Consider the following 144,179-nt stretch of genomic DNA (forward strand, 5'->3'; position numbering starts at 1 on the left):
TTTCTGTTCATTTTGAGCTGAAATAACTAATGTTGGCCGATACCGATCTGTGAATCGGAGATCGGTGCCGATATGGACTGCATCGGCCTTGAATCTGAATCGGCAGATGAGCTATCAGCTGCCGATCTAGCTTACCGATCTCTGAACTTGACAGTAATAAAAGTACACAACAATTCTTTAAGCTTACCGTTACTTTCTTATGTAACATTACTACTATTTAATGCCAATATGTTTCCAAAAAACGTTGTTACCACCGCAAGAATCATGTCGTTTCATACTGTATTTTATGTATGTATCCACCCTTTGATAGACCGAATTAAAAACCACAAAATATTATCCACTCAGTGACAACACTCCCGACTGTACAGTGCGTCCCTGGGAAAAATTTGTAAATACATGAAGTCCCTGCGCCCTTCAATGTCGGGTTTCCCAAGGTGAATTTGAGGGCATGTTATTTTTAGAATTGCGCACATGACATAACTGAGCATGCGCGATCATTTATTTATAGACGGTCGCCACATTGTCAATATTAAAACTAGTGGCATAGAACTACGAAACCGTACGATGGTACATCATTTAATGGATTAATGATTAAACTTCCTGACAATCGGAGGCACTGAGTGAGTAACGCTGGGACTTGGGGTGTAAAATGGTATTTTATTTGGGTTGATATTGACATGAAAAAAGTCTGAAAACGGTAATCATATTACATAGTTACAGGTTTGGGGAATTAAGCTTTGACCGTTAACATTACTGGGGCCCGACTTGAATGAACTTGTACTGGTTGTAAAATAACATTTAAGGAATCTGAATCGGGATCGGATCGGCCCGATCTGCTAATTTTCAGATCGGAGATCGGCAGATCCGATCTTGGGTTGGATCGGCCAACACTAGAAATAACAAGGTAAAGTGAAAGAAACCCCACTGGTTATTTTGGACATTTAACATGCAGTTCTATGGGAGGACATAATATCATAATTTTTAAATTATGATAATATGTCGAACTTTGCTCTGTTGACCTACAAAGACAACAAATTTGGCCGATTCCATTTAAGTACAAGTTGGGACATGTGTAAACATTACAAATATGCAAAAAAAATCAGGTTTGAAAAAAAACAACCCAATTTCATACTAGGCCTAGATCGTACATTATGGCTTTAATATCGTCGGTCAGACTATTATAGGTCTGTCACACTACGACGGACTGGATTAACGTACATCACCGAATACAAAAATATTTTATTCGGTGGAAAAATCACCAGTCCGGCAGAAGATTCGGTGGGATTTTGGGTCCGATTCCCGTTCGTCTCTCTATGCGTTGTGGCCGCTAATAACCCTGCAGGCGTCTTATATCCGATCGTTCAACGTCCGACAAATGACCGGCTTTGGGGGTCCGATTCCCGTTCGTTTCGCTATGCGTTGTGGCCGCTAATAATCCTGCAGGCGTCTTATATTCGATCGTTCAACGTCCGACAAATGACCGGATTTGGGGGGTCAACGTCCGACAAATGTACGGATTTTGGGATCCGATTCCCGTTCGTCTCTCTATGCGTTGTGGCCGCTAATAATCCTGCAGGCGTTTTATATTCAATCGTTCAACGTCCGACAAATAACCGGCGAATCCGTGGCATGTGGCACCAACAGGGACGTCCACACTATCAGAAAAGTGGGGAGGAGAGGGTGTTTGAGAGGGTTTTGACCCCTTAGAGGCAGTGACGTAGCAAGCACTTTTTCAGAGGGTGAACAAAGTGGGGAAAGACAACTTTTAAGGGGAAAACTTTGACGAAAATGGTCAAATATTGGCTAATAAGTACAAAAGGGCTACAAATCTGATATATCAGGGCAACCAGAGTCCGGGGGCAATAGAGGTGAGAAACCTTTGGACAATGAAGGCCCAATTGAAGCCATTTGTCATTTTTAGATCAATTTTAGCACTATTATTGGGTACTATTTTAGTTTGAAACAGCCGCAAATTGGTGAAACGAAAGCCTAATTAAAGCCATTGAAAAGTTTTCACAATCATTGTATAATATAAACAATTGTTTTAAAAATAACACGTGGATGTCCATAGCAGAAGCAAAAAGGAAGACTTGTCCATTTTTGAAAATGAAGGTCCAATTGAAGCCATTTGCATGGGGACTGTAGGGCCTATTAGAGCTTATTAGGCCTGGGCATATTGTGTAAAAATTTAGTTTTAAAAATGGAAAATTTGGACACTTGTTTTTGGTGCATCATTTTTAACATGATTCTTTTTCAAAGTGGACCAGGAAAAAGTTCATTTTTTAAGTTAAAAGTTAAAAAAAAAAAAAAAAAAAAATAGGAATTGCACATGCAATATATTTTGATGATTTTTAAAAATATTTTTGTATTTTGTGTTGGGGTTCGGACATAGAGTTCAAGTTTATCGACGACGACGACGTCGTCGTCTATCGACGCGCGCACGGCGCCGCGGAAGCGGAACGATGGGAGTTATACGTGTTTCGTGATTTTTGCTGGACGCGTCTCGCTTTCGACGCTATTCTAGACGTACGCGGTTGTCATTTCGCGACGTCGGGCGTCGACTTCAAAATTAGGTTAGGGTTTAGAATTAGGGACGGCTATACGGTAGAGGTACATATAGGATTTAAAGGGTTATTGCGATGGTTAGATTAGGGGTATGATTGTGGGTGTAATTTTAGGGCCCCCCCCCCCCCCCCATTTATAAAACATTCTTCCATTTAGACAACATGGGATATTTTTAGCATGCAATAACAAGATCCATTGTGCAAAATCACAGGTCCATTGCAATGCAAACAGACAATGTAAACAGCTAGCCCTCATTTCATATTCATAACCTTGGATTAAGGGTGTAAATTACAAAAGGTGTTACATAACAAGCATCTATGCCCATGCAGAATCATAGGTTATGTGTGTACTGTAGTACATTGTAGTATTGGGAAATTTGCCTACTGAATAGAATGCTAATGCACAAAAATTAAATGAACATCTGGGAAAAATTAAATTATATTTTGTTTGAATTAAATGCAGGCTTTTTGCTAATCAATGGTTCGTTGGATGTGTTTTTTTTGGTGGTTTGCTTTTCATTGCAAATTGCAGTCATTTTAAATTATCGCAGTTTTTTAATTGCAACGTCCACGCACAAAATGGCGTTTAATTTACTTTCGCAACATTACGCGTCTGGTATCGCCGTGAAATTGTGCCTATTTTTAGGATATCTCATCATTTGTATAATGTACATCATCACTATACTTGTCCATGTTATCAAAGATATGGCTATATGCAGCTGTGAATTTCCAGCCCCCCCCCCCCCTTATGGCCAGGGTACCCAGGGGGGGGGGGTGGCTGGGACTTCTACCAGGGCTAAATTTCAAAAATGTTAAAACTCCCGGCCAAGTCCCGGACAGACGGGAAACAACACATGGCCGGCCCTACAGGGACAAATTTTGTGTCAATGCCTGTCTGTTATAAACTGCCCGGCTATTTTTTTCGGGTACTCTGCACTGCAGGCAGGGGTTGGAATGTGTCAGGGACTCAGGGTTTCAATTGACAAGTGCATTATCAACAGTCTTCATTTTCACGTGCATGAAATCTATAAGCTTAACTACTGAACATACGGGCCTATGCACCCCCCTACAATCATAATTACTCACATCACTAGTATCACAGGGTCAGGGTTTCAATTGACAAGTGCATTATCAACAGTCTTCATTTTCACGTGCATGAAATCTATAAGCTTAACTACTGAACATACGGGCCTATGCACCCCCCCCCCTACAATCATAATTACTCACGTCACTAGTATCACAGGGTCAGGGTTTCAATTGACAAGTGCATTATCAACAGTCTTCATTTTCACGTGCATGAAATCTATAAGCTTAACTACTGAACATACGGGCCTATGCACCCCCCCTACAATCATAATTACTCACGTCACTAGTATCACAGGGTCAGGGTTTCAATCGACAAGTGCATTATCAACAGCCTTGCATTTTCACGTGCATGAAATCTATAAGCTTAAATACTGAACATACAGGTGTATGTATCCCCCCCATACACACAATCATAATTACTCACATCACTAGTATCACAGGGTCAGGGTTTCTATTGACAAGTGCATTAACAACAGCATTGCATTTTCACGTGCATGAAATCTATAAGCTTACTGAACATACAGGTGGGACAGGTCTATGTACCCCCCCAATACACACAATCATAATTACTCACATCACTAGTATCACAGACATTCAAATTCCATAATGAAATCTATTCGGCTTTCATAGTACACTGATTTTCAAGTTCAAACGCTAGTTCTTCAAAGGTGCTGAATTCCACCATCGTCCATATCGCATGAGCGAGTTAACATAAGGGCGCACATCACTGAAAGTGATGCCAGTTTTTCACTATAAAAATGCTGTTTAAAATCATTTAAACAATTTTTGATATCTGCCATCTGTGATACACTTGTAGGATTTAATATTACTAATCATTACCAATCCAAATTTATGCAAATTTCTGCTCATTTTATTGCTTACTTCTTAGAATAAAAATTAATTAAGATTTGTTCCAAGTCTACCATGTTACAATACTGATAATTCAATAAAAAAACTTTTTAGACTGCAACAAGTCTGTCCTTTTAAACAACAATTTCTCATTCAATTAAAGCATCAAAATAAATTGCAAATTTCTAGATTTTTTTTTTTTTTGATTTTCTATGAAACAATATGGACTTTTCATGGTCCATTTCGAAAAAAAATCCTCTTTTTTACACTATTATTGCCTTAAACAAAAAACAAAGAAGGCCCGAACTGAATTTGCAAAATTTAAAATGTTACACTGATCCACTGACACTTTAAGATATGAGACTTCAGACTCGTAATTTCAGGTAAAGCATGCATGGATTGATATGTTAAAGTCAGTAATAGACCTAAGTCCGTCTTAAATACTGATTTTGGTGACAAAATGGGAGTACAAAATGTCACGGGCCCTACATATCGACGGGCCGGCAGTAATTTTCACAGGCTTTTGGGCCAAGGAACGACATTTAAAGCACTGCCTATAATAATCACAGGCCTATACTTAGGCTTACTATATACTATCCTGGGCCTACTCAGTAACATACAATTTAACCTTTTCCATGTTTTCTCTTCTTTTTCTTTCTTGTCAATCACTAAAACTGGTAGGAATTTGATATTGCGTCCTCTACCCTTCAGAAAGTGCCCCTCCTCAACATGCTCAATACTACTTACATGCATAGGCCTACTAAATTACGTGCAATTTAACTTTTTCTCTTCTCTTCTCTCTTCAATTTTTCTCACTTTCTTTTCTTTTTTCTCTCCTTTCCCCCTTTTTCTACTTGTCAGTCACTAAAGTACTGGGGAAATATGATATTGCGTCACACACCCTTCAGACCCCCCCCATGATTGATGCACATGTTCGCCATAGGCCTACATCCGGCACAAGCGCCTGCGAAACCTTGCAAACACCTGCGGTATATAAACGAAAGAATAACGAACAAACCCAGGGTATATATACAGAACTGTACGAACACACATCGGACAACTTCCGAACATGTGTATTCAGCACACTCCGTTTCAAGTTTTGTGCATGCACAAAACTTGAAACGTATTAATCGACGGACTAAACAATCATCACCTAACACGAAACGCATTTGGCGGATAATAGCAGGACATATGAAGAACATAAAACGAACATTGACGAACACTAACGGATTTGCTAAAATACCATCCGTTTCTTATACGGAAGACCGATCCGGTGTAGTGTGACACTAACACGGTCTGGGTCAACGTACATCACCGAATGCATAAATATGCTATCCGGTGGTGAAGGCCTCACAGGAACGTATTTGCAACGAACACGGGCCGAGTGCAACGAACAAAGAACGAACATGAACGAAAGGAGAGCGAACAAACTCCGGCAATATTCAGCACCATACGAACACACATCGGATAAATACCGAACATGTGTATTCGGTACACTCCGTTTCAAGTTTTGTGCATGCCGATGGACTTAACGAACATCACCTAACACGAAACGCATTTGGCGGATGATAGCAGGACATAAAAAGAACATAAAACGATCATTGACGAACAACAACGGATTTACTAAAATACCATCCGTTTCTTGTACGGAAGACCTATTCGGTGTAGTGTGACAGAAGCATTAATATTTTTAACATGCAGTGTTTTTCATAGCTGTAGGACAAAAATAACTTAAATAAGCATCTGACTGCATGCGAGTATTTGGGGGGGGGGGGCTTTGGGTGCGCGAGCCCCTCGGGGTCAAAGTAGGGGGCGGCCAAAAAGAAGAAGGGGCCGGCGGCAAAAAGAATTAGTACAGAAAAAGGGCGGACAAATTTGAAAAAGTATAAAAACTGTGAAAAAACGGTACTATACATTGCTTTTAGGGCGCTAGCGCCTAAAATTCTTTTTTTTTTGCTCTTCACTTTTTCAAACCACCGAAAAAAATGGGTCAACCTTTTCGGGCTGTTGAGGAAGGGGCGCCAAAATTTATTTTTCTTCAGCCCGGGGGGCCCTGCCTTCCGGGGTAGGAGCGGCCACGGTACGCCACCAGAGTACGCCACTGGACTGATGTGACGATTTTCTTTGCAATGAATGTAGGTATAATCGCTTAAAGTTATAATCATAATGCGTTAAATGCGTATTTTCTTTACCCTTTACTTGCCTGTTGCACATGAGCCACTTTTATGTCCGTGCTTTTATGTTACGCGCATAGGTATAGTAAGAAAGGGGGTGGGCAAAAAAGTTGCAAAAGCACGGCAAGTGAGACTTAACGTATATATCAGAAGTGCACATTTTGCCCAGGAAGACATGGGGAGGGGCTCTGTTGAAAAGGATAGTAGGTCTTGCCGCTGTAAGCAGATATTTTGAATAAACCGTCTTAATAAGACGGTTTATTATTACGATGGAAACATTAGTCGAACAGATAGGCCTATGTCATGTGATGCTCGTTGACGCTGGGCCAAACTGTGAAATAAAGCCATTACATTTCCCAATCTGTGTTATTTGATTTGGTGTGATGTTGAACTCTTGTGTTTTTTGCTATGAACTGCAGTTATATCTCAAATTTAGCTTTTATATGCGTGTTGGTTGTCGTTTTTGTCTGCTAAATGAGAAAAATCGGCATTTTATATGATTGTGTTGCCTAACTGCTTGAATATTTTTAAACTTGATATTCAGTAGAAAGCACTACTGGAGACCAAAATTACACCATCAATTATAAGCTATCTTCAATAAGCTTCAATAGATAAAAAACAAATTTAAATGTTGGAAGATTTACATGGTGAATTTTAAAATTGAAATATCTCAAGAACGGAATACCGTATGACGCTGGACCAAACTATGAAATAAAGCCATTACATTTCTCCATATGTTTTATTTGATTTGGTGTAGGCCTATGGTGAACTCGTGTGTTTTTTTGCTATCAACTGCAGATTGCTCAAATTAAAGTGCGTGTTGATTGTCGTTTTTGTCTGCGGAACGAGAAAAATCAGTATTTTATAGAATCGTGTTGCCTAAATACTTGAATATTTTTTTAACTTGGATCTTCAGTAGATAGCACTACTGGAGACCAAAATTATATCATCAATTTAATATAAGCTATCTTCAGTAGATAGCAAAAACACGACTTTAAATATTGGAAGACTTGCCGTAATTTGCTCGATTTTGGTACCCGATGTCTACAAAGCTCCTGCATTGATTTACATGGTGAATGTTAAAATTTAAATATCTCAAGAACGGAAAACTGTATGAGGCTGGGACAAACTGTGAAATAAAGCCATTACATTTCTCTATCTGTTTTATTTTATTTGGTGTATGTTGAACTAGTGTGTTTCTTGCTATCAACTGCAGATAGCTCAACTTTTGGTTGTCGTTTTTGTCTGCTGAATGAGAAAAATCGGTATTTTATAGAATCGTGTTACCTAACTGCTTGAATATTTTGTTTATTTATTTATTTTATTTATTTATTTATTTTATTTACAATGTATTTATTTATCTTGATTTAACTTGATATTCAGTATAGAAAGCACTACTGCAGACCACAATTACACCATTGATTTAGTATAGGCCTAAGCTATCTTCAGTAGATAGTAAAACACGAATTTAAATATTGAAGACATGCCGTAATTTGCTCGATTTTGGCACCCGATGTACGTCTACAAAGCTCCTACATTGATTTACATGGTGAATGTTAAAATTTAAATATCTCAAAAACGGAATACTAGACCATGGGACAAGGCTTGCTAAGTGCTTCAGAAAGTAGTTTTCGTTCTCCCTTTCTGGGTAGAGGATGGTTTATACATGAAAATATAGCTATTATATCACTGATCAATAATATAACATTTCCCACTTTCAAAAGTTGCACGTTACTGTGTAATTTAGGAGTTATTTGGGGTTAAAAATGTGTTTTTTCGTGATTTTTTTCCATTTTGCCCAAAAATGTCAAATATTTAAATAGCTGTAACTTTCAAAATAAATTGAGTAGAAATTTCATTTCTATTGTAGATGTTACATATTACATGGATGTCTAACACTGGTGAATAAAAATGTCACAGCACAACTCTAAAATATAAAAAATGGCAAAAACCATATTTTTGTGCTATTTCGGCCATTTTTGAGCTAAAATGTAATTTTGCATGGGGAAAAAAATAAATATAAATTTTATTGATTTAAAAATATGTCATTATGTCAACCTAGTTATTCTGAACAAAAAAGTTAATGATGGTGAATGTCTGTGACCTATAGTTTTTTGATCTATGGCCCTTTCAAATTCATATATGGACTAAAATAGCATGTTTTTGTTCAATATTTCCAATATTACGCCAAAAATGGTCCTTTATGGCCATTTTAACCAACTTGTTAGTTTTTGGAAAGTGGGAACTTCACTTAATAATATGAACATGTAATTGTACTTTAATGTTAAGCTATTTCAAGATCCACTAGTATGCCCACTACCGTGGTAGCAGCATTTTATCTACTTTCAATGCAGTAAAATGATGACTAAAATGATTTTGCTGCATTGAAAGTAGTAAAATTGACGATATAATTGCTTCTGCCATGGAAACCGAGCTACCAGTGGATCTACAACTGGCTTAAAATGAAAGTACTATAATATATCCATAATATATGTGAAGTTCCCACTTTCCAAACACTGAAAATTTTGTTAAAATTACAAAAAAATACCATTTTCAGCCTAATATTGGAAAAATTGACAAAAACATGCTATTTTAGTCCATATGTGAATTTGAAAGGGCCATAGATCAAAAAACTATAGGTCACAGACATTCACCATCATTAACTTTTTTGTTCAGAATAACTAGGTTGATATAATGACATATTTTTAAATCAAGAAAATATATATTTATTTTTTTTCCCATGCAAAAATTACATTTTAGGTCAAAATGGCCAAAATAGCACAAAAATATGGTTTTTGCCATTTTTTTATATTTTAGAGTTGTGCTATGACATTTTTATTCACCAGTGTTGGAAATCCATATGACATGTAACATCTACAATAGAAATGAAATTTCTACTCAATTTATTATTAAAGTTACAGCTATTTTAATATTTGACATTTTTGGGCAAAATGGAAAAAATCACGAAAAACACATTTTAACCCCAAATAACTCCTAAATGAGTAAAGTAAAACGTGGGAACTTTTTGGATATTAATTCAGACATATATTTACTCTTGATTTGTTATGCTTCTGTCACACTACACCGAATAGGTCTTCCGTACAAGAAACGGGTGGTATTTTAGTAAATCCGTTGTTGTTCGTCAATGATCGTTTTATGTTCTTTTTATGTCCTGCTATCATCCGCCAAATGCGTTTCGTGTTAGGTGATGTTCGTTAAGTCCGTCGGCAAGTTTTGTGCATGCACAAAACTTGAACGGAGTGTACCGAATACACACGTCCGCTATTTATCCGCTGCGTGTTCGTATGGTGCTGCATATTGCCGGAGTTTGTTCGTTCTCCTTTCGTTCATGTCTGTTCTTTGTTCGTTGCACTCGGCCCGTGTTCGTTGCAAATACGTTCCTGTGAGGCCTTCACCACCGGATAGCATATTTTTGCATTCGGTGATGTACGTTGACCCAGACCGTGTTAGTGTCACACTACACCGGATCGGTCTTCCGTATAAAAACGGATGGTATTTTAGCAAATCCGTTAGTGTTCGTCAATGTTCGTTTTATGTTCTTCATATGTCCTGCTATTATCCGCCAAATGCGTTTCGTGTTAGGTGATGTTTGTTTAGTCCGTCGACAATACGTTTCAAGTTTTGTGCATGCACAAAACTTGAAACGTAGTGTGCCGCATACACATCGTCGGATGTTGTCCGATGTGTGTTCGTACTGTTCTGTATAATACCCTGGGTTTGTTCGTTATTCTTTCGTTTATATACCGCATGTGTTTGCAAGGTTTCGCAGGCGCTTGTGCCGGATGTAGGCCTATGGCGAACATGTGCATCGATCATGGGGGGGGGGACTTTCTGAAGGGTGTGTGACGCAGTATCATATTGCCCCAGTACTTTAGTGACTGACAAGAAGAAAAAGGGGAAAGGAGAGAAAAAGAAAAGAAAGTGAGAAAAATTGAAGAGAGAAGAGAAGAGAAAAAGTTAAATAATTGCACGTAAATTAGTAGGACCATGCATGTAAGTAGGCCTAGTATTGAGGGAGGGGCACTTTCTGAAGGGTAGAGGACGCAATATCAAATTCCTACCAGTTTTAGTGATTGACAAGAAAGAAAAAAGAGGAGAAAACATGGAAAAGGTTCAATTGTACGTTATTGAGTAGGCCCAGGATAGTATATAGTAAGCCTAAGTATAGGCCTGTGATTATTATAGGCAGTGCTTAAATGTGGTTCCTTGGTCCAAAAGCCTGTGAAAAATACTGCCGGCCCGTCGATATGTAGGGCCCGTGACATTTTGTCACAAAAATCAGTATTAAGACGGACTTAGGTCTATAACTGACTTTAACATATCAATCCATGCATGTATTACCTGAAATTACGAGTCTGAAGTCTTATCTAAGTGATGTCAGTGGATCAGTGTAACATTTTAAATTTTGCAAATTCAGTTCGGGCCTTCTTTGTTTTTTGTTTAAGGCAATAATAGTGTACAAATGATGCACCAAAACAATTTTCCAAATTTTCCATTTTAAAACTAAATTTCTACACAATAGGCCTAGGCCTAATAATGTAAATAGGCCCTACAGTGCCCATGCAAATGGTTTCAATTGCACCTTCATTTTGAAAAATGGACAAGTCTTCCTTTTTGCTTCTGCTATGGACATCCACGTGTTATTTTTAAAATAATTGTTTATATTATACAATAATCATAATGGTGAAAACTTTTCAATGGCTTCAATTAGGCTTTCGTTTCACCAATTTGCGGCTGTTTCAAACTAAAATAGTACCCAATAATAGTGCTAAAATTGATCCAAAAATGACAAATGGCTTCAATTGGGCCTTCATTGTCCAAAGGTTTCTCACATCTATTGCCCCCGGACGCTGGTTGCCCTGATATATCAGATTTGTAGCCCTTTTGTACTTATTAGCCAATATTTGACCATTTTCGTCAAAGTTTTCCCCCTTAAAAGTTGTCTTTCCCCACTTTGTTCACCCTCTGAAAAAGTGCTTGCTACGTCACTGCCTCTAAGGGGTCAAAACCCTCTCAAACACCCTCTCCTCCCCACTTTTCTGATAGGGTGGACGTCCCTGTTGGTGCCACATGCCACGGATTCGCCGGTCATTTGTCGGACGTTGAACGATTGAATATAAAACGCCTGCAGGATTATTAGCGGCCACAACGCATAGAGAGACGAACGGGAATCGGACCCCCAAATCCGGACATTTGTAGGACGTTGACCCCCAAATCCGGTCATTTGTCGGACGTTGAACGATCGAATATAAGACGCCTGCAGGATTATTAGCGGCCACAACGCATAGAGAAACGAACGGGAATCGGACCCCAAATCCGGTCATTTGTCGGACGTTGAACGATCGGATATAAGACGCCTGCAGGATTATTAGCGGCCACAACGCATAGAGAGACGAACGGGAATAGGACCCAAAATCCAACCGAATCTTCTGCCGGACTGGTGATTTTTCCACCGAATAAAATATTTTTGTATTCGGTGATGTACGTTGATCCAGTCCGTCGTAGTGTGACAGACCTATTATGTTTTTATGTTCTGCCCAAGAGTGGACTACGGAAGTGAAAGATAAATGCCCATGTCCCATAGTCTATACCGTATGACGCTGGGACAAACTTTGAAATAAAGCCACTACATTTCTCTGTTTTATTTTGTCTTGGTGTGTGTTGAACTCGTATGTTTTTTGTTTAAATTACTCATTTACATGCTGAATATTAGAATTTGAATATCTAAAGAATAGAATACCGTATGACTCTGGGACAAACTGTGAAATAAAGCCATTCCATTTCTCTATCTGTTTTATTTGATTGGGTGTATGTTAAAATCGTGTGTTTTTTGCTATCAACTGCAGATAGGTCAAATTTAAGTGTGTGTTTGTTGTCGTTTTTGCCTGCTGAATGAGAAAAATCTTATAGAATCGTGTTGCTAACTGCTTGAATATTATTTTAACTTGATCTTTTGTAGATAGCATTACTGGAGACCAAATTACACCATCAATTTAAAGGAGTATTTCGTGATCCCAGCATCCTCTTTTTATTACAATTCTCTTTACCGAATAGGGTGCAACTTGCTAGACTTAAGCCCAGTCCTCGTTTACGGAGTTTAGGGTTAGAGTTTAGGGCTAGGGTAGGGCAGTCTTGTAATAAGACTAGTCGAGTTGCACCCTATTCGGCAATCGCTCCCAATTTTCAGTAGATATCTTTGAAAAAAGCTTATTCCCAAAATTTCAGTTGATTCTGATTTTGTGTTTGCGAGTTATGCATGATCATGTGTATTCGTGCTCCATAGACATTGTGTTATTATTTCGTTCTGGTGTACCAGAACGTAATTCAAATTTCATGACATGCAGGAAATGGTATTTTACAACATTTCTTTTATATCTTCAGTTTTTAGACGAAAAGTTCATGACTTTTGGGGGAAATTGTAAAAAAAAAACCAAAAGTTTTACAATCAGGACTGTCGAGATGGTTGGTTGGACGAGTACATGCAAACAACTTTTTTTTGGCCTTGTGGGAACCCTGACATCTATACACTTACACACAAATAATTCCCAACACACATAAAGTTGTGTAAAGTTATATCTTTATTGATGAAAATAAATACACAGGCACAGAGATATTTGGATTCTATTTTGTACCCATTCACCCCATTGACAAGTTGGTCAGATTCTATGGCCAGCCCCTAGTGTAAATTGATATAATAATGACATATGTCCCCAACATTAATTAACCTTTTAAAATAAATGTTAAAACACTCAATGGGTGTGTATGGCAATCATGATCCAATGAAACACGTCTGCCATGCTTTTTGATGACTGCCTTAAAGGTGGGTGACCCAATTGACAGTCTCATCCGTCCACTTAAAACTTGAAATTTGATATCAGAAGAAAGCTCATTATTTTTCTCATTATCCCAGTTAAATTTAACAAACAAGTGGTAAACAGCTGTGAGCCACAACCTGCAAGAGCAATGTAACTCAAAATTTTGAAACATATTTTTGAAATGATAGTCTTCACACGCGTCTTCAATGTAAGATAGAAAATACAATGTAAGAAATTTGGACTGCCCACCTTTAAGAACAGTTGGCACCTGTGCTGTGTATCTGGAACTCAAAATACACAACATTTGATTATTTGTTCAAAATTGACCCATTAACTGCACTGAAGAGACTGCACATATTTAAATCCCTTATCCTTTAAGTGCTTCTGAATATTTAATCACAAGTGGTGCATACACTAAATGTAACAATTACATCTCATTTTAAAAAGCATTTCCTTTTCTTTTCTTCATTTTTCAATATATTGGCCCTACCTTAATTCTGTCATTAAAACTAAAATGATCATGCATACTGATAAACATGTCCCAATGTCTCATTAACGGCTGTAAATGGTAAATAAACATTAAATTTTTATGGTGTGAATATAGCCTGTCCTTGATACAAGAATAATTTGCAAGGTTTTGAATAACTTGCATAGAATATAATTGTCCATGAATACCATGGTGCCTATCAGGCATGAGAATAAACCTTCACAATGAATTATTCCATTTGAAATCCATACACCCCCATGGAAAACATTCATTACCTTAATCTTTCATGGGGTTACCTGTATGGGTGACTCAAATTTGAAATCTACACCCCCTGTGTGGGAGATTATGTCATGTCTTCCACAGTGGGTGTATGGGTTTCAACTGGAATAGCCCAGTGGTGGTTAAATACAAAAAAAGAATTAGTTTTGGTTTAAAATAAATTAAAGGCCTATTCAGTGATTTGCTCATTCAGAAAATTGTAAAATTCATCAAAAATCTTTGACGTATCTTTGTTAGAAGCATAGATGTGCTAACTTACCCTGCTAGTGGCTAAGCCAAAAGCTGTGTATTAAAGACAAAATAGGACATTTTACATGAATCTGTAATTTCTCTACTTAAAAGTATTGGAATTAGCTGTACAAAAAAATATCCAATGACAATTGTAATGACTTATCCTTCACTTTTAATCAATTTAACACAAGTTTATTTTTTTACACTTTCACTGATATCACTGAATGGGCCTTTATGAGTACCCATTACTTGACCTTCAACCTTACACTGTTACCTCAAAAAATACTACCGTACCTTTTACACTGACAAATGAATATACAAATATATACATACAGCATTCTAACTTGAAGGACTATATAATAATAATAATTATTATAAAGTGACTAATCTATGAATATTGCAACTAGGCACCTTTGGTGTGAGAGAAGCAAAGACCAACGTAAAGCAGAAAGAATACGGTATAATAATTATGCACTTCTACCAGTATCACTCCTACTCTTTTATCACACACTAACAAATCTTGCTTTTATACTTCATTAATATATTCTTGTTCATTAATTGGTTAAAAGTATATCACAGGACCATTATAGTTCTACCATCAGTACTCTCGGCTTCTGTCCATAAATAGTACCTCTAAGCCATATATAGTCTTCTCAGTGTCCTGGATAAGCCGTAAATAGGCACTCCAAGCCGTAGATAAAGTTAAATTTTTTAAAACTTCCGTGGTCCGAGCTGTGCATCTAGCGTAGACGAGCGTGCACACAGAAGAAATAAACAATCACGCTGATTGGCTGATCAACGCACTTGACAACAAGCCGTTTGACCCATTGGTCTTCGGCGCGGCGCAGGTAGGCAACCTTTGTCACTTCTACGCGATCGCAATTCACCAGCGCGTACCCGGACCACGGAAGTAATAAAAAATTAACTTTAGTACTTTAGACAATGACTTCTGCGTACATGTACATGCTTTCTATGAAATGAAACAAGTCACATGAAGCAACTACCGTATTTGCACATAGCCTGATTTCATCTTTCTGTAATTGATTAGTCCAATTAAGCCTGCTTGATTTTTTGAAGGGCAAAATAGTTTGCGGCGGGTAAAAACTGGCGAGTACAAAATTTGAATAATTTTCTCTTTTAACAAATCAATGAACAAAGAATACATTAAACTATAAAACAAATATATACTGCCTTTATTCAAAGTTCTGGTTAAAACTATGGGCCCGAGGTGAGATCAATTAAATACTATTTTCCTTCTGGGCTGTGGTACTATTGATCTCACCTCAGACTCGTAGTTTTAACCAGAACCTCTCACAGCAGTTGCCATTCTTTATACAACACAACCAAGTAGCAGTATGTTTCAATAGTACATAATACGCCATAACTAAATACACCATATTTGCTTTTAACTAGGATTAAATGAAAACCTCAAGTACAAATAAGTTTACTGTTAATACGTTTGCATGGTAGATACATTAGTATGGTTAGGTGCTGCCATCAACTGCTCACAGGCTGGTATATAACAAATGATTTTTTTTTTCCCAATAGATAATACACATAGTTATGTTAATTATAGATACAAATTATACAACATGAAACTTAAGTGAACAATGTTCCAATTGGTAGCCCCATTTTCATATAATCCACATTTTTCCTGTAAAAAATGAGACTGGTATTGTGAATGTGAAATATTTTATTTGGGTATCATGCAGAAGCAAAAATGTTGACTTGGGCATGGCTTAATATGTAAAGTAATGTTTATAAACTACTGACAGTCATGTAGTGATCCCTATAGGGCTCCTATATGGCATAGAGGTAATATATTGAAATATACCTTTTTATCTACACATGCTTATAGGTAAATTTGTTTTTATAAATATATGTCGAGTAAATAGTTAATATGAAACTTAACAGCAACAACAAACAGGTGCTGTTAAAGAGATTTTTTTCTTCAAAATTGTGGTACAAAACTGCAGAAATAGATTGTTTCATTGTGACCACTAAGAAAAATTGTTTTTTCGTTTTAACAATTCAGAGGAACCAAATACAAAATATTTACTAGGAAAATATCTGGAAATACTTGAATACTGACATTAAACTGAGTATGAACAACTAATTAACAGTGATAAAAAATTCATAAACATACTTTACTTAGCAAAAAATATAAACATATAAACAGGATACAAATACCAATAAATCTATGTGACATTCAAACATGTCAAGTTTTATCTTGAAGATCTGGGGCTTTTCACCATCATTTACGACATCTTTTAAGTTTAGAAATAAAATATTCTTTGATTTATCCTACATTTTGTAGTATACCATAAGTTTTGAAATTTGGTCCATATGAACATGCGCATGTATTTACACATACATGCAACCTAACATTATATACAGTGTTCGAAATAAGCACTTATCCTCTTGTCCAAAAATCACTGGGGACAACCAAATTGAGCTATGTACCTATCCCCTGGACAACCAATATATTTTGCCTCCAAAAATATGACACATTTTTGGGACAACCAAAATGTTTTGAGGACAAGCAGAATTTATGCTTTAGTTGTCCTCGGGACAACCTCCATATTTGCCTTATTTCGGACACTGATTATATACACATGTGTACATGCACCCACACCTTCAAGATTCAGCCTGTTTAATTTCTGTGCCTCATCAATATAATAATAATGATAGTAAACATTTACAAGCATAATAACAACAGCCATTATGCACCAACAAGTGTACGTACATAGACAACCCTGGCTATAGTTTTTAATTATCATATCTTTGTGAAGACACATTGTACTGTCATAATAGATCAGTTTGAAAGACACTACTTATGTAGGGACATTAAACATCACCCTTCTATGAAACACTTGTTATATGAAGTGTATCATCATGGAATCATTTAACAGATATTTCTCCAATATATACAGGTTAAATTTAACATATGAAACATTAAAAAGTGTACTATAATATGATCAGAATAGCATGTACAAAATGTGTTACAAATTTGTTCAGAGTTTGAATAGAGAGCATCCCAGTTTTATATATAAAACTGCAAGCTACTGATTAAGTTTTATTTGGTCCCTTTTAAAATAATTTACCATACTCTTTGTCAATGGGCTATTCCAGTTGAAATCCACACACCCCCTATGGAAGATGTGTACTTAAACTTCCACACAGGGAGTGTGAATTTCAAATAGGGTTACTTGAACGGGTGACTCCATTTGAAATATACACTCCCTGTGTGGGAGATTAAGGTCATATCTTCCGTAGGGGTTGTATGTGTTTCAACTGGAATAGCCTTATGAGGCAGATATCTTGATATGTGCCTCTTCTTTAAGAACATCCAAGTAGAACTCCTTATGCCCTTATCATTTAAAGCAATCACAAGGACCTTATTTTTTGTGATGTTACTTCCGCTGGTTATTGGAAAAGTGATTGCCGATAAATCGATCAGAGGTCACTAGCATCGTAACCAGCTGACTTCAAGGCAACTTTGACATTACGTCGCTAGCCAATTTTACAAGTGCTAATTGCTACAAGTGTTTAATCACTAGCAATTGCACACTGCATGATATGGGCATTAGTTGTATGTGAAAGTCCTAATTTCCACTAGGTATAAATAGTTTACACATATCCTTCATTTGTTTGTACTTTTCTTGACTCTATAATTGGCCAATGTTTTTGAATCAGTACATTGACATACAAAAATCAGTACTTTGTTTTTAATACTTTGGTTAATTTGCCTGAATACGATATAATCTTACCATGAAAAAATATGCTTAACTGAATTGTTACTGCATGAGATATTATGGTGTTACCATTTACAAATATTACTGACAACAGGTGTATATTTATACGACTTAATGAATACAACAACGTTGCAGTGTCAGAATGGATCTTGCTTTACAATTATGCAAGACTCACTTATAGGATAAAATGCATATTACTAAATACCAAACTAAATCAACAACATCTTACCTACTACATAACATAAACTCAGGTTGTTTTGTCATCTTAACTTATATCTTCTGTAGAACTTTCTTATGATGAAAAGTGTGAGTTACTTATCAACAAACGCTCTATTTTGTTATGTTGCACTATTTTTGATCTCTATTGCATAACAAAGTACAGCCTTCTACCAAATTGATACAAATATATGTCAATTTGAGGTCGGCTTATACAATCTTTGATGAGAGGGAGTGATACAAGGGAATCTTAAATTGAAGCTATAGAATCACTTCAGAATCAAAGACAAATCTCATTATACAAGTACCGGTATGTCATAAGTAGTGACTAAATTGCAGATTAATATCTGCTCCAAAAACATTGTTGATTAATTCATAGATGATATTAATATTCAAGAGGCAGCTGCCCTTTGATAAATGCGTTTCATGCAATGATTTTTGTCACTCATATTAACATACTACTGCGTGACGCTTGCTTGGTTAATTTATCATGGATCTTCATATTGCGTTTGTTTTGGGTCATTTATTAATACCTTCATAATAAAGTACTAATATAACAACGATGGTATTATGATGTTCATGAATGAGTTAAATGACTGATATAATTTTGTTGATGTGTAAATGACAAAAATCACTGCTCTTGCCCTTTAATTTTTTCCATCACAATGCATTTACCTTTTGGAGTCGTGCATTGTTCTGGTGACAAAATTAAAGGGCGCCCTAAATTGATTTTTGTCATGTGCACTACAACAAAGTCATATTCAGTCATTAACCTCTCAATCAATCAATCAATCAATCAATCAATCAATCAATCAAATCAATCAAGATTTGTCTTCAATTCCTTGACATGATTAATATGAAGCTTCTTGTTAATTTTGCAGGTAGAGTCTACCATATGTCATAAAATCCCTAAAATTGATACCTCAAAGCTGTGATATTTGCCTCTGCTACACAACACCCTATGATCTATGTAATAAGATACATATGGCCAATTCCACTGTTACGGACGTTACAGATACATGCAACTTGCAACTTTTAAGTGAATAGCACACATGTTTGCTGTTAGGATAACACTTTATTTCTTAGTATGCTACTGGTACACACTCTAATGTTCAATATAATGAAGCAATTTTGTTTTGGCTTTCTTAGTTAATTAGCTACAGAAATTAGAAAGCAGCGTTACGGACGTTACATAAAAAGTGCCTGCCTTTTGACAGATGGTACATATCCTTAAATCTCCACTCGGTTCTGTGTTTTATTTTTTTCTGTTAACTATATTGAGCAAGCCCTGACTCCATTCTATGTAAACATGAAAAGTAAGTTTGAAATTAATACTCCTGTATCGTCCTACACTGTTGATTTAGTGTTACGGACGTTACAATTTATGTCAAATGTAACGTCCGTAACGTTTTTCATAATGAAAAAAACTGTCAAGGTGCTTCCTTAGAATTTTTTCTTTATTATCTTGAAGTAGGTCCGACATCAATCTATGGAGGCATGATTAGCAAATTTGAAATAAATGATCCTGTTTTGAGCAATAATGTTCCAAAATTTTGTTTAAAATTTCCAAAAGGCACTCTTGGCATGGAATTGGCCATATCTAGTATGGATGGATGGGGGAAATTGAAAGAAAAATATATCAAATATTTGGGCAAATGATAGAAACAATGTTGCCAACAACTTTATCAAACTCATCCTGAATTCATGAGTTAAACATTCTAGAAAGTATGGAAAAATATACATGTCAGACTACGATTATTTTACACTGCAAACTCTTTACAAGTCTGAAGTTTACATACCTTTAAAACCATTGCACCTGCTAATTTGATAAACTTGTTACTTCCCTATTTACATTTAATTGTTTTAAATTGACTTGCATAAACAAAACACCTGTCATATGGAGGGGTCATATAGATAAATTATACACAACAAGGTCTCCTTACAAGGTCTCCTTACATACTTAATTTAGAGGTCTTGAATAAGTTAATCAATGAGTATTTAATTTTGTTGGCAAATAAATAAATAGATAAATATATGGGAGGGAAATCAGAAAGCTGGTGGGAATCTCCAAGAAAAATTAACAATTTATAAAACCCTGAGACACAATGTGCCATAACCTTGAAAAGGGAAAGTTACTAGGTAAAGTTAACACACACATATTATCTACAGGCCAGAAGAAAACAGTCCATAAAATAGAGAAAGCTACATGGTATACCTTGGGAAAGACATTCAACGATTCCAACTTTTGTATGGAATTGAAAATATTTTTAATTAATCCATGTGGGAAATATACTTAATTATTATTTATATCAGGTTTTTGAGCGATACAACAATATATAAATATTAGATTCCCAACGATGGAAATATTCAGCATTTTGATTTTACTTTGAAAGATCAATTCCAGTCTGCAACATCAATAATTAATAAACTCTAAAAAGGGCGAAAAAACCTGCACCCAATTTCAACTGACCTTTGTAAAAGTTACAGATATATCATAATACAATACAGGCACTTAAACATCAGGCAATACACACACTTAATCACTATACATGTTTTGAAAATAAAGAACAATTCACCTTTTTTAAACTTCCAAACATTTTAATGTAAAACTTGAAATAAAAAGTAACACCCCTACATTAACTCATAAGGTACTTTAGTTGTATATTACAACTGTACAATTCATTATGCGAGTTCCAAATTTCATATTTGCAATAGTAATCATATGTAAATAAAAAAAAGTCCTTTAAAAAGCCATAATACAACCCAGAACTCTATATGATGAGTCAATAGGTTCTTTGGATGAATCGTCAGGTACTGATCGAGTTTAGAGCTATTAACCACAGATTGAACAACTAGATGAATCATAAGATGCTTATTGCAAATACAAATTGCTTGACATAACCAATGTTACTTTTTATCTCTTAATATCACTATAACAGAAATTGGCCGATTACTACCCACAATAATCCATGAAAATGTTGGGACACTTTAAAATACATTTCATACATCCCTACTCAATGTTGAGTGCTGTATGTAGTGGCAAATTATGTTTATATCCCAACATTGATATCAAATTGGTTCGATTTAGCCCATATATTGCATTATTTTAAAACTCATAGCAAGACCAATAAATATTGGGTGTAAAGCATCAAATTTTATCATTATTATGTATTGGATGTATTATTTTCACACACTTGGATTCATCAAAACATAATAATGCATGGAGCAGGAGATAGGGTACCACAATCTTTAACTATAAAAACATAGTATTATATTCCACTTTGCACATAATTAATGTGTACTGGACATTTTAAAATGTCAAGTGTCCCAACAAATTCATACGAGATTGATTACAGATCTAACCCAAGGCACTATACTATGTTCATTGAGTTTAATTTGCTTTTGTCCACACCAGAGTTAGCTAGCTAAGACTAACTGGTAGTTCACTGGCTCAATTCTGTATATTATCAAATACAATAATGGGTCATGAAGCCTTCAAAGCTCTTAGGATATCCCATACCTGCACATTTTAATGTTGAAGTTCTTGTGCCGTATACAATCTGTAATACTGGCCTTTCAATTTCATGAGCTCATTGTGTGTTCCCAACTCTGCTACACGGCCATGACGGATGACTGCAATCTTTTCTGCATCATGAACAGTGGATAGTCTATGAGCAATGGTGATGCATGTACGGCCTTTCTTAGCTTCATCCAAGGCTTCCTGTACAACCTGTATGAAAAGAAAGCAACATGAAAATTGAGTATTTGAATGGATTCAGTGTTGGTATAACACATGCTTTCTGAATACAGAGCATGGGATCTGTATTCATGTGATGAACAACCTCTGTTTTGTAATGGATTTGAATTTGAAGTCTCAGTTCCTATTGACATTTAGACATTTGCATAACTTTTTAATCTTGTTTTTATGTCTTGGCAGCTCACATATATACATGTATGCCCAATATTAATCACTTAAAAATACACTCAACAGATGAATAGCACTTTTCTAAACAGCTTTGCAGAAATGTTCAGTTTCAAATTATTTCATCTAGCTTTTCCAAGAATAAATGATAAAAAAACATAAACTGGACAATCTAATCAAAGAGCTCACACTTTGTTCCTATAACAGCTCAACTTCTGCCCTGCAAATATTCATTAACCTATTGTCTCGAGACAGCAGGAAAGCACAACAACGCAAAGAATAGACTCCGCATTGCCCCACGATCATGAGGACCATTTAATACACATAAGCTTATTTATAATAATTTCACAATCTCATAGAAATTAAGACTATATTGAGATAATAACAGATTTCATATCAATTAAAGGTCCAGAACCCGATCGACAGCATCATCCCCGATTTTTTTCATTGTTGATGAGGTTTTGGTATCACATAATAGATACTATTTTTCTCATTACTATCCTGAAATTTGACGCCCAAGTCGATGTATTTCGGAGAAATCATGAATCACAGCGGTTTTACAGGTATACCAGTTTGTAAACAATGGTAAATACTTTGGAATTCTGGGAGGGAATTATGAACGAAATATCAGTCACCGCAAGACGGTGCGCCAGATATAGTTATGAAAACGGCAACGGTAAGCGTGGTGTGCTAAATAGCTCAATTGACTAGCGCGTTTGTTTTTTACCCGAGAGGTACCGGTTCAAAACCCGGTCTCGGAAGGGTTTTTCCTCTCCATTTTACCCAAACTTTTTTATATTCATTTGAAATGTACATATTGCAAGGGGAAATATATTTTGTTTCCTTTTTTTTTTTTTTGTTAAGAAAATAAAAACACATTTTCCGTTCAATACGGGCCGGGCATTGTACGGCATGTCAGCATTCGTCATTGCCTGCCCAGAATGCAATTCACGATACCAAGGTATTGGATTGCAAATTTGGCTATTTATTCACATTTACGCTGAAAATGCTCTCGCTTTTTTCACAAAGCAGCATAAAGGAGGCGATATTTGATATTATTATGTAATTTTAAAGACAATCCATATCCAAAACCAATAGGGTTACCCCCCTTTAAACAAATTATATACATTGAGATAATTAATTGCAGCAAGCATTTGGAATTATTGATTATCTTCATATAAATCAATAAACACACGAATTATTGGAAAAATGTGTACGAGCCAACCATACAGGCTGGACAAACAAAAGTTGACTTCTGAATCACATTTAACCAATTTCATCTTAAGCAAATCTTAAGCATATCTTAAACAGATACATCTTTGGATCAAACAGAGGATTGGATTGGAAAACAGCATTTTTAACCGCAATTAAATAATTAGAAATCTCCAAAAGAATAAACAATGCCAACACTAGCAAACGAACATTTTGTATTCAGCAAGATCTGGCATCAATGCTTAAACCATTTACTGATATATAATATATTAAATCCACCGTTATTTACAACCAAGTAAATAAAGATACTCCAAATAAGCAACAAAGCATTTATAACCCTGGTATAAAAACGCAGTAGAAAGGGAGAAAAGCATGAAGGCAACCAATAGCCCACTATAAAGCGCAGTAGAAAGTGGAGACAATCTACTGACAAGATTCTTCAGGTTTTGAAGAAACTCCACCACCCTCAATAAAAACGCAGTAGAAAGTGGAGACAATCTACTGACGAGATTCTTCAGGTTTTGAAGAAACTCCACCACCCTCTATAAAAACGCAGTAGAAAGTGGAGACAATCTACTTATGAGATTCTTCAGGTTTTGAAGAAACTCCATACAAAGCAATCAATAGCCCAATAAAACCAACAAATACCATAAAACGCAGTAGAAAGTGGAGACAATCTACTGACGAGATTCTTCAGGTTTTGAAGAAACTCCATTCAAAGCAATCAATAGCCCAATAAAACCAACCAATACCATAAAACGCAGTAGAAAGTGGAGACAATCTACTGACGAGATTCTTCAGGATTTGAAGAAACTCCATACAAAGCATTCGATAGCCCAATAAAACCAATCAATACCATAAGATTCTTCAGGTTTTGAAGAAACTCCACCACCCTCTATAAAAACGCAGTAGAAAGTGGAGACAATCTACTGACGAGATTCTTCAGGTTTTGAAGAAACTCCATACAAAGCATTCAATAGCCCAATAAAACCAATCAATACCATAAAACGCAGTAGAAAGTGGAGACAATCTACTGACGAGATTCTTCAGGTTTCAAGAAACTCCCCACGCTCTATAAAAACGCAGTAGAAAGTGGAGACAATCTACTGACGAGATTCTTCAGGTTTTGAAGAAACTCCATACAAAGCATTCATTCCCTTCTATAAAATGCAGTAGAAAGTGGAGACAATCTACTAATGATATTCTTCAAGATTTAAAGAAATTCCATACAAAGCCTCTATTTTTAAGCATAAAGCAGCATAATTGGACATACCATTTTATTGGAGTATCTTTAACCATATTTAGTTAACTGATTCACCCTCCAGCTTTTGGGAGGGTGGGTGGGATTTTTTGGTCCATCAAGATCGAAGGAACAATTGCAAGTGCATCACTAGGAGAACTATGGACATAACAAAGGAATGAAAAAATAAGACGGGAGACCTGAATGGCTGCACACCACTAAAGTGACAGCTGACTGGACAGAAAAACTGAGCTTGTTGCTATAACAACATAACAACACCCCTAAATTAAAACTGAATTGACCAGGAGACCAAAAAACTTTAAGTGTACTTGAGAATGCTCAAGTGGGAATAAGAGGATAAGCCTCTACACCTAGATGCACATGACAGCCTAATGTCCCCTGCTGCTGAGACAATCTAGTTTTTAAGGGCGAGTTTCCCGACAGGAGTCTTATTAAGCCGTAGTCTTAAGGTGGCCTTGAGGCTACTAAGCCTAGCCCGCTCTCGAAGCCCGAGTCTTAACTCTAGCCGGATTTCTTCAATGCAAATTCAACCTAGTCTTAGTGGCCTTGCAGGCTTAACGCTTGACAACCTCGTCCCTTTCAACCAGCGACTTAATTGTATAGGCTGTTAGAGGTAGATATACATAAGCTGTGGTCCTCACGGTTTACCGTACTAACAAGGTTGCCGTCTCATTATCGCAATGTTCCCGGCGCAAAGACTAGCCTGGACCCGCGGTCTTGTGCTTGGGCTTATACCGTACACAACTTGATGCAAGAATATTGTGTCTGTTTTTGTGTCTTTTATGTATTATTTTATTTCCACTTGACTTTTTATGAGTCCAACTTGTATGAACGATACATCTATGCTTTATACTCGTGATTTTTTCTTTGCATCCCAAAAAGGGTAAAACTGTAAGCCTAATGGAAAGGAATCTGTGATTCACCTAAAAAGGAAAGCAACCAACGTGCTATCTACTGCTGATATCAGTAGTCTTCTCAGATCTCACATGAAGTTATCTGTTGGTACAATATTTATAATTATTTAAGTAGAAGATATAGCAATATTATATGCATCTTATCCGGAAATTCGGTTTTAATACTGCATGCATTATTGTTTCGTGTCAAATATTTACTATATCTTTACCAATTTTGTCCTTCTTCTATTGTATTAAATTGATAACCAACCTGGTATAATATAGTTAATATAAATGGCAATTCAGATTATATGTCTTTTATTATTAATGTATTTTATGTTTGATGTATCTCCTTCGTGTGTGCTATGATAATATTTTATTATTCTTTTGCCATTTTAGTTTTTATCAATACTCATATAACAATAATTGTATATAATAATATTATTGTTGTGTTTTAAATTGTTATGTAGTTTTTATGTATTTAAATTGAGCTTTGTATAATTATAATTGTGTAATTTTAACAATCTAATTTTATATTGTGTATATGTTCTCCAGGGCCCCTATGTATATCATGTGCTATGCACTGACTGGGCTACCCTGGTAAAATATGACTTAATAAATAAATAAATAAATATAGGCACTCCAAAATAATATTGTAATAGGCCTACTTATGAAAAGTACGAGTATCAAACTATAAGGCTTGGATAGGGACAGGTGGTATCATATATAGGTCTTCATGATGATGATGATGATGATGATGATGATGATGATGATGATGATGATGATGATGATGATGATGATGATGATGATGATGATGATGATGATGATGAAAGAATTAAAAAAATTATATTCGTTGTTAAAAAAATCATTCAAAATGAGTAGGTCTTATGAGAGTAACAGCTACTTAAAAAAATTCAACTCAAATGAACACTAAAATAAAATGCTGAAATATTCAACTAAATCGAACAATTACTTACTTTGCGTTACAATTTAAATAATTTAAATAAATTGAAATAGACCAAGGCTTACGACCTAAGACCTGCTCTGAGGCAGGGCCAAGAAAAGCCGCTGTAAGCCTGGTCTAACAGGCTTGCGTAGACTACGGCTACAGAAGACTGATTTCTAGAAAAGCAAATTTTACTGAAGCCTGGGGCTAATCCTACAAACCTGGCCCACGGGCTAACGAAGCCTCGAGGCTATGGTAGCCGTGCTTCGGGAAATACGTTTTCAGTTAAGCCTGGTCTTACGACCTCTTAAGCCTTGAGGCTAGACAAGCCAATTGCTAAGCCACCCGTCGAGAAATTCGCCCTAAAAGATTTGCAACTTTTATATCGCAATCAGCTTACACTTGTAAGTGAATGATCTTGAATGACCTTGACCCCTTCCTTGGAATTTTTAAGCCTTTATTTCAATCCTTTTTTTTTTTGCATTTAAAGGCCCCGCAGAATACTGTATGAATTCAGTTAACCCACTTTAGACACATTTGGTCTCACAAAATTCCAACAGCTTTCATCCCTAATGTTTCACAGATGAGAAAAAGAAGTAAGAATGAACAACTGCTAATCAGACTATCCAGTTTTAAGCATGAGTAAGTTACTGGATTTTCATAATATCAACCTGTAGGCTAACCAAAATAAGAGGTGCTTTACATAAGATATACTGCCTTTAATAAAGCATCACAAAACAAAAGAACCAAATTCTTTGTTTTGGAGCTATCTTAAAATTGATTTTGCTTGGTATATATATATTGGGCTCATCCAGTTGAAATCCATACACCCTCTATGGAAGACATGCCTTAATCTCCCACATAGGGGGTGTAGATTTCTGATGGAGTCACTCATTCAGGTAACCCAATTTGAAATTCACACCACCTGTAGGAGATTAACATCATGTCTTCTATATGGGGTGTATGGAGTTCAACTGGAATAGCCCTGTCACAAGACTTACCTTTTCACTTTCAGAATCCAATGCAGAGGTAGCTTCATCCAACAAGAGGATTCTGGGATATGCATCAAAGCCCTAGCAATGGCTACTCTCTGCTTCTGTCCACCAGATAATTGTGTGCCTTTATCTCCTACCCTGGTCTCATATCCCTGGTAAATAAATGACATAGTATATGTGATTAGACAATATTATGGATATAAAATCAACTTAAATAATTGTTAACTTCTTGCATGGAAACTAGGGCATGCAAATCATTGCTTTTGAACATGATGTAATATATTTCCTAAATAGCGGTGATATAATTCAGAATGGTCCTGTGCTTAGAGATTTTTTGTGCAAGTTTAACATGTGTTTGTAGAAAATGAATAAATAAACATAGCAATTCAATTGTTTAACAAATGCTGTGATTTTTGATGCAAAAACTATTGTATTATATTGCTTTTCCCAAAAATTTCATCCGGTAATTATCATCAGTTGTAATCAAGGCAATTGTTCTCAGTGTAAGACATAATGCTGATAATGCTGAAATGCGTAGGGGCGAAGTATATGTGATACGATCTGGTCCATGGGGCCAAAGGAGGCATTTTTGAAAATTGAGTTACTGTAATTATTACATTATACATAAAATAGGCTATCATTTACTGAAAACACCAAAGGTCTAGCATACTTGGTCCTAAAGTTCCGAAGTTTTTTGATGTCTATTTCCTTATGTATTTGATTGTTTTTTACTCTATGTTTTTACCTTTATCTCAGTTTCAAATGTGCCGCCTTTGGCCCCCATGGACCAGATTGTGTCACATATATCATTTAATACCAGTATTGTAAGTACTGATGGCCCTGTTATATAACATGACTGATAAACAGATTGGCATACAAGCACATACTTTATTCTCTAAATCACATTATCACCATAGTAAATACATACCTTTGGTAGTTGGCTAATAAAACTATGTATATTAGCTCTCTTAGCTGCATCAATGACCTCCTCCATGCCGACTTCCCTTGTGTTATCCCCATATTTGATGTTGTCAGCGATGGTCCTATCAAACAGGACTGGTTCCTGAGATACCAGTCCAATCTGAGCTCGCAGCCATCTCAAGTTGAGCATCTTCACATCATAGGTGTCTAGCATCTAGAAAATCAAGCAAATTATAAACCCAGGAAAGTGGATCAGTACTGAAGAAGTCTTCTGATGTGATTGGACGAAATATATATTGTGAGTGAAATCAAATTCTGTTTTGCCAAGCAAACTTTACAAAATAAAACCCAGCATACATAATTGATATGAATTAATTTTAAAAGACTTGTTATTTTATTACTGCTCTAGTTTTCTTCAAGTTTTACTCTAAGAGACACAACCTCTCTGCCTCAACTTGGTTCATGCACGATTTGTTTCATTTCAATACTACCATATATCCCAAGTTATTTGCAATATAGCTGATATATGCTGATATATGCTGATATATTTGACGATGTGTTGGACTGGACTAAGTTAGAAACTTGATACCCCAAAACAGGTGCAGTGATTGATATTGCACATATCACAATGGCCCAAGACACACCATATAGATAATTTAGCAACAACCAGGGACTTGCAGTTAAGAAGAACACACTCTATATTATACATACTACAATAAACAATGGTGCTTTAAGAAACAGGTGCCAAAACTCTCAACCCATAGGAGAACAATGCCTTGGCGTCCGCTTAATAATAGAAACATTGCTTACCACTTGCCCATCCTTGGCATCATAGAATCTCTCTATTAATTGAACTGAAGTACTCTTTCCACAGCCACTACTGCCGACAAGGGCCAGGGTTTGACCAGGACTCACAGATACTGATAGACCACGAAGTACTGGGTGGTCAGGTCTGGTTGGGTAACGGAATCTCACATCCTGTAATTTAACTTCTGACTGGTAATCGGCCTGGGGATGAAAAGTAACAGTTATTGTGTAAATATTAATGTTTCTAAATCTTATGCTGGTTTGATACTGAATACCGCTTGCCGCATTATTCTGTAAGAGGAGGCGCCTGCCACTGAGTGGCAGCAGCATGATTTTGAAAGCCAATATTGCTGCTTAGCTTGCCTATGTGCTCAATGGCCAAAAATTGTTTCCTGTTCTCGGTACCGCTCTCAAGATAAACTGAAGATAACTCTAAGTAGTTTGCAGAGTCGGGCAAAGCAGTGGAGTGAACCCTAAAACCGTTAAAAAAGATCAATACAATAAACTTTTTATATGAGCAGCCACAGTGAAGATCTGTAGCTTTGCCTGCTTTGGACTAACAATATTCCGTACTTCTGAGTAATATTTTCTTGAATACACTCTTGAATGATAATGCACGATAAGAGTAATATAAGAATAACATACTGGTTTATGTCCTTCATCATTGTATACATCAATAGCAGGTACCCTATCAAACAAGTAGAGAAGATGTGCAGCTGAAGTCCTTGCTTTGGAGTAATCTGGTGCCATAGCTGCAGCGCCACCTACGGCAAAACCACCAAACACGATAGCAGAAAACACACTGAAATCAAAACACAATCAATGGCTGGTAATCAATTGATGATACAATTAGTACCTGTACTTATAGTTCTTGATTTATTTATGTATGATCATTTTAGCTGCTTTAACAATGTAAAATATTAAGTATTTTATTATTGTTTTGTTCTTTATATTTGCCTTTGTCTCAATTGCCACCATTGGCTCTATTGGATCTGATCACATCATATATATTTCCATTCAAGCACATGCTTGAATAATGCACAGATGTGAGTGGTCTCAGATCTAAAAAGCGGAAATTTACCCCTCAGTTGTGATTGCGATTTAGCTATTCCCCATTTCACTGTAGGTTTTTAACCAAAGGGTCTTTCTGATCTCCTTCGAGCGATTCTGAATCCATCTTTGTCCCCTGTTCAATAAAAGTACGGTCTCTACATGCCATATTCCATCCTTTTCCACATAAGCTATGTTCAGAAGAAACATAATTCTCCATAGATATTGGATGACTTGGATTGTAAAATGATCGCTCATGTGAACAATCTAGCAATGGCTACCATCAACATCACCCCCACGGCAACTTTTGGCGAACATAAATACATACGCACATGTAAAGATGACTGCTACCGTGAGTGGCTGTTTGTGTATCATATAGCATCATATATACACTTACAATGCTTGCAACAGCAATTTCATACATTTAAACAACAACGCAGAGGGATGTACAATGTATTAAAACTGCGGAAATCCAAGATTTTGGAAAAAATGCTGTAAAAATACATTTTCGGTAGCGCACGAAAAAAAAGCGGAAATTGAAATTAGTCAGAAAAAAAGCGGATTTTCGTTAAAAAGCGGAGATCTCACAGGCCTGATAAGGTATTGAAAAATAAAATCTGATGCGCTGACATAAATGTAACCTGATTTGAGATGGATGTCATGCATTACTTACAGGAATACATCGTCAAATTCCATCGTTCTTTGTTCTACCAGGTATCCACCCAGTCGGAAAGCGGCTGCATAAGCAAAGAACATGATACACTGTGATGCACCATACGCGATACCTGCATAATGAGCCTTCTTCTTATTACCCCTACAAAGAAAATAAAACAAAGACGAAAAATGTGGGTAGGAAATAAGCATGTAAACGTTACACGGTCATACCGTGACATGAATGTAAGGCTTGTGTAACATAAGGAAAACACAGTAGATGAAAACACAAACTGGTAAAAGAAAAAATTGGTAATTGCTCAGTAAAATTACCCAAGCTGAGACTCAGACATTTTGGCAGCCCCGATAACTATTTATTTATCTCCACTGTAGTCTACAAATATTCCAACTTTCATGCTACACAATTTTAATAAATTCTCCAATGCATCATTGCACGCTACACACGGCCGACTATCTCACTGTGGATGATGCTATCGACACTGTTTATCTCAATCTTAATGCTGTTTCCTTTTATTCAAGAAGCACCGGTCAATCAGCATGCAGTCAGAAGAGGTTGAATTCAACCCGTGTTTATGTTACACTTTGGTTTAAAACTATTTGTGTAACATAAGAGAAAGTACACAGCATAATTCATGCCTAGTAGGAAACATCATATGATTGATTTATTGAGAGAAAAAGCATTTCTTATGGTTGTGTAAGTTTTTAAGAGTCACAGCCATCAATCCAAAATCAAGACCCCCCAGTATGTGTGACAGTGAGACAAACCATGACAAAAAAATTATTTTCAACAATAATTTGAATGCAATCAAGGAATCTGCCTCTTACTGGAAGGGTGCTTCTAACGTTTCTCTGAACCTGTCGTAGAATGACCTCTCCCGAGCCAATGATGCTACAGTCCGCACATTCTCAATGGCTTCAACAGCAATCTGCAAGAGAGAAAAATTAACCAATATTAAAAATAAACTAATTATATTATACTAATTTTAAGACGAGAAACAAAAGAACGGAGATAAGATACAAAATGGGTATGCACCAAATCTCAGGACTAAGCCTGATTGGCAGACTCGTATACTGTAAACCACAACATTTTGGCAATTTGATAAATACAATCATTTTGTGACATGCAAATGTTGTGAAATTTACAGATTTTCTATAAGGCCTATAGGAAAATTTGTGTGGTCCCATGTTCATGAAATTTTCATGCACACAATAATTTCATGCTTTACAGTATGCCATGACTGATGTTTCATTGGTGCTGTTCTCACTCATATAGACAAATCCAACAAGCCAAGTGATAGGTGTTGTGACTGTCCACTTGGGTGGATAAAACCGCTTAAAAGTCGATCTTATATTGTATTGCACTGTAAACTTTCATCATTTTTTAGTCTTAACATGGATGATGGAATGCAGTTTAAAATCCCCATCAAGCCTGTATTATTTCACATTTCAGGTGGGATCACCCGCATTATTTCACATTCCAGGTGGGATGGACCCTGTCAATTTCTGCCATTGAGGTGTAGGAATGTGTGAAATTGGATTTGTCTATAGGGTGAGTCATCCTAATTGACAGGGCATCAGGCCTTATTGAACAGGCACCAAGCCCGATTGAGGGGGATACTGACCATTTCTTAAAGCAATTTTTGATGGGGGAAAAATATTTCCTTTAAACAGGAAGCTCCGATTGGCCAGTTCTCCACAGAAGAACTGACTTACACCTGTTACTTTGATAACAGACAGAACAGAATTTACATGGATACATTTTAACCTTCACTAATTCCCTAAGGAACTTAGACAAAAAGTGCGGCTTCATATTTAAGGGTAGACAAGGTACTGTTGGTCGAAGCAGCCAAAAAATATTGATTTTCATTATGTAAATCAATATATTATTGAAATATAACACTTTGATGTTTTGCAAAAGTTCATTCTACAAACCATATACTTTCAAACATTGCACAATTTATCATTGTTAATGAGTTATGTACGTTTAGTAAGCGTTGCAGGTGTTTCAGCCCTCCTACAACATAACTCAAGAACCACAGGACCTACAAAAGTATATCTGTGATATTTGAATTCTTCACTATGAAATGAACAATCAGATTTTTGCCAAAGCTGACTACCATTCGCAAGATGCTGTGAACTACCAAATCGCAACACTTTGAAATAGTGTCAAACCTAGAATGGCTTTTTTCTCTGCTTTACCTTTCCAGCTGTTTCCTTGGTTTGTTTATCTTCATCAGCACTACCTTCCATAAGCTTCCATTGTATGGCACTAGCAACCACAGTCAATGGCAGAAAAGCCAGGACTAACAAGGTAAGAGCCCAGCCATAATAGAATGAAATAATGATGCCTGTACCAAGGTTGAAGAAAGCTGATGCCATGGTGCCCAATCTTGCACCAGTAGCCTGCAATAAAACAAGTAACAGAGTATTTTCAAATTAATGCCTAGCCCTAATAAGATATTAAAAGTCCATCCAGTGATTCCTGTACAAAATAGTTTGTCTAACTTCACCATCTAATGATAAATAATTACACCTATAGGTCAATATGATCACAATATATATCTTATCCATTGCATAAAACATGTAAATAACCTGCCCTGCAAAACTAAATTAATATCTTTGGTGTCTGCTGCTAGTGCCGGACCGGCACACTTGTTGTGTGGTAAGAAAAAAAGTAACATTTGTACTTAATCATAAATTTTATAGCTTCATGTAAAATGCCTTATTTTGTCTTACAATTTTTTTGATAACCACTAGCAGGCTATGTTAGCACATCTATATCAAAGGTGCCACAAATCTGAATTTTGATGATATTTATGATCCTCCGAATGAGCATATGGACGAGTGAGACTTTAATGCCTGTATCGAGGTTTAATTAAGCTATATGTGACCGTACACCACAAATGAGCCGTAAATGTCCTAAATTTTATTCTGAGTTACAGTGTAAAATGTGCACGAAGGTCGTATTCATAGGTACCTCAAGTTAGTGCTACATGTATCTCATTTTGATAGTGCTAGTCAAACACCTTTTAAATCAATCAATAATCCTATTGTTGAGGAGAATAATAAGGTTCTACCTATGTCTATAGAATTCTTAAATATCTTCGTTTCCTTTGGCTAAATCCTGTTCAAGTGGTGGGTTACAAAGCATTGTATTTTGTCTAGGTATGTATAACCAACAATTAACAATGAGAGGACATTCTTGAACCTCATTGACTTGGGGATGATTTGAAATGACTGTTTGAAATTTTATTACCAGCAATGTGGGAAAAGAGGCACATGTAGAACCGAAAAAGGTATACCATTTTGTTGAAGGAGCAAAGTTAAACAAACCATAACCCCACTTCTGGATATCGTTTAAAGTTAAATGATATACCATTTTAAACAGGCCCATAGACAGGGGTGCGGGGGAGTCCCAACATTTAAAAAATTTGCGAGCCTAGCAAGCCAAAAAATTGGGTTTTTAAAGATTTATTGGTCAAAAAAGGTCAACATATATATTTTCTAAATACGAAATAAAACAAAATTGACCTGGGGCAGACTTTGTAGCTTATTCGTGGTAAATTTGTGGTCGTCATATATCACGGTGTTCTCAAAAGGAATGTGACAATAGTGTATCAACCTACCCCTTGTACTTGTGAAGCTTCTGTTGCCAACCTTGTTGTCAGTGCCCCTGTACTGTTTTTATGATCATCAAACCATGAGATTTCCTGTTACCAAAAACAGAAAAGAAAATCAACAAATTGCAACATCATGATAAACATTGTAAAATTGTGGTTAAGGTTGGTCTTAACCATAGAATTACAGAAACTTTTGGGCCTCATATTCTTGGTCTAAAGAATATAAAAGTATTCAAGTATTTAGAATGGCAAAAACTTGACAAACCCATCCGTGAGGTCAAATTTGAGCAAAAATGTTCAATTTTGGAGAAAACATTTTTTTTACCCACATTTTTTGTAAATGTAACAAACAAATTCTTGAATAAAATAAATAAAAAAAGGTTTTTTTTTATTAATTTTCAAAAATGAAATATAATATCTAGGGATTTTTTTTAAAAATATGATTTTCACCCAAATTTCAAAATTTCAAAAATAAATAAAAAACGGGTCCTAGATATTTATGCCACCACTGTTCAGGCTCAGGAATCTGACGCAAATCGATTCGGGCAAAGATTCTCATAAAACATCAACGTGGCAAATCCATATAGATTTACATAATGCATTGGCACTTTACAGACACACAAAAATATGTACTAATTTTGACTCCCGGTTCGACTATTTATACTTCACTTTTAAAGCAACTGAACCCCAAAATGGCAAATTATGGTATAATTTACTTAAATCATTAATAATTTGTACAATAATACTGATTTGAGAGGGCATTTTAACAGCAAAAACAGCCATCGGTTGCAAGCCGATCTTTCGTTCACCAAAGCCGCCATCTTGGATGACTAAATCAGACTGTATGAGGGCAGTATTTTTTTCAATCATTGTGCAGTGGGAGCCATGGATTTCTAGGCCTGCTGTTGATATTCTTACCTGTCTCAACATAGAACTGAAAGCCATACGACGTATTTTCAGCGTCAACTCCTCGCCAGCTTTGCCCAATCCTAGCCCTTGTAAAAGACTTGAAAGGAAAATGGCCACACCAATGGCAACAAACAGGATGGAGAATAGTTTCACTCGTTCATCAAGTTCATCTTTTGGTAGAGCATATGCCTGAGATACAAACAAGAAAATACTTGATGTTAATATTCAATTCTCCTTTTGCACATTGTTCATAATGCATCTTAACTCTCCACACGCGAGTGTCCACTGCAGACGACAAATTTTTAATTGTTTTTAATTAAGAAATGTCAGAATTGTACATTTTCATGACCATGTATGGAATCAGCATGAAAAATGCATTAAAATGAATACAAACAAGCCTAGTTTTGCTTTAGTGGTTGCTAAAATAGCTCTTCATATTTTCAAAAATATCTCAAAACTTTTTATGTTGAAGCCTATGGCTAGAATGCAGAGCATTAATATTAACTTCTAAATAAAATGCATCTTAATATTAACTTCTGCATATTTTAATTGTGTCTCACATTGTTTTACGCCCTGCCAGCATATAGGCTGCCTCCTTTCTTCATTACTTAATATGTGACACGATCTGGTCCATGGGGGCCAAAGGAGGCATTTTTGAAAATTAAATTACTATAATTATTACCTTATAAACACATTAGGTTACCATGTACAGAAAACACCAAAGGTCTAGCATACTTGGTTCTAAAGTTATGAAATTTTGTGATGTCTAATTTTTTTAATGTATTTTATTGTTTTTTTACTCCAAATTTTCGCCTTTATCTCAATTTCAAATTTGCTGCCTTTGGCCGCTATGGACCAGATCGTGTCACATATTAACTTCTAAATTTGTCACACATATGACGTCACACAGACTGGCCGGTGGCCGCTTGTGGTCTGAAATCTTTATTTTAGTGGAATTACAAAATATGATCTCAATTACTACCTTTTTCAAGTGACAAAGATGTATTATTTGCAAAGATGTATTATTTGCAACCAAGTGACAAAGATGTATTATTTGCAACCAGGGATTTTTATTGAAGCTAACATTTTATACACATGCAAGTGGTGGAAATATTCCCACTTTGCCATAAAATTTCATACTCCCTTGTTTCAGTGTTTCCCCACTCACAGAGTATTGTAAAGAACCTCATAATGTAGAAGTCTGATCCTGGATTTTACCAACTATCTAATAATGCATTTGACACCCTCTATAGAGGCAATAGATCCAGGGGGGGGGTGAGGCATGTCCCCAGTCAGAACTCTTGCCCTCCTGTTAACCCCCAGACAAAAACCCAAAATTACTTAAATATCCACTTTTACGGTAATTTTTAGCATAAAATTTGTTGATTTTACCACCTTAAATTCACTTTTTACCCTCCTAATGCCCCCAACGTAAAAAATTCCTGGCGCCGCCACTGAATAGATCCCTTCATAGTAAGAATCCCTTTCCCATGTTGCAGGTGTATCTCTAGTTATCCATTAACACGCATGTACTTACCCCTATAATTCTAGCAAAGACGATAGCAAAGCAAGGCTGCATGCCTCCGTTAATGGCTGCTCCAATAAGACCAATCAGCATCCAGAACCACTCTGCAGAATTCATTTTCATCAGACGAGTGAAGCTAAAATGGGCATCGATGTCTATATCCTCTTCCTAGAGATATCAAAAACAAGAAACATTGGTTCAATGTGTTGTCCAAGAAAAAGTACAATCAGTCTATTCTGAAGTACAAAGTACCGACGCGGACGCACACATTGTGCCGACTTTGAAGGCACGCATACCACAGCAGAGACGCAGCACCGCGCATTGTTTATGCGTTGTATACGCGCACATTGTCACTTTGTACTTCAGAGTGGACAAAATGTGTGATGTAAATGAAAAAAACTTTTATAATACATCTTGTGCTTTCTAATGACTCCTCATGATGCTGTCGAGGTGCATTTATTACATCTACAAAATAAAACAAAGTAAAAAACACCAGAGAGAACGGTATTAAGCAAAAATGTCTACTTTAGATGGTCGTTAAATAGACTGCAAGTAAGGATGATAAGATTGATGTAGCATATTTACAATACAGAGATTCCAGTCAGTGTTATCAAAAAATCCTGAAATTGCAAAAATTTTTCTTGAAAAATGTACTTTGCCTATACATTTGTACAGGATCATCCTAGTAAAATTTCCTGAAATCAGGAAATTTCCTGAAGACTGGCAACACTGACAATATTAAATGTCCTGGGGGTGTTGCATTTTCAAAAAGGGGGCATTTATTAGAAGTGAATTTTCAATTAAAAAAATTGCAAAATATGATTTCTGGAATTTGCGAAAATATGACTTCCGGTTTGACTAACATGGCGGCTCATATACAGGGACCACATACTATCAGAAAATTAAGCGCATTTTTATGCAAGAATCGGATTTATTTAATTAAATATGTGAACATTCTACTAAAATGTGGCAATGAATTGGATGGAAATGCAAGTTAGAATAGGATTTGTCCATGCAATTTCATACCAGTTTTACTTACGATGCATGAATGCTAACATGCTATGGCATGCAATTTCTGTATTTCAGTCACTTTTTCTTTGAAAATTGATGGGGGCATTTAATAGAAGGGGACAGTTTTAGAATTAAGATCTAGCTAAAAGATAATTACCAAAACACAAATCACAATCTAAATGAAGGTTTTGTCTAAGAAATAATAAAAGTTAAAATTCTAATAGAGAAATTACTGTACTTTATTGATGGCATGGAAGGACTGCGACCTTTGAAAAAAAATGGGGCGTTTAATAGAAAGGTACAGTTTTAGAATTAAGATCTAGCTAAAGATAATTACCAAAACACAAATCACAATCTAAATGAAGGTTTCATCTAAGAAATAATCAAAGTTAAAGTTCTAATAGAGAAATTACTGTACTTTATTGACGGCATGGAAGGACTGAGGCGACCTATATCATGACTAAAGAAAAAGACATATTCAAACACCAACTTGATATTCATAATGTCACTGCATTTATAGCTTTAAATCAAATTTTATGATTTTGAAAATGTCTTGTAATTGTGGACAATGAACATTAAAAGCCAAAATACGTTCTACACATTGTTAAGATTTACAAAACACAAAAATAATCAGAAAAATGAAGAGGAGAAATTAATTACATATCATGCATTAGAGAAACATCAAAGTTTCTTCAAACTCAGTCAAAACCTCTTCATTTTTTAATTAGTATTATCATTACATGGAAGATTATATCCATTTGACACTTACTTGCACTGTGCACATGGTACAATATATGTGAACTGATCAAGGGGAATGAGTCATATGTCTGCAATTTTCAATTTGAAGTTTTTTACATCATTTTCTGGCAGTTTACAAATCTCTACATTTTGATGCAAACCCCATCAAAATCAGATATTTGGTTACCAAGTTATGAGCAATTTATCAATGGCTGAAAACAACAGAAAACAAAAAGAATTTGAAAACCAATTTTGCCAATATCTCAGAAACAATATTAGCGACATCTGACTCATTCCCCTTGATCACGTCACATATATGCAAGTCAAATCATGTATCATATCCAAAACAAATCTAAATCAATATTTATTGTTAAATGATAAAATACAATCCCATCAGGATCTTTTGTCTTCCCCTTTTTCCCAAATTTATTTAATGTGTAATTCTTGTTTGACTGTGATTTTCAGAATAGAACCCCAGGCATCTACAACATATCAGTAAGTTATTTACCCAAATAATTATTTGGCTAACTCACCTTTATTTTGAGTGTTATCTGATAAATTACATATAATAGGACAAAGTCAAAATATATCAAAATGGTCACATCATTTATATCAATGGAGTCAGATTTACAAATGAAAGGGAATATACACTGTTGATCAGGGGTAATTATGTTTTTCCTCCTTGGTTGGAGTAGAAAATAACTTTAAAAAAATTATTTGAAAGCACATGAATATGGTTTATTTTTGTTGATAATTGTTAGCAGATTGTAAAGCAATCATAATGCAGGCTGCGGTCTGCTCTATTGGTGTAGGGACATCATTAGATGCAGCTTTAAAATGTGCAATGGGGGCACTTCATTTGGGTGCATGCAGCTTCAAATCTGAATGTTCACTTGTGTTCGAATTGATCATTTTGAAAAACCAATTGAAAATTGCCAAAAAACAGCAAGTGTCCCTCAGGCCCCAATTGAATGAATAACTCACACTATCGCTTCTGGTATAATCATGCACTTTGAATGCAATGTATGGCTAAATGCATGATTAACATGATTCATTGTACTGACACAAGTTTCTTGTAAAGAGTCCATGCTGTCAATGTGTTTTCAGTGATTCGGTGTGTTCATTCAATGTGTTATTAAGTATTCCATGAATTTGAAACATGCGGATTTATTATCATACCACTAAATTAATATAGGAAATATCAGAGAAAGCTATTTGCTTGACAGATTTTGCATAAGATCAATGGGTGCTTAATTACAAGTACAAAAAACCATGATAGTGATTAGTGCTGTGGTCGACATGCCTTATGTCGACATTAATGTCGACGTCGGCACGTATCCCGACATGTCGACATCAAAAAAAAATTCTAAAAAAAAAAAAGGCCCAAAATTACTTGTTATTCAAGGTTGGAAACCAGGGAAATACTGCTACTAAAAAAAATGCCAAATTTTTTTACAAAGTTGATAAATTTGTATATTTTGATTACCTTTGCTTCTATTGAACATTCAGGGGCACATTGAATTAGTATGCATTGCTAGCTGTTCAATAGAAGCAAAAGTAATTAAAATATACAACTGTATCCAACTTTGTAAAAAAAAATTGGCATTTTTTTTAAATATTTTTTATTAGCAGCATTTCTCTGGTTTCAACTTGAATAACAAGTCATTTTAGACCTATAACTTCTTTTCTGGCCAAAAATATTTTTTGAAAATTAAAAAAACAAACAAAAAAAACATTTTTTTTTTTTTAAAGATTTTTTTTTATGTCGACATAACTGTCGACGTCGGTATACGAATTATATCGACATGTCGACATTAAAAAACGGTGCCGACCACAGCACTAATAGTGATAGCATATTACATGGCTATTATGAGATATGTACAAGGCAATTACAGAAAAGCCTGCTTGAATGGCATCAGGTTCATTTTTTTCACTGTTTATATGTACGAATGCTGTTAAAGATTGTTGACATATATCTGTATTACGAAAGTAATTTTATAGTTTCTGATAGCTTCAATATTTGTGAAAGTGGTATGATAATTTTTTTATTAGGTTTAAAAGCATTAATATGGTGTGAGAAATTATTGCCGGTTCTATATATGTCGTACTTGGTCTTAGCGGCATTTGGGAATCACCTGACATAATGGCACTTAGCAATTGATTATTTCTTGTATCATACCTTTGCTTCACCCAGTAATTAATATGAATGTTAGTATATGAAAGAATGACTTGCAATAGAAATGTGTGTGGGAAAGAGTTTATTCCCATCCTAACACACACTTGAATGATTGTCACTTTGGCCAAGTGTCAAGTTTAAAACAAATGGGTAATATCGTGTCAGCATTTATCCCATAATTCCCTCTGTTATATTTAGATCGGCCCCAAAGCAGGCCTCATAACACTGTGATTGATCACTGTGATTGATATTATTATCCTTTAGGCCACAAAAAGAACACCCTGTTTTATGGGTCCGACCGACCCAGATTTTTTGTTTTGGAAGATTTTTTGGTTGATATTTTAGGTTCATTTTAGCTTCCTCCTTTTTATACTGACTGACCCTACTTCAAAAGTCTATCCGCCCATAAAACAGGGTTTTTTTTGTCACCTTAGCATAGGATTATCACACCGGTAAAATTTTTAAAAATATGATCACAGAGGCTTCCACACACTGTAGGCATCAAAGTCATCACCTATTCAAACCGTCTGGCATCAAGCTCAGGCAAGATGTCTTCGATTGGTCAATTTTAACACCCTTGTTTTTGGTATTACAACAGTGATAAATTTATTAATTTTTCTTAAAATATTTTAAGTTTTCCTTTTCACAAAGATCAAGACATTTTGTGAGCACAATTTCCATTTCAGCCACACAAAATATGATGCTGAAATTGGCCAATCAGAGACGTTGGTCTTGAGCTTTTCGCCAGATGCTTTGTTCCAAAACCAAGGAGCATAAGTTGTCTGGAACTGATACTAAACCAGAATTGGAGATTTTGCAAATAAGAAATGTGATCATAAAATTTGAGTCAAACCTACGACAGATTCTATAGTTTAAGAAATCAGTTTTAGGACACTTCACCACAAAAAAAACCAATAGTCAGTGAAATAAACATGACTATTTGTAACTACAGTTCTAGAGAAAGCTAATGTCAAACTTGAAATATACCAATACCGTCCAAAATCAATCAGTTTCTACATCAAACAGAGTATAAACCAGTTGTCTTTGTACAATTTGTGTGTAACATAAACCAAGATGTTTTGGGGGGTATGATCTGATTTGTTGTTGTTAAACTGATATTTGTATGGTTGGTGTTTTTTTCTAGGCATATCTATGGCCTTTACTTACCTTTTCTCCATCTGCTAACTGTTATCATCAAAATATAATTGATAGTATGGGATGTTCAATAATCAATAATAATATTAACTTTTTAACATGTATTCCAGCTGAATGCGGTTTGCAATCATAATTTAGTTATATTTTCATTTTGTATGATTTTAAGCATTTACATCAACATGCCTATTACAGAAATCTCATTTTTTGTATTAGGTTAGCTACAAGTTTATAAGAAATAAAAAACAATTATAAAAAGTGTCAGCTTTCAGTCCTGTTATTGTTCCAAGAATAAGAATGATGAGGATCTTGAGAACCACAAATAAACTGACTAACCTCTTGTTTCTCTGTGTCTGACATAGCTGACATGGCTCTTTCTAGTTTTCTGCCGGAGCCACGTCCTGATCCTTTGCGAGAGAGCTTCTTTTCTGGAGATTTCACCAATGGGTCTGCCTCTGTGTATCAAATAAAGTGATAACAAATTAGTCTCTGTACATATATTTTAGGGTGACTGTCTTAGCATACAAAAAACACCTTGAAATGAATATTTTTGGTCCTTTGTTTTAAATATTAATTGAATTTGGAATTTCAACTTTTATTCCAAGTTAAGCCAAGCTAAAGGATTGCAATCCAGCTGTTTTAACTGGCAAAAACAGAATAGTGTTTTCCATTAAAAAAATTACCTTTGTATTTTTCTGGATTTGGGAGTAGATATTTTTAAAGAAATAAAAGTAAAGTACAGCAAATTTCACATAAAATAACTGTCTTAAAAACAGTAAATATGTTGTGTCCCAACTTGCTGATGTAGATGAAAAATGATGATGTTATGTTACCATTATAAATCAAAATATGTTGTTCCTGTTATAAATGTAAATATGATCCATCCAATATTAAATATTGTGAAATTAACTAATTAAGGTGGTTCCTACGGCTAATCAGGCTTGCAGCAAAATAGCCACAATAGCAAATCAGAATTGTGTATCATTTTAAAACTTAGAATAAACTAAAGCCAAGTCTTCACATCATCTATTTTTAGAGTTTAATACAAATTCTAACATTTCTTATTCACTCAAAAACTAAATTTATGCAGAAGAAATCACATTTAAACAAATTATCTGTTAAGTTTCATTAATTAAGCTGATTTGATGAACTTGGCAACATGCCAAAAACACTGTTTACAGAGTCTATGGGGTTTTCCAATCACAAAAAAGTCTGAAAGTCAAAAATGTTCAAGCAAATCTGTGCATGACGCCATAGCTGTTAAGACCACCTAAGATTTTCATAATGCTTTTCTTTTCTAGATGCTGTAAATAAGGTCATGCAGGTTTAGTAGTGAAAAATTTCTTATGATTTCTACTGTATTTGCTATCTTATTTTCACTTCAATTTCACAATTTGTGATATTACTAGATGGATCAAATCCGATTAGGTCACAAGTGAATCTTCAATGCAAAGATGTCAATGAAATGACAAATGAATGTCTCCTTCCAGACCTAAATCAATTTTAACATACAAAACTAGGACCAATGGTGACGATCTTAATGCACATTTCAAATACCAGCGTTGCACTTCAACAATTATGCCACTGCCCCGAAATTGAACTTTTACAACACCAGCAGGGTAGGTTAAAATGTCGCAGCAGACATCCTCTTGGCTGTAATAATAGCCTGACATCTCATCCAATACCTTAATGCTAGTTTCATAATTTCCTCCGCTTGCCGCTGAGCAGCATAATGCTTCATTGTGCAAGTAGCAGTCACTAAGCGGTAGCGGCATGACTCTGAAAGCCAATGTTACCGCTCTGTGCTCAAATCGTATACTGCTTGTACGCCAAGAGCGGTAATACTCTCAAGTCGAAATAAGTAAACTCCATGTGATTTGCCGCTTTTGACAAAGCGGGGAGTAATTAATACATCAGCTTGCCGCGTATGAAACCAGCATAAAGTGTAATAAAGCAAAATGAGATGAAACACTGACTTTAGACATGAGGCAACAATATGCTGCAGAGGGTCAAACCCTTCAACACTACTATCTTGAGTGCTCGCTCTCTCTCTCTCTTAACTAATAAAAACAACGCAATGAAAAGATAGCATTACATGATTACAGACACCCCCCTACTTGAAAAGACTGGCAATCAAGGACCTCAAATTTTCCAACCTAGGACCTGTAACTAAGACCTAAACAATGGACCTGCTGTAAGTTTTACAATCCAACCCAGACTTGATCCTATACAGTTAACTGCATTTGTATGCTGTTTGAAATACATTAGTGGGGAAAGGAAGATGATGTGAGCAGTTGGTGTATGTCTGCATTGGAGTGTATCCAGGTGTTTGTCCTCATTTGACGGTGTGTACCAATGCATATATATATTTAATGTCTTACTTATGATGTTCACAATTCAGCTTAGCTGCAAATGTGGATTACAAATACCATGTAGTATGATGAAAAAGATGATGAAAATTATGTTAAATGTTGTTTTGTTTCGGTCTTCAATGTGGGTGGTACATGTCTGTTGGTGACTTCAGTATAGAGGATTTCATTAAGCATGGCATTTTTTGAATTCTTTCTTATTGATCGCTTATTGAAATTGTTATGATAAAAAGGAATTTCAACCAAATTCTCTTAACTCCCTTAAAAAAGGAACTGTGGCATATACAGGTAAAATGACAATTTATGCATTTGGGATTACCACATGGGAAAATTGTACATATCAATAACATGAAGCCCCTAATCATGTGTTGCTAATAGCGTATCATGTACTGCAGTGGACAAAATTTGCATCACCCTTTGTGCGAGCAACAGAATTTGGGGAAAAGACGTGATTGATGATTTATAGAGCTTTTATCCCATGAGCTATTGAGCTGTATACATCCTCACCAAGAATTAATTATTCTGTGCTTGCTTCAACAAAAGTGAGAGCAAAATTATGAAATTATGAAATGCAGGATAAGTAAGTACTTAGAAATGAATGTTTCTATAATAATTCTATAATCATGATAATTACAAAGTGGGATTTTGTAGCGTTTGAAAATACAGCTTGATGTCACATACAATGCGCTGTTCCAGTTGAAATCCATACACCCCTATGGAGGGCATATCCTGAATCTCCCACACAGGGGGTGTGAATTTCAAATGGGGTTACATGAATGGGTGACTCCATCTGAAGTCTACACTCCGTGTGCGCGATTAAGGTCATGTCTTCCAAGGGGGTGTATGGATTTCAACTGGAATAGCCCAAAATGAGAATGGCGGTGGACTGTGTTTTGTCACTTACAGAATTTACCAAGCTATACAAAGTTTTCTACAAAGAAAGGGTACATAATACAGAGTTAACTACAAAATAACTAACATGTTCATGACAGAGTCAAAAATCAAACTGTATGCATTACAAACAAGGTTAAAAAGTGTGAAAGAAATGTTAACTGTTAAACAAAGAAAGGGGATATAAACATAAGTGTTGACATAAACAGAAAAGTTACAGAAATTCTACTTAAATATTTCATTGCAAATTTGTAGCAAATTTTAAGTTGATTGCTCAAACTTCATTTCTCGCTATTTACTGATACCTATGATAGAGTGCAACCTGCATATAAAAACATTTGCCATAAGGAAAACAAGGAATTTCCTGTTGAATGCTCAAATACCATTACAAATTTGCAAATATATTCTTTTTATGAAATTTAAAAATTAAAAAGCTCAACCTGGCCAAGTGCAAAAAATTACAAATGCCAATATGCTCACATTACAATATTATCTGTGTCAACCTTGGGAAGCTCATCCAGGCTGGGATAGTCTTTAAGTATGGGTCAGTCAAAGCTTTTTGGATGATTTATCGCCTTGACACATGAACTACTGTAAGCCTTCAGTATGTTAAAGCATGGGACACAGGAATCCCACAGGAATTGCAAGTATTAAAATGTAGTGTTAGCAATAACGAAAAAGTCCATAAGAACACCCTAGATTTAAAAAAAAAAAAGGGCCTAAATGACTCTTGTAATAAATTTTGGGTTACTTCCAACACATTCGGTAACTGAACTGGTAAACATAATGTGTCAATTGCATAAAAATTGATAAGAGCTTGTAGATTTTTAGACCAAAGGATCCGAATGGCCATTGAAAATGTTGATGTGCATGTGCATTTTATACATGAATTTGTAACAAATAAGGTAGTTTCGGAATCATTACAGGGTTCACTTTATAACAAACTTATATGAATATATTAATCATCATCATAAGAATTTAAAAACAAAAACAGAACTAAAATAGCAATTAATAAACAATGATTACTGTAAACAGGGCTTATATGATTGCTGCAGTAGTCTGGAGTGACTTCTTTCTTGTAGGACAAGATGATTAATAGGTATTACCCATCCAACGAACAACCACAAATATAGCTCCCCCGTGTCTGTTTATCAATCATAAGCCCTGTTCTACAGCATGTCAAAGCACATATTTCATAGCTAGCAGTATGTATGAAATGATACAAACCAAATCCAACATGGCCACTAGATGATGCAGGTCTGCCTGGCAGACACTCACCAGATTCACCATCTACAATCTCATCAGCTAGGCATACAGGGTGGCACAACATAAGGGGGTGTAGAGGAAGAGGATAGATTGGCGGGATGACAAACAGCCAGCATTGCAATGGTTAGTAAGAATCATATTAGTAATTTATAGTAGAGTTAGTAATAATTTACAGTTTATTTACTTTAATATGGTTAGCAGGGATGATCCCCCTTCTCGCTTTGAATAGCTCCGACGAATAACATGCACAGGGTTGTGATTTTGAACATGGGACCACCAGCATTATGTGACTAAAGAGGCAATGCATGCTTTTATTGATTGGCTCCAAACAAAGGATTTGAACCGGTGCCCGCAATCACCGCAATCATGGCGCAGTGCAGTCCATTCAATCGTAGTGCATTTGTTATGTGTGAGACAAAATGTCGCGTTAGATTGCAATAATGCTTTTGTTGAATGCATTTGAGTAGTCCGTCATATTTACGGTATGATAAGTCACATGCACAACCTCTATTCTAACCACGAGAAGCTGTTCATACACTACCTATACTGCACATGCTTAGTCGTGTATAGGGGTAAGAAGGAATTCTACAATTATATTCCACACTGCTCCACAATCAGAGAAATTAACTAACCTAACAGTGACTAAACATAATAGCAAGATTCCCAACCTAATAGGGACACTTTGGGATAAGTGAATTCAAGCCCAGGGTTGACTCAAACCCACACAGATCATATTATCCTGACCGATGGTTCAGTGCATTAGATTCCTTGATATATATCCCCAACACTATGTACACCGTCCCTACATTAGTTTCAACACATTCAGTCCTGTACATTTAGCTACTATTGGATATAACACCTTCTCTATGTTATTACTGAAGATATATATTTGGTCCTTGGATGGTGGGTCCTTGGATGACATGTGTTGCCAAGCAACCCTCTTTGGAGGCAAGGTTACATAACAAGAGGTAAATTTAGTGAGTTATTTGGGGGTTTAGTACTTCATTCTTCCCTATTATAGTTCAATATAGAATGGCATATATTCCAATATTTGATTAGTAAGTGCAGCCTATACTGGGCATGATCATATTACATAGCTTCCCATGGGGGGTGATATTAATAGGATCCAACACCATGTTTATTGCAATAAACATACCTTCTTTAGACCACAATCTTCTCATCTTCATTGTGAGTTGTTTTGTTTTACTCATAGGTTCTTAGTGTTGGAAGAAATTAAAGCAAAAATACACACAGAGCCCACTCAAACTTCTTGTACTATGGTTTGGCAATAGAGCTTTGTTGCATGGGATGCAACACACACAGAACCCACTCAAACTTCTTGCACTATAGTTTGGCAATAGAGCTTTGTTACATGGGAAGCTACACAATGTAATCATGCTGTACAATTAAAAAGCATGATGAAACAAATGCAATTTGGCATTCAGTATTCTTGGTCAATCTGTCCCAGTCCTAACAATATCACTGGATAAATTGGTCTAAAATTCAAAGTATTAAAAATACTATGTGGCCACAAAAATGTTGCTCAACATGAGCACCAAGTTAGGCATTACAATGCCTTGACTTGACATGTTAGTTTTATTTATTGCTATTAAAGACAAATATAGTTGCATATTTTGACATGCATTAGCCATGCTACAACGCTTAGAGGAATATTCACAATGTTTTTGCTATAACAAGTTGCACATCAGATCAGAGTATAAACCTCAGCCAATTTCTTTCTATTGAGTATTTACACTATTCAGTATTCTTCCCTAATAAAGTTTTCTTACTTGTCTCTTCTTCATCATCACCAGACGATGATGATTCTTCTTCAACTTTCTTCTCCTTAGGTGTATCTTTACGAGATTGCGTCATGACCAGACTCTGGTAAATACCGTCTTTAATATTCATCAATTCTTCATGCGTTCCTTTCTCTACAATAACACCATCTTTAAAGGCACAAATGGCATCTGCATTCTTGATAGTTGATAACCTGTGAGCAATCACAATTGTGGTACGGCCTGATTGTACCTGCAGAAGAAAATATATAAGAGGTTTTTATAGGTACTGGGCAGGGAGGATGACCATTAATTTTTGGTGTGTGTAATTGGGCATCCTAAATTCTACATATTCAAACACAATTTTCTGGGTGTACATGTACAAGTACAATGTATATCAGCAGTCAGGTTAGTTCAATCGATAAGGTGTTCACTCCTCCTTTTTCAGCATTTTTCTAAATGATCAAGAATAGATAATGCAACTTACTTTATCTAACGCTGCCTGTACAATGCCCTCACTCTCTGTATCCAAGGCAGAGGTAGCTTCATCCAACAAGAGGATTCTGGGATTGCGTACCAATGCCCTAGCAATGGCTACTCTCTGCTTCTGTCCACCAGATAATTGTGCACCACGATCACCAACCAAAGTTTCGTATTTCTGCATTCAAAGTAGAAATGTTTCAATTAGGCCTATCTCATATGATCTGATAAATCCTCTCCGCAGAGATATTTACAACAAGGAAAACTTGGCATGCACTTAAAACATCTTATAAATCCAGTGGATCTATACTTTCTATTATTACATTCGAGGCTTTTGTCTTTGATTGAAGTATTTTCCCCAATTTTGGCTTTATATCAGATGATCATACTAACGTCTTGCACTGTCATCATAAAGCAGAGCTACAGCTTTTGATCTTAATTTTCACTGCTAATTGACATAATCTTGAAGGTCGAACAAACACTCTAAACATATATATGTACAAATGTTTACCCATAACTTACATATAAGTATTTAACCTTATGTGCTCTGCGTAGCATGTGCACACCTGACTAAATTCCAAATGCAATCAGGGCACATTATTTCAAATATAGGACATTCACATGACGCATTTGGTGAAATCACAATACACAATTTTAAATAATGGACTATAGAGGTAATATAATTACCTATAATTCTAGTGTATTGTTATCTATCCCACTTAAAAAAATGTATCATTTGTCAGTATTAAACTAGCCCTGTAATCAGATGCTTAATATCATTTAATTTCAACTCCTGTCAAAACACTCCAAATCACCATTTTTGGTGATTTACTATGATGGTTTTTTAGGCCCCGCTAGAGAATTATTCCAACCATAATCCTAATCCTAATCTCTTAACCTAATCCTAAATCCTAATCATATTTTGAATGTCTTGGTGTGGCAGAAGTTATTCTCAAGTCTTGCCAATTTCCTACAGCATAAAACATGGTGTTCTATGATGTCCGTACTTCCTTGAGGTAAAACTTACATCAGGAAGAGACGAGATAAAATCATGAGCATTTGCCTCTTTGGCAGCTGTCTCTATCTCCTCCATGGTAACATCCAGACGTCCATAGCGGATATTCTCAGCAATAGTTGTGGCAAATAGCACAGGCTCTTGACTCACTACACCAATGCGCTCTCTCAGCCAGTGCACATTCAAGTCCTTCAAGTTATTACCATCTAGTTTTACCTGTAAAATTAGTAAACAGAAACACCATCAAATTAGTGCTTAATCTGACACATATTGCATTAACAGAGTCTTAGATGAACCAGATTAGTTCTTGGAGATATTTGTTATTGTTGCTGTACACATATTAATTCAGCAGTTTTCTTGCAAAGGTAATTGGCTAAAAAATGAGAGAGATAAGTGAGTGAATTTTTGATAACACAGATAAAAAAAACCTAAAAACACATCTTACCAACCGACTCTACTTGAAAGGTCAGTGCACCCGCAGAACAGACTCCAACCTTCTAAACCACTTTTCAGCAATTTTTACGACTTAAAAACCAGTATTTTCCATAAAGTATTAGTATATTCTCACTTTCATGTACAGTATTCTTCAGCGTTTTTGGTATAACATGCTGGAAAACTAGTTGACACCTCTGCAATAACACTGCCTGTTTCATTTTCATAGCCCTATAAATGATTTTATCTTTACTTACAGAGCCTGTATCCACATCATAGAATCTCTGCACTAGGTTGGTGACAGTACTTTTACCACAGCCGCTACTACCAACCAATGCCACTGATTTGCCCACATTCACATCAAGATTAAGACCTTTCAAAACCTGTGGCAGAAAAACAACAACAATAGTTTAAATCACTTCTAGAACTACAAACATACTCGTTATCAATCACAATGAGTCTGATGGTGAGAATAATCGGTTTCGGCCAGTGACGTATAGAGGCCGTCAGCGTGACGTCATATGCCGCCATCTTGTGGGTACACGCTGTGATGGTCGTTCGATCTCCATGCGTGAACAGCAAAATCACCGCGTTAATCTTGCGCGATAACAGCTACGTGTACGCTGCGCCCTGCGCGTAGTGTCCAACACATGAACACACAGATCATTTGTACCCACAAGATGGCGAAAGGCTGACGGCCTCTATTGGGCTAAATTCATCCTCATATGCAGGTCCAATTTACAAATGCACATACACACCCCCCCTGTGTACCCCCTTCCACACACACACCCCCACCCCCACAAACACCCCCATACATATCTATTCCTACCTGAACGTCCTTTCTGGAGGGATATGAAAAATGAACATTCTCAAGTGTAATTTGGCCAATCAGCTCCTCCGGTTTAAGTCCTTCATCTGAACTGCTATCGATGGTGGGAATCTGAAAATTGATTTGAACATAAATTGAGAAATAGGCATCAGCATGTATGCATCAAATCACTTCATTCATAGCTTGAAAGAAAGATCACTCAACACAATGTGCACTAGTGTTTTTAAAACATGTCAATGGGATTTACATTTTGTTTAGTGCAATCCTATTTATTCTACTTAAACAATATGTTCCTTACAAAATATTTAATTAGGTTTTAGTTCAAACGTGAAAGCTTACATGTAAAATTATGTTCGGTACTTGTAAATATCTTTCTTTGTTTAGTAAATGTTAACATATTGCACAACATAAAGAATTTAAGCTGACTAAAAAGTCCAAATTTTCATGTGTTACAGACAGAACACCCATGTACCTTTAAATCAGTTTCTCTGAAGGTAATACTATGGCTATAAATCAAAAAAGAGTTTGCAGCCTCCTTATATTTAATATTCTCCAATTGGCGTAATTGAGTGCATTTTATGATTATATACAGCTATAAATCAAGGATTTTAAAGTCTTTTTTGTTTACTTCAATTGGCGTAAATTATACACATTTTATGATTATATTACAATGTTAAGTTTCTTGTAATACAATCACTGTGTATCAATCTGAAGGCAAATCAATAATAATAATAATGTGAATTTCTAATGCGCACATCTCCACCAAATCAATGGCGCTCAAGGTGCAATACAAAGATTAACTTAAACTACATAATAAAAATTAATTTACATTACAACTTAATCTACACATGAACAACAATCAATAGGTGAACAAAATATGGTGATGCACATCAGCAAAATGCTTCTTTCATTAAATGAGTTTTAAAGAACTTTTAAACTGTGTTAAAGATGTACTTAGTTCAAATGTTATATTCACAGTGAAAACATGACTAACAAAACACAGTCGGATTGTAAAATAGATAAGAGGACTAAATTTAATGAGATACACAAACTTTAAGTAATAAGCAAGTATGAAAAAAGGCCTGTTGGAATGAACTGCATCGACATGCGCATTATGCAATCCCTCATTTTGTTGCAACAGTCACTCAATCAAATAAAATATGGGGATATAATGTAAATTAAAATAAGCTATGCTCTGCTTTTTAATTTTTTTAAAATTCCAATGCCTATTTCTCAACTTGTGTCCATATTAATAGACCTGGGTTTTTTTCTTGGACACATTGTACATGGGGAAGGAGGGGAAAGACGGGGGGAAAGAGAGGGTGAGTTAATATTCATGAAGGTCTCTTTCATGTGAGCTTTCTTTCATCATATTTGTAAGTTGCTCATTGTTAACATTGTGTACTGTAAACGTGGACATTTTAATGGAACATTAATTTGTCTGCTTTTAACACTGTCTTTCTCTGTAATGTAGTTTAATAGTGCACAACAAGTTTCCCCAAGCATGCCACAGGATATAAAGAAGGGCAAGAAGTAGTGGGATAGTACTACACTAGGATCCACAACATGCTCATCTATCAGGGCACAGTTCTTTACCACCAATACATTTGTACATTCATTGAATGACCTTTGACAATTTGGGTACAAAATATCATACTCTGCGATTGGAGGTCAAATTTTGCACTATGAGTGTTTAATTGAGGTTATTGAACTATGCCAATGGGATGAGGTCATTGTGGTTTACAGTGTTAGTAGACTCACCTGATCAATGACATCCCAGATTGCTGCTGCTGCTCCTCGTGCAGTCATGAATGTAGCAAAGTGAGGTGCTGCATTACCAAGAGAGAAGGCACCAAACAACACACCAAAGAATACCTGACATAAAAGGAAATTATCAATGATTAAACAAGAATTGCCTGACAAAATTACTACTGTAAACTAGCAATTTAATGAAATCATTATGGAACAATAGTAACAGAACATGCAGCTTTACTTTTTACAAAATTCATAAAAATATATCAAATAGCGAAATCAGTACGGAATAATCTTATCTTGTTTTTGAAATAGAAGGAGTAGTTTACTTTTTTAAACATGAAAAAACTCTCAAAAATGTAGTAAGTAGTAAAATCATTATGGGATACTCTTAACTTTTTAAAATAGGAGTAACAATATCAGTATAAAATTTATATAAAATCTCAGAAAACTTTTAATGATAACTGAGACTTGGCCTGCAAAATGAATTCTAAAACCAAGTGTAAATATGAAAGTAAAAGGTTTGCTATAGGAAGTTGTCAGCCAGGTTCTCTGACATTAGGCTAAAGACAATGCTGCTTGTCCTCACCCCTCTCTCTCTAAGGTCACATTGCATACACGTATGCAGGTGTGGTTCGTATGAGAGTATGCCATCGAATGCAGTCAGTGGCAGCCCTGGTAGCCTCAGTGATGCTCAGGCCTGTGATAATTTTGATGTTGTCAAGCCAGCTCGCTGCAGGTCTGCCTCTCTTGCGTTTTCCCTCAACCATTTCTTGAACAATTGTTTTCTGAAGGCAGTGATGTCTGGTGATATGGCCAAAGTATGATAACTTTCTAGAAATGATATAGGCTCGCAAGGTCTTCTGAACTCCAAGCTCTTGAAGAACCCACACATTTGTTTTCCTCGCAGTCCATGGAATCCTCAGGATTTGTTGATAGCACCACAGCTCAGAAGAATCCAGTCTCTTCCTGTCAGGTAATTTCATCGTCCAGGATTCAGATCCATATGATGCCACAGCAAATGCTGTTGATTTTAGCAAATGAACCTTGAGGGATGGAGGCAGTTTACTTTTCCCCAGTTTGGTCAAGTTTGTGACTACACTTCGAGCTATTGCCAAACTTGGTTTTATCTCCTGGATGCAGTCACTTTTGGTGTTAATGATGGAGCCAAGAAATTCAAAGCTTTCCACTTCTTCAATGAGATCACCCTCTAAGGAAAAGTTTGCATCTGTATCATTTCGTCCTGCGTCTGCAATCATGATTTTCGTCTTCTTTGTGTTCAAGATCAGTCCCCTCTGTTCACTTGCCGATTTTATTGCTTTCAATAGATCCATCAATTCCTCTTTGCTACTGCAAACCAGGGTGGTGTCCTCCTCTGCTTTCTGTTCATAAACCTCAGTGCAGTATTCTGCCCATCGGGTCTTGATGTCTTTGCTCTCTGTAAGCGTGGTGCCATTTCTATCATTTATGACATCAGATCTTGCTTAAGTTTTCTGAGTCAGTTCCTTTACCAAAGCAAACACCTTCTTGGAGTCGTTTCCTGCTTTTTCCATATCCTCACATTTCCTCTCAACAAAGTCTCGTTGATCAGCTCTGACTGCTTTTGTTACTTTTCTGTGTTGTTTCCTCCATTCTGACATATCTCCTCTTTTTCTGGCTTCCTGTCTCTTATCAGTAAGCTCTATACGCTGGCGAAGTTACGTAATAATCGGATTAACTACCATAGCAATAGGTGAAAACAATTTTTGAATATACCGCGCTGCACTGATACTTTCACACGGTACCTCTGCATTGAACCATATCATGCTGATCATTTGCACCTGTAAGATTAGTATCATTGAAAAGACCAGTATTGTGTTCAATCTATAACTGCAGACATACACAGGCGATTAGTTCAACCTGCTTGTAGTGCAGCGATATGTTCAAAATTGTTTTCACCTATTGCTATGGTAGTTAATCCGATTTATTACGTAACTTCGCCAGCGTATTATCTTCTTAGATATCCAGGGCTGCTTCGTTTTCTTCTTCTTTGTGATGTTTTCCTCTGCTGCACTTATCACTGCTTCCTTCATTTCTTCCCACAATTCATTTCTTCACACAGTCAGTCCTCACCCCAACTGACCATAATCTTGGGACATTTTTACAAAACAAAAGAATACTGACCCTAATTTTGAAAAAAAAAATGTTAACAGTTTCTTCACATTTCTGTATTAAAACATGAATGAAGTGATGCAGTTAAGGAATACCATAATTCACACCTAGTTTTTTATTAAGCTAATTAGCAATGCATACAAAAAAATAGGGTAGTCAGTCAGCAATATTTAGGTTTTTACACACAATTTTAAGCTGTAAATCGCGAATGATAAAGGCTTTGGTACTTTTTTTTTTCTTTTTTTTTTTAATTTTAATTTATCTTTAATTTTGTAAAAAAATTTTGCAAAAAAATAAGAAAAAGAGTCTAGGGTTGGGCCTATTTTTAGGGTCGGTCGGGTTACGCCAATCAAACGATTTTTTAGGCCTTAGGCTATTCATATTTTGCCTATGACTTTTTAAAAAATTGTATCGAAAAAAAAAATACAATTCTGACCAACCATCCCTGTCTTCCACAGAGAGTGCAAATATGATAATTGGCCTTATTGTGTACAAATGCAATTCATTGGCATGTGACTATGATGACCATAATTAAGTGAGAAATCTAATACCAATAAACACTGACTGAATCACGGCCTCTCTCGTTCATTACGCAAACAAAATTATTTTAGCTTTAGTTTAGAGGCGTTATCTTCACTTATATCTACTCCTGGAAGGTATTGTAGTTATTTTGGGTAAATGATTTTTGGTTGAATGTAATCAATGACCTTCATGCTGCATTTTCATATTCACAGACTGTAATTACATGCTTCCTGCACTTTTTAATGTCTACTGTTAATTCATTGCTAGCATACATAATTGTAACACAAGGTGCTTGAATAACATCTTATTTTGTGAGGTACTTGTGTCACCAATCACATGATTACATACAGGCTGTATCAAAATGATTGATACCAACCAGTTTTGATGGTTATTGAAAAGCCTGCTTCTTCCAAATGCAACATAGGATCCTCTTGAAATGACCATAACTTATAATTATGTGACTGGTTGTGACATTAATTGACAAATTGTGCAGATCCTATGTTGAATTTTTATGTGGCAGTCATGTCTACAATCACTGGAAACTGATGGGTACCAATCATTTTGATACAGCCTGTACAACATGCTTGTGTCACATGTAGTAATTTCACTACATGTGTTGAACCTAAAGATTACATATTGACCCTGTACACATATAAACGTTTCCAGTTTAGTTATTAATTAGGCCTAAAAATATTGTTTGATTGGTGTAACCCAACCTACCCTAAAAGTAGGCCTGATCCTGACTTTTTTCTTCTTTAAAAAAAAAAAATTAATAAACAAAAATATATAAATTAAAAAAAAAAAAAAAAAGTTTTTTTTAAAGAAACAAACAAATCCCAACCGACCTACTCTAATTTTTTTTAATGTTACACCAATCAAACAATTTTCTTTTTTAGGCCTTATTATATCATACTCACAATAAGAATATCTCCTGGAGACAGTTCTCCTGAGTGAAAAAGTCTTGTACCATACCTGCAAGAAAGGAATGCAATAACAAATACATACATTATCTATTCACTCCACCACATCCACGCTATTTTGTACACTGTTTATGGAAACAAAACATGGCCTGCCTAAACTAAGTATGAAGGTGCTTGGTACTGTATTGTAGTTCATATCGTGTCATGGTACTGGTTTACTTGTGTTGGTGGATTTCTTTGTTCCTTTTTTTTTTATCTTTGTGTTGTTTCTAACTCATTTGCACCCATATATATATAAATAAATCCATACAGGGTTGCAATTTTTTGTTTTAACTTTGTATCTACTATGTCATTGCATGCTCATGCCCTTTTTTCTGATTTTTATTCAGATCTTTTGAAGGGCTGTGTAAAAATTATAAGTCCTGGGGAGGGTAAAATTGTGGGGACAAGAATTTTTTGGCCAGCTGAAAAGGGGGACAAGCAATTTATGGCAAGCTGAGAGAGAGGGGGAAGCAATTTTGGCACACATTTCATTGGACACCTTGTAAATAAAATGCTCTAAAAAGGCTTAGGAAACAGTATGAAAATGCTTAAATATGCAAATTATCCTCCTCACCGCACTCACAATATATATCTAGACCATTTAAGGTTTGCAAATCCCAAAAATTTGGCATGTGTAAAGGAGGGGCAAATATTTTTTTGGCAGGCTAAAAGGGGGTGAGAAGCAATTTTTGACAGGCCGAGAAGATGGGAGAGCATTTGTTGGCAAGCCGCTGGGAAATTTTACCCCTGGGAATGGGGAGCTCATAATTATTGCACAGCCCATTTTCTCCTTTACCCTCCACAACAGCACCTGAGATTCACTTATTGCAGGCCCATACATAGGGGTTTCTGGCACCCCCCCCATTTATTGTTATTCATTGGTAACTTGTGCCAGCATGTCGCGTTGCATGGTCGCATACATGCAAACTTCATTGGTCCAAGAAACTACATTATTACTGAAGTAAAATGAAAGATTCATCTATGTAAATCATCTAGACCTATTATCTGTTTTGTCATGTTTGTGTGCCATATACTTATGAAGTTGAACTATGTGCTGTTCTCCTGATGATGATGCATTTGAAGATTGTGATAAGGTTGAACCCGAGGTCTCTTTCATCTATATCTATAACATTGGTCAAAAAGTCCAAATTTTGGGAAGGTCCGCTTTTCACAAAAGTCATATTTTTATTTAAAAATTAAAACAACAACAGCATCATGTAACATGATGATTGCCACAATGCTGTCACGCTTGATAACACCCCCAAGACTAGTATTTCAGCAACACCCTATTACGTGGTTGTCAGCAAATAATGTGGTAACCTATTCCTTGACTTCATTATTCATCAAATCCAGACACTACTTCCTATTTACACAGCTATGTGATTTATTGACATATGCTATTACCATTGTACTGTACATGACAAATGCACCATTCCCATTACAAAATGCAATATATTGCTTACAGCCAGCTTCCATGCATATACCATACATTCCAATGGCACACTGTGGTGTACATGTGATTGTGAACTTAATTTTGCTGCAATTTCAAGATCATAAGTCATCAAGCGATACTGTAGTTCACAAGTTTATCAAAATTCCCTTTTTTTATGTAGATAATCACCCTTTTAAGAGCATAGAACATAATTATGCATTATGGTTCACATGATCTGCAGATATTTGGTAAACAGGATAACATTCCACCAAGTTGACAAGCATTGATAGAGTGCATGTACTTCAATGAAAAATCATTATTATCTTACCAGAATGCCAGTCCATAGCCTGCATACATAAACATGTAGATGGCTCCAAAACTTCCCATTTGTACCACATTACGTCTGATTGCTATCTTTTTAGCATCAACACAGTTTGCCGAGTACCTACAGAAAGTATTACAAATATTAAATGAATACGGCAAGAAATCAACAGGCACAAATTCATGGGTTATATATATATATATCAGGACTCCGATGGTAACAAATTGCAGTATATAGGTGGGTATAGTCTTGATTTTTTATATGGTGTTTTGTACCTTACATTGAGGCCTAACATCAAAACAATACACTTTCAAAACAAAAGTGTTTATATTGTGTGCTTATATTTTATATGATGTGTTGTAAGAGGTAACAACATTGGATTTGAATAAATCAATGGCCCATTGAAATCCATAACCCCCTATTGAAGACATGACCTAATAATCTACCACACAGGGAGTGTGAATTTCAAACGGGTTACCTGAATGAGTGATTCCATTTGAAATCTATACTCCCTGTGTGTGAGATTAAGGTCATGTCTTGCATAGGGGGTTACAGATATCAACTGGAACAGCCCAATGTACCATTGTAGTGCATAGAATCAAGAATCCCACCAGCATTTTACCCAGGACAATGAGCTATTCTATTTGAAATACACACAAAAGATATCCCTGGTATCTCATTTCCATTTGCACCATATGGTCAAACCACATGGAATGGTTTGCATTTTTTATGTTATAATGCAGCTGAAAACTGATGAAATCCCCAGTGGAGTCACTCCCTGGCAGGGGGGACGCATAGGACCATTACCACAAGTACAAATTACCCCCTTTTGCAGTCGATTTCAAGGACAAAATCATGAAATTTCCCCCCTTTTTTTACTCCAAAACAAGGACAAAATGGTACTCTGAAACACCCCTAATTTTTTAGATTCCGAGGACACATTTGCAATTTTGACCCTATTTCAACATTTCAAGGAAGGGATTTTTAGGCCTATGAATGTTTTTTTTTCCCAGTAATTAACAAGGGCATCACAGAATTCAAGTAGTACCCCTTGCATATAAATCAGAACCAAGAACAATATTGATCACGGAATGAGTACAAAGTAGGAAACCAAATTTATTCCTGTGATTTTTTTATCTGGCTACGGGATCTGGAGAAAATAATAAGAACCCCTTTTTCAATTTCGCAGACATTTGTGCAATAAAACACCCCTATTTTTCCAATTTCACAGACAATTTTGTCCATGGACATGCCCTAAAATGACCCCTTTTTCCTTGATTTTGGTAACGATCGTGCGGTCAGTATTGCAAGTTGAGTGACCCCACCGGGATGAAATCAAGGAAGATTTTATACAATTTGGGGCATATTGATGGAATTTGTTTAGAATTCTAAAATAGTTCATATAGAATAGCTAAATATGTTAAATTTGGTTTGAATTCCAATATCTTTCTCAAAAGGGATATAGTTTTCAAATGGAATATAGTTTTCAAATTGAAAATATTAGGTCTTTTATGTATCGATCATGCATTTGTTTACTTTACCTTTCACTTTCTATTTTTTCACCACCAAACGCTACCACAGTCCTGATAGCAGATAACACTTCTTCTGCAACGTTACCAGCCTTGGCATATGCATCTAGTTCCTTTTTTGTGGATGCTTGCACAAGCTATCACATAAAATATAAAAAAAGTACAGTAAATTCAAACAAGGGAAGAAAGAGGCGTATGTTATTGCATGTTCACCAAAAACTTTCATGCATGTTAATGTGTCCATAATGTCATGTTAAATTGTGCTAGTGTGCAATGCATGGTTCTTCTTTCCAATGCAGGCAGTAAGTTACTGAAAATTTTACATCTGCCAATAGAAAAGTTTCAAACTGAATTAGTCATATCTGATGTACTTGCCATTATTCACTTTTATCATACCAAGAAGGGAAATATCAAAGAACGCTGCCAACCAGATATATTTTTGTGTCTATTACCTGGGTCTATTAGCTGAAATTACAAAATTCCTTAGCGCAATTTATGGCGTAAACATGAAGTCCAGTTCTGATTGTCTAGTTGAAACATGTCATCATCACATCAACACCTCATCCGCTAATCAATCTGCATAGCATCGTCTGAGGCAGTTGTGATTTTACACCATCAGTCGGCCAGTATGATAGATCTTTGCAAAATACTGTAGTCAGTGATAGTGTGTACTTACGCTTTATATTTAGTCAATTCAGAGCTATTGTTTTATGCAAATCCGCCTATATATAAATACACATATTTTAAATTGTATTTCAAGTAATTTTCACATAATTAATACAAACGTTGTATCTGCATTCAGCACTTTTCTCCCAATGAGAACAAAAACTGCCAACATTTGTGTGGAACCTGGAAATAAACTTCTGGCATTTAATCTGCATATTTCAGTTGCCGATACACCTATCTGAACTAACATCGTTTGCTCTTACCACGGCCAGACACACAACCGGAGACTACTCCCATATGTGTGTTTGCATGATGGCGCAATCCGATCACGCAGAATACTTGCACTTGCTTTGTGAATTGAGGCTTTTTGATGTTTGGGAGGGTTAAGGTTAATAGGACAAATTGCTAAAACTGTGAGAAAGAGTATTTTTACACCTACCTTAGCCATTAATCCAGCAGAAATTGCCATCAATGGAGATGATGCTAAGATGACCAAGGTAAGCTTCCAGCTGAATATGAAGCCTAACACAAACCCACCTACTCCTGTGGTCAACCATTGTATTACCATACCAATCTTATCACCCAATCCATCTCGTATCTTGTCTATGTCCCTGCAAGGAAAAGAAGAGGACCAATTTAATTGGCATTTAGTAATTGCATTAAAGAGATAAAAGAGATGGGCAAACGTGCTCAAAAGCAATAATTAAAATCTGTTAAAAGTTATTGTTTCAGCTTCTGTTGCATTAAATCACACAAACTTAATTCCTTCAAGTGACATCCAAGATTGTATGAATCAATGTTCTGCTGTGAATAAAAATTGTGATTTCAAATTTATTTTATTCAATTCTTATTTTTCAAAATCAATTATGGAGAGAGTGTAAGAGTAACCTCAAAATTGGAAATGTGTTTACATTTTGAGTATATTTAAAATCTTGCATTTTCGATCATATTACAAATTCTCATTCTTTTGGCCCTGAAATATTCATAATACTTACTCGCTCATACGAGTATTCATCTCTCCACTCTCATGTGTATCAAACCAACCAATTTCTTGACGGAGTATTGAGTGAAAGAATCTTAATCGCAGTGCTTGAACCTGCCTGGTGGCTGACATATTCCAAAGCATAGCTTGGAAGTAGGAACATACCAACACACCTATACCAAGGTATGTGTAATTGATAGCAAAATCACGGACTTGCTGATTGATTCTGAAAAAAAAAGAGATGTTGATTAAATCCTAATGCCATTTTGTGATTGCATACTTATGATTGATACTAATTCCAGAGAGATATCTGGAAGGATTTCAAGATCAAATAGGTTCATAACCCTGGCCTGGTTCTCTCAGTAGGCATACATTAATATAACAGCTCTCCAATGAACATGGGAAAGGCGAGGCAAGTCCACATTGTTGCTCTATAATAGTTATTCAATATCTAAACTTTAGAGCTACATTATACCTTGCTGTCATAAATTCTATATTTGATACCTCTATTTATTCCATTATTCATACACTCACTGTGATTTAAAACACATCACGAGAGAGCTCTTTATTTGCAATAATGGTCACACTATTTGCATAGAAATGATGGATGCTGTAGTATGCACCAAAATAATGTGTCCTCTGTATTACCCATTATTCAAGGAATAGAAGGTAATTGCTGTGGCCTTTACACCCAAACAATGTTTTACTGCCTCTGACACATTATTTGTGTTTAAGGGTAGACGAGGTATTGTTGGTCGAAGCAACCTAAAAATCCATTTTCATTATCTAGATCAATATATTATTGAAAATTAACACCTTGATGTTTTGTAAAAGTTCATTCTACAAATCGTATACTTTGCAAACTTGCTTAATTTATTGTTGTTAACTAGTAATGTACGTTTTACAAAAGTGTTGTTGTTTCAACCCTCTTTACAACGTAACTCAAGAACCGCAGCACCTATCAAAGTATACCTGTGATATTTCAATTCTTCTATACGCTCGCTATGAATTGAGCAATGCAGTTTTTGCCAGAGCTCACTACCATTCGTAAGATGTTGTGAACTACCAAATCACAACAGTTTAAAATAATTAATAACCTTAAGGGATAAGGCAGCAAGTTCTATTTCTATTCTTTTACTGCAAAATAGATTTAAAGAGGAAATACCACTTTTGTGCCCAAATATTTCATGTTGTTTACATCAAGTTAAGCGTATACATACATGTATCTACAATGCAAATGACAATCATTGATAAATAATGATCATATTAGTACCATACTATTAATTTAATGTCATGAATGAGTTATGAAATATTTTAATTTCTTGTTGCATGTGACCAGATTCTCTCTGTCCTCACTGCTTTATACCCAAGCCATGGAGAAAACAAACAGAAATACTCAAATACAAAATAACAAACACTCAAAACAGTAAGTCCAGATGAACAGTTTGATATTTAATTTTAATTTAAACGGAAATACTGTTTGTAACACAATGTTGTGTTAAACATTTGAAGAGTTTCATCGCAAAATGCAATGAATTCCATTTCTGACATCTTTGAGTTAAGATCACCATCATACAGTACAAAATGGTACTTTTAAAATGATACCTCAATGAATGATTAAATTCCAAAGTATCATTTCTTTATATTTTAGCAGCATAATTTGCATATATCTCAAATTGGTAAAAATGGATATACCGTAAAAACTCGATAATTAGCATATGTGCGGAAAAACATGAAATTGTACCAAAGTCCGGTGCTTTACCAACTCAGCTAATGGGGTTGAGACACACATTTAAAGGTTTACTTGTTCGTATGGAACTATGTGTATCGATGATTTGCTCAAAACCCTTTACACTTTTGTGGATGGGGCTCTTCATGTTTGTATGTTTTAAAAGTGCTTGATAGTAAGCACATATGCTAACTATCAAGTTTTTACCGTATCGCATTTTGCGATGAAACTCTCGATTTGTACTTACTGTTCTATTTGTGCGACCAAAATAGGATCTGGTGTGACAGGTGGCATAGTTGCACCAGGAGCTAGCGTTGGAGGGGCAGTGACGTTTTCATTATTATAGTATACTCCATAATCAATGAACGTATCTGTGACATCACCAAAGAAGAGCAGCACCAGAGGGAATGCGACACCGTTACCGATTGCCCATACTGTACCCCAGAAGATGTAGAACCAGTCAAGACCGGTGGCAAAACGAAACTGTCAAAAGACAAAGGAGTTATGTTACTTTATGAACACCATGTTGAATGTTGTTTGTTTGAAATTGGAAGTCAAATGCAGAGACTCATTACACCACCAATTGCAAATGACATATTAAGCGCATGTAGAAACATTACTTTTTATGAGCATATAATTGTAAATATCACTCAAATTTGCACATTTTCTTTTCAAATTTGTACAGATCACACTCACAAGTTCTAGTAAAACAAGATTTTCAACATTTAAATTGCTAATATTTATCAATTTGTCACAATTTGGTGCAAAGAAGGCACTATTATAAACTTTTTATGGTAACTTTTTGAAATCTTTTAAAGGAAACTATTTTTGGACTGTTAACTACACCTAACATTGTTTTACAAACAATCTCAGGGACTTTCTAAAGGACTATCATAACTACTATTGCCAGATTGTTCAGTTATATTTTGTAATTTGGGTCCACATTTTCTGAAATTTAGGATAACATTCTTTATTTTGTCATTTGATGTAAAAATAGAATTTTGGCAGCAAAGTACAAAGACATACTTACTATTTCTATCCATCCAACATGTCTTTCGTATTCATCTTTATCTTTCTTTTTCTCCTCATCCTCCGTATCTTCTTTCACAGCGGCACCATTTGTTTTATTTCCCATATTATCCATTGGTACATCCCCATTAGCCCCTTCAGGTTTACCATTGTCCATTGTAACATCTATCACTGCTGCACCATTGGACTGTTTTCTGTCTTTATGGTTTTCTGATACAGCTTCATCATAGGTTGGTGGGTCTGGTGTCAGTTCATTTGAGTCAGCAGGTTGATTTTCTGCTGCTTTTTTGTCTGTTGGGTGATGAGAAATAAAACATTTAAGGTAAATCAAAAAGAATTAGAATAGAAATGACACAAGCTCACAGTTTTTAATATACACATAGCAGGCTCAGAGCCAGGAATTATGAGGGTGGATTTTGGATGCCACCAAATTGGGTAGATTCTGAGCTGAGACTCTCAGGTATAATAGTTTCAGATTCTGAGAGGGTTTTGTTGGATTTGGCGGATCTTGGGCCAAGTTACTGTAAAGGTTTGCCTAAAGGTGCTAAGAGCTCAATTGACATACGTGGAATTTTAGGCACAACCTAAAAGTGCCCTTCCGTGAAATTCCCAGCAGCAAATAAGGGCACAGAGGAGGGCGCTCTCTATTTGCACATGAAATTTACCCCACGACAAAAGAGCTCAAATGCACCATCAGGAGAATCTTTACGGTAGGTGATTTGAAGCCGATTTCTTTTTCAAATTCCTCAATCCGCCCAAAATTCTGAGCACATTTGAGGAATTTTATTAACCTTGGTGGTGAAGGGGGAGGTTTGCTCCATGTCCTTTCCCGGACATGTATATATCGTTTGTGATGCAATCAATTGATTCAAACATATAATAAGTGCATTTTGTGCAGAGATATTGCTAACTTTGATTTCCAGATATAGCCAACATAAGTACGGTGTTTCTAAAGTGTTCAAATAGCCCAAACCGTACCAATATCAACATTTTTGATAGAGACAAAATATTTAAGCTTGCTTCATCATGTTCATTTATATTGACTTGACTGGGGACTACAAAAAGTTAAATTTATAACATACTATATCAGCTTGACCTAACATATATGGGTCACTCTATGTACTTCACACTTACTTCATATTATGACAAGGAAAGATCTAGACATATTTATCATGTTATTAGCTTGACCTAACATATGGGGATCACTACACAACAGATATATCTTTCAAATTTGATTCTATTTCTGCAATGTAATATCTACACTAACTTCATTTGGACTTGACTACAACAAGTAGTTCAATTTATAACAGAAAAATTAAATCACCTTGGTCTAATTCTATTTCCAGTTCCCATGCCTTTAATACTGACATCTGTATTGGAACACCTTGTTTTCAGGAAAGAATATATAGCACAGGTCATCACTCCCAAAATATGTCATTATTAGACTCAGGTGATCTGACACCTTTTGTAAAATCATTCATTCAATCTTCTTATGAGGTTTGGATGTACACGCTTTATTGCAACAGTGAATTTGTACAATTTACATTTATTGTATTTTGATTTCATCAGGTTTCTGTCCCATGGCCAGTTCCATGAATTACATCACTATGTATTATTTTTGAAATTATTCACAAAACTTGCTTTTATACAAAAAAACAAAAAAAAAGTGTGCTTCTTTAAAATTTGTAAAAAGAATTCAACAGTAAAAAATGAATGTTTCACAATAAATTGCACACATGCCCAACTGGGATATTAATGGCCTTGATTGATGCTATAGTTGCTAGGCAACACGCCTCAAGATTTCCTTGCAACGATTTTGTAACAAACACAGAAAAAAAGGAAAAAGGGAAAAAAACATCACAATATTATATTCATGAACCAGATGAACAGTATTAACTTAAACTAACATTCAAACCAATTTAAATTTCCAAACTCACAAATTCTGATTGACTTTTAATCTACAATGTAAGCAAAGTATGTCTTTAATAAATATATATTGATTATTTAATTATGTCGCTACAAAACCATAACAACTCATCATACACATATTTATATTGATCAGGGAAACATGTGCAAGAGCATTGAATTCAAGAACTGTGGCCATGAGGAATTGGCATAATGTCTATTGGAGTTGATTGGTATGAATGAAGAGAGCAAACATTGGGCACCACTTGAATCTACATCTACCAATACATCCTCCATCCTCCTTGACAACCACACACGTTCTATACATGATTGAAGATGGAGAGTCTGCAAAATGTTTACATTAGAGATAAATTCTAATTAAATATCACAGGTCAAGACTTTACATGGGAATCAAAATATTTTAGCGTTTTCATATCATATGCACAACGATTGTTTTTATTTGGAAGACTTTACAATTTCCACTTTTTGGACAAAGATGTCAAGTGATAGATGCCCCCTTCCAACAAGAAAATTCTGGTGCTTCATGGAGCAAACACATTTGCAACCATGACTTTTCAGCTTCCAAGTCATATCTACATGTATTATTGTTCCCTGAACTCTACAAAAGGTCCATCCTGCAAACACAAAGCGTTTCAAAGAAAACTTTTAAAATGTCGCATAATAAATCCATAAAGGTATTATAAATGTTTGAACATTTCTGAAAAACTTGCTTGAAAACATTCTTACATAATATTATTTAAGTGTTGACAAAATATTGTTCACATGTGAGGGTTTTTTAAAAACATTTTTGAAAACTTGCTGCTAAACATTCTGACATGTTATTTTAAAAGTGTTGACAAAAAAATTTGCATTAATGTTTCCTGAGCATATATTACAAAAACATTTTGACAAATGTTGTTGTAGTGTTTTTTTGTACAAAACATTGTTTCATAACATTTATAAAACCTGACATTTAGATGTTACCGAAACCAAAACATGTTTATTGCACGTTCATAACTTTATAAAATCATTTTGCATTAAGCTGGGATCTCCATTGGAATAATCACCTGACTATATGTAGTAGTCAGCCATTTTGCACATGATTTATTGAACCCAAATAACAACAAATTCAATAGTTATTTTGACAACAGGAATTTGTGAACTGAAGTGCATTGATCTGATTTGATTCAATAGCATATATATCTATCTATACCTGTAGCACAGCCTTCGGTTATTATTATTCAGTCACCCATAAATGCTATATTACCAGATCATACAATAGAATTGGGCCTATTGAGCTGTGCTTTAATGCCAATGCTGCACGATATTTACTCCACATAAAATGTACCACACCGTAACTTGAATTTATAGTTTAAAAAAAGGTTGAATGCTCCCCTTTTGTTCTACTTTCGTTTTGAATCTCTAGGCCTAAAATAATATTTCTTACAGGGGAGGGAGAAGTTGCCCCTGCCTGTACCATTGCATCTGATTATACACTCTGAAAATAGCCAGTGGCGGAGCCAGAGGGCATGGGGGGAATCCCCCCAAGTAAAAACTCAAAATTACGAAGATTCCCACTTTTTTGCACCAATTTTGCATAAAATTGGTTGATTTTGCCCCCCCATTCAATTTGCCCTCCCCAATGCCCCCCCCAAAAAAAAAAATCCTGGTGCTTTCCACTGATAATAATTGCCTCATAAAAGCTTTGCCCTTGCTTACTGGATCCCTTTGTAGTTGCTGCAATTTTAGGCCTTGCAACAGAGGGAACTGAGTCAGTTGCTATACTAGATCCAATTAAAAAATCTTACAAGATTTCAGATTCCAACTTTACGTCTGTAGTCTTCATTGACATTAAAAAAGGGCTTCTGACCTCCTCTCTAAGATATTTACAAAATTATTTCAGATTCAAACTTCATGCCTATAGTCTTACTCATTTATATTGAAAAATAAAAGGGCTTCTGACCTCCTTTAAAAATGTGACAAGATTTCAGATTCAATTTTCAAGGTGTAGTCATCCTGAACATTGAAAATGGGCTTCCTGACCTCTTCTTATATAAACCAAAATGAAAAGGGATAGCTTTCAATTATTCAATGCACCTGTATGAAAACACCACAAAGGCTTCCATGCTGAAAAGGCAGGCTTTATTGAAATAAAATCTCACGCCATTTGTGCATATTTTTGTTGTGATTTTGAAGCAAGGAAAGCAATACTTATAAAGTCCATGGTGCATTAACTCATGAAATATGTAGATAGCAAAGGCTGTGTAATATAGACGATTCCTATAATTGGCACTTTCCTGCCATTGATGGGGTGAACATTAATGTCACACCCTTCTTGACCTCGCTTTTGTTATATCATAATCATGTGATACCCTCCTTGTCCTCGCTTTTGTTCTATGATCTCATCATAGCACTTGTCTTTCCTAACCGTACCAAACATCACAAAACCACATTTCACATTCACTAAAGCATATGCACAGGAAGGTATCCCACGTGATGCGATTGCGTCATCATGCGAACAGTCATATGGTTACAGAAAGCTTAGCCGGCAAAGCTACACATCCGATGCTGGTGTGGTCCAAAGGATGGTCATAACATTCAATTTTGATTGAAATCAAAGTATTTTATTATTAGCCTAAACCAGGGTTAAATCTTCCATGCTTTTAATGAAAATAATAATAAAACAATAATAATGGCTGTAGTTGCATTCACTTGGTTGGTGCAAGTTGATAGGAGTAATGGTATGAACAGCCAAGAGTAGTGACAGTTTGAATGGTGGTTAGCGTAAGTTCCAACAGCGGTTAATCCAACGATTTACTCCTGACTTTTGTCAGGAGTAACGAGCTAGATGTAATCTCTGCCAGGCATATTTTGCAATGCGAACATTACTATATCTGGAACCCGGTATAAGTTTGACCTTTTTTGGGTCAGAAACTAAGAAATTGTGCGCAGTTGAAAAACTGGTGAGAGGCTTGACACCAAAAAAGGGGGTTACTTGGTTAGGAAAGCTTCAAGAAGGTGGTCTTTCTGTGAGATCGGGAACAATGTTACACAAATTTGAATTTTGAATTAAAAAATTAGAAGAAAAATAATAATATTTTGTGTTAAGTCTGACCCCTGCTATCCAGGCAATTGCTGTAAATCTCAACCTTTTGCCTTGGCTGAAGTCCCCGCCCAAAGTCCTGCTCTTCGGATTTGCTTAACTCCCTGAACAAGGCCCAGCATATGCCCAGCTCTGCGGGGATAAAATTTGTGTCAACTCCCCATCCAAATGTTTTCAACTGCCTGGCCATCCCTGGTACCCAGGGTCCAGGGTTCTAACTGACAAGTGCATTAGTGTCTTATAATACATTGGGCCTAATTTGAAAGAATTTCACACCAGCCAACAGGTGTGTATCAGTGAATTTCTAACTCTCATTCCCATGATCCCAGATGCAGGTTGAAATGCCACACACAGCTATGTTTAGCTGATCAGTGATGATGTGAATGGGTAGCACAGGTACACCATACAATTGTGGAAAGATCATTTTGAACATCCATTTGTTTTCGGAGTCTTTATTCTAAACCTCTGAAAAAACAAGTACATGTAGTGCCTTGAACCACATATGTGATGTGATCAAGCAAAAAAGTCGGATATATTGATTTTGAGATAGCCATTATGTCTACCTCTGAACATAGATGATGTGCCTACACATCCCATCCTTGATGATGTGCCTGTACAAAACTCTAAATTCCAAAATGAGACACATACCGTATTGAAGTTAAATACATGTACAATAGTGTAAATAGAGACGTGTAATGGAACTTTTTTAAATTTTGCCACAATTAGGCCTAAAATAATACAAACGTGGGGTGTATCTTACGGTAAAAATCACACACAAACAATGTCTGGTCTTTGGCATTTGAAATGCTGGTTGTAAAAATAAGTCAAAATATCAAATGACTGATCCTTGGGTTTCTACATCTCACTAGATCAAAGCGCTCCTGTTAGAACGAGACATGCATTGCAAGTAGGTTATTTACACACTCAAAGACAGAAAGCTGGTTTCTTGATCCATTTACAAACTCAATTTGAAAAGCCACGTTTTCAAAAACTTGGTTTCTCAGTTAAAAGAAATCAGGTTTTTCAAAACTTGGCTTTTCAAGAAATAAAAATAAACCCCCTCCCCCCTCCCATTGCTCCCCACTCCCATTGCTGCCCCCTCCCCCAGAAATATATTCTGGTGCTGCCACTAGTCATTCATCGTCATCATGATCCTTGTGTGTGGTTGCTTTTGAATGTTCATTTCTTTCTCTATAATACATGTAAATACAAAATGTAAATAGAGGTGAAAAGACAGCGACTTTGAGCTAGCCTTGTTTGAGTTTGCCTTGTCTACAACATTGCATATATTTGCCTATGTGTTGCATAGTGATTCAAATAATAAAAGTAAATACTGACGCTTCAACAAATGATTCAAACATAGCATACCACATGTACACTACACATAAAATGTGCAATAATAATTTTAACAATTTCAATATATTTTGATCAAAAATGTATTTGGCCCATGTGAAAGTACTAGTGCTTTTTTTTCAGTTTTTTTATGGGTATGAGCCGTATGACGGTGACCCAAAGGCATGACCAGGGAAATATTATCTAATCCATCAAATTCTTCCCCAAGACACAATAAACTTATTAAAAAAGGGGTTGTCTCTGATTACCCTTAATACTCCCATTGCTGGGGTGCAAAAACTTTTTTCTCTCTCTCTCTCTTTCCTTTTCATTTTTTTAAAGAAATTATCCAGCAACATCAGCAAAAAATGCTTCATGTGAGACCAGAAACAAAACTTTTTTTACCTACTGAAAACAAACAAACAAACAAATACAACTAACAAACAAAACCTTACCATTGTTTTGGTTAGTATTTCCAATCTCCTCTACTGTCCCTGTGTCTGCCATGGTTCATGTCTAAATCTCCCAATTCCTTGTTTAAGTTGTTGCTTCTTCACTTCTATTGGTTAGAATGACCTTCCTGGAAGAACCTTCACTAAATTATATGCTCCAACAAACAACCCCTATATGGAAAGACACATGGTGGAAAAATGAGTCATTCAGTCATCAGTCGGCCAATTAGAGTAGAGAAGCTATGCTTATTGTAAGGTACTCAATATTTTGAATGTGTGTAATAGTCAGGAGAAAGTACTACCACATCGGACACAGGTATTACATCATGATTATAACTATAGGTCTACATGTACAAAAGTTGATCACTTTAATTTACTTCCTTAGTTAAAACTATTTGATAAGAATCTCACTTCCTGTCAGATTAATCATTAAAGCAATATTGTAACATTTCCATAAAAATAATTATATTTTTTGCCACAAAATATTAGTATTCACTGTCAGATATGTCCCCATTTAATTTTGAGCCGAAGAAATGATTTTGAGGTAGAAACATAGAAAATCTCTATTTACTTCCATCACTATTGATACCAATGCGTTTCACTCCATCAATCGTGACAGTCGGCTTGATGCGTTATGAATGCAATCATGACATGTCTGCATTTCCGTCACATTTTCTTCTTTGAAAAAAGATGGGAGGGGCGGAGGCTATTTAATAGAGTAAATACAGTATGTAGGTTGTATGGATGTACATGCATGATGTAAATCAAAAATCCTTTACATGTACTGGTAGTACTTTAGTCTCAAGTTATTTGAATTACATCATCCATTTTTTTCACATGCATGGTGTACTTTCAATGAAACCAATACTTACCAATATACCATTGCACAATGTTAATTTGATTTTTGCCAAAGATGAGATATGTTTGATTGCATAACTGTAACTTGGACAATGGATAGCAATAAGACTTTCATCACCCTACCCTTTCTGGATGGTATCTCGCAAAAACGTCAGCGTATATTCAGAACCTATGGGATAGCTATCAGCTTAAACCCAACAGATAGACTCTTGGCAAATTATTAACCCTTGTTTCACTGAAGGACCAAGTAAAAACTGAAAAATGCAAACCAATTTGAAACTTCAGAAAATCCAATAGGAAAATTGCTGAAAAATGGCTTGTGCTCCCCTGTCAATAATGGTCCCCCCCCAACTGCCACTGATAGTTCATCATTGAAGCCCTGAAGAGGATGTGTGTTGTTCACATCAAAATATTGAAGTAAATATCTCAATTGAAGAACAGTTTAATTCTACTTTGCTTGTAACTTGGAAACGAAACAAGTATAGTGTACTGCTGCATGATCCAACCAGCATCTTATTTTTCTGGAAAAAACTATAAAAAATTATTTTTTGAAATTAAAAAATTTCTGCATTTCTTTTTTTTTCTTCAAATTGCGCGATTTTACAAATGTGCGCGCAAGCTTTAAGATAAACCTTTTTTTTCTTTGGCCTTATAGGCAAAGAGTGTAGAGAATACAGTCAAACAGTAGAACTTTTTTTAGGCACAGCAAGGATCACGCAAGAAAGATGAAGGTTCTGCTCAAGTCCACAAAATACCCCATCCAGGTGGAGTGGCTCTGGGACTTCTTATATATCTGTGGTTTTGACCCAGGGGCGGCGTTAGAGTTGAATATTAGGGGGCATAAGCATAAACGGGGGTTTATAGGGGCTGGCCCCCTGGCGGGGGTCCCGGGGAAACTTGTTGCTTTTTAATGAAGAACAGGTATAGAAAACCCATTATAAAATCATCACAATTTTTAAATTGTGATGATTTTGAGGAGGTTAAAACCCCTGAATTTGACCATATAAATTCTGTTTCATTCCTCTTCTTTCTCTTTCTGATTTTTTTACTCTCCTTCGTTACCCCCCACCCCCGTGTTCCCCCGGCGGGTCACTCCCATTGGGGCCTGTACACCATCCACGATAATAAAAACACATAAAAGGGTAGTTTTTGTGGGTACTGGGTAGGTGTCATAAACATGAAAAATTTAAAAAAAGGGTAGCAAAATTGCAATTGCTAATACACAGAAATGAAATTTAGGGTGTGAAATTTGATGCAAGGAATAAAATCCCTGTTTAAGGGTGTGAAAACAGGCGTGTGTTACCTGAATAGGGTATCGTTTTAGCCAATGGTTAAATCCTTGTTTAGGGTGCTTTTCAAAAGTTGATTATCGCAGATGGTGTACACTGTACAGGCCACATGGGAGTGACCCCCGGGCGTGTGCCCCTCCGTCTTTCTTGCGCGATCAGAGATTGAGTATCTTTATGGTCTGTGATTTAGAAAACAGTTCCTACTGTCCAACTGACAGATACTTTATTAAAATAGTGAGTGAATACATGAAGGGGTGCCTACATTTTGTAAATTACATCATCATCATTATCCCAGATCGTCATCATATTGTGTTTGCAAAGGTAACCTGACCTTTTCCTGTGCCATTTGATTGGCTGTAACCACGTGGAAGCTTTAAACCTTGTAGCTGTGGTAGCAGTCTCTCATTCAAAGCCGCACACTTGGATAAATAAAGTGAATTGATGCATTGAGGTAGGATATTATTTATAGAGTTGACATCACTTCCTACGCAGAGTGCCCATGTGATCATAGTTCTCAGTATCACTGCTATATATGGCCATGATCAAAATGATGATGGATTAATTTATGCAAACTATCAAACTTAATGTCTGTGCATAGCACACTAGTATCAATCACTGAGATTTTTCTTTCTTTTTTCCCTTTTTTAAAGTTATTAATTAAGCCATGTATAATCTGTTTAAATGAATTTGGTTAATTTTTTTTTTCATAGCTACTTTTTGGATATATTTGTAATGTTTACACATTGGGGTCACTAATCAATGACACAGTGAACACAGACTTGCAAAAATCACCCCAAACAAGTATTGGTATAGATAAAGCGAGTATAATAATCACAATTTGCCACCCTAAACAAGTATCACATTTTTACACCCCTCCGCAATTAATCACATTTTACATGCTAAGTAAGTAATTAGACTGTTGCTTCTCTTCTTCTTTTCTTCTGAAAAAATGCAGCAGATTTTGTTCAGATTTTCAAACTTTCTGCCATTTTTCATGACCTATAAAAGCCTCTTCAAAAAAGACTGAGAATACATGAGCAGTTGGTGAATGTTTGTAGTCAAGACAAAATGGAAAACAAGTAGGTCTGTACAATGCAGCGATGTGGGTGTAGAAGAGGAAGGTGTTTGTTTGTGAAGAGGAAGGTGGTTTTGGCTCTTTAGAAGCAGAGTTTGGAGAGCACGGAGCACATTACTTTAGGTTTTATAGGTTTTTACACCCAGTCAGAACTCTTTTTCCTCAGTAAAAAAGTAAAAACCAAAAATATATTGCGTAAAATATGTAATATTCCCCTCCCCCCATGATTTTACCTCCCACACCACCCCCTCCCCACCCCATTTTTTGGTGCCACCAATGGTCACCATGGTCACAACCTGATGATACATCACAATCTCACTGATGAAAGATGGAGAGAAATCTGAAAATTCCAATGAAGGAATAAGTTTTTGAGTTTGATCAAAAGTTTTAAATGATCACGATACCAAACACAGGCGAACTTCCATGAGCATACTAGAAATTTAGCACTGAAAATTTCCCAGCATCTTAAATTACAAATCCATTTTGCACTTCACCTGAAGCATGGCACATGCATGCAAAAACCTAAATACTAAAGTACTGGTATTGCATTCAAACAATTTTGGGTTATTGGGTGCACATACATATAAATTTCGAATGCACAGATCCTGGCACAACAAAAGATATATTTGCTACCCTGAGTATCCAGACATGCAGTTGAAATGAACCATGTATGACAGTGGGAAATTTCCACATGATTTTTATTTTCATGCTTGAATTTTGGAAGTGAAAGATTTGGTTTAAATGTGGTGGGATGTGTGGGAGCCCATGTTGGGGGGGGGGGGGCACATAACTTAAATTCTGGCAATTCTGGAGTTATACTCTGATCAGCTCGTAATAGGCGGGACTCATAGTCATAACATCGTGGATTGATACAGAATGGCGTACACACAGCTAGGCGCAGCACCTACGCGAACTGTGCTTTGAGTTATGCGTGAATGGCGCGTGCTTTTGTGAATTTACGCGTGCGTAAGTTGGAACTTTATTGACTCGCGCAGTAACAAAAACCAAATAATTCCCGCCTATTCGCTATTAAGAGCTGATCATAGTATATGTTTGGATCGTATGATCATGTAAATTTAAGACATTCAAAAGTGTTTATAGAACTAATCTTGAGAAATTGCTTGTTGTGAAAATGTTGAGCCATATTATCATAGTAAATTATGCCCATGTGACTATATACGTAATGCATACAGACACATCCCGTCACATATAGACAACCACACCCTCTCCCCCACACACAGTCAACCCCTTCCTCCACCACACATACAGACAACCCCTCCACAACACATACAGATCAAGCTGATTTAAAACAGCAAATCACAGCAAAAACGTAAAAAAGTTGAATTAATAATTTAATCCAGTCATAAAATTTTACTAGCATATTTATCCATAACCACCTATGTCCCTATAAGCGCCCACCCAGCAACTTTACTACATTTTGATCTTCTATCATTTAATGTGCACTGTGTAGGATACATGCATGCAACTACTTGTGTATCAAACAGAGCCATCTACACACAAAGTCCATATTCTGGGCCATTTTTATATTAGTAGGCCTACATGTAATTATGTAAACAATATAAAAAATAAGTGCCCCCAAAATGATTTTGTTAAGCACCCTGGGCAGTTAATGTAAGGAAAGTGGTGCATTCTTTGTTAATAGACAACAATGAAAAGCTATGAATAAATTCCAGCTGCACGTAGTACAGTACATGTAAGTAATAAATATGGCAGTATGTCCTGTTTCAAAGCAAAAAAAAATCCCTCTTCTACGGGCAGACAGACCTTTCAAGTAATGTTGCTTGGTCGGTCGGTCTGTCGGTTGTTTTTTTTTGGGGGGGGGGGTTGTTAGCAAACATTGTTTTGTATGTTGTAATTTGGCCCCAAGACCACACAACTTTGTTGATTTGGGCCACTATGGTGTTCAAAAGCTTCCTATCCTATACTATACTATCCTATCATGCATGCAAAATAGAACACAATAGCAAGTCCTTCAACATATCAGCTATTTATTTCAATAGCCACTGTTGCATCAGTAAAATACGTCATGCTAGAAAACCAGTGACTTTATATAATTACCTCAACACTAAAAAGGACACTGAACTCAAGTGTGAATACCATTCAAAATAAGAATTCTTTTTATTTCATTAAAAAAATTGTGTTTGTTTGTCTAATATCATTCTGCCAAAAAGGTCAATTCATTTTTAAAGCCCCTAATTCAACTTCTGTATGAGTTATTCATGTAGGCCATATCATAAATAGAACTGAACCATGTAAATATAATGTATACAGCCTCATGTGTATCGAGGCCTGCATAGCACTTGTTAAAACGTATATCAAGCATGCACATAAAAATATATATGCTATCTACTGTAGATGAGTATAGTCTGAATTTATCAACTGAATTACTGACCAGCAGAATAACAACAATGACATGGTTCAGTATTGATCACTAACACTTATCCTCATATTAATTTTTACTGTTTGAATGAATAATTAATTGCTATTTATTTGATCTTGTTTTTTGCTTATTTTTGCTTATTTTCCCAAAAAAAGAGGCAAATTTAAATTTGTTAAAGAACCGGTAGACAAAGTATGTTCATTCTGCTAATAAATTATTTGTTCCATTTTCACAAAATGAACACATACATGCATGTATTAGTTTTCCTGTGTTCTTTGAATTTATGCAGGTTAAAACAGAAATCCCTTGCATCACGACACTAGTTAGTCAGGCCTTAAATTAAGTATGCCTGGACCAGGAGCTGAAATGAGCTTCTGGTCCCAAAGATGGCTCCTGGTCCTATAGTTTGTAGTGTAAAACATTGGATACACCAGGAGCCAAAACTTGCAACCATGGGGTAAAAAAAGTCTGGGTGTCTGCTTAAGGAGGCACACAGGATCACTAATTATCCATTATTATTCACCTCATAACTCGAAAACTATTTATGTAAAGTATATAAAAGTATACATTTTTTGAAAGGAAATGAGCTCATAAATCCATTTAAAATGTCAGTTTTGGGTCAAAAAGTACAATTTTAGAAAATGCCAAAAAACAGCTTTTTGACCAAAAATTTTGGTCCGCCATAAAAAATTATTTGAAAATCAAAATCTGTAAAACATGAATTTTATTAATTTAGACAAATAGATCTAGAAAGTGTTTTTTTATTTTTTGAAATTTTGCTTAGTTTTTTTAAAATATAGGCAAAAAATCAGTAAAAGCGATGTGACCCGTGTTCAAATGTTTGAACTCATGGGTGATAAAAAAGTTCTAGGCCCTAATTTAAAAAAATGAAAAAACACTATCTAGATTTTGGCCATATCTAAACGTTTGACTTAAAAACTTACCTCAGTGATGCTTCATTTAGACGCTATGGCGGACCAAAATGGTTAAAAGTGGTCAAAAGTGAACTTGCCGAAAATCGCGATTTAGAAAAAATACAGCGGATTTTAGGTCCATTTTGAAGATTATTCCATAAATATATAATCCGGTGACTTGTGATGTTTGGTCAAGTTAGAAAATGAGAAGGGACGTCCAACTGCAGCAGATTGGCAGTTTTTTGGTGATTTAGAAGGTAAAATTTACAATATGACAAAATTATCCGTGCACATTCGGCAGATGTTTATCCACATGGAGTCGCCATTTTATTTACTTTAGTCTTGTTTCCATGGTGCAGCAGAGCGCCCGGCAAAACCCGAGCGTCATGGGCGGCGTTTGAGGAGCGACAGGGCGCATGGATAGACAGACAGGTTACGCGTGAATAAGTTGCACAGTACATGGTCGTGTTGCCGCAAACAAAACCATAGCACAATTTTGTCCTGTTCCGTATAAAAAAGATCATGCTCTGCAGCTCTGTATTAAAATTTGCAGACATCAGAACATTAAAAGTAGCATAGAATAACTGACAAGCAATTATTTTAGCAGATAATCAGGAAGTTTTATGAAATGAAGAATAAATTGAGACATGATCATGATAATTGCGATTTCTGTTTTGTCCTAATATTCATAATTTTGCTTTAAAAATGCAATGTTTTTAATTTATCGTTTTTGGTGATTTTCTTTTTTTTTTTGCATTTTTATGTTCATTGTCCTTTTCTGAACCATAAACATGATGTTGTTACTACTCGTTGCTTTTTTTTTTTATTTTGGTGCTTGAGAGGCACCACAGCGGCCCGTCCGCGCCAAAGATAGGCATTTTATCGCCCGTTATAGACAGGCCTACACTACAGGAATCCCAAGTAAAATTTTAAAAGATTCTGATGTGTCGCATTACTCAATATTACGCTTTTGTTATTGTAATTGTTTGTTGTTATCATATTTTATTTTTACTTTTTTACTTTTTACGGAATATCAAACATAAAAGTCATAGGCTAAATAAATATAATAAATATATATTAAATATAATAGTATAGGCTAAAGCCACAATAAAGTTGGAAAATATTTTGTACCGCATAAAAAGTGAATAAAATACAAAGTGTGTCTGTTGTTGTTTTCAATCAAATAAACGTGTAAAAAGTGGGGTAAAAGTTGTAATAGGCCTATGTCTTGAATAAACTTCTTGTAAAACGGAAAAAAGTAGGCCTATATATATATGTTAAGCGGGCAAAACACGGAGAGCTCACAAGAAAACTGAAAAATACGGAAATTGACATAGCCTAACAAAACCGAATTTCAAAAGTAGAAAACGGAACACTTATGGCTTTAAATTAGATTGTGGTTTATGCAGTAGGTCTACCGTATTATATAGGCATCATGCATCTATAAAGAGCGTTTTAAAACACTGCATGAAAACATTCACGAAAAATGCTTTAAAGCAGTTTACCTTGTAAAGTATGCAGAAAACATTATAAACGTGAAAGTTGAAAGCCAGACAAACATTGCAAATAAAAAGGCATTCGGCAAAAACAAAAAAAAAAAGTGTTGTAAAACCAAAAGGTTTTATCTCAATCATGGCATATGGTAGACCTAATAGGCCTACTAATGGAAATGTAGTTAAAATGGGTTATGAAAAAAAGCACGAATTTGCGTTTTCGATTATATTTCTCGTTTGATATTATTATTTAGCATTAAAACATTCATGAAAATGCTTTCATAAACGCGTGCTCGCTATGCCGATTTCAAATATCGACATTTTTGACATAGAATGTAGGCCTATGCCTAGATCATGAGATGGTCGATATGATGTATTGAAATGTCAACGTTTTTGACATTGCGTTAATGGTCAATCAGGAGTAGAGAAGCGTGCTTAAATCCGTGTTTTAATAAACACTTTGAAACATTATTCAGGGCCTTAGGTATCTAATAATAGGCCTACCGGTAGGCAGTGGCGATACCGTGGCGGCCCAACCCGGGGCTGAAGAAGAAACAATTTTGCCGCCTTCCTTAACAGCCGAAAAGGTTGACCCAATTTTTTCACGGTCGTTTGAAAAGTGAAGAGCAAAAAAAAAAAAAAAACCTTTTTAAATTTTTTGTATGCTTTTTCAATTTTGCGCCCTTTTTCTTTGATAATTAGTTTAGCCGCCCTTCGCTTTTTGCCGCCCTGTTTTTGCCGCCTTCTTCTTCCGCCGCCCTTCGTTTTTGCCGCCCCTACTTTGACCCGGGGGCTGGCGCCTAAAGCCCCCCCAAATATGCGCATGAACTGCTTGCCTATTTTTTATGGTCTTCAAAATTAAGACGAGACTGAACGACTGCAGAGGCCCCGAACCAAGGCTGGGACTGCATAAAATATAATAGGCCTATATTCTTGTCCAACTACACCAACTTGGTAAATCAAATAATAACAATGAAATGAATGAATGAAATAAAACAAATTTTTAAACATAAAATAATAAGCCTAATCATCGAGATAAACAAAAAATCTATTTTTCATCTCGATGGCCTAATGATGTACTATACGGGCTAAGTCTAGCCTACTTGCAAAATATTTAGGGCCTACGTTTTCTATCGTAGGCCTATCTACCAGATTGCGTCATCATTACAGGGCTTCTTACGGGTAACTACTTTTTACAGATAAATTTCATCTTTTCAAGTTCAGAATGAAACTTGAAAAACAAAACAAAAACAAACAAAAAATTCACTATTATGTTCAAATAAAAAAAAGACTATAATTTATACCACTATACCAGCACTTTTTTTTGGCGAAATTTATCGAGTAGGCCTACTGATTCGACGGGGACGGTGGTGGTCTGTCAGCCCGCAGTTTCGCAATGCAACGGTGCAAGCTTTACCTACCTTGGAAGAGATCAATACGATAAAATACAGTAGTGATCGCGATTGGCGACTCCAGCGCCTCAATCAGCAATCACCTCGCCCATCCAGTTTACCATGTGTGCGTGTCTTTGCTAGCTATGCGCCGCATGATGCAGCGTTACGAGAACGCGATCTATTGCGGGAAAACAATGATTTATTTGCTTTTTGCATTTTGACGAATTTTTAATGAAAAAGGGTCTTTAAAATAGCTTTTCTTATGGTTCAAATTTTAAGATTTCTTTAAAATCTATTAATGACAAGATAAAATACGGTTTGAAGATGACATTAGTGATGAAAACTCAATTTTGGCCATGTAACGCTTCAGTGATCCTGTGTGCATCCTTAATATAAGCCTTGTAGTTAGTACTCATACATGTAGAGTTCATGATCCACAGCCTCATCTCCTCTCCAAAAATAAAATGTTGAGATTTTTATACCATCGATAACCTCTGGCTACTAACATGATGTTTATGTGCAAAAACATTCTTGCAGATTCATTCGCTTGGCAAAAATATTGTCAAATTTGTATTTATTTCCTGTTAAAGCCATATTGTAACATAAATTTGCTGAGGAGGACGCTCTCGATATTTTTTTAAATTCTGGTTTTTACACAATTGTAATGTACTTTAGTAAACTCAAATACCCTGCAAAAATCAAGACTTTAGATGCTGTAGTTTCGTCAAAATCCGAGATTTTGAGTAAACCATCTTATTAACCCCTAACACCCATAAATACCACAAAATACCATGATGAAAACCACTACGCATGCGTGAATCCCAGGGTCTGCGATGACGCAATCACCCTAAGTGTTAAATGCTTTTGGTGTTAGGGTTAGATAAGATGTATTTTTCCAGATAGAGGCCGTCAGCGTGACGTCATATGCCGCCATCTTGTGGGTACACGCTGTGATGGTCGTTCGATCTCCATGCGTGAGCAGCAAAATCACCGCGTTGAGGCGCGATAACAGCTGCGTGGCAAGCTGCGACCTGCGCGTAGTGTCCAATGCATGAACACACAGATCATTTGTACCCACAAGATGGCGAAAGGCTGACGGCCTCTATTAAAGCCTATGTTAACTCTAACACCCATAAATACCACAAAATACCACAATTTATCTTCTATCCACACAGTAAACTATTGTGTTGTTGTGGATAGTATTTCTCAATCAACTTAAGAACAAGTCCTCAAGCGTTCAAAATTTGTAGTTACTACAACTGGGGGTCAGAGGGGGGCATGTCCCATGGCTATGATTTATAACAATGTTCAACAAGTCATCTTTAAGCAAAAAGAAGCATGTCTAAAGTTTGTTCGGCTTATACAAGGTGGAAAAAATAATGAATGTGTTATATAGAATGGCATGAATGCAGAGTGGGCACAATGCTTGAAATGCTATATGCTGGTGAAGTGCAGTAGCGTGCGCAAAGGGGGGGGGGCATTGTTGGTCATTCGGGGGAAATCAGTCATTCCGCTCGTTTCACTTTACACTCCTAATCAGACTCCATTCGGGGGAACTGAACAACCTGCCCCCCACTTTCAATGTGCTGCGCACGCCACTGGTGAAGTGACGTAATAAATCAAATTAACTACCATAGTCAATAGGTGAAAACAATTTTGAATACATCGTGCTGCACTACAAGCAGGTTCCACTCATCACCTGTGTACACATGTCTGCAACCATAGTATTGAATACAAGACCAGTCTTTTCAAAGATACCAGTATAGTACTAATCTTACAAGTGCAAGTGATCAGCATGATATGGTTTAATGCAGAGGTACAGCGTGCTGTGAACGTACCAGGGCAGTGTGGTATATTAAAAAATTGCTATGGTAGTTAATCTGATTATTCATGTATTACGCAGGGTCAGAAATTCGGTGAGAATCCATTCTCGCAAAGATTCTTGTCAACAAAATTGCAAGAATCTAACTGGATTTTTGTAAATATTTCAGTTTATCATTATACTAAGTTATGCGGCAAGAATCTATGGATACTTGCAAAATTCTACTGGGAGAATCCAAAAGGATTCTTGCACTTGGTTGCGAATTTCTGTATTTACGTCACTTCGCCAGCCTATGTTCAGCAAATTACTTCAGCAGTGTCTGTCTGCTCTGTCTGATTATCGCGTAAAAAGAACTAGGTCAGAAATTGACTAGCAAATGAGGTGCCGATGTGATGATGACGTGATTCGATCAATTAGCCAATCAGAACCCCATTTCCGTATGTCATGTATGTACGCCATAAACTGAGTCTGTGCCAAATTGTACATGGATCAAATCCATGGGTTCCTACAGTCTGAGGGCCAATGACACACATTCGATGGGTGTAGCCAAATTGGCAGACCGCGAGAAGCTGCGAGACTGCATGAACTTCGTCAGTTGAAGTACTGTGCTGAAAACGTATTAACTATGCGTTGCATAATGCGTAACTGGTGCACACATGTGAATTTACCCATGAGCTGGGACTTTATTGACACACAATAAACAAAAGCTGAATTTTTCGATTTAAAACATAATATGTAATTAGTCCGAATAATCAGACCCAGAACAAAATATTAATTTCTGACATGATGTAGGTATGCCAGGTGAATTCAAATTTGCCATCAAACTGCATCATTTTATATATCAAATTAAAGCCCTTGAGTAAAGAAAGCCAAAACTGAAAACCTTTTTTCATAGCACTTTCCGTAGCAAAGTTACATCTAGTCAAAGATTGACTTTCATCAAAAAGATTCAGCTAGCAAAATTCCCCAAAAAGCATTTCGGGGGTGTTTCTAGATCTTAGTCTCATGACGATAGCAGCTTTTTTTAAGGGGGTACTACACCCCTGCCCAATTTTGTGCCTATTTTTGCATTTTTCTCAAAAATGATAGCGCATTGGTGACAAGTAAGATATGTATATTATAGGGGAAGGACTACAACTACCGCCCTGAAAATTCAGCAACTGAAGGGAAGTAGTTATTGATTTATTGATCAAATATTGGTTTTCCCTCATTTTTGACTGTAACTCCACAACTGTTGTCTGTATTGAAATAAAATTTCCAGTGCAGTAGTTGTAGTCCTTGCCCCTATAATATACATATCTTACTTGTCACCATTGCGCTATAATTTTTGAGAAAAATGCAAAAATAGACACAAATTTGGGCAGGGGTGTAGTACCCCCTTAATGGAACTGCTATCAAAATCCCTCTGATATTCCATGTGCGAGTCTCTCATCACCAAAAAAAAATCATATATTTGGGTCAAGTGAAGTATAGACAATATATTTATGTAGGTTTCCTTGAGCAAGCGGTTCTTTTAAATTTCAATGTAAATTTGTATTGCCGGTTTAGGCCATTTTGGCTGACTAGCAAATGTGTTAAAGGCCCTTTCAGTGATTTCACAACATTAAAAAAATGGAAATTTGTCAGAGTTGCTTAGAAATAAAGAATAAGTCTACAGAATTTCATTAAACCACTTTTCCCTGAATACATCGACAAATTAGTCAAAAACAGAAGTTTTAGAAAGGTTTTCTACTTCAACTCTGAGAAAATCGAGATTTTCAGTACAGTGCGCCACCAATCGACTGGAAAAACTTCCTAGTCCAGTGTTTCTAACACGGGGAAGTAGAGTCTAAATTGATTTAAAACAGACGCTTTTAAGCTACAATTTTGTAGTAGAAAACAAAATAAGCAATTAAAGGTCACCGAGGCAAACTAACGGTCAATTCAAATATGAAAAACAGTTAAAATTGTGTATTTTGTTTAAAATAGTAGCTACTGATGTAATAAGTAGTAGAAACAATACATAACGCGTGTTGGTGCGTGGAGAGTGAGCTTCTTTTCGATCTCGAGTCGGACTTTTGTACTGTCAGTATCAAAAGTCCAGAATCATGCAAATGCTTTATTTTGTCTCAAATACACGGCTTTCGACCGAACCACTAGCAGGCTATGTTAGCACATCTATGCCAATTACAAAGGTACCAAAATCTGAATTTTGATGATTTTTACGATCGTCGGATGAGCAAATCACTGAATGGGCCTTTAACTGATGTTTCCCTCTCATACCTACATGATGTAATGTAAGTAATTAAAAAGTTATAAAAAGTTACACCGATTTTTATCTGTTTTTATATAATACAGATATTTGATTTGAAGCTAGTCCTAAACCTTAAACATCATTTTCTGAGCGCGGAAGTACACCAAATTGGTGTTTAATATGACCTTTGACATTCTTTTGTGGCGAGTGACATGGTCTTTCAATTCACGCCGAGTGTCGATCCTTGACAGGCTTGACTATGCTTCAGTTTCAGTGGTCATGAAAGAATTCAAAAGATAACCTCTGCCCCAATAATCCCAAGCTAGTGTCTGAAACTGCACCTCGGAAGATGTATGGTAAGAACTCAGTCCTCAAATGATAGTCATATCCCGGGGCATTGTGGCCTGTACACCATCCGTGATAATCAACTTTTGAAAAGCACCCTAAACAAGGATTTAACCCTTGGCTAAAACAATACCCTAAACAGGGATTTTATTCCTTGCATCAAATTTCATATACACTAAATTTCATTTTCACGTTTTTGACACCCTAAACACGGTACGCAGCGTATCGTGCCTACCCTGAAAAACTACCCTTTTACGCGTTTTTCATTATCGCGGATGGTGTACAGGCCACAATGGGAGTGACCCCGAGTCATATTTACCAAAAGATAAGTGACTGACGCTGTCTGACTATAATTGATTCCGCAGTCTAATTTGAAGCTAGCCTAATATTTACATGTTTATGCATCATGTATTCTGTCGGTCCGTGTCACGTCACTTCCGGTTGATGATGTTCGAGTGAAAACAAGTCCCTGATTTGATTTTTGTTGATGATTTCTGTCATTGGTGTTATGTAAATTTCGATCGCAAATAGTCAGTGGAATCAAACAACCGTTTCTAAATCTTAAGAGTGAAAGAAACTTACTTGATTTACCGTTTATATACTGACAAACTTAAAATTAAATTCCATGGTCGAGTGTCGCTTTTTTTTCCGAAATTGAATGCCACTCCAGCAACATCGCTATGTAGCCTCCTTCACAGCCGGTTTCTGTTGTTCACAACAAACCGTGCGCCACATGCAGATTGGGCCCGAGACTAGAGATAGCCCGGATGTTCGACCGACAGAATAGCTCGAAATATTCGATCTGAAATTCCTAACTAAATTACATGATTTACAATCGGACACTTTCTTTTATGTAATTTGTACATCGCATGCTCATGAAATGCTTTATTTAGGGGCATTTAGCGGCCCCTCGGGTATAAACAACCGTTTAGTCATGAAAATATATGAATGAACCCCGTTCATACATACCAGAACATTTTGTGATTCTTATTTCATCAAAATAATAACAAAAACTTTTAAAAGTTACTAAAATGCACGATTTTCCTGCACTTTTCCTACCCAGCGATCTAACATCGGGACACCGGCATAACGCTGTTTATGCTCGGCTCTCGATTCAATCACGCGCTGTTACATGGCGTGTATGTATGAAAATGTATTCATACATACGCGCTATATAACGGCGCGCGTGATTGGTCAAGAGCCGGGCATAAACGTTGTTTATGCTTCGTGGCCCGGATGTGCGATCACGGGTAGGAAAAACGAACTAAATTCGTGGTTTTTAATGATGTTAATTGTTATTTTTGTTATTATTTTGATGAAATAAGAATCACAAAATGTTCTGGTAGGAGGAATCGGGTTCATTCATATTATTAAACGAGTTGCCTCGCCGCAAGCGCCCTCGGGCATAAACAACCGTTTAGTCATAAAAATATATGAATGAACCCCTAAATTCATACATACGCGTTATATAACAGCATATGTGATTGGTCGATAGGCGGGCATAAACAACGTTTATGCCCTGCTTTCTGGTCGTAAACAAGCCGCGTCAGAACCGATGAACGCCATGAGTAGGATATACGCGCGTATGCTCATGAGCTATTTATAAAGCGAGAATGATGTACGCGATGTTCGTGCGCGTCCAAACACGGTGTTTGTTTGTTTGTTTTTTATTAGGCAATATCATTAGAATACAAAAACAAATTAGAGACAGAAAAATCATTACAAAGTACATCAATGTGACAAATTATTTAAAGCTTAAATTAATCAGCCACAAAGCCATTTAGGAACAAGGCACACAGACAAAAAAAAAAATGACAAGCCGGGATAACCCATTAAGCCCGCAGAAAAGGCAAGCTTATTTCCGATGGGGTCCCAAGAAAAGATGAGAGAACAACTGGGAAACCAAAAAAATGCCTACACAGTGAAATCAGACATCTCTTGACTGAGAGAGTTGCTGGCTAGATGTTGTTTGACACTTTGTTTAAATGCAGACTTGGTAGGCAATCCCTTGATGTTTGATGGGAGATCATTCCAGTCCAAAATGGCTTTGTAGTAGAATGTGTTTGAGGCGATACCTTTTACCCTAGGAACAATGAAATTGGATTCACTTGATCTGGTTCCATAAGAGTGAGCACTTGATGTTCTAGTGAAATTCTGATTAAGATAAAGTGCACCTTGACAATGGTAGATGTTAAAGACATGGTTTAGCCTCAGCTGTTTAACTCTGTCACAAATTTTCAAGAGATTCACAAGGTTTAGCTCATGTTGCCCAATGTGATCTCTGGGAGAAAGTTTCAAGATGTAACGAGCAACTTTATTTTGAGTAATTTGCAGTTTATTTTTGTGGTTCTGAGTGAGGCCACTATACCAAGATGTGCAACAGTAATCCATGTGGCACTGAATCAATGCAGAACTAAGATTTTTACGCAAAGTTTGATTGAGAATGTGAGAATGCCGGTAGAGGAACTTAAGGCGACCAAGCCTTTTGATGACAGAGTTAACCATGCTTTCACCAGACAGTGTATTGTTTATTGAAACACCAAGATACTTGATACTCTCCTGAGATTTGATAACATGATCATCATAGGCAACACAGAAGTCAGGAACTTTCTTTAACTTAGCTTTGGTGCCAAAGAGTATACATTCTGTCTTGCCAACATGAAGAGACAGTTTATTATCGACTAACCACTGATTGCATGATTTAAGATCAGAGCCAAGCATATCAGCAACAGCCTTGGGGTCTTTGTCATATGCAATGATAACACTGTCGTCGGCATAAAGTAGTAACTTGTTCTGCACTGAAATCTCCATGTCGTTGCTGTATTACACAAATACAACAAGGGGCCCAGCAGGCTACCCTGAGGGACGCCACAAGTTATAGTTTGGAGAGATGATTTAATTCCATCAATGCAGACAAGTTGCTTTCTGTTATACAGATATGACTGAAACCAACCAGAGCTGATGCCCATAGCTTCAAGCTTATCAGTATATCACATAATATACTATGGTTGACACTATCAAATGCTTTCTGGACATCCAGTAACATCATTCCAACATAATTTCCTTGAGAAATTTGGTATTTGACAAAGTCGGTTAAGTATATAAGGCAAGTCTCTGTTGAAAATCCTGATCTAAAACCAGACTGATACTGATAAATAAGATCTTTATGTGTCAAATAATCCTTAACCTGTACATAAACACTCTTTTCCAAGATCTTTGAAACACAATTTAGAACACTCACTGGGCGGTAGTTACCAACATCCAGTTTACTTTTCTTTTTTTGTACAGAGGGGTGATCCTGGCAGTCTTGAAATCTTCAGGCACAGTTTCAGTATTGATAGAGAGGTTGACAATATGTGTTATCACAGGGGCAATTTGAACAGCTCCATCCCTCAAAAATCTGGGGGCTAACTCATCCAAACCCGCACCCTTCAAAACATTCAAACTCATGGAGCTCCTTGAGAATAAAATTCTCATCAATTGGTCTAAGATTGAATTCACCCTGGGAGACACCTTTATTCTGATAGAACTGAATAAAGGAGTTTGAAGCTGTGTCATATTGGTTCAAGCCAGCAGGAAGTTTAGAAACCAGGACCGAAGCAACTGAAGTGAGAAATTTGTTAATATAATCACATACAGACAAGGTATCATAACACAGTTCACCATCAATGTCCAAAACAATTTTACCCTTAGAGTTTGCTTTAGAGCTATAGCCCAAGTTTTTCAGATGAGTCCAAAGCTTTCTTTGATCTCCCATGGATTCTTCCAATTTATTCTTGAAAAACGATGCTTTGGCAGCTTTCACTTCCCTCTGGATTTGATTTCGGATGGTGGTATAGTCATGATAATCAATACCTGGGGTTTTAGTTATCAACTTTCTACTGAATGTTATCCCTTTTCTAATGCTTTCAAGAATACTTGAGTGACCCAGGGTTCGGTTCGTTGTTTTATTGAACCTTACGCTTGGGAGCAACCTGATCAAGTATATTGACAAAGATTTGTTTAAAGTTCTGGCATGCAGTATCAACATTATCACAATTCAAGATAGAAGACCAGTCACAATTTGCAAGTAGGGATTTGAAAGAGTCAATATTGTAGTTCTTAAGAGTTCTTATTTTTATAGTGTTGTGATTGTTGAATTTAAACTTTAGTTGCCTTTCTAGTGCAGTACGTCATGAAGTGGTCACTAAGACCAAGATAGATAACTCCACTTTGAGAAACCATGCTAGCATCATTAACAAGAACATGATCAATTAGGGACTCAGTGTCCTCAGTAACACGAGTAGGTTCTTTTATAAGATTTTTTAGACCAGCACTTGAAAGACAACTTTTATAGACTTTGCACAATGATTCAGAAGAATTAGGATCAAGAAGGCAGATATTGAAATCTCCAACTATATATATTTCTTGCTGAGCAAGTAAACGTTTTCTTAGTACTTAGAATTAGCAATGGAAAAACTTTTAAAAAGGGTAGGAAATTGGTAGTTTTTAGTCTAAAATGACGATATTTTTTAGTTGTGGAGGAAAATAACAGCACGCAGAATGTTACGTATGTATGAACGGGGTTCATTCATATATTTTCTAATTCACCAGCAGCAGTAGCAGTGTTCACACACTGGCACTGCATGCACATGCTGCATGCAGCGGCGTTCACTGCGTTACCGGTATTCTAAAATCTACAAAAAATTGGAAGGAATATTTATTCAAAACAATCCGTACTTACCAAAAGTGTGTGTAATTCCCATAAACCTGGATATACACGTCTCAGTATAAAATAAAAGTAAGGGAATTCAATTTCTGTTTTCCTTTGATTACATAACCACTGTCTGTCACTGCTGTCGACCGTAACCATACACATTTCTCTTGAAACCGCTGTATCATCATCTGTTGTTCCGATATTGATAAAAATTGATGCGGATAAAACGCCCAAAGATACGCCCAAAAGATTATTTGAAAGTAGTCTGAGTTTGAGCTCTTTTATTATGACGCGTTTGTTTTGCACCCATCATGTGCATTTTCTGAGGGGAGGTCCAAAATAATATTATATCAGTACATGTAGCTCCAGGCCCGTCGCCAGGATTTCGACCAAAGTAGCCAGGATTAGACCAAAAAAGCGTTAAAAATCCAATTTTTTTGGTTCGCTACGCTCGCAAATTCTTAAATTGTATACTTTTGCAACCCCCCTGGCTACAGCGCCTCTGAGTAGCTCTATGGTAATTATGTGGGGGTCATATTTATGATCATTATTTTCTTTTTAAACTGGGAATTTGAGTTGATGAATCATCAAAATATTTGAGCATATGAAACTACTGCATGTCGGACTTGGCAACCTAAATATATTTACCAAATAAGTACATGAGTTTTATTCATTCCAAATAGAGTAAAACTTTCTGATGAGGATACGATTTGTTTCACATGTACAGGAAATTTGAATAAATTTGAAAATCAGAAAACATGCTCTACCAACTTCAGGAACAGAGAATCAGAAACAAACATGTCACACTGCGGACTTGCCAATTGATATTGATTTTTATTGAAAATATTTGTGTAATTTAAGAGTAATCATTTTGAAGCAGTTATGTTCTTTCTTTAAAGTGGATGAAAGGACTGACATGACATGACACTGACCAGTTTTATTCTTCCATTTGTTAGAAAAATGTTGGGAAAAGTAGAAGCTGAAGAAAATTTTATATTTTACAAACTGATGTACTTAATACCAAAAAAGTTCGTTTTTTTTTTTCTTTAGGTTTCTGCATCTTAACCCTTTCTATAAAAATAATTTCATTCAAAAATTATTTTATATTTAAATCTAATAATAATAAATCGAATATAAAAAATAACACCATATATTTAATTTCTAACTTGAAGTGCATCTACAATTTGTGTGGCACAGAAAAAAGTACCATGAACCTTAGGCTACACATTATTTTCACGGTGGTGTGAACCAAAATGATTAATGAGCCCTAGCCTCTGTCAATGAGTTCAAAAATCTATGCATCATGCATGCAGGCATCCTTCTTTCCATATATCTTTCAGGGTTCCATGTCAAAAAGATTTCATGTCTTGGAACAGTCTATTAAAACTGGACCGAGAAAAGGACACGCGACCCAATTTTTGTCGCCCAAATATTGGGCGCATTCATAGTTAACTCATTGGCAAGACTGGAGGAGGCAGTTTAGATCATGTGAGATCACGGTTTAGATGTTTAGAGGGCGACATCTGTTAAAAATAATGAAAATAAAAGTGAAAGTTACCAAAAGTTTATGACAAATCACAGATGGGCGGTGTCGTGGGCGTTTTTAAAAACCAACCAGATAAATAAAATATCAACTTTAATGTTCAGCGTATATCCATCGATTTTTATCTCGATGGTATAACAAAGTAGATGCATATTTTCTTAACATCATCGAGAAAAATAGATATCTATATTTATCTATGATGTAAATATGATTGATTTTTTTGTCACTCAGTGAAACTTGGTGGTACATGTACATGTAAATGGTTTTATAATTTGTGTAGAATAGAAGCACTTTGGGTTGAAATAGTCTTCCCTCATAGCAAACCCATCTTATTCTTACTTAGTTACTTACTATTTAAATGCTAAAGCTGCACTCACTAAAAATGGGTGAAGGGATTGACCCTCATTCAACTCCTCACCCAATGACCCCATTTTTCTCCCTCTCACCCATGACTCCTTTTTTGTTTTCTTGTTACCAACAGACCCCCTTTTTCAAAAATTTTGGGAAAATTTCTGATAATCTCTTACTGATGAATGACCCTGTTTTTTCAGTTTTTCTCTTCAAATTTGTCAAAATTGTGCAAATTGTTCAAAATTTTATATCTACTTGTATATTTTGACTCAAAATTTTCCCCAGTCTCACTACATGACCCCTTTTTGGTGAGATTTTCCCCAGTCTCACGGGGGCCTTCTCACTGAAAGACGTCCCCCCCTTTCAGTATCTATAGGCTCTCACCGAAAACCCCCTACTTTTGAACTGCTGTCCGCACATCCCTGTCACTTCCAAAGTCAAGTGCCGCCCCTCCGGGATTCTCCGGGATGGCAACCTCACTTTTAAATGCCTGAAAGGAACTTGGCCCCTGTTACGTTACCTCTCCTCACAGCAGTCACAGTTCACTTTAATGCATGACACCAGTTCTATGAAATGTATTAAGCCTTGTACTTTTTGACATTGGCAAATATTTTAGTAAGTCACGTGTAAGTCAGTCCTCAAGTACTACATGGATGAGGCTCCAACCTCAAGTATTAAACAATTATAAATAAATGCAGATCCAGGTTGCAGTAAATGATAAACAAAAATAAATACAAATAATTGAAAAATGAATAAAATATAACACACTCTCTTAAAGATTAAATTGACTTTTTTACATTTTGGACCATTTCAATTAATGATTCCACCAATGAGGTAGAATCAAAGAGTACCGACTCTGCTGTGGCTCATGGGGCAACTTAAAATTGTAAACAATTTGACATTATCTTTTTCACATTTTGGACCATTTTAAGTAGTGATGTGGTCGACATGCCTTATGTCGACATAATGTCGACGTCGGCACGTATGCCGACATGTCGACATCAAAAATTTTTTTTTTTTTTTTTTTTTTTTTTTTTAGTTTTCAAAAAAATATATTTGGCCAGAAAAGCAAGTTATAGGCCCAAACTGACTTGTTATTCAAGGTTGAAACCAGAGAAATACTGCTACTAAAAAAAAAAATGCCAATTTTTTTACAAAGTTGATGAACTTGTACATTTTGATTACCTTTGCTTCTATTGAACAGTCAGGGACACATTGAATTAGTATGCATTGCTAGCTGTTCAATAGAAACAAAAGTAATTCAAATGTACAACTTTTTCAACTTTGTAAAAAAAAAATTGGCATTTTTTTTTTTTGAGTAGCAGTATTTCTCTGGTTTTCAACCTTGAATAACAAGTCAGTTTGGGCCTATAACTTGATTTTCTGGCCAAAAATATTTTTGAAAATAAAAAAAAAAAAAAAAAAAAAAAAAAAAAAAAAAAAAAAAAAAAAAAAAAAATTTTTAGAATTTTTTTTTATGTCGACACACTGTCGACGTCGGTATACGAATTATATCGACATGTCGACAATAAAAAACGGTGCCGACCACATCACTAATTTTAAGATTCTTAGGCAGAATCAAAAAGTACAAACCCTTTGCCCAGACTCGGCCATGTTTGCATGTTGTGCATATTTCGCTACATGCTCAGCAAACTTTATTTCAAAGCATGTTGTTCTTTGCGTTCGCATGCAATGTGCCAAAAACATGTGCTGTATCCCGGTGCTGTATATCCAAATTATCTTACAATTACAGGCTGTTGCCTATGAATGCCAGAGGTACATTACCCCAGTGCGCAAACCAAGATGGCCGATTTATTGTAGTGTAGTACGTTTTTTTGAGTTGGTACTCTTTGGGTCTTTGGTTTAACTTGACCCTCAAGGACCAGGTAACATATCATAAGAAATATCTTTTGTCCAATTTTTTCTCCATATTTGATGGTAATTGAGGTTTTTTCCTTTAATAAAATCAAGCACTAAACAAAAGAGCATAGTGGTTTTCTCAATAGACATTTTAATAACTTAAAATATTTTTTTATTACAATAAAAACTCATATATATGTACATATGTTATTTCAAAAATTTACAAAATACTTGTCAATCATGTGCTTTACAAAAGTTCATATACACATTACTTACAAAGGTTGCAAAATACATGTAAAATCCATATATTCATACTTTGGTCATCTCCACACTTTCATTTACCCCCATGAAGGCAAAGTGGTCAGTTTAAGCCAAAATCTTCTACTCAAAATCGTTGACTCAAATTATGTTGTCTTACTTTTGGACCTACTATAGATAATGCTACAACAATGTTTTTGAGTATGCAAACACACACTACATTTTCCACTTTCACTAATCAATCTCAAAACTCAATCTGATGCTTGATTTACACTAGACTGGCCCCCAGTCTCGGTTCGGTTCCATCTCTGGATAATGTAACAATAAATAATTACATAATGCCCTATGAAAAAAAATGCCAAAGTCCTGCAACCCCCCCCCCCCCAACCCTTATTTTCCTCAATGCCAAAAACCCATTCCTCTTCATCCACAAATCGATGCCACTGATTACACACACAATCAACCATGCAGCAATGTAGAAATATACTCATATTATAAGTGAACGCGAAAGTCCATTGAGCGCTGATTCCTTGTGGGTTGATTTTTAATGCTATGTAATCTACATTACCAGTCGTTCTCCATGGACCCGAGGGAGGGTCTAGATTTACACTTGAAACTTTCCTCTAGTTTTCCAAGCTGATAATCTAACCAGGTTGGTGAGCTAAATGGTGTCTGGCACACACTACTCAGCCCTATTCCAGAAAAATACAGCACTAATTTGTTGGGATTAAAAAATATTATCAAGTTCTGCAAAATGAAACAAAGCTCACTCCTGATCATTAATTTAGTACTAACTGGAGATAAAAGAAAAAGTTACTTTTTTACTAATTTCTTGAAAAAAGAGTCATGTTTCCTGACAATCGAGTCACAAAAATCAAAGACTTCTTGAGTAGATGCCACAATTTTGCTCTAATTCCCACTTTTTTGTGTTACTATAATTAAATAATTGGTTATAAAAACATGTCTTTTCCAAAAACTAGAATGCATAAACTGAAATTAGTCTTAGTACAAGTCTTTGGGCTTGATTGTCACAGCATACGAAAAACACCTAAAAACACATGTTTTTGGCCCTTATTTCCAAAAATTGGCCAAATATTAAAATTTTACTTTTATTGCCAGTTAGGACTAACTAAAGGATTTTGATTTATCTATGTTTCATTTGGCAAAACAGGATAATATCTTTTTTATTCCAAACAATTAGTGCTGTATTTTTCTGGACTAGGGAGTAAGTCTGCCTGGTGTCCAACACAGGCTGACATGATCCAAACATGGAAGTGTGCCATCTAGTGTCACATACAGAAATGCACTTTTCAAAGTAAAAGTGTTACACCAATTTTGCTGTAAACTTTGTCATAATTCTATCATGGTATTGCAGCTTATTGCTTACCAGAATTGTTACACAGCACCCTCTTCAAAAAGTTTGGCGCTCACAACTCTGTTATAGTGCCCTCTATATTTTGTGAAATTTTAGCAACATACTGATTTCACTACATGTACAGTATTCCCCTTACCATGCTTATAATGGACTGAACATTTTTTTTTTCAATTAAAAATAAAGTGTACTTTGTCTCTTTTTATGATGCGGAACATACTCAATGTTTTAGAGTTAAATGACAATACGCTTATACAAGTCCAATTTCAATATTCCATCAATTTTTGGAAGACCCAAAACCTCAAAATATTTAGTGCAATTTTTTGTATGCAAAATAAAGTAAGCTGTAAAATTTGTATGAAGAGTAGATTTTGAATTGAAATGTTAGTAAATTTTACACATTCAACTTATTCAACTTAGATAAAGACTAAAAGTGTGCAATTATTGTGAGAGATCATGAAAAAGAAATGGTTCCTGCCTTTTTCTCAAAATTGAAGAAATATCGGAAATAATCTGGACGTAATCCTTCCTGTTGGGTTTCAATCATGAGTTTCCTACATACACACAGAGCTAGTATAGTGGAAAATCTTTTAAAATTTGAAACCTATTTTTTTGTAATATGAAGTACTACTAAACATAGTGGTAGCACAGGGGAAATGGGCAAATTTGCCAAAAGTTGGCCATTCTTTTCCCAAATAGTGGAATTTTCAAAGACTTTTGTTCTGAATGGAGGTAAATAAAGTCCAATGCCTCATGCCCCCTTGGCACCACTGACAACCAATTACAGTTTTTTGTAATATTCTCTAACCTAAAAACCTCTAAATCAGGCAATTACTTTTAATGCTGAAAATTGAAGTGTAAGGTACCATATTTGACCTAAGTACCCCATAAGAACTTTTCAAACTTACATTTTCATTAAACATGTCATGGTTTGAATTTCATAACACCGTAAGTAAATAAGTGCCCCTTAAATGGGCTTACTCTTCCCAAGGGTGCTAATCAAGTAAAATATAGCATATTATAAATATGCTGAGGATTTGTGGACTAACATGGCATGGCAACAATCATTTTTTTTCTCTTCAGTCTGATTTCTTTTCCTTCTGTTTGATTTGTTTAATTCCTTTCCAATAGAAGAATTTATCAAAGACACTCTTATACTTCTTGATGAATTGTTTCCTTATTTCCTCATTCTGTGTAATTGTCTTGGTTAATGGTGTCTCATTTGCAGCAACTGCAGTCAGATCAAAGATGGGAAACATGCTGTGAAGAGAAAGAGATAAAATAGGAATATTTGAATATTATATTATTACCTCACATGATTGAGGCCCATTGCCTAGCTAAGTTAAGTTTTGAGCTACATTACCCCAGCGGTTTGAATACTAGAAGCATGTGTATCGCAATGTCCAATAGTTCAACAGTACATACTGACATACAGGTACATACATTGTAAGTTCTGGGGTGCCCAAGGTACACCACCAAACTACCATGTTTGTCTTTACATATTAAATGCCTAAACGAAATAAATATATTTCCTGCCTAAAAATTCACAAGGATTCTGATACCAAAATCTGTATTTTGATGGGGTAAAGTAGGTGGGGGTGCAGCAGCCGTCAATCGGGTCACCCACCTTTTACATGGTACACAACCAAACTAACATGTTTGTGTTCATAACGCCTAAACGAAACATATTCCCTGCCTAAAATTTCATTTCACTAGGATTCTGATACCAAAATCTGCAATTTGAAGGGGGTGAAGTGGGTGCGGCTATCAATCACTGTGACTATCAGTTCACTCAAGGCACCAGAACTGTGTCACATTATTGTTTGGCTGCATACCCTAGAAATCCATTTACTGCATCAAAGTCACAGTGGAATCTTGAAAAAGAATAATGGAAAGCCCAGGTGGAGAACATTTCTGCTACAAGTCCTGACAAGGACTCCCAGGGAATTTGCAGACCTTGTCGCACAGAAGCAGAGGTGTGTGAAAGGAAAGAGGCTGTGGTTAATAAGGACCACACTTTGTGATCAGTCAGCATGGTCAGAGGAAACACATTCAGCTGTGGGGATTGAGGTTGAGAAATATAATGGTTACAGATGTCAGGGGAAACTGTGCAGTTAGTCAACAGAATCAAGGGCCTTTCACTCCCCTATTAAATTCCAGTTTTGACAGTCTATGGTGCCACTCCTGACTCTGAAAGGGAGCTCATTTTCTTTAAAAAAATCATTTTTATAGAGCCCCTTACATGACCAAAGGAACTATAAATTTAAAAAAAAATCAACCTCCTCCCTCCAACCTCATGACTCCTTTCCCCATTACTATATCCTATTATTTAGTATTAGTATGAACTTTAGTCTGCTCAAAGAATCACTACCTCAATTTTTATGAGATAATGGTTTCTGTACAGCTTCCCACATTATCCATTTTTCCATAGCAACTACAGGAAACAACTGACTTCCTTATTGATTTGACCATAACTGTACTTTAATCCGGGCTTAGATAAATCACCTTGTTGCATTATCAATGTCTGACCTATACTTCTGAACTTTTGGTTACATATTGTGATATTGAGCATCAGGGTCTTAGCTAGAAATTTAGGGTTGCCCATCATTTGAATAAATTTGCCTGTCCTAATTTGACCTTTAAAATATTTACCAGACATCTATAGCCCATTGGGGGTTCAAAGAGTTCAAATATGTGCTTATATGTGACACGATCTGGTCCATGGGGGCCAAAGGAGGCATTTTTGAAAATTGAGTTACTGTAATTATTACATTATACATACAATAGGCTATCATTTACTGAAAACACCAAAGGTCTAGCATACTTGGTTCTAAAGTTATGAAGTTTTTTGAGGTCTATTTTCTTATGTATTTTATTGTTTTTTACTCCATATTTTTGATTTTATCTCAGTTTCAAATTTGCCGCTTTTGGCCCCCATGGACCAGATTGTGTCACATATGGCCTTGTTCTACAATTTGGGTCTACTAAAAAGGGCAATTAGCTTTTCAAAACATACAATTTATGATATAGCATCTGTCAAAGGCATTAATTTTGCCCGTCCCAGGAGCAAACTGGCCGTCTATTGTCGGCCAGACGGGTGGCTAGCTAAGACCCTGATTGAGCATATACACTTGTAGTTAGACAAATGTATGCAACATTTGGACAAACCAGTCAAGTTTGCTCAAAATGCAAGCTGTAAGTAGTACTTTAAATACATTATTGATAGTTGGGCAAAGTGAATATAAATTTCCAATTTAATCTGTAGAAATATAGCACTCATAATTTTTGCCAACTCCATTTTGATATATATGCTAGCAACTTTTTGGGCATTTGCAAAGATCCAATACTTGATTGTACCCCACATTTTTACTAGATCTCCACTGATATATTTCCGAACTTTCTTTACAGGTTTTGGTTCCTAATCTTCTTTCTTGTGTGTGTGTGTGGGGGGGGGGGATATATGAGCCAAAATTCAGGCCCTTGGATAAAGCTGACACACAAGAAGATTGGCATGGGTTCTATAAAGGAGATCCCAATGCTTGAGATAAGTGGTGTCATTTTCACTCCATGTGCATGATTTTTCTCAAGCGCATGCAAGGGTACGCCAGTGCTTTGAGCGAATGTCTATACTTTGAAGCTGTGCCCAATGAAATGCGCTCTGCCATCACTGCCACATCAGGGTGAAAATGGTATAGGCAAGGGCCATTTGGTCACAGGCTTTAAGCCAAAAATAAAAATGATAAAAAAAAAATTAAAAAAACCTGAAACAATACACTGTTGAAGAAACATACCCAGACTTTAAGTTAAACAATAAACATTGTTGTGAATTAGGCACAAAGATACATACTATCTAAATCAAAGGAACATCCTTCAAAAGATCAAGGGCAATCCAACTATCACAATACTGGGAAGGCACTGAGACCAATTGTTATACCAGACAAAACTTCCTTTCTTTCATAACAAATCACATTGTTTGTTTGATAACGGATGGGATGGGAGGGAAATTTTATTGAAGCTCGTACCACCCTAACTTCCTTACTTTATACTAGAAACATTTTGTACGGTATTTTTAGTTGGTTACATCACTTTACACTCATCTCATTGGTTAACCATAGCACACCCATGATGATCTTGTAAAACAATGCTACATGTATCAACTTTGGTATTGTATGACTTTATCAGTTCAGTTATACTGGTCTCTCTTGTCAATAACATTCAAATTTGGTTTAACTTAAAATATCATGAATTTGTCAAAGCTTTTCAATAAGTATCAATATTGAGTCAAGTACATAAATGTTATCCAATTTTTCAAAAATCAATCATTTATCAAAATACAAACATCATGACATACAAAAATAGATATATTTGTAATTTGTTTCACATAATCTGGGATAACCCTGACAGAACAAACAAGCCAATATTTTGACTCATGGATGTGCTGCAGTGCAGAGCCGATATGGGTGTGTGTACTATGTATTGTTTTTCACTTTTATACTTCCTCTTTCATGGTTTATCATATTTTTTGAATAAAAAACACACCCGAAAATATTGGGATCCGACTTCCAAGATGGTGTGTTCAAAACAAAAACTTCAATGTAGAATAAATTGTTGCTTTTTTGTCATTTACCCAAAGGTATGTCTGTACTCTGTAAATTTTAGAAGGAGTTGTTGGAAACTGTATAACCACTAAAAAGTAGTTGAATCTTCCTTTCTGCTAGGATTGAAAGCTCAGGTTATTCGCTACTTGCATGGTTCCACCATTACGCACTATGCGCGGGGACGCGGGAGAGCCTCGAACTGGAAGCATACATGAAAGGAAGAATTACGTAAGCTTACACAGAATGTATAGGACTGGTTCAATTTCAATTCATGTATGCTGCCAGTTCGAGGCTCTCCCCGCACATAGTGCATAATGGCGGAACCATGAAAGTAGCGAATTATCCAAATTTAAATTAGTATATAAATTGAATAAATACTGCTATTATCATGTGCAGTATGTAAAGTAAGCGGTAGTCAAGACTACCAAATTTCTCACTATGGCTACACTTTATCAGAAAATCCAGTAGTTCAGATGAGATGGACAACCAATTTATTTATTTTTGTTAATGTATGATATAGTAGTTTACATAATGTACAAAAGTCCTACTTGGTGCTGAATTTCAGACATTTACAGGTTCAGCACCTATTTCACAGGAAGACGATTCTAACATCGAAACAGACCACCTCGCGGCAAGCTTCATTGGCAGATAACAATGAAAGAAGATGAAAAAATATAAAGAAAATAAAAAGAATTCTGAGCTTGTTTTGCTTCATAAAACATTTTACTGTATCCAATTTCAACAAGTAAGGTATCATTTTTAAGCTAAAAAGCAGCAGTTTATCCTAGTGTTTAAATCTCCATTTTCATTTCTGCCGGGAGGTGGTCTGTTTCGATATGATGGGTCACATTTACTCTTCCAAAAACTTCCCAAAAATGTTTACTTCTAATAGAAGCAAAAAATGCAACCGCATTGCATTTGTCCACTGCACAGTTCCGCCATATGTAAGAGCCTCAGACTGGCAATAGACATGAAAGAAAGAATAACGGTATGTAATTTAACTTTACACAATGTTGTATGACTGGTTCAATTCCCAATCATCATTCATGTATGCTGTCAGATCGAGCCTTTGCTCTCATATGGCGGAAAGGTGCAATGGGCGAATTGGTACACTTGACTGTCAGTCATACATACATGGTGAATGTACCCTATGCAAAATACTGCTGTTTGCTGGAACTTGTTTACCCCATAATTTAATATATACAAATAAGTTGTCAGGAGAAACAACGTATTGTTTGATTTTGTTTTCTGTATCATATTGGTTCCACTTTCATGTGTCACTGAACTGCAGAGGCGGAAGAAAAGAGAAATGATTTTGTGTTGCATTGCAATTGGCAACTGCCCAATAACTGGGAAGTACTTCCTGCTGATCATCACCAAGGCAACTGGTCAGGTTTACAACTTCAGATATGTAAACTTATGTATATCAAGTTATAAAACGTGATCAGAGACTGTTACTATAGCGATGTTAGGCCTACATATCTTAAGTTGTAAAACGTGTGCAGATACCGGTTGCTATGGTGATAGTCATCAGCATATGTAAAGTCCACAAAAAAGTGAAAATGGAAAGTATGTGGCAGAGACTTGATACCACATGCATTAATTTTACGTGGAATTTCTGCATGCAAACAGATTTTTACCTTTATCTCAGTTTCAAATTTGCCGCCTTTGGTCCCCATGGACCAGACCATGTCACATATTGTATTATAGGGTCAATATAAAACAAATTTTTTTTTAAATCTGTGAATGACCCTTCAATATTTTCAATTGAAGCACAAAGACTTCTTGGAACATTTTAATCCAAGAGTTGAAAACCGATAGTAAGTATAATGAGTAATTCTATGATTAAATAGTTCACTAATTGCTTATCTCCATTGTTGTATCACATCAACCCCACATCTAGTTCTACCACTAACTGAATGATAAAAAAACAACCTTGGCCTATCAGTTACCAGGAAGTATCACATCACCATTTGAGGTTTTGAAGTAAGTCATTCATATTCCGCATGAAGCAAAAAGTGAATGCGCAATACTTGATTAAATTGAACAAATTTTAATCTTTACCCCGAGCAGCCAGCAAACATAAACGATGAAAAACCCCAGTGCATCTGGCTGGCTTCAAACCATTGACCTTCGTATTAGTAGCACGACCCTCTAGCCAATTGAGCCACACTGGAGAAGAGCGGAAGATAGATTTTTCCCAACGTTTATGTGCACTGGCTGCTCTGGATAAAGGTTAAAATTTGTTCATCCTATCAACCCTGAGAACCAAGTATATAATTTTCAGCCCTATGTGACTTTGTATACTTCTTAAAAATATGCAGTTGTGATGCCTTCCGCTAGGAATGCGAAAAACACCATTTGAACTTAAAATCTTCCGCTCTTGCCCAGCGTGCCTCTGTGCTCTATTGGCTAGAGCTTTGTGCTAGTAATACAAAGGTCGCCAGTTCAAATCCATTTATGTACGCTGACTGCTCTAGGTAACATTTGTTCATCCTATCAACCCAGAGAACTAAGATATATATTTTTCACTTGATTAGATTGTGGACTGGATTGAGGATGGAAAATCTAAAAGGTTAATAATCACATTTCTCATTACAATTAGAGAGAGCATAAGGATTGAGGACACCAGACATATTTATAACTTTTCAAATAAGACTATCTTAATTACCGTAGAATTCCATCTACAAGCACATATGCCTCTAAAAGACGGGTTTTGACGAAAGAGATTAAAGGCAGACGACCTGCACAATAACATTACAATAGATTGGCATTACAATGATACAAGTTTGTACAGCTGCCTATATCAGTAATATAGTTGCTTAAACTCCAAGTAATGTTTTTGTGGAGGGTGTCTGCCTAGTATTATGTTGCTGATTTTCATAAGAAATAGGAAAAGTACATGTTAGTCAATTGAAAAATATATATATTGATATATTAGTAGAGCTTTTCCTTTGTACTTTCTACCAACTTACTCTGATCTCTTAGTGAAATCAAATGATGTGATCTTGACCTCATATTCCCTAGCTTCAGATTGTCCAAGTATAACAAGATTGACAAGGGTCACTATCTGTTCTCTGTCCAAGCCAATCCTTAAGCCTGCATTGACAAACGAGTACAGCACCATTTCTGCCCATTTCTCTTTGGTATTAATCAACGACTCTGAAAAGTTAATCATAAGTGAAGTAATTTCAAATGTTTGACTGAAACAAATAAAAATGTGTTACCCAATATCAAATTTTAATTGGATGATTTAATTTAATAGAGATGGCTTCAAAATCCAACCGCTGATTGACTACCATCCCCCTAGTAGAATGGGCAGTTAAACAATATTATATTATTCTGAACAATAGAAACCAGACCGGTTCTTAAAGATCACTGGTGGTTGACCAGTGGTTGGGTTTTGATGGCATCTCTTACACTAAAATAGTCTGTGACCTTTTGTTTGCTATCAACTTCTTCCCAGAATTTAAATGTTTATGCATTTCCTACAATAACAGAACTTGGCCTTTCAAGTAGGAATTACCTGAAGAAGTTCAACTGCTAATAAATGTGCCACATCCAAACTCTTATTATTAATTTTTTGGCACTAGTTTTACAACATCCACACTTGGCTGTGAAACAAATTGTAGCGTAATAATATTGAGATTAGATTTAGAGGAAACATTTCTGCTAGTGTCCATGCTTGCCAAGATTACATGCCAGCGGAAAAGCAGTTGTTCTTGCCTGTTGCAGTTTGTTCCTGTTTGTTTGAAGCATTTGTAGGAATAGTAGCCCACAATAGTATGTTTGTTTTCCTGGGGTTTTGTTTTAACCCCATCAGAACTACCTGCCGATTGGCCATAAAGAAGTTTTCATTATCAATTGGACCAATCAGCTACATTGTTAGAATAATTTCACCACACAAAAAAATTGGGGTGAATTATTTGCAAAGCTCCATTCTGATTGGTGATTAAAGTGAAGATATCATGTAATTGACCAATCAGAGGCAATGTTAGATCGGCAGGTAGTGCTCAGGGGTTAAAGTAGTTTGTTTTAAAGTGGACAAGCATGGACGAATACATTAAATTGATTTAGAGCATTAATTTACCATCTTTGATGAGATTCAGGGGGCAAGTAATCTCAACCTGTTGTTGATTTTCCAGCGCTATGCACACATCTTGAGTACAGTCCCATGGTAGATGACTATTCTCTGGTCTAAACTCAAATTCTGGCTTGATTATATTAGGACATTTGATCACCTGTGTAAGAAATAAAAGAAACACAAATCATTTGAAACCTGCATGTAAATTGTGAAGATTAATAATTATACATCACACATTTTAATTTTCTATCACTGTCTCATAAAAATCTACAGTCATTATCTCTGAAAGTTTTTAAATTCTTAGGGAAAGCCGAAGGGCAAGAAGAGAGTTGTTGGAGAAAAGATTTCTTCTTATATTCACTTGTTTTTGTAGAATTGACACTGGCATGGTATGTACACAACACAATATATAAAACCAGACCAGTGGTGGTTTGGTTTGCAATGCAGGGCATAATTCAGTGTCAGGATTTTGCATAGCAAAATTGTGACAAAGTTTTATTTGCAGAGCAATAATTATGTATAGCAATGACATATTATGTTTGTGTTATTGCATAAAAATTTGGCTAGATTGTGTAGTAAAATGCAATGCAATACTGGTTATATTATGCCCTGTTTGCATGTATTATATATTTTCTCATATCACTCCACTTTTTACAAACAAATATCGGCAATTGGTATAGCATTAGCATAACTGCATAATTAAGAGGTGAGGTCCAAATCCACTAACTGCTAGTGGATTCCTTACCCCTCACACATGCCACCCTCTTTGTGATGAGGGAATGTCATTCTTTTATTTTTCAACGATATGTAAAATCTAACTTTTCCTATTTTATCTTGCATAGATGGTACAGAATATCATGGGTAAGGTCTTTGAATCTGTCGCAGATGTCCCGAACTCCTGATATCGATAGAAGGAAAAAAATAATTGCCAGTAGTTATCTGTTCTCTTTAATGCTGTATTTGCATTTAAATATAGTGGATGATAAAGACCTCACAGCCAGTTCTGATCGGGATAATGACTGGCTGTTCATACCCACTGCCATAGGCATCATGTGAGAACATTATCTATACACCAACTAAATCTTACCTGTCTTAATCTAGGTATTGGCACAGAACTTAAAAGACTGTATACAATACAATGAGCAGGTATCCTGCCACAGATGTCTGTTGCTACAGTAGGTAATTGAGATGGTAAAACACATAGGAATAACAGGTGCACTGATGTAGCTAACTTGATGTTGTCATAGTAACATGAGACCCCCTTTTGTTGAAGAGATGCTGTGTAAAGGTAACACGAAAACACAATGTAGTTAAGTTACATTATATATCATGTGGCTGAAGAATGTATACAGAGTATCAAAATGTTCACACAACATCTATACTATTAAAGAGGAACTTGCCGATAATCGATACTTTGAAGAGGAACTGATCGATTCATCGGTATCATGTCAGAGATTATAGATGACAAATAAATTAATAAATAGATAAATAAATAAGTTCTAGCATTTCCAGATGCATGGTAATTGCATAGATAGATAGATAAATTAATAAATACAAATAATTATTTGGATTCATTTGGTGGATCAACCAATGGTGGCCGTCATTTCGTTGTTATGCTATAGGCCTCACGCACACATTCACGCACACACGCATAACAACCCAGCGAAGCGAGGACGCGTCAACCTCAAGACCCAAAAATGGCAGAGACGGTAACGAAAATTGCGACAGTAAATGTTATTACCGTTAGAAGATTTTAAGTAGTTATCATATTGAGGAGGGTCACCGACCATGGGGATTGATGGCCGCAGTTTTGGCGGTCTTCGTGCGAATTTGCGGCAATTTTCCTGTGGAATTTTCTAAATTTTCAGATCTGTCGGAGGCACATGCCTGTCCATATCACGCTACACGCAACTGATTTAAAGGTATGTAAATTTGTAATTTGAAAATAAATTTTGAGTTTTGATGCGTTTGACTATAACTCGAGTAGGCCTAGAGAGGAAGAAAGACAGAGTAGGAGAAAGGGAAAGAAAAACCTAACGTAAGAGATATAGATAGAAGGAAAAAGACACAGAGAGGGAAAATGAGAAAGAAGTAAAGAAATGATGTGAGCAAAAGTAAAGAGAGATAGAAGGACTGAGAACGAAGGAAAATAAGAAAGAAAGAAATGAAAGGAAAGAAAGGTTTAATGACAAGGAGTTCTGGCGAGAAATAAATAAATAAATGGTGGGAAAGGGTAGGAATGAAAGAAAGTGAGGACGGAAGGATGTGTCGAAAAGAGATCAAAGAAAACAAAGAACGAACGAAAGAAAGAAAGAAAGAAAGAAAGAAAGAAAGAAAGAAAGAAAGAAAGAAAGACAAAAAAAAAGAAAGGAAGGGGAAGTGACAAATGGAAAGAAAGAAGTTAAAAAGTTTGGCCTACCAAAAATACATAAAATGGATTTGTGTTTTGGTCAAATTCTAATATGCAAACACGCGCTATTGGGCTGGTAAGAGCGATACCAATTGCCATAATTACCATTTCCCCACCCCACCACCTGAAGTTACGCCTCATATGTAACTCAACCTTCTTGAAACCCAATGTTGCTAGTAGTATAGGCCTACTTGATGAAACAGAAACAAATTTAAAAGAAAGAACGAAGAAAGAAAGAAACGGCCACATACATGCGTGCAAAAGTGGAACAAATTCGCATCGAAGACGGCAAAAATGGGCACTTTTAGTATGGCCAAATATGAGGTTAATCAGAAAGCCACATGTACATATGTATACAGAAAAGAAAGAAAGAAAGAAAGAAAGAAAGAAAGACAAAGAAAGAAAGACAGACAGAAAGAAAGAAAGAAAGAAAGAAAGACAAAGAAAGAAAGACAGAAAGAAAGAAAGACAAAGAAAGACAGAAAGACAGATAGAAAGAAAGAAAGAAAGACAACGACAGAAAGACAGACAGAAAGAAAGACAGAAAGAAAGAAAGACAAAGAAAGAAAGACAGAAAGAAAGAAAGAAAAAGAAAGAATGAAAGAAAGAAAGAAAGCAAGAAAGAGAAAGGGTGAGAGAAACGAACAGAAAGAATGTGAAAGACAAAAAAAGACAGACAGACAGACAGACAGACAGAAAGAAAGAAAGAAAGAAAGAGCTAGAGAGAGAGACAGACAGACAGAGAGAAAGAAAGAAAGGGAACAAGCAAGAAAATAAAAAGGAGAGAAATGGAACGAAATAACGGGAAAACAGTGGTGTGCGCATAAAGGGGGGGGCAGGCGGGCAATTCCCCACTTTTGTTGGTGATTCGGAGGATTCAAGGGAAAAATTTGCCCCTTCACACTCCTAATCAGACTCCATGCGGGGAACTGAACAACCTCCCCCCTTTCAACAAAGGCGACGCCACTACGGGAAAGCAAGAAATGGAAAGAGATAGAGAGAGAAACTGAAAGAAAAAAGGAAAGACAAAGAAAAAATAAGTCAAAAGGGTGTTTAGTACAAAAATTACGCAAAAGATTATGCTAAAGGAAATCGTTTGCCTGTCCATATCACGCTACACGCAACTGATTTAAAGGTATGTAAATTTGTAATTTGAAAATAAATTTTGAGTTTTGATGCGTTTGACTATAACTCGAGTAGGCCTAGAGAGGAAGAAAGACAGAGTAGGAGAAAGGGAAAGAAAAACCTAACGAAAGAGATATAAATAGAAGGAAAAAGACACAGAGAGGGAAAATGAGAAAGAAGTAAAGAAATGATGTGAGCAAAAGTAAAGAGAGATAGAAGGACTGAGAACGAAGGAAAATAAGAAAGAAAGAAATGAAAGGAAAGAAAGGTTTAATGACAAGGAGCCCTGGCGAGAAATAAATAAATAAATGGTGGGAAAGGGTAGGAATGAAAGAAAGTGAGGACGGAAGGATGTGTCGAAAAGAGATCAAAGAAAACAAAGAACGAACGAAAGAAAGAAAGAAAGAAAGACAAAAAAAAAGAAAGGAAGGGAAGTGACAAATGGAAAGAAAGAAGTTAAAAGTTTGGCCTACCAAAAATACATAAAATGGATTTGTGTTTTGGTCAAATTCTAATATGCAAACACGCGTTATTGGGCTGGTAAGAGCGATCCCAATTGCCATAATTACCATTTCCCCACCCCACCACCTGAAGTTACGCCTCATATGTAACTCAACCTTCTTGAAACCCAATGTTGCTATAGTAGTATAGGCCTACTTGATGAAACAGAAACAAATTTAAAAGAAAGAACGAAAGAAAGAAAGAAACGGCCACATACATGCGTGCAAAAGTGGAACAAATTCGCACGAAGACGGCAAAAATGGGCACTTTTTAGTATGGCCAAATATGAGGTTAATCAGAAAGCCACATGTACATATGTATACAGAAAAGAAAGAAAGAAAGAAAGAAAGAAAGACAAAGAAAGAAAGACAGACAGACAGACAGAAAGAAAGAAAGAAAGAAAGACAAAGAAAGAAAGACAGAAAGAAAGAAAGACAAAGAAAGACAGAAAGACAGATAGAAAGAAAGAAAGAAAGACAACGACAGAAAGACAGACAGAAAGAAAGACAGAAAGAAAGAAAGACAAAGAAAGAAAGACAGAAAGAAAGAAAGAAAGAAAGAAGAAAGAAAGAAAGAAAGCAAGAAAGAGAAAGGGTGAGAGAAACGAACAGAAAGAATGTGAAAGAAAAACAAAAAAAGACAGACAGACAGAAAGAAAGAAAGAAAGAAAGAGCTAGAGAGAGAGACAGACAGACAGAGAGAAAGAAAGAAAGGGAACAAGCAAGAAAATAAAAAGGAGAGAAATGGAACGAAATAACGGGAAAACAGTGGTGTGCGCAAAAGGGGGGGCAGGCGGGCAATTCCCCCCACTTTTGTTGGTGATTCGGAGGATTCGCGGGAAAAAATTTGCCCCTTCACACTCCTAATCAGACTCCATGCGGGGGAACTGAACAACCTCCCCCCCTTTCAACAATGTGCTGCGACGCCACTACGGGAAAGCAAGAAATGGAAAGAGATAGAGAGAGAAACTGAAAGAAAAAAGGAAAGACAAAGAAAAAATAAGTCAAAAGGGTGTTTAGTACAAAAATTACGCAAAAGATTATGCTAAAGGAAATCGTTTGCAAAATGGAAGCAACAAATGGTACCACATCACTGACCGAGTAGGCCCTAATAATTGACCTGTTAAATCGATACCAATTGTCATAATTGCCATTTTCCATCGTTTATGCTAACCGCCTCCCGTTACTAACCGCTCCGTTTACTCATCTAGCGGGGCCAGCAGCAAGGGTACCCGCTAGTAATGAATTAAAAGGGCATTTCGTGATCCACAGCCTCGTCCCCCACTTTTCTCAAAAAAAGTTGAGATTTTTATATCCCTGGAAACCTCTGGCTACATAATGTTTATGTACAAATATTTCTTGCAGATTAATTCGTTTAGCAAAGATATCGTGAAATTTCGTTCTGGTGCACCAGAACAAAATTACAACGTATTGTCTATGGAGCAGTGTAATACACATAATCATGCATAACTCGCAAACACAATATCGGAATCAACTGAAATTTTGGGAATATGCTTTTTTCGTGGATATGTACTGAAAAATGTCATAAAAAGAGGATGCTAGGATCAGGAAATACTCCTTTAATGATTCACTAAAACAAATACAAAAATTAGGAAAAGAAATATTTGCGAGTATGAAAATTTGGTGAATCCATGTCTTGGAACTTATTGGCTTTATTGACATCTAAATGTAGTTAATGTACTAAAGCTTAGTGCTTACTGAGAAGTTCTGGTCGCCTGGTTGAAATGTGCAATTCCTGTGGTTGAACATCAGCATATGTGAGCAGACAGTTAGCAAGATGGAGCCCCATACGACCACAGCCAATAATGCCAACATTTATAGGATCCCTTGGGGGTGCATCCTGGAGAAATTTGGATGTCTTGGATTGCTGTGGACTCTTCAGTTCCAAAACTTTCTGCCTGCCAAAGACAAAAGGTGTTGAAGTTGTTTACTTTAAGAAACAAACAAACAAACAAACAAAAATACATTTAGATAAAGACAGGTTTTTGAAAGGAGGGCCCAGCCCTTACTGGGTCCTCTTGTGAAAGATTTTTATGCGAGATTTGTGCGCCTGCATTTTATGGCAAATACAAGTTACAACTCTTAAATCTATTGGTCATTCTGGGCAGATCTAGAGGGCAGTATATCCCCCACCAAATTGGCCAGTTTTGCAACATGGTTGGGGCCAAATTGGCAAAACATTTTTTTCCCTGATGAGAGAATCACACAATTTTATTTTAGAGGGATTTTATAGAAATATAGAAAGCTACTCTATCATGAGACTATGCTGTTTTGTTTTGCAGTTGCTGCATTAAATGTTGGCTGAACATTTTTCACAAAAGTCAATCTTTGACAAGATGTAACTTTGCTACAGAAAGTTTATATGACAAAACAGTTTACAGTTTTGGCTTGCTTTACTCAAGGGCTTTAATTTGATATATATCGGTCGGTATGACATAATAATAATAATAATAATATACCATAATAATAATACACAGACTTAGAAAGCGCTTTTTAAATGAAGAAACAAAGCGCTATGGAAAAGGAAAAATGCAAGAGGGAGGAAACATTAGGTGAATAGGTGAGTTTTGAAGGTCTTCTTTTGTGAGTTCTTTTTGAAGGTTTGGACATTTGCAGAGCCACAAATGTGGGAAGGCAAACCATTCCATAAAACAGGGGCAATGATGGAAAATGCTCTGTCACCAGCCAACTTGTGGGATCTCGGAATGGAAAGGCAAGTGGCAGCAGTAGAGCGCAATGAGTACCACCAATGACAAGTGTGAAGTATGGAGGACAGGTATTAAGGTGTAGATGAAGCTAGAACCTTATAAAGTGCAGACCATGAAGCAAAGGAGAAGTATGAGTATATTTTGGCTCTCTGAAAATGAGTCATGCACTTGCAATAGATCACTTCTCCCATCCATTGTTTGCTTTTGCCGAGATTTGGCTGCTCCATCTCGCCCCCTCAGATACAAAGGGGACACTTACCGTTGCACTCAACTCAATGGAAATCACAAAACATGCCATAAAATAAATACCTAAGGCTCTTGATGAAACATTTCCCACAGTTCGATTTTTTATCAGGGAAATCAACTTTCACAATGCTTTAAATAAATAATAATTACCAAAGACAATGTAAATTTAGTTATACACTACAGACAACAACTGTTATCATATACATGTATTATATACAGAATACCACCATTCCCAAGTTGGACAATATGTAGCCCTGATATACGGATTATACGAAGTGGGAGACATGACACGGTGTCGGTGGCGCACTGCTCGCATGTTTGAGTGGTCCATTGAATTTGTGTGGCCGGCACTTGCTAATCGTGAAATGTACACAATAATTTTCCACCGTAGCGCAATAGACACCCATATGAAAAAGGATGCTAAGTTGGGATGTTTCTCACTAGTATAGGCAAAATAACTAATTCTCGATCATGAGAGGATACGTGTACTTTCTGCAACAGCGTACTTTATAGAATAACACGATCGTGCGAACTACATGAGCGAGCCTTGACCTTGTCTAACAACGACCGTGTGATTGGTCAACTCTCAAAAGCTGTGTTTGAGCCGTAAGCACCGATCTTTCCATAGTACACTCAACGCAAATACCTGTGGTGCGTTACCAAGTTGGCTCTCTCAATCTCATGGTCGAGAATTAGATGTTTTGCATATTCTGTCGATCGGACATCCAGGCTATCTCTAGTCTCGGGCCCAAACTGCATGTGGCTCACGGTTTGTTGTGAACAACAGAAACCGGCTGTGAAGGAGGCTACATAGCGATGTTGCTGGAGTGATGTTCAATTTCGGAAAAAACGACACTCGACCATGGAATTTAATTTTAAGTTTGTCAGTATATAAACGGTATATCAAGTAAGTTTCTTTCACTCTGAAGACTTAGAAACGGTTGTTTGATTCCACTGGCTATTTGCGATCGAAATTTACATAACACCAATGACAGAAATCATCAACAAAAATCGAATCAGGGACTTGTTTTCACTGGAACATCATCAACCGGAAGTGACGTAACACGGACCGACAGAATACATTGAATAGGCAAATTGGTATTTTATGAGAAAATCTACTTGAACTGAAGGCCCTGTCTGCCTGTACAAAATAATAGGGATTTCGCGAGGGCGTGTCCCGTTTGACAGACGTGGGAAGTGGGTAAAATGTGCAATAGATGGAACAACCCCGACCGAGAGAAGGTGTGTGTCCCGGGTGTGTGTATGTATCATTTGTATGGATGGTATGTGTGAATTTTTTAAGCTTACCTACCTAGCCTCGTTTAAAATAGCTGCTAAATATGTTGCCTGAGCACAGGCAGATACTGTAATGGCATGTGAGCGAGCGCGCAAATCTATATAGGAGACTTCTTCTTCTGTTAGGGCATTTTCAAACTGTAAGGATGGTAAATCTTTGGTAATGTCACCAACAGTTCCAGCACCACTCATTGCTGCCACGGACGCCATGCTGTTTCCAGGAAGTAGTGTTTCTAGAAATATATTTGCTATAATTGATTGATACGGATTCAACATTGGTGGCGCGGTCCCAATATTTTCTTCAGTTGCATTTTGTCAATTACTGTTTCTTTGTTTGTTGTTTTATCATGTTTATTGCGTAGGCAGAGGGGAGGGTTTTAAGCATATTTCTCTTTAAACAATAGTCCATTTCCAGGTCCATCTACAAAAGCTTCACAAAATAAGTTTACAAAATCATAATGTCACATTTCAGTGTTCTCAGCTGTTTACAGCAAAAAACCAGAGAAGGGCCTAATGAAAAACGTATAACTTGAGGTAGACTTTCCTGATTTTGGATGCCCTCACAAAATTAATTACTAGTTTAATCGCCATAAACACCTTCCCACGGCACCCACACAAGTAGGCATATCCCACCCCCAAACCGCTGTTTGGTTGTAATAGTCATTTTAAAACCAAAACACTGTTCAAATTTACCTAAATAAAGGGGGTGTTCATCTACTTTGGTGGGTAAAAGACCCGGGTAAAAGAGCTTAAAAGTTGGCCTTCATCATAAATTTTGTTTGATCCCCTGAAATTTTTTCGACCCCCCCCCCCCCTCTTCCGGGATATGACGGATCTAGAGCAGTCGGGGGAGCGGGTTGAGAAAAAATTGGCACTTACCGTATTGTATAAAATTTTAGTTTAAAAAAACCACCTCAAATGTATGAAATGACGGGCCCAACTGAAGCCATGGTACGGTGTACCATCTCCATAATTTCCTTTTTAATTCCCCTTTTTTTAATTTCCTTTTTTTTTTTAATTCCCCTTTTTTTTAATTTTCCTTTTTTTTTTTTTTTTTAATTTCCCCTTTTTTTTTTTAATTTCCCTTTTTTTAATTTCCCTTTTTTTTTATTTTCCCCTTTTTTTTAATTTTTTTTTTTTTTTTTTTTTTAATTCCCCTTTTATTTTCTCACAAAGCAGAATCTTGGCCGAGTCAAGAATTTGCTCGCTTCCCGCTCTTTACGTGTGACAGACCATGGATATAGTATATGGACAGACCCACAGACTGTGTAGAAGTCAGTGGTCAGACCATGTGTGTTGTGTGCTAGGGCCGTAGACTTATTTCAAGTCACGGGAAAACCATAAGAATACTAGTATATAAATCGCAGTGGTTTTATCGCGGCCCGTGAGGGGGGGTGTAATTTTCCCAAGGCGTGCCAAAAAAATTGCTTGCTTCCCTTCTCGGCCTGCCAAAAAAAATCTTCGCCCCCCCTCCTTTGCACATGCCAAATGTTTTAAAATTGCCATTAAAATTGCCATGTAAAGGGACGGCATATTCGTACTATTTAAAAGGGCATTTCGTGATCCACAGCCTCATCCCCCCACTTTTCTCAAAAAAAGTTGAGATTTTTATATCACTGGAAACCTCTGGCTACGTAATGTTTATGTACAAAATATTTCTTACAGATTAATTCGTTTAGCAAAGATATCGTGAAATTTGAATTTCGTTCCGGTGCACCAGAACGAAATTACAACGCATTGTCTATGGAGCAGTGTAATACACATAATCATGCATAACTCGCGAACGCAAAATTGGAATAAACTGAAATTTTGGGAATAGGTTTTTTTCGTGGATATCTAATTTAATATGACATAAATAGAGGATGCTAGGATCACGAAATACTATTAGGCCTATGTGACTATTTTTGCATTTTTCTCACAAACTAATAACACACTGGTAAGGAACTGCATTGGCTTCCTGTGTTCCAACCAATGAATTGTTGTTTAACTTATGTTGATTGTATATAAATGTAATAATGATAGGCCTATTGCTCCGTCATATTTATCTGAACTTCTTTCAAATTATGTTCCCACTCGTAGGCCTACTCTTCGATCTGGAAACATGCAACTTCTTCAAGAAACAAAATAAGAGCACATGAGTCATTTGAAATTGCAGCTCCACGTCTATGGAATGAATTGCCTATATATTTTAGAACTGCTAAAAATGTAACTATGTTTAAAAAGATGTTAAAAACTCATCTTATGTCGGGGTTTGCTCAGGGAAATTTGAAAATGCCACCAAATAGTGAAAAACTGTATAAAATGTCTAACTTTTGTGTTGATTTGTAAAATAAAACAAAGAAAAGTGATTATTTAGCAGTAATCAACCATTAAACAATCAATTCTAGCATTAATTTTAGGCCTACGATCCAAGATTCTGGCCATAGGCCTAGTGCTTTACAGTGGACACGGAAAATCACGGAATCGTCCAATTTGCAACACGGATTTTAGATTTTGTAACACCATGAACACGGAGAAATCGTGGCTTTAGCTATAGGCCGAATAAAGACTTATACAGTGGAAGGGTCTAAATATTTAATATATTATTAACAATTATTATTCTAATCTAATTCAAATTAGGCCTTCTTTAATATAAGCCTCGTGATCACTCTATTTGGATTCGGATTGTTTTACTAGGTTTGGATTTAATTTTTGTCTTCACTATAAGCTACTATAGGCCAAGATATAAAAAAAATAGAAAGCTATGCGAGCGCTATCCATGTTGGACAGCTGTGTTCAAATATAAAGTAGGCCTACGGACGAAGCCTTGACTAAAGGTTCGTTCATACTACCACCGCATTTGCGATGCGTTGCTTTGCGATGCGGTGCGTTGCCGCACTGCATCGTACTGCAAACTACTGCATTGCGATATCGCAATGAAGTTCAATACATTTTAACTTGGAAATGCGACGAGTTGCGGTAAAAAGTAATCGATATATCGGCATCGCAAAGCAACGCATCGCAAATGCGGTGGTAGTATGAACGGACCTTAAAGGTTCGTTCATACTACCACCGGCGCACCGCATTTGCGATGCGTTGCTTTGCGATGCGGTGCGTTGCCGCACTGCATCGTACTGCAAACTACTGCATTGCGATATCGCAATGAAGTTCAATACATTTTAACTTGGAAATGCGACGAGTTGCGGTAAAAAGTAATCGATATATCGGCATCGCAAAGCAACGCTGAATATGAACGCAGCTTTAAAGGTTCGTTCATACTACCACCGCATTTGCGATGCGTTGCTTTGCGATGCCGATATATCGATTACTTTTGCCGCAACTCAACGCAACTCGTCGCATTTCCAGGTTAAAATGTATTTAACTTTATTGCGATATCGCAATGCAGTAGATGCGGTGCGACAACGTACCGCATCGCAAAGCAACGCATCGCAAATGCGGTGGTAGTATGAACGGACCTTAAGGCTAATGCTCCCCGCGGTATACTAACATGAATCCACTAGCTGCAACATTATACGCACATCAAAAAAAATATCGGGAAATTAAAAAAAAAAGGAAATTAAAAAAAAAGGAAATTAAAAAAAAAAGGGTAATTAAAAAAAAGGGGAAATTAAAAAAAAGGAAATTAAAAAAAAAGGAAATTAAAAAAAAGGAAATTAAAAAATAAAAGGGGAAATTAAAAAAAAAGGAAATTAAAAAAAAGGAAATTAAAAAAAAAGGAAATTAAAAAAGGAAATTCAAAAAAAAGGAAATTCAAAAAAAGGAAATTCCAAAAAAAGGAAATTCAAAAAAAAGGGGAAATTCAAAAAAAAAAAAAAAAAGGGGAAAAAAAAAAAAAAAAAAGGGGAAATAAAAAAAGGAAATTAAAAAGGAAATTGGCGGAGATGGTACACCGTACCATGGACAAGTTATTAACTCTTATTGTTTTTGCTTAAAAGCCATAAAGAGCCTAGGCCTATACGAGCTTATCTGGGTCACCGTGTTTTCGGATTTTCTCCCTTTCTCTTCTCTTCCGTCTTCTCTCCTTTCCTTCTTTTTTTCGGGTGGGCGGAGGAGCCCCCCCCCCCTAATCCGCGTATCATGGGCTGGGACTGAGACAAAAATGACTCAAAAGATTTTTTGCCAATATTTTTTATTTGTTTAGCGTTGAAACTTGGTCAAAGTGTTTCTAATAATTATGTTATAACGTACCATATTGTGTAGCGGCCTTCTATGAAAGACATAAACATCATTTTTGAGATGTTTATATCCGATCTGCTTCATAATTCAAACATGCTCAGAGTAAGGGACCGTTCACAAACACTTGTTGGGGGCTGATGCAAAAGGGGGCCTTAAAAATGTTGACCCTCCAAGGGGGGGGGGCTGAAAAAATGACCACAAATTTTCCTGGGAAAATTGATTTTATATGCATGCTTTTCTATGGGGTTGACCGATAATTTTCATGTCAAAAAGGGGCCCTGAAATTTTTGAGATCTCAAAGGGGGAGGGGCGAAAACTTGAGCGATGTTTTTTTTGCATCAGGCCCCCCTAACAAGTGTTTGCGAACGGTCCCTAATTCCTAATTTCCTCATATTCCACTTTAACTCTCTTTATTTTTACGATTTGAATATTTTCAGTAAGTTTATATCAGATAATTATATTGTAGACCCTAGTACTTATCTTTGTCCATCAAATAGGCCTATAAATTTATAATCTTGATCTATATTAGGCCTATATAGTACATTGTTTCATTCATTCAATTTTGTAAATATTCTTGCAATTTACTATTATTTATTATTACATTAGAATTATGATTAATGTTTTCATTGTATGATGATTGATGAATAAAATGTGAATGAATGAATGAATGAATGATGAAAGTACAGTGTTACGCGGCAGTCATTGTGCTATAGGCCACCGTGTGTGACCTGAAAATATCATGAAAAGATGCGACAGTTTAAACAAACAATTTTAATTTTAAAAACAAACAAACACGATGTTTTTCGGGAAGAAGATGCATATGGCAATTGCTTTATTATTATTCACTTAGGAAAATTTTAGGTAGGACGTGTCTCCCGCCACCCCCCCCCCCCTCCTCCCGCCCGCTTCCGCTGCCTGCCTATTCCGAGATAAAACTGCAAAATGTCATTTGAATCTATAACTAACGTCGCCCCTACAAAATTATTATGGCAACATACCAAAACAAGCATAATCCATACTGCTGCTGGTAGTGAACTTGACATGCTTGGCAACCATCGTGACCATTTATAGATTTTACATTGAAGTGGGAAATAACCAGAGTTACATTTCTTTCGCAATCCACATATACTTGAATAATGCATACCTGGAATGCAAACACAATGCATTTATTTTGCCTTTTTTAGCAAGCAAGCTGAACTATAGCAAAATCCCAGGAAAGTATAGGGTAGTCTTTTATTAACAATTTAATTATTAGTATAATGAAGTTGTACTCGTTTTCTATACATGTATATGATATTAGCAAAATCCCAGGAAAGTATAGGGTAGTCTTTTATTAACAATTTAATTATTAGTATAATGAAGTTGTACTCGTTTTCTATACATGTATATGATATTAGCAAAATCCCAGGAAAGTATAGGGTAGTCTTTTATTAACAATTTAATTACCGTATTAGTATAATGAAGTTGTACTCGTTTTCTATACATGTATATGATATTAGCAAAATCCCAGGAAAGTATAGGGTAGTCTTTTATTAACAATTTAATTATTAGTATAATGAAGTTGTACTCGTTTTCTATACATGTATATGATATTTAGGCCTATAGATATGGGAACCAATTATTTCTCATGACATTCTGACCTATTTTGTTGGAACTTAATTTCCATCAATTTTAGAATACGGTATAGTCGATCTCCAATCGTAAACAACGATTTGTTCATTCCAGGTGTACCTCAAGGCTCAGTCCTGGGACCTTTGTTTTCAATTTTTATGTCAACGGTCCGATTAACATCTTCATCTCCACTTTTTCTAGATTTTGGTTTCAGTGGACACTCAAAATACACCATATTTTTCCCATTGACCCCGTGAAAATTTAGGGCCAGATGTTCTGTGTATAGATTGTTTTATTATTTATTTATTTATTTATTTATTTATTTATTTATTTATTTATTTATTTATTTATTTATTTATTTATTTATTTATTTATTTATTTATTTATTTATTTATTTATTTATTTATTTATTTATTTTATTTATTTATTTATTTTTTATTGTCGCGTACCGGAAGAGATTTTTTCTTACTTGTTAGAATTTTGATAACTATAGCCTAAAATTAATGCGTTGGCCTAATATATATAAAAACAACAACAACAATTTTGGATTTTTTTTGTGGTATTTCCAAAATTCTTTGAAAGATTTTTCCTTATTTCATTAGCTATAAACAAAAATCATTTCGATTAAATGATATTCTGTATTAAATCAAAACATCAGTAACGTATTTATGCATAATAAACATACAGATCAAATTTTCAGGTGAAAGCAATTTTCCCTGTAGGCCTATTTGGTGGTTTATGGGACAAGGGTTCTGGATTTGGGTAAAGGTTAGTTGGGCTAGGCTGGTTGGGTGTTGCATAATTTAGGTTTAGGGTTGGGGATGTGTTATGATTTGTGTATGGTTAGGAGGACAACAGTTGACCTGGCTTTTACCCCTAATTTTTTTTTAAAAGATAGGAGCGGAAATGAGGTGCGGGCGGTCGAGGATAACCGAACACTTCTTTGCCTTTTTAGGTGTTGGCATGTATACCATTTAACACACAAAATTCGAAACACAATTGATTTGATTTTTTTTTTTTTCAAATCGGGAGAAAACGTGGCTCTAATCATTCTGAATCATTCTTGAACGCCCTGTTAGACTGCGATGCATTCTTTTTCCTTTTTTTGATAAACAATTCATACGTTTCCATGCATGAAACCATTTAAAATCTATGACGAAACACATCACATCTCCAGTGACTGCCCTGCCCAGAGAAAAAAGTTTTCTCATGGATATCTGAGCTGTTGAATCAGAACAGGAATGATGAGTTTTCCATGGTCAATTCAGAGAGATTAATTTAGGGAATGATAAATTAAACTGGTCTACTACAGTAGACTAACGCCCTGTTAGACTGCGGTGCATTCCTTTTTTCTTTTTTTTTTTTGATAAACAATTCATACGTTTCCATGCATGAAACCATTTAAAATCTATGACGAAACACATCACATCTGCAGTGACTGCCCGGCCCAGAGAAAAATAGTTTTCTCATGGATATCTGAGCTGTTGAATCAGAACAGGAATGATGAGTTTTCCATGGTCAATTCAGAGAGATTAATTTAGGGAATGATAAATTAAACTGGTCTACTACAGTAGACTAACGCCCTGTATGTGCACAGGGCCAGTTCAAAAAGTTTGGATCACATTTAAAATTAATTGAATTAAAATTGAATGAATTGAATCGAATTTAACAGAACAAACTGCATGTAATATTAAATGAAAGGACCTTGAACATCACTTTAATCATGACTATTAACACAGATGGTATTTAAAATATGTGCTATTCTATTATTTGCCAAACATGCCAATATGATTATAGTTTCACCGGTTTTAGGCTATTTTTAGTGCATGCTGTTCCGGGATGTGGTTGTGAAAATTGTAATGAATATGCCGATTTTGTACATACATCTGTTCAGCACTATAGCTGCCGAGATTATAAAATATATAATAGGGAGTACGGAGTTGCATGATTGATATGTAGCCGAAAACTATAAACCTTTTTCATGACCATTTATTGAATACTTTACTTGTGATAATTTCGAGTATAATTTTGAGTTCATCATCATATTTTTGATTTATCAATCGACTATGGCATAATCTAGTAATCTACCATCAATATTTAATTGTTGTACATCCAGCACCTTTTGGCATAAATTTACAAATTCCCGCGAGCGAGCAAAAAGTTTGGCACTTTTTAGGCTAAAAAGGCCAATGAGGTTAATTTGGTCAGAAACCAACCTATACACGTGTAAGTGTGTATTACAAAATGATGCAAAAAAATGCAAAATAGTGAAAACGAAGAAAAAACCCAGAAACGGCTGAAAAGTTTGCTCTCTGTTTAATAGTAGCCTGGGTTTCCCCGACGAATATTATGTATGCCTATATACATTGTTTGTCGTTAAAAGACAAAGTTAAAATCAGTCTGTAGAATACATGATGAATTTATGAATAATAGCATCAAAATAGCTCAAAATTAAGGTGCCGCGCTCAGCGCTAATTAAAGGCATTAAGGAGGCTTACCATCGCGGTCTGTTAGGAAGTTGTTAATAAAAGAAATTATTTCAAGGGAGTTGGCTTCCTGATCTGCGGCTTCATTTGTCCTTAATAGCGCCCTATTCATAGAACAATGGCAATTTATAGTCTATTTATGATTAATTGACACCTTTGGTCAGGTTAATTGTTATGAAAGTCCTACTAATATTAAATGATACAAAAACAAAAAACAAAAAAAATTTAGCTTTGTTCGAATTCGGTTCTATTTGTCCTGTTTTATCATGTTTATGAGCCACATAATTATTTTAAATATAAATCAAACTGCAGAGCTTGTCGCTATATTAATGTCGTGTTAAAATTCGCCCAAACCCAGAGTTTGCGCCCTATATACTATATTTTATTCCAGGGTCACTTAGGGGCTGTGCAATAATTATGAGCCCTGGGGGAGGGGCAAGAAAATTGGGAGGGGCAAGAAATTTTTGGCGAGCCGAAAGGGAGGGGGGCAAGCAATTTATGGCAAGCCGAGGGGGGGGCAAACGATTTTTGGCACACATTCATGGGGCGCCTTTTAAATAAAACGCTCTAAAAAGGCTTAGGAAAACAGTACAGAAACGCTTAAATATGCAAATTTTCCTGCTCGCTGCGCTCGCAACATGTATAGATCATTTAAGGTTTGTAAATTGGGATCCCAAAAATTTATGCAGGGGGGGGGCAATTATTTTTGGGCCGGCTGAGAGGGGGGAAAGCGATTTTTGGCGGGTCGAAACACTCCAAATTGATTCTTCAATAATGAGCTTTCCCAGTACCGTTCGGGATTCGGGATTACCCCCAGATCATATCTTCTAACTAATTAAGGTTGAAAACGTGCTAGTATAATATATTACCCTCTCTTAATATTGGTATGGTTTATGTTATAGTATTAGGCTTTAATAGATGAAAAGGTGTTCAGAAATTGGGAATTTTTTTAAATCGTGCCCTCCCCTAGAAGGTCAGTTCTGGTTACGCCAATGACTCAGGTTAATTTTCCTAATTTGGTGCTTTTCATATTGCGAGATTCCAAGAGGCACGCGCGAACCCCTTTCGCGGGTGATCACAATATACTGCCAATGATGCCCCAAATATCATGGTGTGGTACTGAAAACCGCTCTAGTTTCTCACTTTCTGTTTCAAAACAAAACGTTTAAAATACGTCGCGCGTCGGACGGTAATCATGTAAGATTATACTTCGGACACTTTTCTGCCAAATGTTTTGTGGTTTACTGTTATAAATATTAATTGCATCAAAAATAAAAAATATATAAAAATCTGGAAAATCACGACCACACTAAAAGCCAGAGGAAACATAAGGGACCGTTCACAAACACTTGTTAGGGGGGGCTGATTACAGACCTCAAAAATTTCAGGGCCCCCTTTTTGACATGAAAATTATGGATCAACCCCATAGAAAAGCATATAAACTCAATTTTTCCAAGAAAATGTGTGGTCATTTTTTTCAGCCCCCCCCCCCCCTTAGGAGGGTCCAAAATTTTCAGGCCTAAGTATATGGGGTTTTGTTACAAAGGCAAAAGAAGTTTTAATAAAATAAAATAATAAAATATTTGCAGTAGTTTATCAAACAAATGTTTTTTAATGTTATGAAAACGTTTGATACCCTTTATGTAACCTGAAATTTAAACGTTTTCTGACAACCTTTTATAACCTTTTGCGAATGATGTCGAAAACGTTTTGTGTTTGCTGGGAAGTAGACTATGCCATAGTCGAATTTTATTAAAAATATGTTATTATTAGTCATGATGAACCCATTTCGTTGAACTCAAAATTATACTGATGTTTATTAAAATTAAAGTATTCAATAGTAAAATGGTCATAAAGAGTTAAAAATATCAGACGATTAGTGACAATAAAAGTAATTGAATGCAACATTATCTTGCATAATTATAACGGCTCACTTTAATACTGAACAATTCTGATTTTGGAATCTACCAGTTTATTGATAGCGAACACTTGGGAAGCTAACAAACAGAGGGAGTAGGGTGACTGATCAGATGTGAAAATCTATCAATTGTGCACACATTAATTAAATCAGAGTTTTAGCTTAAATACGATATCCAGAGTATGCACAATGGGCAAGTGGACTACGGGGTAGTCTAGCTGGGAAGAAGCCCGAAGAAGCAAGTTGATGTACGAACTTCATGGTGAAAGTGTCAGATCTAACTGAAGAGGGGTTTTCATTTATTTATTTATTTATTTATTTATTTATTTATTTATTTATTTATTTATTTATTTATTTATTTATTTATTTATTTATTTATTTATTTATTTATTTATTTATTTATTTATTTATTTATTTATTTATTTATTTATTTATTTATTTATTTATTCAATTATAGACTTCAATTTAAAACAAAATATATACCATTATTATTCGTATATTGTTTCTGATGGTTCTTTCTCATATTTATTTTCACGTTTTAAAAATTCTATAATTGCACAATACCGCAGTCGGTACGTGATGTTCAACATGTAAGGTTTTGCTCAGGACAGTTCTCTGCCAATGTTTTGTGGTTATATAAGATAATATATATGGCCGCAGAAAAAGCTGGAAATCGCCACCAGAGGACAAACAAACCAGAGCAAACCAGAGGTTTCACCAGTGACATTTCCCTGGTTTTATATGTTCCCAGTGGTTCCCAATATTCACGTATTAATTCATTTTGTTGTAGAGCAGTATCCTATACCAGTATATCAGTGTACATATATCGTGGATGGTTCCGATTGGTTTGTTACTCGGCTGACTATAAAGTTGGTTGAACTTGGCATTCAGATGACGATTCAGCCAACCATGTACACACTCACAAAGCTTCACAATAAAAATCTGATAAATTAGCCACCTACTAGGATTCCAATCAAAGAAATGTTATTCCACGTATAATATATTCTTTGTCCTCTATTACACATTTAACCAAAATTTATTGAAATCAAAGGTGATTCAGAATATGATACATAAACAAGTCACGGGAATTTCGCAATTTGTGATTAAGAAACTATCGATTTAGTGACCACACTCGTATGCATAATGCATTAAACATTTTGAACATCAATGATTTTATGTTATAACTCCATTAAAATTGCATTTGTTTAAAACTAAAACCTTGTTGTAATCAACATGATCTAAACCAAAATAACGTAGCCTTTGTATTTTTTTTTCTGTAAAACACTTTTGTAAGGAATTTTATTAGATAAATATATACTGTAATATGATTGGTATTTGCATTGGCATTAGGAGATTCTTCAAGTTCAAGTTTAAAATACATAAAGCGCATGTCTTTCTTTTTTAGGCAGTCGATATTTCGGACGTGAAAACAAATTTGTTACAACCATATGTTCAATATACGTCAATGCACAAAATCGATTAGCATAATTTAATTAACGCAAATTATCTTCAGCTCTGAATCGATATACATGTACAGCTGGATGCAATTTGTTGATTTTCTTTTATAACATAGCCTATACCCACTGTGGCCTATACCTGTGACATGGTTAATATAACGTTAAACCGAGGAAAAGTGTTAATCATTTTTGACATTATGATAAATATATGATTTTGAACTTAATTGAGTGCATGTAAAGTTTAAAATAAAGAGTTCCATTATTTTCACTAATGAAAATGCTTATTTTTAGATATCCGTCTATCACTGGCCTCGTGACATTTCGAGATAATTCCTCTGCTATATCACGCAATGACAATCTGATATCTAGCTGATCACAGCACTATGACCTTTGCTTTGATAAGTAATGGAATTAGATTGGACCTTTGCGTTCGTTGGCTAAACAAAATTATCTCAGCTGATGAGAGACAGCAACATGCTATTGTTTCGTTTCAATGTCAACATTACGCATCTTGTTATTGTTTGAATGATATTTATCATTATAATAAATATTTGCTTCCATACAAAATGGGTTTTTTTTCCAACATGTAATTATTATTTTTGATTAATGTAGTTAGATATCACCCCTTGAAAAAAATAAGAAATACCTATTTGAAATCGCGGGTGGTTTTTTTTCGTGTTGATATTTCATTACGCATCTTGATTGTTTGATATCATTATAATAAATATTTGCTTCCATACAAAATGTTGTTTTTTCCAACATGTAATTATTATTTTTGATTAATGTTGTTAGATATCACCCCTTGAAAACATAAGAAATACCCGTGTCAGTATAATGAAATCGCGTTTTTTTTCGTGTTGAATGATATTTCATAGCATCTTGTTATTGTTTGAATGATATTTATCATTATAATAAATATTTGCTTCCATACAAAATGGTTTTTTTTCCAACATGTAATTATTATTTTTGATTAATGTTGTTAGATATCACCCCTTGAAAAAAATAAGAAATACCTTTATGAAATCGCGGGTTTTTTTTCGTGTTGATATTTCATTACGCATCTTGATTGTTTGATATCATTATAATAAATATTTGCTTCTATTAAAAATGTTGTTGGTTTTTTTTCAACATGTAATTATTATTTTTGATTAATGTTGTTAGATATCACCCCTTGAAAACATTTAAAAAATACCTATGTCGGTGTATGAAATCACGTTTTTTTACGCGGTTTTTTTCCGTGTTGATATTTTTATATAATGAGTGAAATGAAGTGCAGTGCACATTCATTTTGCAGTCATTTGTGTATTGAGAAAAACTTTAAAAAGTTAACTCTGTGATGGTCAACCCCACTTTGTAAATCCAATATTGAAAATACTGGCATGAATGCTTATTTTGCCAGCAATATGCCTTTACATCGATTTGCTTGCATTAGTCCTCTTATACTTCATGCATATCAGTTATACCCTTTTGACATGAAAATCCCAAGTACAATATATAACTAGACTTAGCTGTGGTCTAAGACCACGAACACAGCCGTGTTGTGACCCCTTAATGACCTTTGACCCCAAAATATATGAAACCTCATAGACATTGGCTAATGTCAATGTATGTGTGCACGTGGCATCACTTTGCCATGTAATTTGTGGCAGAAGGGGCATTTTGAAGGTTTTATGTCTCAGACCGGAAGTGACCCCTTAATGACCTTTTACCCCAAATAAAAAATACCACGTATACACTGAGGAACATCAATTTATGTGTGAATGTACCGTCTCTGTGCTATATTTTTCTTGGCTGATAAAACTTTTTGAAGTTATTTCGTTTTATACCGGAAGCGACCCCTTAATAACCTTTGACCCCAAATCTGTGTACACCCCATAGACACTGGGTAATAACAATGCATGTGTGTAAGTGGCATCACTGTCCTACGTGATTTGTGGGAGAAGATGCATTTTAAAGGTATTTCGTTTTATACCGGAAATTACCCCTTAATGACCGTTGACCCCAAATAAAAAAATACCATATATACATTGAGTAAACACAATTCATGTGTGAACATACCATCACTCTCCTAAGATTTTCTTAGCTAATAAAAATTTTTGAAGATATTTCGATTTATACCGGAAGTGACCCCTTAATGACCTTTGACCCCAAATCTGTGTACACCCCATAGACACTAGATAATAACAATGCATGTGTGCAAGTGGCGTCACTGTCCTACATAGTCTGTGGAAGAAGATGCATTTTAAAGGTATTTCGTTTCATACCGGAAGTGACCCCTTAATGAGATTTGACCTCAAATAAAAAAAATACCACATATACATTGGGTGACTGAAGATCATATGCGAACATACCGTTACTGTCCCATGTTTTACTTAGCTAATAAATTTTTTAAAGGTATTTCGTTTTATACCGGAAGTGACCCCTTAATGACCTTTGACCCCAAATCTGTGTACACCACATAGACACTGGGTAATAACAATTCATGTGTGCAAGTGGCGTCGCTGTCATACGTAAGTCGTGGGAGAAGATGCATTTTTAGTTGAAATCACGTTTTTGACCCCTTGACCTCTGCATGACCTTTGACCCCACAAGTTTCATGTGACATGTAGGGGCACGGTCAATGATCATTGTGACCAAGTTAGGTCAAAATCGATGTAAGCGTTTGAGTGCTAGAGCAAATGTAATGGTTGACAGAAAGAAGAAAGAAGAAGAACTAGACTTAGCTGTGGTCTAAGACCACGAACACAGCCGTGTTGTTACCCCTTAATGACCTTTGACCACAAAATATATGAAAACCCATAGACATTGGCTAATGTCAATGTATGTGTGTACGTGGCATCACTTTGCCATGTTATTTGTGGCAGAAGGGGCATTTTGAAAGTTTTTTGTGTCAAACCGGAAATGACCCCTTAATGACCTATGACCCCAAATAAAAAAATACCATATATACATTGGGAAAACACAATTCATGTGTGAACATACCATCACTCTCCTATGTTTTTCTTAGCTAATAAAATTTTTTGAAAATATTTCGATTTATACCGGAAGTGACCACTTAATGACCTTTGACCCCAAATCTGTGTACACCACATTGACACTGGGTAATAACAATGCATGTGTGCAAGTGGTGTCACTGTCCTACGTAATTTGTGGGAGAAGATGCATTTTAAAGGTATTTCGTTTTATACCGGAAGTGACCTCTTAATGACCTTTGACCCCAAATAAAAAAATACCACATATACATTGGATAACTGTAACTCATATGTGAACATACCGTTATTGTCCTATGTTTTCCTTAGATAATAAAAATTTTTGAAGGTATTCCGTTTTATACCGGAAGTGACCCCTTAATGACCTTTGACCCCAAATCTGTGTACACCTTATAGACACTGGGTAATTACAATGCATGTGTGCAAGTGGCGTCACTGTTCTACGTAATTTGTAGGAGAAGATGCATTTTGAGTCGAAATCACGTTTTTGACCCCTATGACCCCTGCGTGACCTTTGACCCCACAAGTTTCATGTGACATGTAGGGGCATGGTCAATGATCATTGTGACCAAGTTAGGTCAAAATCGATGTAAGCATGTGAGTGCTAGAGCAAATGTAATGGTTGACAGAAAGAAGAAAGAAGAAAGAAAGAAGAATGAAAGAAAGAAGAACCTGTAAGAAAAAAGACACAGCCGTGACTAACGTCACGGCTGTGTAAGAACCTGTAAGAAAAAAGACACAGCCGTGACTAACGTCACGGCTGTGTAAAAACACAGGAAATATATAGAGGTACAAAAACACACGAAACATGTTGTTGTTTTCAAGCTTGTCATTTATTGTTCGTCAACTATGGTATAGGTACATAAAATGTAATATAATCCAAACAAGAAAAAGATGGGTTGAATAGGGTTTTTTTTTAAACTAAAAGAAGGAAGATATATAATTATGGCAACAGGCGTGAGAATGATCATCCATGAAAAACCTGAAGTGTTAAAAAAAAAAAAAAGCCTGAAAAGTGCGTGAAATTGGGCTAAAAAGGCCCAAAACAGGCTGAAATTAAAAGAAAGTGCGGAAATGTGGACAACAAAAAAGCCTAAATTCAGATTTAAACCTGAAAATTCTCATGCCTGTGGTAACAGGGAAATAAAATGTTACAATAGCGTCTGTTATTTTATAGCGCTTGGCTTGGACTTCCTGGCTTTGATTTCCTCAATATGAGTGTTGTTGAAGATAACGAGCAGTTCACCAAGAAGTTTAACAGCATAAATTGATACATAATCATGATAACAAGTACTGGCAATGCTTATCGGCATAAAAATAGACGATATCTCGGCAGTAGCATTTGCCATTTGTTATGTTCGCACAGAATGATAAAAGATAAGATGATCAAATAGAAAGATAGATATATCGTAAGCTTTTGTTTTTCAAGAGAGGTTTTGGAAGTTTTATATTTTTACTGTATTTAGACGCCAACAATGGCACAGACTGCTTATATTTTTATTGTTTAACTTTAAAAGATGGATGGCTCTAATAAAAAATATTTCGTAATATCTGGGGACTTTCCTATTCATCATTGTTCATGTTTACTACGTTTTTTGTTCTTTTGCTAGTTTCAGTTCACGCGATGTCTGATCATGGTAAACAGTGGTAAAGTAAACCAGTGAACCGATTCCAGTCAAAATACAAAGTCATGGTTAAATAATAGACCCTGCCAAAAAGAATCTATATTCAGGGTCTATGGTTAAATCAAAAGATCAAAAAAGGCACCGTCAAAAAACAACACTTTTTGGGAAGGAAAGAATTCAGTTTGCTCTTCGTCCTCGGGATGTGGTTGATTTTAATTCATGCAAATTTAATAATTCATGACAATGACCTTATTCGATATGGGGGGAATTTTTATCATAACTTGTTGGGAATATATATTAATTATTATAATGAGCAATATGTGTTATTGCCCATACTCGGGCGTTTGGAATGGAAGGATTTTTGAGGTAGTAATAACATGTATAAGAAGGAATGATTGAATAAAACTTATCAAAGGAATGGTACCTACTTTGGTCCAAAACATATTCCCAAACTTATAGGAACACGTTTTCTATCCTAATTTGTTTGGTCTGTAAAGGGAAATGGATCGGATTTTCGTAAGAGTAAGCTAAGCTTTGGGTTGCATAAAATTGGTTAGAGAAGAATGAAGTATAATACTATTAAACAACAAACTTTTTAAAATATGAAAATATATTGCACTTGTTTTTAGTTAGGTTCAGCGCAGCGAAACAAGTTGTACGACTTAAAAAAGTACTGAGTGAAAAACTTTTGTTCTATGTTATATGAGTAGTTTCACCCAAGTGACGTAAGCCACTGGCGATCTGAAACGGATTGGATAAGTACCTTGTCATTTACTTGACTAGATACTCGAATCAGACTGTTTTGAGATACGGCAAATCCGAGATCAACTTGAATTGTTATGAATTTACTGTCCATCTGATAGCTCAAGTTGCAAGCTTTGTGATAGTGTTTCAGCGCGTTGAACCCAAACGATGCACCGCAACGTTCAGCTGAACATTTTCTGGAATGGATGGAAGCATAAAATATAAGTCTCTTCTTCAACTTCGTCCTTCTTCTTCTAGCACACTTTTCATCTTGGCGCGGTAGACCATAACGATGAATAAAGTCAATAAACCACGAGTTGTTTTCAAAAGTATAACAACCGTGCTTCATCTATGTTTCTGGATTTACAACTGGAAACCCAAAGCGCGGAGCTGCCGGTGAAGACGTGCGCGATCTTTGCGCTTGTCTCGAGCAAGAGGAAAGATTTTGTGATCTCAGAGTCTTTTCATAGCTTGTCAATTGTCCGAGAAAATTCACGTTTGGTCCGATAATGGATCGCTTGTCTTTGACAAAGTGGTAGGCTTTCATCATGTTCCAGTTGCGGGTCTTCATAATGTAAGCAATAGCTAGAGTGGACGATCTAGAGATGCCAGCATGGCAGTGCAGCAGGACCTTCTTACCGTTGAGTCTAGCTTCCTCTGTAAAGAAAACAAAATAAAGGTATACTTGTTTAGTTAAAAATATGAGAATCAACGTAACGAAATGTTTTAGCTTTATAAAGAAAGATCGAGCGTTCACTTCTTTCCCATTCACTCTAAACCATACAAGAGCATGATTCAAACCCAATGATATTTTTTTTACTTTGCATGCTGATCAACACATGGTCGAATCACTTTTTACCAGCCTCACATCTTCAATTTGGATGAATGCCATCAACTTGATATAGTTTAATACCAATTTAAGTTTTGAAAAGGAGATTGGGGTTATAATGCGTACCGATAAACTCGAAAGCTTCCTCAAAGTGACACCTGAGGTTTTCCTTGCCATTATCCTTCACAGCTATTCTCTTGTAGCGAATACCAGTATGTTCATGGTAGCAGGGAAGAGTCACGGTAGCATTGAGAACGTAATCAATGTCAAGCTCTCTCAGGAGGTCCAGATTCTCTGCATCTTGCTGGCTTCCAACATAAAGATGGGGGAGAAGCTGAGTAGCTGGTACGTCAGGGATTGCGGGGCATCGGCAACTATCTGGGGTTGGGGAAGGTGGTTCTTCACCATCATTGATAACTGGCTTCCTTAAGGCGCTGTCGCAAAGACCTTCGTAGTAGAACTCGAATTCTTTCAGACCACCTGGTGATTCAATTATAAAGAGTGAGAAAGAAAGGTTAATTTAAGGTTTTTCAAAGGTTATTAATAACATTTTGCGTGTGACTGTCAGTTAAATATTGGTGCCTTAACTATAAAAGATGAGCTATAGGTGTTAAGGTCGTCTAATAGCAATAACCAATAATAAATGTTCGGATGTCCTGAAAAAATTATCCACTATCCGGGCAATTAATTTTCAAGTTAAAAATAGTCCAAAATTGGGGTCACAGTTGCTAAAGTATAATTGCTATGGCTCCGCAACTGTATGCCTCAATCCGGCTGCAATGTTAGCTACTATACATAAAGTATCTTGTCTTTATCATTTGATGATTATGGAAATAATAAAGTTATCGTGGTAAGTTTTAATTCGTTATGAATCATTTAAATTTCACTCTATTGAAATTCATATTGAAACCTGGAAACTCCCGCCTCCTATCGAGTGCGTGGTAAAGAGATTTCTATAGAAAGCATTGAAACCAACTGAAGCGTATTATAAAGTAATCAATCAAGATTTCTCTTCGACTCCCACATAAATGCACACACTGTTGACGAAAACAACACCCAGCAACTGTTTGCTTGTTTATGCCATTGCCAATATTTTTTCGTAATTTTCACTAGTAAAGATCTATTAAGTAAAGTATGGGGTAAGTTTGTTATTTTTCACTTAAGAATAAAGTATACGGGGCCAGATACGTTTACTACACACTGATGAATGATGTTTTGGGCCGAGTCATGTTCGTCGTATTCTGTTATCTACTGGTCTTTAGTCCTCTCTTATTCAAATAACAAAATTAAACATTCGCTAATTACTGTTGGTATTTTGATACTAGTATATGTATACGATAAACCGTATCGTGATTGATAACACAAATCACCCTGGATGAAATCCAAAATATGAAAGGTCGATAGATACAGAATTAGGTTTATTCCGATATCATTTTGGATTTACACGTGAAACTCATTCACGTTTTCAAAAACAACTTCAGCAAGCTAGATATAGAGCAATCATTCTTATACTATAAAAGAACCAAATATTGAAATAGCATGACTCTTAAGTAAACCAAGGGGCTGAAGTGAAACAAGTCGTATGTTTACCTTTAAGTAAACTAGCTCTGGTTCCCTCCTTCTTTAAAGATTTTAGCACCAAAGAAGTTGGATGATTAGCAGGAAGATTCCCAATTTCCTCACTGTCCTCATCGTAGACAATAACCTCTTTATCCGATCGACTTCTGAACACCGCTTTGCCTTCTTCAGAGGTGATCAAATCACCAACTGAAGTTTTGCCTTTCTCCAAACGTCGTCGAAAACATGGGTTGGTACAGTTCACGTTTAAGGCACCACTGATATGTTTCTTGTTAAATGCCATGAAAGATCGGCAATCCACAAGGATCACATTGGTATTGTCCAATCTGGTAGAAAGCTCCTGAGGAAGGGTTATAGTCACGGCTAAGGTTGGAGGTATGGAAGAGTCCTTTCTGCTGCTACGGGAATTGCGATTCATAGCGCGAACAAATGGACAAGGTGAATTCGGGCTGCCGGCTATATCGATATGCAAAGTCGCCATTTTGGCGCACATTTTCTTCTCAGCATGATGAAAACCGGTGTTCAATTTCAGATCCATTTTAGAATTGCTATCACGAACGACAACACAACTGTTGTTAGAAGATGATGCTGAATTTATTTCTGGAGGCATAAATACAACAAATCTGTCGAACCTTGAGTTCCAAACGAGCGAAAAAAATACCGTCCCGAGTAAAATTGTAAGCAAAACCACTACCAGTACCACCACTACTCCAATACGCAGACTACTTGTAAGTACTTCCAACAAAATGCCACAATAAACTTGCTTTGACCTCAACAAGATTGTATATTAACTTGGCTTATATACACACGTAAAAAATATGATATAAATGCGTGAAATACTGATGTTTTAGCAGATTTACAGATGTTAACACGCCTATATACTACATGTAGTCTCAATACAAATATGGCAGCTAATGTACCCACCAGTACAGCGCAGAAGATGTAAATTGGATGATCGGAAGCCCCAGACGGCATCGTTCAATCCTATTGGTAGAAAATGACGTTATCCCAATCGGCTATTTTTAGCGATGGACCAATGAATAATAATGATGTAAACAGTGCATGTGCATGGTACGTGCGGTATATCGACTTCGGTTAATCGGGTATGTTCGTGAACCTTCACCTCGGGTAACCCTGATTAATCAATATTTATAATATGGGAGTGGCTTAGTTACAAAACAGTAAATCATGGTATAATAATCGAAAACGGTCGGAAAGAAATGATATTTTTATGCGAATTTTGACCAATCCTCCTTTATTTATTGAAGAGAATGCTTTCCTCATATATATTTGACTGATAATTTCACATTTTATTTTTTTTTCTCTCTTTGAAATTAATCAAGATTAATAATTTTCAACTATTTTCTAAAATGCAGCGTCATTAAAATTCTAATGAATAATTCATGATGTCATATTTATCAATAGAATATAAGTGGACTTGAGTTTGCTTGTTCTGACCCCTACACGTACATGAACATGTATATAATTATATTATTTTTCAATGATCGGGCGTGTTGCACCACCTCGTTGTGTACTTACGTGATAATGTGGTTGATTCAGTTTATATAAATCATAGGCCTATATTCTTTTGTGACGACACCAAATGATATTGATTTCATCTTATTGATGAGATAGTTTCATCTAATTGCGTGATGACTTAGTATTTCAAATTGAATAAGAAAGACTTATAAATGCAGTTGTGATGAAACAAAAATGACACAATGCGATCAATCGCTGATGATTTAAAGGACTATGTTACATATGGTTTGTGAAATAATTTTGTTTGCTTTAAGCGGCTGGATGGGCTGATAAATAAACAATAGGTTTAGGTTACCTAAATGATGAAAAATAGCAATATCATCATCATCATCAACAACAACAACAAACCATGATAACCATTGAATGGTAGCTAATGGTATATGGTACACAGTGTCTTCGACCCTATATCTTCATGGCAGGAATCGCCATGGTAGGTTAAATCCACAGCCACGATTAGCCATTTGGTTCAAACCTTTAAAGCTCTTTTAAACTAATAATTAGTCGAGGGACATAACTAAGGCTACTCACAATAGCCGGGTAATCGATCTTGGTTGTGCGTGATTAAGCTTGTATACCCCATTGAGGTCAATGGTCATCGACTTTATACTGCCTACAGTGAGTGCAGCTGTACTACACGCTGCACGCTGTAGTCCATAACAGGACCAACGCAATATAAAATGGTCAAATTTTGAGTTCAAAGCGCACGGCCAATTTTCAAAGCGCATTCTAGCGACTATCATATCTGTTCAACACGTATTTCCAAGTTTATGAGACCAAATCTGGTTTCTTGAGAAAAAATCATGACGGGAGATATTCATCATTTTCTAACCCGGTATCAGAAGATTTTCGTCTGATATCAAAATCGTGCATAGCAATTCACGTGTATCGATCCCGTGTATTCATTTTAGTGTCCCTTCTGCACCAAATAATTATTAGCCAGGCGGTGTCGGTGTGTGGTATAGCCTGCCGGGATGGCACACTAAAATGCACTATAATCAGAAGCCTTATGATACAAAATAATACTAGTCATGCAAAAAATCATCAGATCTGTGTTTATGGTCATAACTCGCATAAACTATGATAACCTAAGGAAATTCTTTCTCTGTGTAAAGTATAATTAGTTTCAATTAATTTGATACCAAACTTTTAGAACTTTTGTAAATCCAATACTTAATGCTTAAATAAACAATATGTTTCCATTTCACCGCACTATTCGTTGGTTTTGCAGACTGGAGTGTTTCAGCGTCTATAAAGCATTTTGTCAAATGATAACATAATCCATATTGGGTGTTCATTCCTCATATTTTTGAGGAATAAATGACAACATGAGTCATGAAAATACCGTCGGATCAAGCCAAAGGGAACTTTAAAATATGAGAATTTTAAAAGAAAATTAACATTTCATTTATGGAGAAAGCAATGGATAAAAAACAGCTTTTCAAAAGCAGCAGCGGATGCACTGAACAACTTTTGATTCAAACACATCAAAACAGGTTGCTTGAAATGTCCACCTGATATTTTTTTGTACAATATTGTTTTCTCTTTTGCACCGGTGTTTTTGCACAAAATATTACATCATAAGAGTCTAAAACATGTAAAATACAATATACACAAGAATTAAAAGAATAAACGTAAGCAACAAAGTAAGCAACAAACAAATAAACAAACCTACGTATCAAACCTACAGAAACGACATGCTGATACAATAGTCCGAAGCATGACGGAAGACCTTGCCAACACACAAAAAAGTTTTAACCGTAAAATAATTCATATAAACAAAACACCATGGCAACTAAAGTTGATCAAAGTTGAACCATTTATTTCTACCATTTTATGACGCTATTGAAGGAAATTATTCATATGGTATAAAATTGTTTTTAAAATATTATTGTTTTTAAACTTAGTTTCTCAAAAATGCCCAATAATGACGCGAATATGCCGAGAAACCCTGTATTTCAACATTCAATAACTTAAATTTGACAAAATGAATTCTTCGAAATGACATTAATTTGTTTTCTTGATATCACAATGACAAAATTGACAAGAAAAAAATATGCCTTTTAATATACTCAAATATGCGAATGTATAATATTCTTTGAACTTTCTACTCATCATGCTCGTGGTACAAACAAGGCACATTTCCTATATCCAATGAAATCGTTTGCACCATGTTGAACCCAGTGGCGCGGCGTAGTGAGGACTTTTTCAGAGGGGACAAACCGGGGGGGGGGGGCGGAGGCAACTTCATGTGTCACTTTGAGGAAGCTTTCGAGTTTATCGGTACGCATTATAACCCCAATCTCCTTTTCAAAACTTAAATTGGTATAATATCAAGTTGGTCAAATAAGCTAAAAATATCAGGGCGGCCAGCATTCCACAACTCAGGGGCCAGGGGTAAGAGACGGGAGACCTCTCACGCGGACTGTCCCTTGCCCCCCGGCTACGTCACTGGTTGCAACATCAAAAATTGTCAAGGGACCGGTCAAAAACACTTGTTGGGGGGCTGATGCAAAAAGGGGGCCATGAAAAGTTTTTAACCTGGGGGGCTCTGAAAAAATGACCACAAATTTTCCTGGGAAATTGTGTTTATATGCTTTTCTATGGGGTTGACCCATAATTTTCATGTCGAAAGGGGGGGGGGGCCTGAAATTTTTGAGATCTGTAAAGGGGGCTCAAGTTGACAAAATAAAAAAAACGCTCGTTGTTTTTCCTTGTAGTCTCTATGTTGAAGATAGTGAGTTAGTATTATTGTTTGTGATGCTCTTATAATACTACAACGGACAATATTGACTTACACACTTTAGATATTATTCTCAGGGCCGGATTTACCTTTTTGGAGGCCCTGGACCAGGCCAAAATTTAGAGGCCCCAAACTCACCGCGAGGAAGGCATGTCGTGCACTTAATGTTACACTATATGTATGTTTGAATGTAATTAGTGTGTCCAAATGAGTTAGTGTTGCACAGTCGACCTTATTTACATCATATCTTATATAGAAGAACGTATACGTGCAGTTACCGTACTATACCTGCTGTTGCCATCATTTTGCAGGCCATTAGACCACAGATTCTCAAGACTGACAACTGAAATTGATTGAATATATGACATTGATAATATTGGATCATTATTGATTCAAGGAACATGTAAATATATTATAGGACATAGAAATATTTCAATGTCATTTCTTTTATTATAACCTTGATAACTTAATATATACTTCAAATGTATAATGTTGTCTAATTAAGAAACTTAAAACCAATTAACATAATTGAAATGCCGAAAAACTACAATTAACATGGTAGAATTTTTGTGTTGTTTTTTCTATCCGTTATATTACGGTAAAACTGAGTAATGATATTTTCAAAAGTAGTACTTTTTGTATTTAAACAAAATCACAAATTCGTCATTTTTGCAAAGAAAAGGACTCGGAGCTAATTGCATACAACAAGTACGTGACGTGAACATACTGACACAATTACCGTATACTTGAAACCGACACCGCTTTTGTTATTTCCTCATTATTTCCCGTATTGGTTCTGCATAAAGTTCATATAAATGGTTCTGCTGCTTCTGCATAAACGGCACTAAAACTTGACGAATCAACTTTCTTTTTTGGGGCGCCCTCTACGGAGGCGTCCCACAATATTGGCATGTACTTGTGAGTAGCTTCTAATTTCAGTCTTACTAGATTTACTCCGCAATTGTTGTGCTATTTTGCTAAAATTATGCCCTTGCTCAGAAATAAATCCACAATATGCTTGGATTTGATTTTATTATTGTTTTCTGTTATGCACAGGATAAAATGGTGTGCGTATATTCTTTGTTTAAAAGACAAAATTAATGGATTTGTAAAAACACCAAATAAATCGAGACCTTTGACCTTTGTAACCACTTTGACCTTTGTAACCAGTTTACCGCCTCTTAGAACCCGATAGACGGTGACCAACACTTTGGATTACAATAGCCTAATCTGAATGGCATAGTCCAATAAGCTCAAATAAACAATCATAGTGCAAAATTTGACCTAACTTGCAGAGTATGAGTTTTGTACCCAAAGTTTCAAAGTCAGGCATCTTATCAAGATCAAGATAGTGATAGTGACATAACAATTAACACGCTTATCTTACCAAGGTCTTATCTATCTGCATGGGGTAATTGGAAATTATGGTGTAGCCTATTTGTTTTAAGGATGAAACAACTGGCTCCTTTTGCATGGAAATTAGAACAAATTACTATACAAGCTGTATCAAAAAGTTTGGTACCCAGCAGTTTTGATAGTAATCGAAAAGCCTGGTTCTTCCAAATGCAATATCGGGTCCCCCTTAAAATGATAAAATGATCAGACCATAAATCTTTTGTGACTGTTTATGACATTAATCAACAAATTATGCGGATCCTAGATGTGTCGAGGATGTTATGTTTATGAACAAAACGTTACGTTTGTATTTTCAACATTGTTAATCATTGCTACGTGTATGTTAACAAATGAAAGTTCTGTAATTATTTTAATTCTTCAATGCTAAGTTAGTAAGTATTCTTTTGGATATCATCAAATTGTAAATCTCTAGTCAGATTTTCAGTGTGTTAACAACTATGTATCAAAGATGTTACGTTCATGTACTTTTGAAGAATGAATGTTCTGTAATTGTCTTTTATCCTTCATCTCTATTAGATTTTCAGTGTATTAGCAAGTAGATGATGTATATGTATCACAGACGTTATGATGTATATGTATCACAGACGTTATACATTCATAAAAACTTTTCTTTTGGTCAACATAGGGGTAGATCCTCTTCTATACTATCCATCATATACCCCCTGCATAACGAAATTCAACAATATTCAATATCCAAAGCAATATCATCACTACAATATGCCCCAAAATTGAACTCCCCACCCCACATAATCGCAAATTGACACGACAGCTTCATTCCAATTCAATTTATTTCATCCAAAACGGTCCTGTGATACACCTTCCCCAATCAAACACATTTGTCTTGCATTTGATCATCTTCTACTCTTCCCTAGAAAAAATCATTATGATACCAAATCCCCGGGACCAAATCTAAACACCGTGCCATGGAATTCACCATATCACGTCCAAGCTCACATAATTTGGGCGCCCCATTCCTTTTTTAAAGGAATTTTTATTAGCATTACAAAACATTATTTCTGTTGAACTGCACTTCACCTTTGTTACTATATCATGCAAATTATGCAACATTGACTATGATATCTTTGGACACTTTAAGGAACGTCACAAAGGACTACAAGGAAATGCGGCATCAGGATGAAAGAATGTCACGGGAAATAGGTCCTTTATGATCCATTATGATAGAGCAAATTTTAACCAAAAATCACCGTCAAATTTATCAGTAACAAGGATATATTTGATGACTTTGCTTCAAAGTCCTGGGTATTATGGAGGTGGGGAAAAGAACGATTTAGAGATCCTTTATGACCGCGAATCGCGAGTATAAAGAAAAGTGTATGAAGTATTTTAATAACGGAAAATTTCAGAAGTTTAGAAATTATGATTTTTCTCGTCGATTGTATTTATATAATATTATGAACTAAAATCGGGATAGGCCAAAAAACATTAAGTTTGTTTCGGTAGCTAGGCCGCACGTTTCGTTTTGGGGAGCGGTTTTACAGCATTTTGGTTTTTTTATTTGAGAAATCCAGAAAAAATGACATGCAAAAAAAATTAATGACAAAATTCTTCAAAAGATTTTTATTCTCTCATACATTTGCTTTGATATTAAAAAATCCTATGAAAAAAATTCCTAAAACTAATATTCTATAACCTAATATTATATAACCTATGTAGGCCTATACTGTGCATCGATTTCACAATAAATATTTGTAACGTGAGACCTATTTGTTACCTATAATCCTGACTCTAATAATAGAAGTATGTTTAGGTAAGTTTTTTTTTGTATTTTGCTGTAAACATGTTAAAGGTGTGTGACCCGATTTATACTTTACACTATAAAAATTCAGATTTTGGTATCAGATGAAAGCTATTAAATTCTGTGATATTTTAGGACTGATTATGTTTCCATTAATAGGCCGTATGAACAAAAACATTGGGCGGTATAAATAAAAACATATAAAGTTTGGTGCTTACCATTACCACCCTGGAACTCACATATTATAGATGGGCCACTTTAGAGTCCAAACCGCTGGATTAGTTGAACCCGGGAGTTGCACTCCAAACTTAGAATAAGTATGGGCGATAGGCCTCAATGTGAGGCAGGAAATAATCACACCACATACTTTTAAATAAAAGAGGAAAATATTATTTTTACTTGTTCAAAGCCTATGAGTATAAACCATGGGCAGGAACTTTTAAAATATTAATTGTTTTGCGTAAAATGCTTGAATCATGACTACTATTAAATAGAGCGAGTTCAAACAGAGGACAACTACACCTTGATGTTGACTAATGAAACATACTTGGTTACCTTCATATATCGAGTAACATAATAGAATGACCCTAATTAAAATAATTATACCACGGTTTAACATAAACCAAAGCGACAAAGGATTAAGGATGGGACCTTCGGTACACGGGTCTGAAGATCTATAATATGGCCAACTGTCAGTATTCTCATGTTCAACCTTATAAATTAAACTCAGGCACCGAAAATATTTGCACATCGACCATAGCGAAATTCGGAATTCCCGATTTTGTTCTCAATTAAATCACAAAATCCATGGAAATCCATTCTGGATGATAACTTTTCAACACAATGGGGTTACTGCTTAGCCAAAGTCGGAAATCCTGAATATGACGTGATTGAAAGGTGTTTTTTTCTCTTCAGCTTTAAAGAATACGTGATTTTTATGATTTTGGATCTCCAAGCTTTATACGATAAGTGGAATTCAGAAGTAGTTGCAGAAACGAAACATGGAATTCCAGTCATTTCTTTCCTGAACCCTTCTCAACCTTCTGTGAAAATTATTTTATTTATATATAAATTTTAAAAAAGAGTCATTTTCAAATCAGTTCCGAAATAGTGCTATCTGTAGCAAAATCAGTTGTTAGTGAGTGATGCCCCATTTCTTCTACATGTTCTATACATGCTATTAATTATGCTAAGCTCTGGATATTTCAAGTTGATGCAATCATGGCCCGAATCACACTGCGTTTGGAAGAGGCAACTACTAGGTTGTATATGTATTCAAAAACACCAAAATAAGTACCAATTTGTTATTTGGATGCAGCTACGTTTCAGTCCGGGGGGTACTTATAGTACAAATGACCATATACGGGGACGTGCCGCAAATATGGGTAGCATTTTCGGCGTTTTGGTATATCAATGACCCCTTCAGGGGGTTTCCTAAGCCAATTTTGGTATATTATGAGCTTAGGCCTATATGAATGGGTCCTTTTTTCAACATTTTTTTTTCAATTTTCTCGAAAATAACCCTTGCCTCAATCTACATGATCTAGCCCACATTTCGAAATTGTCCAAAATGAAAAAAAACAAAAAAAATTGGGAAAATTTGTAAAAACTAAGACAACATGGGTTAAATTTGGCCGACATTTTGAATTTTGGTATATCGATGGGTCCAAATTTGAAAATTTAGTATAATGGGTCCACCTTAAAATTTTCAGCGGATAAATTCGATAGATTCGATAAGTTTGCCCAAACTGGTAGATTGAACCAGTTGATGATCCATGTTAAAAAATGCACGTGTAAAAATACTGTACCTTTTACACAACCTACGACCAGGATAACTAACATAACACGCGCGTTTGGTGTTTTTTTTTAATTCTGATCATTTGTATGTTCATGTAAGAAAATATAAAAACAAAGCTGAAGAAGTAGAATTACATTTAAAACATAAAAAAAACACCACAGTTTTGTCACTGCTTTAAATTTCGCGCGCTAATTTATATCAGAGTCACAATGCTTGAAATAGCCTATCAACGTCTTACCACAACCCGAACTGCCAGTAAGCATGGTAGGTACAAACATAGTATCAACATTTTTTTTGGTATCCTTAGGCCCTACACCTCAAATGACAAAACTAGGATTGGTCCTTTTTTTCTATGCCCCAATTCATAATGAGGCCAAAAGTTAAAATTAGTTTTTATCATGTCGTAATTAAATTGTTCCTCTCATAATTTGCTAGGAATAAAAAAATCAATTGGTATTGTACTATAGCGGGTGATTAGTTCTGGAGTTATAGGGTCAAGTAGTAGATATCTCATGCACGTTATGTCATATTCTTCAAACGTAACCATGAACAAAATACATGTAATCACACCAGGCGAGATTGTTGTATCACGAATGGAATTATAGACCTGTGACGTCAGGTTTAGCAGTTTACTTGCTATTTATCATATGAGATACGGGATGAGATACCACACCCGACCATTCGTCATGTTCGTGTATCATGTAATATGACATCACAAGTCTATGAACCTGTACAAAATGCCACGATTGGTTTCGTTTCAGAGAATGGGCAATTCGAAACGTCAAGTAAACGTTTCAAATATACAGTGGCTGATTTAGACACCACAGACGAAAAGAATTTGTTTTTACAGACATACATATTTTCTTCGAGTGTTTTTTCATACTTACCTACGCAGGGTAACTGTGATCAATAAGACAGTTTACCCCAGGTTGAGGCCAAACCATTGCACTTCGGTTTCCAGGCTGAACCCTGCGATTCCCTCTAACGTTGGGAACTCGAGCGTACAATTTCTTTCTGTGGGGACTGCGTTCGCGCTATCCCCTGAAAATGATAACAAAAACAGACTCATATCTCTTCCTCTTCTTTTAGCTCTTTTTCTTCTGTGTTTTCTTCTTTTTATATTAGCCTCGTTCACTATTTCCTTCTTTCTTTCTTTTCTCTTTCTTTTATTCTTTCTTTTTTTTTTTCTTTCTTTTGTTCTTTCTTTCTTTCTTTTTTCTTTTTTTATTTTTTTTTTCTCTTCTCTTTCTTTCTTTCTTTCTTTCTTTCTTTCTTTCTTTCTTTCTTTCTTTCTTTCTTTCTTTCTTTCTTTCTTTCTTCCTTTCTTTCTTTCTTTCTTTCTTTCTTTCTTTTTCTTTCTTTTTCTTTCTTTCTTTCTTTCTTTTTTCCTATTTTCTTTCTTTCTTTCTTTCTTTCTTTCTTTCTTTCTTTCTTTCTTTCTTTCTTTCTTTCTTTCTTTCTTTCTTTCTTTCTTTCTTTCTTTCTTTCTTTCTTTCTTTCTTTCTTTCTTTCTTTCTTTCTTCCGTTCGCTCTTCCGTTCATTCTTCCTTTCCGTCTTTCTTTTTTGTTCACGGAGTGAACATTTCCCCCCACTTGAACCCATATCGCATATGCACAGTTTAATCCTTACATAGACCTACACTGTTTCTTGAATAGCTAATTGTAGCCCTGGTTAAGGGGTGGGGTATGAACGTTTGGACAGTATTTATCTTGGGACATTAGACATCAGACATATCGAATTGCATTCTGAATACGAAGAATGTCATTCTGATATCAAATAATTTTGATTTTTGAAATTCGCAATGTAATACACATTTTATGGCAAATCATTAAATATTGATATTTTTGATATTTAACAGTACTTGAAGTAAACTTTATAAATCTGATGATTTATACTTAAAGTGTATGTAGGTGGGATGAAAAGCCGACGATCAATTGAAAATTTTGACCTCATCGTATTGAAGATATGGATTTTTTTTCCCAAAACACCAAAAAAAATTAGGTCGTTTTGGGAAAAAATCCATATCTTCAATATGAAAGGTCAAAATTTTCAATTGACCGTCGGCTTTTCCTCCCTGCTACATACAATTTAAGAATATATCATTAGATTTATATAATTTACTTCGAGGACTGTTATATATCAAAAATTTGAAAAATATCAAATGTTTATAATTTGTCATAAAATTTGTATTATATTGTGATTTTCAAAAATGAAAATTATTTGATATCAGAAAGACATGCTTCGTATTCAGAATGCAATTCGATAGGTCTGAGGTGCTCTCATGTCCCACAAAAAATACTGTCGAAACGCAATAAACGCTCATTTTAGATCCCTTAAGAGGCTGGGAAATAACTCCTAATGTCTCATACCCAGGTTTGTATCCCTTTATCTAATCCTGCCCCACTGAAAAGGACTTTTTAGCACATCTTATCTTGTATTGAGACCATGGCAGCCAGGACTATTTTTTTTTTGCCTTTCTTCTAAGCATGTTTACTATTGGATTGAGCCATCACATGATTATAATAGGCTTTACTGATTGGTGGGTAAGGTCAATTCTATTGTTACCTAGCCGGGGCTCTGCCGGGGCTCTCCCGGCTAGTTATATACCTAGCCGGGGCTCTGCCGGGGCTCTCCCGGCTAGGGTTTGTTTTCCTAATCGGTCAACAAATTCTGGCAACAAAAGACACATTTTTTGCTCCAGCTCAGACATGCTTCGACCGATTTTGACCTAACTTGGTCATAACCATCATTGACCACGACCATACATGTCACGTGACTTTGAATGGAAAAAGGTTACAGAGGGGTCAAATAGGCCATAAATGTGATTTGAGCTAAAAGTGCTTTTCCTCCTACATGCAACATCCTACAATGACGTCACTTGCACATAAGCATCTGCTATATCCACTGTTTATAGGGTGCACACAGAATTGGGGTCAAAGGTCATTAAGGGGGAATTACCGGTATAAAACCAAATACCTGTAAAATGCTTCTTGTGCCACAGATTACATAGTACAATATATTACTTCCACATATAGCATCGGCTATACCAAGTGTCTAAAGCTTGTACACCGAATTGGGGTTAAAGTTCATTAAGGGGTCATTTCCGGTACAAGTCTAAAAAAGCTTCAAAAATTTGTATCTGCTACATGCAGCATAGTACGTTGATGCCATTTGCACTGATGCATGGCCCATTGACCAGTGTTTGGGGAGAAATTTTAATTTTTTTAATAGCCACTCGTTAAAGTGCATATTTGAAGTACTAGTAATTAAGCCATTTTTGCTAACATTTAGACACCTCCGGACACCTTGTAGATATGAAGCACAGCTGGCTATTGCTGGAGATCATCCCTGACACCTGTATACTTGGGTAATCACAGCCACAAAGTGCAATTTAAGGTGTGTTCAGAC

General features: G+C 35.9%; 4 protein-coding genes and 1 non-coding gene across 5 annotated transcripts; 1 reads left to right on the top strand and 4 right to left on the bottom strand.

The window, feature by feature from the left end:
* Positions 1-20,304: 20,304 nt before the first annotated feature.
* Positions 20,305-89,914, bottom strand: LOC140153048 (ATP-dependent translocase ABCB1-like). The gene is given in 31 exon segments (XM_072175648.1): positions 20,305-22,207; positions 27,713-27,771; positions 27,774-27,858; positions 28,635-28,841; positions 29,438-29,635; positions 30,080-30,236; positions 31,158-31,298; positions 31,982-32,082; positions 33,356-33,559; positions 34,783-34,866; positions 35,695-35,874; positions 37,223-37,378; positions 39,493-39,510; positions 42,303-42,320; positions 42,624-42,742; positions 46,775-46,852; positions 48,604-48,844; positions 49,079-49,249; positions 50,099-50,302; positions 50,776-50,901; positions 51,348-51,458; positions 53,109-53,222; positions 56,690-56,744; positions 58,495-58,611; positions 60,030-60,154; positions 61,123-61,294; positions 61,679-61,891; positions 63,642-63,877; positions 64,425-64,714; positions 71,219-71,386; positions 89,763-89,914. Coding segments are annotated over 30 exon segments (4,233 nt in total). The 5' UTR covers positions 71,271-71,386; positions 89,763-89,914; the 3' UTR covers positions 20,305-22,006.
* On the bottom strand, positions 86,954-87,850 carry LOC140152156 (uncharacterized). The gene has a single exon (XM_072174456.1). The coding sequence runs from the start codon at positions 87,848-87,850 to the stop codon at positions 86,954-86,956; it is 897 nt and encodes a 298-aa protein (XP_072030557.1).
* A 5,624-nt stretch (positions 89,915-95,538) lies between the features above and the next one.
* LOC140153049 (NADP-dependent oxidoreductase domain-containing protein 1-like) lies at positions 95,539-112,318 on the bottom strand. The gene is made up of 6 exons (XM_072175649.1): positions 112,124-112,318; positions 109,556-109,755; positions 104,889-105,079; positions 103,808-103,958; positions 102,693-102,879; positions 95,539-96,379 (listed from the first exon to the last, which is right to left on the bottom strand). Exons 1-6 carry the CDS (start codon positions 112,315-112,317, stop codon positions 96,199-96,201), a joined length of 1,104 nt encoding a protein of 367 aa, XP_072031750.1. The 5' UTR covers position 112,318; the 3' UTR covers positions 95,539-96,198.
* Positions 112,319-128,658: 16,340 nt separating this feature from the next.
* On the bottom strand, positions 128,659-132,451 carry LOC140153050 (dual specificity protein phosphatase 10-like). The gene is made up of 3 exons (XM_072175651.1): positions 131,534-132,451; positions 130,070-130,423; positions 128,659-129,771 (listed from the first exon to the last, which is right to left on the bottom strand). Exons 1-3 carry the CDS (start codon positions 132,129-132,131, stop codon positions 129,464-129,466), a joined length of 1,260 nt encoding a protein of 419 aa, XP_072031752.1. The 5' UTR covers positions 132,132-132,451; the 3' UTR covers positions 128,659-129,463.
* A 9,198-nt stretch (positions 132,452-141,649) lies between these two features.
* On the top strand, positions 141,650-141,813 carry LOC140153830 (U1 spliceosomal RNA). Its single transcript, XR_011859174.1, has one exon. It is a non-coding gene; the product is annotated as a U1 spliceosomal RNA (small nuclear RNA).
* Positions 141,814-144,179: the final 2,366 nt, after the last annotated feature.

This window comes from Amphiura filiformis, chromosome 5 (genome assembly GCF_039555335.1).
Source record: "Amphiura filiformis chromosome 5, Afil_fr2py, whole genome shotgun sequence".
NCBI classification, from domain to species: Eukaryota; Metazoa; Echinodermata; class Ophiuroidea; order Amphilepidida; family Amphiuridae; genus Amphiura; species Amphiura filiformis.

Coding starts and splice junctions, on each gene's coding strand:
- LOC140152156 (XM_072174456.1), bottom strand. CDS start 87,850: ATGGAGATTTCAGTGCAGAACAAGTTACTACTTTATGCCGACGACAGT.
- LOC140153049 (XM_072175649.1), bottom strand. CDS start 112,317: ATGGCGTCCGTGGCAGCAATGAGTGGTGCTGGAACTGTTGGTGACATT. Junction 109,756..112,123: donor GCTATTTTAAACGAGGCTAG/GTAGGTAAGCTT, acceptor TGTCTTTGGCAG/GCAGAAAGTTTTGGAACTGA. Junction 102,880..103,807: donor CCTGAATCTCATCAAAGATG/GTAAATTAATGC, acceptor TTAACTTTTCAG/AGTCGTTGATTAATACCAAA.
- LOC140153050 (XM_072175651.1), bottom strand. CDS start 132,131: ATGCCTCCAGAAATAAATTCAGCATCATCTTCTAACAACAGTTGTGTT. Junction 130,424..131,533: donor CAGAGCTAGTTTACTTAAAG/GTAAACATACGA, acceptor TTGAATCACCAG/GTGGTCTGAAAGAATTCGAG. Junction 129,772..130,069: donor GGAAGCTTTCGAGTTTATCG/GTACGCATTATA, acceptor TTTTCTTTACAG/AGGAAGCTAGACTCAACGGT.